The sequence below is a fragment of the Anabas testudineus genome, chromosome 4 (genome assembly GCF_900324465.2).
Source record: "Anabas testudineus chromosome 4, fAnaTes1.2, whole genome shotgun sequence".
Taxonomy (NCBI): Eukaryota; Metazoa; Chordata; class Actinopteri; order Anabantiformes; family Anabantidae; genus Anabas; species Anabas testudineus.
In genome coordinates this window covers 3,872,948-3,991,352 of record NC_046613.1, presented here as the reverse complement: position 1 = coordinate 3,991,352, position 118,405 = coordinate 3,872,948, and the positions used below count along the sequence as shown (strand labels likewise).

At 41.8% G+C, this 118,405-nt stretch overlaps 13 protein-coding genes across 17 annotated transcripts; 8 read left to right on the top strand and 5 right to left on the bottom strand.

The window, feature by feature from the left end:
• The first annotated feature begins 5,954 nt into the window (after nucleotides 1-5,954).
• Nucleotides 5,955-10,790, top strand: LOC113152736 (60S ribosomal protein L5). Its single transcript, XM_026346154.1, has 8 exons — nucleotides 5,955-6,050; nucleotides 6,534-6,603; nucleotides 6,692-6,807; nucleotides 6,921-7,055; nucleotides 7,215-7,417; nucleotides 9,829-10,006; nucleotides 10,253-10,341; nucleotides 10,628-10,790. Exons 1-8 carry the CDS (start codon nucleotides 6,048-6,050, stop codon nucleotides 10,725-10,727), a joined length of 894 nt encoding a protein of 297 aa, XP_026201939.1. The 5' UTR covers nucleotides 5,955-6,047; the 3' UTR covers nucleotides 10,728-10,790.
• Nucleotides 10,791-10,941: 151 nt separating this feature from the next.
• dipk1a (divergent protein kinase domain 1A) lies at nucleotides 10,942-18,818 on the bottom strand. The gene is made up of 5 exons (XM_026346153.1): nucleotides 18,695-18,818; nucleotides 13,409-13,543; nucleotides 13,134-13,241; nucleotides 12,862-13,038; nucleotides 10,942-12,786 (listed from the first exon to the last, which is right to left on the bottom strand). Exons 1-5 carry the CDS (start codon nucleotides 18,746-18,748, stop codon nucleotides 11,974-11,976), a joined length of 1,287 nt encoding a protein of 428 aa, XP_026201938.1. The 5' UTR covers nucleotides 18,749-18,818; the 3' UTR covers nucleotides 10,942-11,973.
• A 4,242-nt stretch (nucleotides 18,819-23,060) lies between these two features.
• Nucleotides 23,061-24,342, top strand: si:ch73-389b16.1. The gene is made up of 2 exons (XM_033325958.1): nucleotides 23,061-23,301; nucleotides 23,413-24,342. The coding sequence occupies exons 1-2, from the start codon at nucleotides 23,121-23,123 to the stop codon at nucleotides 23,628-23,630; spliced, it is 399 nt and encodes a 132-aa protein (XP_033181849.1). The 5' UTR covers nucleotides 23,061-23,120; the 3' UTR covers nucleotides 23,631-24,342.
• A 7,145-nt stretch (nucleotides 24,343-31,487) lies between these two features.
• scinla (scinderin like a) lies at nucleotides 31,488-38,078 on the top strand. Its single transcript, XM_026345608.1, has 17 exons — nucleotides 31,488-31,641; nucleotides 32,787-32,979; nucleotides 33,094-33,248; nucleotides 33,808-33,969; nucleotides 34,064-34,213; nucleotides 34,537-34,626; nucleotides 34,717-34,849; nucleotides 34,961-35,049; nucleotides 35,170-35,385; nucleotides 35,474-35,607; nucleotides 36,268-36,358; nucleotides 36,434-36,604; nucleotides 36,694-36,868; nucleotides 36,952-37,067; nucleotides 37,153-37,230; nucleotides 37,320-37,380; nucleotides 37,460-38,078. Exons 2-17 carry the CDS (start codon nucleotides 32,799-32,801, stop codon nucleotides 37,627-37,629), a joined length of 2,172 nt encoding a protein of 723 aa, XP_026201393.1. The 5' UTR covers nucleotides 31,488-31,641; nucleotides 32,787-32,798; the 3' UTR covers nucleotides 37,630-38,078.
• A 113-nt stretch (nucleotides 38,079-38,191) lies between these two features.
• On the top strand, nucleotides 38,192-40,724 carry zgc:109982 (uncharacterized protein LOC553564 homolog). Its single transcript, XM_026345609.1, has 6 exons — nucleotides 38,192-38,476; nucleotides 39,149-39,310; nucleotides 39,487-39,666; nucleotides 39,749-39,842; nucleotides 40,122-40,305; nucleotides 40,401-40,724. The coding sequence occupies exons 1-6, from the start codon at nucleotides 38,380-38,382 to the stop codon at nucleotides 40,635-40,637; spliced, it is 954 nt and encodes a 317-aa protein (XP_026201394.1). The 5' UTR covers nucleotides 38,192-38,379; the 3' UTR covers nucleotides 40,638-40,724.
• Nucleotides 40,725-41,961: 1,237 nt separating this feature from the next.
• dr1 (down-regulator of transcription 1) lies at nucleotides 41,962-45,277 on the top strand. The gene is made up of 3 exons (XM_026345856.1): nucleotides 41,962-42,820; nucleotides 42,930-43,093; nucleotides 44,067-45,277. The coding sequence occupies exons 1-3, from the start codon at nucleotides 42,601-42,603 to the stop codon at nucleotides 44,211-44,213; spliced, it is 531 nt and encodes a 176-aa protein (XP_026201641.1). The 5' UTR covers nucleotides 41,962-42,600; the 3' UTR covers nucleotides 44,214-45,277.
• A 136-nt stretch (nucleotides 45,278-45,413) lies between these two features.
• On the top strand, nucleotides 45,414-49,215 carry LOC113152546 (protein wntless homolog). Of its 2 annotated transcripts, none has more exons than XM_026345854.1 (12): nucleotides 45,414-45,603; nucleotides 45,727-45,990; nucleotides 46,084-46,208; nucleotides 46,314-46,469; nucleotides 46,548-46,684; nucleotides 47,535-47,703; nucleotides 47,789-47,886; nucleotides 47,964-48,027; nucleotides 48,133-48,276; nucleotides 48,383-48,466; nucleotides 48,574-48,736; nucleotides 48,835-49,215. In XM_026345854.1, the coding sequence occupies exons 1-12, from the start codon at nucleotides 45,498-45,500 to the stop codon at nucleotides 48,927-48,929; spliced, it is 1,605 nt and encodes a 534-aa protein (XP_026201639.1). In that variant the 5' UTR covers nucleotides 45,414-45,497; the 3' UTR covers nucleotides 48,930-49,215. The 2 variants fall into 2 exon arrangements, with proteins under 2 accessions (XP_026201639.1, XP_026201638.1); XM_026345853.1 differs by having other exon boundaries at nucleotides 46,299-46,469.
• Nucleotides 49,216-49,313: 98 nt separating this feature from the next.
• Nucleotides 49,314-50,796, bottom strand: LOC113152547 (vicilin-like seed storage protein At2g18540). Its single transcript, XM_026345855.1, has 2 exons — nucleotides 49,913-50,796; nucleotides 49,314-49,820 (listed from the first exon to the last, which is right to left on the bottom strand). The coding sequence occupies exons 1-2, from the start codon at nucleotides 50,475-50,477 to the stop codon at nucleotides 49,612-49,614; spliced, it is 774 nt and encodes a 257-aa protein (XP_026201640.1). The 5' UTR covers nucleotides 50,478-50,796; the 3' UTR covers nucleotides 49,314-49,611.
• A 945-nt stretch (nucleotides 50,797-51,741) lies between these two features.
• On the top strand, nucleotides 51,742-76,004 carry si:dkey-44g17.6 (guanine nucleotide-binding protein G(I)/G(S)/G(O) subunit gamma-12). 2 transcript variants are annotated; one of them, XM_026345947.2, is made up of 3 exons: nucleotides 51,742-51,968; nucleotides 74,079-74,199; nucleotides 74,351-76,004. In XM_026345947.2, the coding sequence occupies exons 2-3, from the start codon at nucleotides 74,107-74,109 to the stop codon at nucleotides 74,474-74,476; spliced, it is 219 nt and encodes a 72-aa protein (XP_026201732.1). In that variant the 5' UTR covers nucleotides 51,742-51,968; nucleotides 74,079-74,106; the 3' UTR covers nucleotides 74,477-76,004. The 2 variants fall into 2 exon arrangements, with proteins under 2 accessions (XP_026201732.1, XP_026201731.1); XM_026345946.2 differs by lacking the exon at nucleotides 51,742-51,968 and adding an exon at nucleotides 72,561-72,922.
• A 3,125-nt stretch (nucleotides 76,005-79,129) lies between these two features.
• Nucleotides 79,130-81,210, bottom strand: gadd45ab (growth arrest and DNA-damage-inducible, alpha, b). Its single transcript, XM_026346098.1, has 4 exons — nucleotides 81,068-81,210; nucleotides 80,526-80,627; nucleotides 80,159-80,369; nucleotides 79,130-79,935 (listed from the first exon to the last, which is right to left on the bottom strand). Exons 1-4 carry the CDS (start codon nucleotides 81,115-81,117, stop codon nucleotides 79,822-79,824), a joined length of 477 nt encoding a protein of 158 aa, XP_026201883.1. The 5' UTR covers nucleotides 81,118-81,210; the 3' UTR covers nucleotides 79,130-79,821.
• Nucleotides 81,211-82,026: 816 nt separating this feature from the next.
• sec16b (SEC16 homolog B, endoplasmic reticulum export factor) lies at nucleotides 82,027-91,922 on the top strand. Of its 3 annotated transcripts, none has more exons than XM_026346096.1 (26): nucleotides 82,027-82,128; nucleotides 82,542-82,616; nucleotides 82,704-83,007; nucleotides 83,170-83,264; nucleotides 83,362-83,455; nucleotides 84,377-84,591; nucleotides 84,670-84,815; nucleotides 84,901-84,962; nucleotides 85,040-85,178; nucleotides 85,266-85,499; nucleotides 85,798-85,895; nucleotides 87,077-87,158; nucleotides 87,272-87,389; nucleotides 87,490-87,601; nucleotides 87,716-87,821; nucleotides 87,964-88,101; nucleotides 88,217-88,330; nucleotides 88,791-88,878; nucleotides 88,990-89,149; nucleotides 89,273-89,433; nucleotides 89,530-89,558; nucleotides 89,774-89,881; nucleotides 89,970-90,062; nucleotides 90,156-90,270; nucleotides 90,608-90,657; nucleotides 90,741-91,922. In XM_026346096.1, the coding sequence occupies exons 3-25, from the start codon at nucleotides 82,739-82,741 to the stop codon at nucleotides 90,622-90,624; spliced, it is 2,793 nt and encodes a 930-aa protein (XP_026201881.1). In that variant the 5' UTR covers nucleotides 82,027-82,128; nucleotides 82,542-82,616; nucleotides 82,704-82,738; the 3' UTR covers nucleotides 90,625-90,657; nucleotides 90,741-91,922. The 3 variants fall into 3 exon arrangements, with proteins under 3 accessions (XP_026201881.1, XP_026201882.1, XP_026201880.1); XM_026346097.1 differs by having other exon boundaries at nucleotides 90,730-91,922; XM_026346095.1 differs by having other exon boundaries at nucleotides 90,608-91,922.
• A 1,941-nt stretch (nucleotides 91,923-93,863) lies between these two features.
• Nucleotides 93,864-95,320, bottom strand: znf648 (zinc finger protein 648). Its single transcript, XM_033325949.1, has 2 exons — nucleotides 94,092-95,320; nucleotides 93,864-93,942 (listed from the first exon to the last, which is right to left on the bottom strand). The coding sequence occupies exons 1-2, from the start codon at nucleotides 95,318-95,320 to the stop codon at nucleotides 93,864-93,866; spliced, it is 1,308 nt and encodes a 435-aa protein (XP_033181840.1).
• Nucleotides 95,321-105,354: 10,034 nt separating this feature from the next.
• Nucleotides 105,355-108,050, bottom strand: glulb (glutamate-ammonia ligase (glutamine synthase) b). The gene is made up of 7 exons (XM_026346459.1): nucleotides 107,689-108,050; nucleotides 107,217-107,392; nucleotides 106,964-107,125; nucleotides 106,733-106,879; nucleotides 106,512-106,639; nucleotides 106,206-106,405; nucleotides 105,355-106,096 (listed from the first exon to the last, which is right to left on the bottom strand). Exons 2-7 carry the CDS (start codon nucleotides 107,380-107,382, stop codon nucleotides 105,778-105,780), a joined length of 1,122 nt encoding a protein of 373 aa, XP_026202244.1. The 5' UTR covers nucleotides 107,383-107,392; nucleotides 107,689-108,050; the 3' UTR covers nucleotides 105,355-105,777.
• Nucleotides 108,051-118,405: the final 10,355 nt, after the last annotated feature.

The window sequence follows — 118,405 nt, the reverse complement described above, 5'->3', positions numbered from 1 at the left end:
TCAAAAGTAGTATTTTAAAATCAATGCGAAATTTCACGGGGAGCCAATGAAGTGTAGATAAGATAGGCGTGATGTGATCGTATCTTCTGGTTCGAGTGAGGACTCTCGCTGCTGCATTCTGAACTAACTGAAGCTTGTTTATGCACCTGGCTGAACAGCCAGACAGTAAGGCATTACAGTAGTCCAACCTAGAGGTGATGAAAGCATGGACTAATTTTTCTGCATCATTTAGTGACAAAATATTCCTTATCTTGGCAATATTTCTGAGGTGAAAGAAAGCTGTCCTGGTGACATTATCTACATGAGCTTCAAATGAAAGACTGGAATCTAGAATCACACCAAGGTCTTTGACTGTTGCACTAGATGTAACGGAAAGGCCATCTAGAGTTACGGTGTGGTCTAACATCTTGCTTCTAGCTGCAGATGATCCTATAACTAGTACTTCTGTCTTATCAGGATTTAGCAGAAGGAAGTTAATTAGCATCCAGTCTCGTATATCCTTTACACATTGCTCAACTTTATTAAGCAGTTTGATCTCATCTGGTTTTGATGAAACATATAACTGTGTGTCGTCAGCATAACAATGAAAGTTAATACCATGTTTACGGATAATGTTGCCCAGAGGAAGCATGTAGAGGGAAAAAAGCAGGGGGCCTAAAACTGAACCCTGTGGAACACCAAACTCCACTGGAGAGCATGTGGAGTAATCGCCATTTAGATCTACATACTGATAACGATCAGTCAAATAGGACCTAAGCCAGGAGAGGGCCGTTCCCTTAATTCCAACAACATTTTCTAGTCTGTGAAGGAGAATGCTATGGTCAATAGTGTCGAAAGCTGCACTGAGATCGAGTAGCACAAGCATAGAGACACTACCCTGATCAGAGGCCAATAGGAGGTCATTTACTACTTTAACAAGGGCCGTCTCTGTGCTGTGATGAGGCCTAAATCCTGACTGATAGAGTTCATGTATGTTATTTCTATGAAGATACGAGGATAGCTGCCCAGCTACTATCTTTTCGAGAATCTTTGAGATAAAGGGGAGGTTTGATATCAGCCTGTAATTTGACAGCTGACAAGGGTCGAGATCAGGTTTCTTGATTAGCGGTTTAATAACTGCTAATTTAAAACACTTTGGGACATACCCACAGCTGAGTGAGGAATTTATGATTGTCAGCAGGGGTTCTATTATTTCTGGCACTATCTGTTTTAGAAAGTGTGTCGGTATAGGGTCTAATGTACAGGTTGAAGATTTTGCAGAAGAGATGAGTGAAATTAGTTCATTCTCTTCAAGAGGAGTAAAGTAATCTAGGTACTGATCTGCTGAGGTTAGCTCGTCACCTGCGTCAACTAAATTGTCTGGTTTTAAAGCTTGAATTTTCTGCCTTATATTTACAATTTTGTTATTGAAAAAGTTCATGAAGTCCTCACTACTGCACAACGTTGTTGTGGAGATATCTGCAGTGGTTTTCTTTCTAGTTAATTTGGCTACTGTATTAAATAAAAATCTAGGGTTGTTTTTGTTGTTTTCTATGAGAGTGGAGAGATACGTTGATCTAGCTGCACTAAGAGCTTTTTTATAGTTCAGGATGCTCTCCTTCCACGCTATCTGGAATACTAACAATTTGGTTTGGCGCCATTTACGTTCTAACTTTCGAGTAGTCTGTTTTAAGACGCGCGTGTCATCGTTATACCAAGGAGCAAGTTTCTTATCTCTGATGACTTTTCTTTTAACTGGAGCTACATTATCTAAGGTATAACGTAATGACGACTCGAGATATTCAGTCGCCTGGTCATGTTCTGTGGTGTCAGACGGTGATCCAATCAAAGTTGATAACTCTGGAAGATTACTAATAAAGCTCTGTGCGGTAGTTGATGTAAATGTACGTTTAATGCGATAGCGCGGCGCTGAGTATACATTGTTAATATGACACACTGTAGTTGAAACAAGATAGTGGTCTGAGATAACTTCAGACAGTGGGAGCGTAAGTAAATTTCTTATACTTAAACCGAATGATATTATTAAATCTAAGGTGTGACCCGCTTTATGAGTGGGTCCTACTACACACTGATCTACTCCTAGCGAGTCCAATATGGACATAAATGCTGTTCTCAGAGGGTCTTCTGGATTCTCAAAGTGAATATTAAAATCTCCAGCAATTAACGCTTTGTCTACAGAAACAACTAGGTTAGAAAGGAAATCTGCAAATTCACAAAGAAATTCAGAGTAGGGCCCTGGGGGTCTGTAAATGATAATTAGCGGGATCGGCTGAGCAGACTTTATATTTGTATCTATACTTGTTATGTTACTATAAAGACATTCAAAAGCTTTAAATTTGTGTACATGCTTTTGTACGATAGTCAGTTTATCATTATAAATAACTGCGACACCTCCTCCTCTACCAGTCAGACGAGGCTGGTGAATGTAGCTGTATCCAGGAGGAGTTGCTTCATTTAAAGCTACATACTCGTCCTGTTTAATCCAGGTTTCTGTTAAACAGAGTATATCAAACTCCTGATCTGTGATAGTTTCATTAACAGTAAGAGCTTTAGATGTAAGAGATCTAATATTTAACAGTCCTAACTTCAGATCAGAGGTGCTGGCTGCACAATCAGTGTGCTCTGAATTTGAGGTCACTATGTTAATTAAATTATTAAAACAGACTTTCTGGGTTTTTCTAGCTTTTTGTTTAGCTCGAGGAACAGACACAGTCTCAATATGTTGAACCCTGAGTGACGACTCTGTGCAGCTAGCAGACACTTGGTTTAGCCTGTTTGTCTGCTCCCTGGCCTGGACTCTGGGTAGTCAGCGACTAGCTAGGCCTGATCTTAGACTATGAGCTATACTGCAAGAAATGAGAGCAGCACCTTCCCGAGTGGGATGGACACCGTCCCGCCCTAACAGGCCAGGTTTGCCCTCAAAGGTACTCCAATTATCTATGAAGCCCACGTTGTTTTCGGAGCACCACCTGGACATCCAGCGGTTCAGTGACCATAACCTGCTGTAGGTTATGTCACCTCGTCTCATTGGGAGGGGGCCAGAGAAGATTACCACTTCGGACATCGCCTTCGCTAATTTAAACACCTCTTTAAAGTTATTCTTGGTAACCTCAGACTGACGAAGGCGTATATCGTTAGCTCCAGCATGTATCACTATCTTTGAAAAGCTATGCTGTCCTAAGGCCCTAAGATTGCCTTCAATGTCCGGTGCCCTGGCTCCCGGGATACACCTGACCACAGCCGCTGGAGCCCCTAAAGGTCTGGCTAATTTCACGTGTCTCATGATCGAGTCTCCTATAACCAGAGTTCTTCCAGGTTTCTCAGCGGGTGAATCACTGAGGGGGGCAAACCTGTTAGACACGTGAAGCGCGGGGGTGGTGTGCTCCGGTGGGCTAGCTTTAGCCTTAGCCTTAGCTTTGGCTGCGCGAGTATGCCGCCGAGTCGTCACCCACTCGCCCCGCTGTGAGGGCTCTAATGCCGGAGTCGGGGACTGGCTCTCTCCGCCCGCGGCACCCAGACTGTCTTCTAAAGAAATAACACTACTCACACTCTCTCTAACCCTCTCTAAAGTCTGGATGCGCTCCTCTAACGCTGATATCTTCTCCGTCAGAGTGCTAACTAGCACACACCTGTCACAGGTAAAATTGTCGCTAACGACGGAGAAAGACGGTCTAAACATCCTGCACTCCACACACTGAACAAGCTGCATATTAGTCATCTTAAACGTACCTGAGTTGTAGAACTGTAGAAGAAATGTTGTGTAGAGTTTAAAAATCCCGCTGTTGCTCTCAGACGAAAAAACACACGGGCGTCCTCCGAGAAGCGGAAACGGAAGTCAAGATGGGATGAGCAGTCGTATATCAAATCACAACAGAGTCATCTGAAGGCAATTCACATAAGAGTAAGACACACTTTCTTGTTTAATTTAAAGTGGTCATATTATTATTAATTTTGGGTTAACAAAGTATTTTACTCTGAATAAAATCTGACAATGTAAGATCCTACCATGTTGTTTATCCCCCAAAGGGGAAATCCCCATGTCAAACTGACATTAAAGTTAAAAACAGAACAGAAAAGAGAACTAGTTCATCTAGATAAAAAACTCCACACCTCCACCTCCTCAGCTGTATCCATGTTATGTACACCTCCTGACAAGGTCACCAAAAGCAGGTGATTAGACATAGACAACAACAACTCAACAAAACTAAGAAAAACGACACACAGAGAGGGGAGCAGCTGGAACGGTTATTCTCATTTTCCAGAGCTTCACTGATACATCACTTTCATTTTCAAGTTATAAAAGTGCAAATCCATGTTATAATGTGTCCTTATGCAACAGCTTCTCTGGCCTTCAGAGTGTTTGTGCGGAGATCTGTGTTTCTCTGGAGCGGCTGGTGTCAGCACTGCTTTGGCGGCTGTGGCTAGTGCTGGTGTGATTGCTCCTGCAGAGGTTGATATAGTTGCAGAAACCCATTCAGGCTTTGCCATGGCAGCTAACCTGAGAGGGTGGGATGGACGTTATACAGTGGCCAGAAAAAGTATGTGTAACTTTTGGAATTTCATTTTCAATTTTCTGCATTCTTTTGTCATGGAAAGGGTTACAAAGTGATTTCAAACACTTTAGAAATTCACCAAATGGAGACACTGTGGGACTATGGCTGCACTACCAAGAAGTGGGCGGCCAGTAAAAATGACCCCAAGAGCACAGCAAACACTCATTAATGAGGTAAAGAAATAACCCAGAGTGAAAGCGAAAGATTTGAAGGCATCATTGGAACTGGTTAACGTCTGTGTTCATGAGTCTACAGTACATAAAACATTGAACAGGCAGGGTGTCTATGGCAGGACACCATGAAGGAAGCTGCGGCTTACTAAAAAGAACATTGCTGCACACCTGAAGTTTGCCAAAGAGCACATTGACACTCCACAGCAGTTTTGGCTAAATGTTTCATGGACTGATAAAACTAAGATTGAACTATTTGGAAAGAACACACAGCACTACATTTGGGGTAAAAAGGTCACTGCAAATCATCATGAAAACATCGTTCCAATGTGAAGTAGGGTGGAGGAAACATCATGCTTTGGGCCTGCTTGGTTACATCAGGGCTTGGTCAGCTTGCAGTGATTGAGGGGAAGATGAATTCCCAAGTGTATCAAAACATCATTATCATACTCTTGACGAGGGCGACTGACTATTCTTTTTGTGAACAACTCAGTTGGCACTGAGCACAGTTCAGTACAATTATTATTAATTATTAATTATTCTTTAAATATGTTTGTAATAGGGTATTGCATTTAACAGTGCAAATACATTTATGTTTACCAGTCAGACACTTTTCAGACTAGTCAAAGAACAGCAGTACTGTATAAAAAGCAGCACTTGAGGCAAAGGTGGGACTAGAAACTGGGGGCCATGCTGAGGTGCATCACAAAAGACTGAGGTCACATTTGGAAAAAGCAAAAATGTGATAAAAATGTATGATAAACTTTAAACTTTATACTGTTAATAATGAAAGTGTATCTTCAGTGTAAAGCCAAATTTTTGTAATCAGGTTTTGGGTGTGCCATTGTATTATTGTATGAAAGATGAAGCAAACAAACAAAACAAATAAATAAAAAAGCTGAACTAAATATGGGCTACTGAATGGTCAACAACCTTTATGATGACAGGGCCACATGCGAGTGTAAGAGTGGCTGAACTCTCTTAACTCCCCCATTGTTACATATGAGAAAAAGGATATACTGACTATCAAAAACACATATGTTATTAGTAATAAACGGAGAGAAAAACATGGGTAAAATATATAAGCAAAATAAAAGAGTTTCACCCAGTTATAATGGAGTTCCATTGCTATAATTAACGGCAGCCCCAGCCCGATAGGGGGCAGTGTGGCAAATCCTCTACAGCATGGCGTCTCTGAGGCGCATCCTGTGAGGCGCTACTTACGGAGCATGCGCACCGCAATCTTCCTTTTTCCAGTGCAGCGGAGTCAAGCCCCAGTCTTTGGCTCCGAGCTCCTTCATAAGGAGACAAAAAGACTGCAAAAATGGTTTGTAATTCCTCCCAATATGCGTCTCCATGTATACCTAAGACATACATTTTATGTTACGTGGTGTCAGATATTTAAATACGGGCTGCAGATGTTCAGATGAGGATTGATTCAGCCTTGCTAACGTTTGACCGGTGCTGCTCAAACGTGGCCTAGTGGCTGCTCTCACAAACTCACCGCTTCCTGGTATGGGTGGACAGCTTGACTTAAATGTTTATAAGTATGTGACCAGTAAAGCCCCAAGTTCACATCCCCTTAATATCAATTTTCTACAGCTTACTATTAGCCCGCTGGCTTATTGTCAGCCCTGCGTAGCACTTGCGCTAACTCCTGCCGTTCATTTCCAAAGGCTCTGCTGCTAATGTTAGCTCGATCCAAGCTAGCTGATGACAGTGACAGCCGCACTGCCTGTTTTAAAGTAACCCAGTAAACTAACGTGAGTCGTGTTCCACTGATTTTGAATTGATGCATGTTGTTTTGCAGGGTTTTGTCAAAGTGGTGAAGAACAAGGCCTACTTCAAGAGGTACCAGGTCAAATTCAGGAGGAGGAGAGGTAAGATGCCATGTGACAGTATTCCTCTTAATGTTAAGGTTGTTTACTATCATTTTTCCTAAATAACCAAAGTGTGTGTTCCATCCAGAGGGCAAGACTGACTTCTTTGCTCGTAAGCGCCTGGTCATTCAAGATAAAAACAAGTACAACACACCCAAGTACCGGATGATTGTCCGTTTTTCTAACAGGGACATCATCTGCCAGGTGAGCATACACTGTTATCACTTTGTTGTTAACCAAAGGAACAGGTTCATGATTTATTTTCTTTTTTATGTTGATGTGCTGTAAATTAACTTTTGCGTGCAATTGTGTTGCAGATCGCTTATGCCAAGATTGAGGGTGATATGATTGTGTGTGCTGCCTACTCACACGAACTGCCTAAGTACGGGATCTCCGTGGGCTTGACGAACTACGCAGCAGCCTACTGCACTGGTCTGCTGCTGGCCCGCAGAGTACGTATATGTAGGGTTACTACTCATCTCCCCCAAATTGTGTAATATATCTGTCCTGAGTGTGAAAAGGTTCAGAAGTGCTGTTAATTCCACTGCTGTTAATATGTAAAAAAACTTCATACATGTTAACTTTTTTATTATTATGTTTTTTGCCTTCAGCTCCTGAACAAGTTTGGCTTGGATAAGGTGTATGAAGGCCAGGTGGAGGTGACAGGCGATGAGTTCAACGTGGAGAGCATTGATGGTCAGCCAGGCGCATTCACTTGCTACCTGGATGCTGGGCTTGCAAGAACCACCACAGGCAACAAGGTGTTTGGTGCTCTGAAGGGAGCTGTGGATGGAGGCCTGTCCATCCCACACAGGTAACTTGTTCGACTTGAAGCACACAAACATATCTGGATTTGAAGTGGGTCTCCTGGGGGACGGTGGTCTATGTGAGGAAAAATGTATTTTCATTCCAAATTGCGCCTTATAGGAAACTTGACAGAATGAAACTTTAAGTGTGGCAGATAAATACAGAAACAGCATTTCAGTCTTAAATGATCCATCAGTGTGGCCTGGTGCTTTTGTCTGCGACCCTTAGACCTCAGGGCTTTTTTTATTGATGGCATTTTGACATGCCACAACACAATGTTAATGATGGCTGGACTCAATTTAGGTCAGTTTTTGGAGGCACCTGTGCACATTATTTATTTTTTGTTTTGTTAGTAAAAAAATGTTTCTTCCCCCCCGTTCTCCAGTTGGCTCTGAGGTAGCACATCCTTTCCAAGACTCAGGTTGCCAAAAACTTAAATGCTGCTGTTCAATGCTGTTGGTCACTTATCAAGTGTAACCTATTTCAAGGCACATGCATAGCTTTCAACTTTTTAGAAATGACACACAAATGTACCAAACTTTTATGAACCATAATGCATTATAAGGCATAGCATCAGCATAGATCAAAAGGTAAATACATTTAGAATCTGATTAGAAATAAGAATGTTGTAGAGCAGAAACAAGATTATCTGAAGACTACATATTTTTGAATCAAATACACTTAGTTGACAGTTTTGGGTACAAGTAGCTGAGACTAATTGGTCTGATTAACTAAGGTTACATTAAAAATTTTGTGCAGTCCACATTAAGAATTGTGTGAAGTTTAGAATCTAGACAGTCCACTTGGTTTTAAGATGGGTAGCAATAATAATGACATATTTTATTGATCCCCTTGGGAAAATTGTTGTTTGGACTGCTGCGGTCGGCTGACTGGGGTTTGAGTGTCTTGTCCTAACCCTAACCCCTGGACATGCACTCAAGCAAATTAGGATAATTGGCTGTTGTACAGTTGTTTACATCTGGCCAGTTGCTTTAGCCTGTTCGTAAAAAAGTGGTTAGCCAACAAGCTTGTTGTGGTTAACACAACAGTAAATTTTGAGACTGCAGGCTGAGCTGACCATTATATTCTGTTTTCTAGCAAATATTTTGATATTGCGCATACAGTAACAAATGAGGTGTCATGAGTTACAGATGTAAAGGAGTCTCAGTTCACCTGGACTTTGTCTGTATGCCATAACTATATTTTCAGATATCCCTTATCGCTCTCTTTAAGGACTTACACATGCATTAGGTTGTGTAACTCGCACGAATATGGAGGTGAAATGTTTCCAGGTTAGGCTGCAGATGTGTCTGCAGACATAGGCCAATGCTGATTTTGAAATATTGAATTGTCCCAAATCAGTTAATCCAAAGTGTCTGGCCTCATTGGGCCCCCTCCCTGACCTTCCTCACAGAGGATTGACTTGAGTAGTGGGTCCCAAACCTGGCTCTTAAGGCCCACTGTCCTGCAGGATCTCAAGCAATCCTGGCCCTACTCGCTGCTCATAGAGCTAGATCAGGTGTGTTCAGTCCATCAGAACGGAAAGATCTGATCTCAAATGAAGTTGGAGTAGGGAAAGTCAAAGTGAATGCCGCTTCTGATGGACTGAACGTATCCAGGTAATGAGCAATGTGTAGGAGGACCCTTGGATTAAGCGATGAGTCAGAAAAGTCTTCTACTTGTGGCAATTGGGTGACAATCAGAAAAGCATGCAGAGCTGACATGTTTGTCACATGGCCTGTTTGTGCTGCTGTATGTGATTGTTCATTGAATTTGCAGATGTGATTTGTACATACAGTACTGACATGACCATCAAAGACCAACCTGAGTCCGTGTGGTTTAGAACAAGTGAAAACACAATTTCAGTTGTATTTATTCATTCACACTTGTTTGTGAATTAAATGCTGGTTTTCTTGTTGGGAAACATACATTAAGAATATGCTGTTCTGAACAAGGCATGGGTTTGAATTCAAGTACATGTACAGTGACTTTTGACAACTATGTGTTTGTCCTCTCACGTGGGGGGTAATTGTTGCAATTTCTGTGAATCCAGATTTTAAATGCAGGCTTTACAGCTTGCTTGCATTCATGAGAAGGTGAGGTGAAAACGATACAGCTGTGACATGCTGCTTTACCTACTGATTGTGAAATATCCCTAGAAACATTCACAGCTGGCAGTTGACAAGAGCAAATAAGCACAAAGATCATGTCAAAGTGTTTATGGGGTCAGTGAATGTGACGTAAATGCTTCTATGCCAGTGCATAAGACTAATTGTACATGATTAACATGGTGCTTTGTTCATTATGCTTTGAATTAATACTGGCTTGACACAGTGTCTGGAGGTTTTGCTGGCTAATTAATGTGACGCTGAACATGCTGAGGGATTTACCTCTTGGTACATTCTTCTCCCTCCTCAGCACGAAGCGCTTCCCTGGGTATGATGCAGAGAGCAAGGAGTTCAACGCTGAGGTCCATCGCAAGCACATCCTGGGCATCAACGTGTCAGAGTACATGAGCTACTTGATGGAGGAGGACGAGGATGCTTACAAGAAGCAGTTCTCCCGCTTCATCAAGAATGGAGTCACCCCTGATTCGGCAAGTCAAGTCTTTATTGAGTTACACTTCTGTTCTGCATTACATGAGGCAATGGTAGATGGCATTGAGTTTGCTTATTGCTGCTAATATACTTGTAGTTGTTACAAGCAAAAAGCTGAGAGAACAGGCAATAGGAATAATGCTTTAAACAGTTTTTCAGGATGGCTATAAGTGAGGAATTAATTGTACCCAGAAGATGTGAACTGCAGTTTTGGACATGAAATTGACCTGCTGTCGTCCTTTCAGATTGAGGAAATGTACAAAAAAGCCCATGCTACCATTCGTGAGAACCCAGTCCATGAAAAGAAACCTCCCAAAGAAGTCAAGAAGAAGAGGTGAGATATTAAAATGCTAACATTTCTTTTGTTTTGCTTTATTGTAAGGTTTTATAGAAATAAGTTACAAGACAATAATCACCCAGTAAGTGGGCTGCAATAGTTCAGAGAGAAGGTGATATCTTTCATGTAAATGGCCATGGTGCTCATACAGTTTAGAATTTAGTTAGACCAGTGTAGACACACCTGGAAGCTAATTACAAAATTTGAACAAGTTCTTCACTGCAGCTTAAATGTTGATTTGGTATAAAATGCCAAATGCTTACTGCATGTTTCTGTGACCCAGGTGGAACCGTGCCAAACTCTCTCTGGCCCAGAGAAAGGACCGCGTCGCCCAGAAGAAGGCCAGCTTCCTCCGTGCTCAGGAACAGGAGGCTGCAGATTGAGGACTCAGTCTGCTCGGTTGCTAAGGCAGAAATTTGTTCTAATAAATCTATTGGAAAAGAGTCCGATTTCTTGTCATGTCTCACTTAATGCATTGTATTCCTGCCATGGTCAGTGACTGATACACTCGGCAGTGACACTGTGGCTTGTAGGGTGGTCTGCTGGTCATAAAATTAAGTGATTCATTAAAAAAACGTGAGGCAGAGCCTCTGAGGAAGTTTACCAGTCTGAAAGACTCCAGAGGCAAACAGTGTTGATGTAGAAGTGCCAAGAATTTGAGGATTTCAGCATCTACAGTTCATATTAAACAACTTAGAGAATCTGGAGTAAAGTCAGCAGGCAGGTTACAAGGTTGAAAACTGTCAATGAGTGGTGGTGATCTTCAGGTCCTCAGATTAACCTACAGACATGGATGAAAGAGAAGGGGGGGGGACCCACCTCACTGAAATAACTTTAAAACTGAAGTCATAATACATAAATGTATAAAAATGAACTCGTGGAAATCAGACCTTGCTCTTGAGTTGTAGTTAAACAGAAGTTAAAAAAAAAAAAAAAAACGGGAATAATGAAACTGGCCTGAGCAAAAATACATTTGCACAACCTTTTGAGGATATCGTTGCAAGTGATTTCTGGAACTCTTCTTCTGCACCTGTCGACTAGGAGGAGGAAAAAGAATCCAGAAATGCTGTCGCCTTTTGTGGACTCGAGGTTATTAACTTAGACTGGGATGAAGTGGAAAAGTGTCCTGATGAGTCTAACTTAGAAATGAGTTTTGTACAGTATGCTGACATCTCTTTCAGGGAAGGTGTCGCTTATCTCAGTTAAAGCGAGGCCACATTCATGACGTTTCACTACAACACGCTGGCATCAAAGTCAAAAAAGCAATCTCAGTTTCAACATTTGGTATCATTCTGTTTTCAATCAAATATGGCTTTTAAATGATTTGCAAATCATTGCATTCTGCTTTTAATTTACATTTTTACATTTAATCTAAACAGTTTTGTTTTAACAAGCAGGTGTGTATCAACCTTAGATTAACTAATATTTATACCTACCTGTTCCAAAAACATTTCTTCTCCTTAAATGACCAATGTACAGAATAATACCTTAAAGTGACATTCCTTGACTGCAGCTTCAGAATAAAATATGCTCTATATCGTATGTAAAGTTAAATACAAGGACAATTATATATGTCTGGTTCCACAGTGACACTGAGTCCAGTTTGACAGTGATTATTGTTTGTGCTTATTAGGAGTCTTTAGTATGAGAGATTTTCTTCCATAGCAAAGTCTTTAGATTGTTCAGAATCAGCGAGTGCTCGATTTCCATGTGTTCTGCAGAACCTTTCAGTGCAATGCAGGCATACAGCTGCTTCTCAAGCTCCTCGCTCACGTCAGATGGTGCTCCCCTCAGAATGTAATGCTTCAGTGCTTCACAGGCTTTGGCTAAGTTTGGCCTGGTCACCTCAGGTGTGCAGCGGTGTTTGGTGAGGTCACAGGAAGTGAGGCAGTCAGCCCCGTAGAGACAATCCTCGTCCACGTTGCAACGCTGTTGTCTGATGTTCTCCTGGAAAATGGCTTCAGGAACTATGTTCCGGGCGTCTATCACCTTCAGGTCGTGGCGGTCATTGTAGCCAAAGGTGCCGGGGCTCACGTCGCACATGAGGAAGCTGCCAAAAGTGCCGTGGAAAATGTCCTCGACCAGTTCTAGAAGGCCGATTGAGATCTTGGCCTTGTGCGGCCAGGAGGGGGTGAACCACTGGTCCATGCTGCGTCGCAGACCGGCAGGAATCCACACTTCGATGATCCAGGGAAGACTGATCCCGTACAGAGGATAATGTGGCACCTTCTCCATCACATACAGGTCTCCACAGAAGCCCAGTAGCTTGGGAGTGTGCTCTCTGTCTTGCAGGACTAGTGCTAACAGGAACTCATTGAGCTGCAGCAGGGCCCACGTGGAGCGAGCCTCGGGCAATGAGATGTGACCATCCTTGTTGGCATCCGCTATAGATAATACTTGAGTTGCCAGGTTTGCAAGGTTGGCCTGATCCCCCACTTTAGCCTGCAAATAAAGGAAAATATTTCAGGACCAAAGCTTGTAATGAACCTTTCTAGTGTACAAAGAGTGCTTACTGACCTTGAGGTGATTGAGGATCATCTCTCTGAACTTTTCAACTGAGGTCCCCTTGGTGGGCTTGTTGAAGGACGCAGCCTCTTTTCTGGGCTCCATCTCATTTCCTAAATCATAATGAGGAGTCTCCTCCATCTGGCACTTAATGACCCCTTCCAGGTCTCCCCAGCTCCCTGAGTAAACCTAAAATAAACCAGACGGGCCTGAGGTTAATAACAAGATCACTGGTGTGTGTGTGTGTCACAGGTGGGACTGATTTAAAATAAAAACTGTGTGACCTGGCTGTTGGGCTTCGCAGTGAAGCACTTCCCCAGGTAAAGTGTGTCTTTCTCACACAGGCTGCTGCAGGCCGAGCCATCGATGACTCCTTTTCTGTACTTGTCACACTGAAACATACGAAGGGGAACACAGTACAAAATGAACTAGTATATATATATATATATATACACACACAGTATATGTACTAGAATATTATTACTGTATTTTGTTTTTAGGATTTTGTAGGACATGATTTTGATAAATTGACACCTTTGGCACACAGGTAAATACTCACTATTGAATTTTTGCAGTCATGCCCACGACACAGCTCTGTGTAGGACGAGTACTCTACGTACACTATCCAGCTCCCGACGAACACTGCCAGCCAGGAAAAGAACAGGTACTTCATATGCTGGTAGGAGAATCTGGCCTGTTGGAAACACAGTTGAAATGTTTGAATCGCACACAAATATCAGAGGAGGACGTTAAAAGTGATGTTACTGAATGACGTTTTCAGTTCTGTGTATGATTTCAGCGTGGAGAACTGAACTCGCATTCCCACTCATTCAGTAATAAATGTTCTGTGTTGGGTGTGGAGGTTCCAGGCAGAGCTTTTTTCAGGAGACACACTTTAACAGATTAATGAGAGGACGGGAGTCATGTTTGTTGCCTCAGGTCAGTTCACCAGCCCCTTCTTTTCCATGCAGAGCACACAGCGTGCCTTTGCTGCAAACATGTTACCTTTTCCAGCAAAGCAGTGACCATTGCATTTGCCTGAATAATAATCAGAAACAATGAGAAGTGAGAATAAATTCACCCAGGCAGTCCAACACGATTCTAACAGAATCACTCCACTAATGGTCTTTAATTCACGGGGCACTCCACGGATTTTGAGAGCTGCCACAATTAGTTGATTGTGAGAATTGACAGCAAGTATTTGTTAATGTAATGGAAACAGTATTCATTAAAGACTATGGATTAAAGAATCCATCTAGCAGACGTGAGATGACATTAGCTTTCACCTTTCCGTATTCACGTTTAGCTCTCTTTGGGATCTGCGCTAAGTCCTGAGGGGAAAAATCTATTTCTTAAGCGGCGACTTAAAAGCCCCAGGAGCTCAAACGAGCCTTTTTACTGTCAGAGCCAGAGGAGCTGTTGCATAAAGAGCCATTATAACACGTATTTGTATTTGAAATTCGAAAATCACATAATCCTGTGTCAACGGAGCCACGGATTAATATATAAACCCTGCATTAAGCATAACATGGTCACTTTACGATAAAGAATAAAGAGTGTCTTCTATTGATTCTGTGGAGAAGTGGAAGCCGCTTCTTTGATAAATAACATTATCAATGAAACGAGGTGCTCGCTCAGTATATAGTTACACAAACTACAAAATGTTTAGAATGTACATAACACTCTGCTCATTTCTATTTCATTTAGCCTGTATGGGAGGGGACAGGCCTGTGAGTGGAAGACAAATTAGTTCCAAACTGAATTGGTTCACAGAGTACATCATTAATGCAATTGCTTCTAAATAGGTGCTCTGTAATTAACAGTAAATGCTGTTTGTGGTCTGGCACGCCGGCAGTGGAACATTTAGAGCGACTCTAGACTCATTACCTTTGATTTTCTTTCTAATTCTCCATCTGATAAATGCAGTCATCTTAGATCCATCATGCTTTTCATCCCGTTGAAGAACATTAGTGAAAGAATAACACACTTTGTCGCAGCCCTACTTTCTCATCTACTACTATTAATGATTCTTGCACTCAGAGCTTGACAATAATGGACTAACTACTGTATGCTTCCACCCTGTTTGTCCCTTTTAGTACCCATTTCTTAGTATATTAATTACCCTGCCCCTTCATTTTCCTTGCTGTAACATTGTGTGGGTGGCCCCACAGGGGAATGGAGCAGGGCACCCACCTTAGCACAAAATAGCTTGATGGTCACTCTGCCCTTTTCTCTTATACTGAACACAATAAAAGGCAAATATTTATATTATTATTTAATATTTCTCACTTGTATTTATCTCTAAATAGATTTTCTATTCATATTCTACTTACTACTACTTTACTTTTTGGCTTCCTGGTCATTTCATGTTGATTTTTGGATTTGTTTTGGTCATATTGTGTCTGGTTTTGGTCACTTTGTGTCTCTTTTGCATAGCTTAAAATCACTGTTCATGGTTTTTGGGTTGCTTTGCATCTTTTTGTGAATGTTTTGCATCCCTTTCTGGTTATTTTGTGTCTTTTAACTGAACTGCTTTGTGGCTTTGCAAGATAGGCTGCTCAGTCATCCATCCATGCATAAAACCAAAACAACGCGAGGCAGATGATTATTCTCCACGTCTGTTATCACAAGCAACATGTTTGGCATTACACATAGCAAGTTGAGCTATTTATAATACAATAAAGATTTTTTTTATGTCAGCCTGATCCTGGCAGCGTGAAGAAGCCTTTGAAAGTTACAGTTACACATACAGTTTGCTCATCATCGACTATCATTTGACTAGCTTTATCTCTGCTGCTTTAGCCATTGATTGTTTTCTTTACTAATCTGACCACTCGGATACACATCAAATTCAACACAGTAGTGAACACAAGAGTACGCGCTGTGTGCACCTTCCATTGATTTTTCCATAGGTAAAACGCAGCAACAGCAAAAGCATTATGGAAATAACACTCTATGGGGAAATGAATGTATGGTTGGCCTTCCTCTAATCAATACTTTGTGGTTTTCATTTCAACTCTGGCCGATGCATCTCTATCTCTGGGAATATGTATTGACCCTCTGTGAGGGAAGAGAGTAACACAAACATGGCTAATGAGGTGATATTGATTGTGGCTGCTGTGACAGCTATTAATTAGAGACTGACTGGGAACTGTGGCCATATGCTGAGGTGGGTGGAAGGAAACAGTCTGTCATGATCTGGTTGAACTCCTTCTCCTACAGCCACCCACACCTCTGTTATCCACACATATTAAATGTGAAAGGTCTATGAAACAGCACAAAGAGACTTGAGTACATATTGTATGGTTACACAGTGCCACTTGATGTTGAGCTACTGAGGCAGAGAGGAGATTAAAGCTGATCAGGAGCTGCACATCACCGTTCTCACACTTGGTTTCTGCAGTCGGCACACCATTTATCCATTATGTATGATTATAAAGCTATCCCTCGGAGGTTATCGGTTAATGGGCTGCTGTGCAGAAGCGAGAAAGACAGGAAAACAGGGAAAAAATGGGATGGAGAGGGATGAATAACTGGGAATATGCATGCTGAGTTTGACATTGCTGACAAACAGTATATAAAAACAGCCCTGCATTCTGCAAGAGGCAGATAAAATGTAGATGGAAAGGACCGCCTGAGAGAGAGAGAGAGAGAGAGAGAGAGAGAGAGAGAGAGGGAGAGAGAGAGAGAGAGAGAGAGAGAGAGAGAGAGAGAGAGAGAGAGAGAGAGAGAGAGGGAGAGAGAGAGAGAGAGAGGGAGAGCGAGCTGCACTTCAGTAGCAGTCCAACATTTTTCTCCACTTGTCACCGACTCTCTGAAGGAAAAAGGATGCCACACTGTCTGCACAGACACTACAAAGATCTGACTCATCACAGTCCAGACAGTATGCAACCCCCCCCCACCACCACCACCACCTCCTTCCCACTCATAAAAGGCGCGCATTTCCATGCTGACTCATTACTGCGACATTAACACATGTGAACGTTACTGTACCAGCAGCTGTTCCGTCTGGTGGTGCTGGAAACCTAACCCTGTAACATCGGGAGCACGTGTCCCCACACACAATGAAGAAGACTCAATAAATGCAGGCACGTTATTCCTGCAGGGACTGCAGCTTCCTGTCAGGGGAACCCCCTCCCATACCTGAACCTACAAGTCTGAGCTGTGACGCGCTAGAAGAGCTAAGATGTAGGTTATTGTTATTACGACGTATTTACAGTAAGGATCCTTGAAAATCACCAAAGTCAAACAGGATGTCGCCCAAATTGAAAATTTGTAGTGTATAACTTCACACACAGGCACACCTACAGTGTATTCTTGTATTGTCCCCGTCTCTCCCTGTGGTTTGTGCAAATATATATATCATTTAAATACAGTTTATCTATGAATAAACCTACACCAATAAGACCTTAAACAGAAAAAGAAAATAGCTGGGTATGTGTTGAAACATTATATCACTGTCAACTGTGAACATTTCAGAACCAGCAAAGCTCTTAATGTTATGAAAACCAGTTTGGCTATTCAGCGTCATCTTGACTAATGGACACTGACGTTTTCAGCTGGCACCAGATGCTTTTACCCACTTTGCCTCTAAACTGTGCATTGGAAGCATCTCTGCATTATTATATGAAAGCATGAGAGACTAAATGAGCTGTTTGATCATTTGTTAAACGCACGTGTAGGAAAACAGTTCTCTGGACAGGTTCAGATTTGTCTGCAGTATTGATTGTAACAAAGAAAGATAAAAAAAAAACAAAAAAACAACAGACTCAGCAAATGATCACACGCAGCAATTCCAGCTTAGTGTCACCAATTTCTGTATTTCAGTGGAAATAGCTTCTCTCCAAGGATCACTGAATGACACTTCTTAAGTTGTCACTGGCAGGCTGAGGTGGCCTAGAAAACCAAGCGATGCTGGTGGCTGTCCCTGGAGACCGCCTGTCTCTGCCTCTCCTCACTGCACTTCACAGTTTTTGTCTCTGACTTGCAGTGACACGGGTAGGAAGCACGCGGCGCCAGTTGTGACGAGACAGCGTTGTGGACCCAAATTAGTGACGCAAATGGCTGTAAAAACTGCAACCAATGAGAACACGGAGATCTGACAGTCTGGTGATGTAGGCAGGTAATATTTTTAGGCTGCACACTTCAGTCCAACGGGGAATGTAGTGAAGCTGACTTTCTTCCATTTCAGTTTGAAGTGAGACCTCCACATGTCCCTGAGGGGCTTCCCTGGCTGAGTTTAATTTTACTTATGAAGAGTGCCACTGTGGACTTCACCTAATTTCACTCCCATCCAACTGTTACATAATGTTCTTCAACAGCTTCCCAGATGAGGATGATCAGGGCTGCATCCTATCAAATGTGGCTCTGTGATTTATCCTGCAAGTGAATGATGGTGAAACAGCCCAGAACTTCCCAGCATTTCCCTACAGAGTGATGCCAGAGACAACACCACCGCGTCATGCATAGAAAGAGACCAAACTTTTGCACCATCAGAAACAGCCTCGCAGGAACATATGACTGTGACTGTGACCAGCTGGATGCATCATGGAAGTGGTTGCTACAGCAACGGGGACCAGGAGGATGGTTGATTCCTGCCGAGCCGCCGAGCATCAAGTGACTTTAAGATTCAGTGTGAGAAACCAACACAGTGATACCTGCGAATTACCACTGATCTGCATGCAGAACAGTCAAATGATTAAATAGTATAAGCTACAGCAACAACCAGCCGCATCGTCGCTCATCATCCAGTATCTTTTTAGATTTAAAAGCAGGCCACAGCCGAAGCACATTCAAAATCTGACTTAACACCAGAGTGAAGAGGGATTTCCCAGATGATGCTTACCTGGCTGAACAGAGGCTTTTTGAAGAACCCCCATGGAAACAGAGCTCTTGCCATGGCAGATGCAGAACATCTCACACAACAGCTGCCGAAGAAATAGATTCGGCGTATACTTCACACGGTGACAGGCAACGCCTACTGGAATAAGCCTGGACTGGATCCAAATAGGCTAGAAAACATGAGCAGTGGTGTGAGGAGCACCGTGGATCTGCGCCTCGATGCAGCGAGGCAGCAGAACGAGCCGCTGCGCCGAGTGCAGCGAAGTTAGGTTCAGTTTGGCCATGACCGCTTCTGACCAATTACAGAGGGAGGATGGCTGTCACCTTGGTACCTCCAGTGTGTGTGTGTGTGTGTGTGTGTGTGTCCTTTTTAATGCTGTACCTTTAATTTAAAAACAAAACTAAACAAAAAAAAAACGATCACTTGCAATTACAAAGCCCTAATGTTTTTTTTTCCTTTATAAAAAACTGGTAGATAAAGAAAAACAGGAACATAAAAATAATAAAATAGCTTTCTGCTTCTTTTTGAAGTCCTCCAGATGACAGGTTTCAGTTTAGATAATGGTCATCTGATTGCTCTTACGCTACAAAATAACACACACACACACACACACACACACACACACACACACACACACACACACACACACCAGCTTAGAACGAAGGAAATGTAAAGATGGCTGAAACATGTCAATAACAGTGCAGTAAACAGTGAGGAAATAATTGATGACATAAGTAATGATAATGATGATGTTGTCAGTCTCCCCTCTGAAAGGGGAGGGGGGAGGAACATCATCCTTACCATTACTTATGTCATCAGCTGTACAGTTTAATAGCCACTGGTAGAAAGGATCTCCTGGAGCTCTGTGAAGCACTTGACATTGATCAGTCTCTGGCTGAACGTGCTCCTCTGTCCAGCCAGCACGCTTTGGACGGGTTGGAGGGGTTGTTCAGGACTGAGAGGAGCTGGACAGCATCCTCCTCTCAGCTGCAACATGTAGAGAGTCCAGCTCCACCCCCCAGAACAGAGCCAGCCCTCCTGAATAGTTTGACCGGAAATAAACAAATGACCCACAGCATGAAAGACAGACTACCAGTCAGACAGTCTCATAGGAGGATTAGAGACTTCTCTTAAGGCGTTCTTCAGGGACAAGTCTCACAGCTCAGAGCGAAGCTTATGTCAGCAGTGGAGGAGGGTGGAGGATAAAAGGCTGTCAGCTTCAGGACCAAAGTGGATTTATACACTTCTAAATCACCTCAGCCAGGTTTTGATTTATGCATACAACAGCAGGAGAGCAGTGGGAGCTTTATGTGTTGAGATGAGAACAACATGACATATTAAAGACATAAATATCAGAAGCTGTTTGTCTTCAGCTACCAATCCTAAAGTTTGTGAGATTTTTAAATTTCCTACCCTATTCTATTTGATTAGGGCTTTGCATTTGATGCTGTGGGATCTGAGGCGTCATAAACATGAAAATATACTGTAAGGGGAATGCTTAGCCCAGGGTAATGGGCACTCTGTTATACAACACATTAGAATGAGCAGCACATGTATCATCATCCATCAAAGCAGACAAACTTTCTGTGGGTGTATTTTATGAAAAAGTGCTGCCAAGTGCAGAAACGCAACAGAACGTTTTGTCTTTAAGCATGAAGAAATAATGTAGTGCAACAGAGCCGTGATAGCAGTAATAATGTCCCTGCAGTGAGAACAGTAGAAGCAGCATTTAGAATGGTGGAGAGAGGAGATTAGAGTTTGGAGGAGAGTTTACAGGAGCCTAGAGGACAGAAACTGGATGCAGATAAGGTATTTCCTGTTATGTAATGCTGATTACCTTGAGGCACTTTGTGTGGGCAGATAAAAAAAAAAAAAAAAAAAATTCAGTTTCTACATAGGGCCGAACAAACAACAGCCTCGCTGATGCAGAGCTGAAGGCAGCAGCACTGCTGGAGCAGCCAGAGAATACAGGATGACTACAGAGAGACAGATGGGATGTCTACAGTCTGATAGATTTTCCTCAGGTGCATGATTAAGACAAGATAATTATTCACAATGTTACATAATGAAGGTCCTCTCTACTAACAATCTTTGAGATGAATTATCTCTGGAAAAACATCTGCGTAGATTCCAAATCTGTATGCCTCAATTCAATTTGCTGTTCATTAACAACAATAATCCTTGCTCAGTCTCACAGCCCACACCTGCTCATTACCATGTTGTTCCATTAAAGATGATGATAATATCTATTCAAGCCAATATGTAGCCTAGGTAACAAATGACAGCAAGTCATATAGCCCACTAGAAAAAATGTTCTAGTATTAAGATGTAGTAACTAGTATTAAGATGTTTAGCTGACAGTCACAAGGTGGGTGCTGGTTGTAGTCCATGCTGACTATGACTCAAGACAATGTTTCATTCAACCTGCCCAGTTAAGAGAGAGAGAGAGAGAGAGAAATAGAGTTGTTAGTCTTCCCCCTCATGGCGAGAGATCTGTTAAACAGTTTCCCAGCCAACACTCTGAGGTCAGATTATTCAGACTGTGTGAGAGCGGTTTCACTGTGTCAGATTCAGTCTGACTGGAGAGAAGGCTCCCTCAGCATGCCCTTCCTCACAGAGGAAGCTACGTTTCTAAACCCAGTGCAAATCCTCACAGATGGTTTAAGTCATTCAGTCTTTAGAATCCTTTCCAAACCCTGAATAAAGCACATATGGAAACACAAGTGTATTTGCGTGGCAGCATCTGTGGAAACATGCCGTTGTCACTTAATATTGCATAACAGATGGTGTACATTGCTTTCAGTGTGTTCTATGTAAATGTGATGACAAATGTTTGATGGCTCTTTAGAACGAGACACTGAAATATTCCAAACCTTATTATTCTTCACTGAGGACAAACAAAACGTACAGAGCTGCTAAGAGCAGATTTAACTGCAATAACCTAACTACATCTGCTCAGATTAGCAGAACATGTATCATCAATGTTAGTTCTACTCCTGATGAGAGTTTATCTTGTATAACTCTAAACTACAACAGCAATGCTGTGAAAACAATCATTTGATTAACATGAGCTGAGATGTTGGTGCTAGTCTCCGCCTGGTGGCCAGAGAGAGGTAGTGCAGGACCAGCTGAAGTCCTGATGTCAGACAACACAGCAGGACACAAAGCAGCAGCCAGTTGTGAGGACAGCGAGCTACTGGATCAGGATCATCTGTGTTATGTGCCTTTTTTTTAAATCATGTGCACATGGAACGCAGTCACTTCACTGTAGACAAGAATCAAATGTACTGTATTCGCTCACAGACTTATTATGGGTCACTCCTCAACTGGATAATGAGAAAGAAACTGGTGCTATTTCTGGAAATATCATTCAATAAACCTTCTCCTGTTCAATAAGCAAGTTGATTACTATAACTAAACATTTTTATGGATGCTAATATTTGGGTTTACATATTCAAAAATTAAGGTTATGCTTATTTTTCTGCATGTGGCCAGGATGTGGGGATGGAGAATGTGCAAATGAGGCTGAAAAGAAATCACAAAAGGCCCAGGAGGTAAGTGACCTTCATGCAGGGAAAGTATGTGGGAAAGCAAAAAATAGCAGGAAGTTCAAAGCTTAAAGCGTGGCCTTTAAAAGCAATCGCTCGTTAAACTAGAACAAGCTTGTAGTGGTTAATCCCAGTTCTTACCTGGAGCATCGGTTTCACGCAGTGTGCCCAAATAATGACAGAGGCCAACAGACAGCGAAGACAAGCCTCAGCGGCAGTGGTAGAAACGGAGTCGTGAGCCACCTGAGAAACTGGGATGACAAGAAACGTGTGAGGAGGAGGCTGTCACAATCTAACACATCATGTGGGACGTGATCACTGGGAGAGCATATAGTGTGCCTGTGCCTGCTTGACTCGAATCTTAATTCGTTCGGTTTTGTAATATAACCTTTATCACAGATCTTGTTTGGCAGACAGTAATTAGGTGTTCTATGCTCAAGTAGCACACTCCATAATATATAATGTTTTCATATTGTTCAGTGCGTGTTTTCCATTCGTTTAAAGTTGCTCCCTCAGCTGTGAGTTAAGTTTCTACAGTTTCATTAGGTTTAAACTCTTTTTAAAGAACTTTATCACCAGTGACTAAGTGTATTTATTATTATACGTTTTGCTCAAGGGCTTTTTGAAGCCAGTCTTATGACTTTCCTATTACACTGTTGTGTACTGAGAACTGACTGTTTTCAGATGGCTTCCAGACATGTGCTGGGGTTCTGGCCTATAAAAAGACAAATATTAACAACAGTACAGTTCACTGCAGACAAACCAGCATTTAATGTGCTACAGCGTCAGGGTCTGCTTCTGTCCTATGTTCACTGGGGTTTTTGGCTGTCCTGGTGTTGAGTTAGCTGCAGATCGTGCTGTTAAGGTTTTGAACACTTGATATGAATAAGTATCACGGCGAGCTGACTCAGAGGGAGCAGGAGCTGCTGAAGGTCCGTCGGGACAGCGACACCAAGGCTGCAGAACTAGTCAAGATGGAGAAGATGCTGGAGCAGACCAAGAGCTTGTTAGACAAGAAGACGGAGTCTACTTCAGGGAGGATGGGCTACCAAGAAAACATGGGTCTGTATCACAAACAAAATCTAACTTTACCTCCTAAGTGATCTTGTTTTTTTTAAAGTTGTTTCTGAGAGATGTGGCTGTTGACCCTGGTTTCTGGTTACTGGTTTGCAGTGGAAGACCTGGAGGAAAAGGTGCGCTCGAGCAGACGCTACAGGAGGAACTCGCTCCATCACACACAGATGCTGGAGAGCCAGATGAAAACGGTGAAGGGCGAGCTGGTGGGCACGCTGGACCATCTCCAGCAGCTGAGGAACGTCTTGCGCCGTTCGCAGCAGAAAGCAGAAGAGCGCACAGCAGCGATGGAGAGGCTGGCAGCAGGGCTCAGGTGAACTGCTCTGATTCCAAACGCGGCTCTGACCTTTCCTACACACCAGCTGAATGTTGACCTGCTGTCCTACATCCTGCCAACGAGGATCTTTGAAGACCACACCTATACGCTGGACAAATGGTAAAAGACGGAGATGTGGAGCGGCTGTGTTGGGCCTGCCGTGTTTGCTGAATGAAAGATCTAACGTCTTACAAATGATTAAATGTAACTCTATTTTTGTGTCTTTTAGTCACCATTAATTAGTCTCATGCTCACGGCTTCATGCTTTGAATTTGTCACTTTTTGCTTCTTCTGGAAATAAGATGTTAAAGTATTTCTGCCTATATAACTAGGAGAGACACGCAGCAATTTAAAACCAAAGTTCTGTGCAAAAGTCTCAGGCTACCAGTGAATCTCTCTATTGAATGCTTGTTTTTACTGAAAATCTGTCTGTATTATCAACTTTATTTGGCTTTTCTTCACCTGCGGCCCCATAGGTCAAATAAATGTAATTGATTTATGAAACTAAGTTTACTGAACACAGCCCTGCTAATAAATGACATGTAAATTGTGTTTTATAGTGTAAATCTGTAGGCGTATTATCTAACTACTCACTGTTTATTCTTATTCTTCATATTGCTATAATTGCTTCGTAGATGGGTTGAGTGCTGAGTATGTTCCCTCTGGGATCAATAGTCTGTTGATGCTTCTTGCGGTGAGTCATCTGAAAACTGTATTTGTGTCTTCCCCGTGGCTTTTACCACAGTGTGTTTCGGACGCTGTCACATGCATTGTGTGTGGGAAGGGGTGGTTTTACTGTAATTATAACACTATTACAGATGTATTATTAATATTAACTAATGTGCTATAAGCATAGGTATCTGTATATTTAACTGTGGAAGAATGGACAAGAAGTGGAGGAAGATAATGAGGAAGCTCAACAAGTACACCAACACTTATTATCACATAGTGTTCCTGATGGGTGGCTGTTGTTTGTTTCACCTTCAAACAATAAGTGAATTATTTTGCTTGTTTTCTTTTCCTCAAATAGTGCAGACAGCAACAGCAAATGACCCTGCAGGGGGCACCGAAGTCTTCCAAGTGAGCAGACGGGAAAAGAAAGAAGCAAAGTGCCTATAGTTCTTTGAGGCAATGGATAAATAAATAAATAAAAATAAACAGAATTTGTTTAGATGCTCATTTCCTGATTTTTAATCACCTCACAACCTCTAGGCTACTTGTGCTGGGGTTCTGGCCTACAGCACATGGAGTTTTCTGTATTTCTGTATAATTATGACAATAAATGTGTTCCAGTTTAAACACCAGTCCACATTTGTCAAGCTCTGTTCTGGCTAAAGTAACAAAGAAATAAGTGCCAAGAAGCATTTTAACATATGCAACACCACAATTTATAGTGTCTACATTTGACTTTTAATTTTCTTTATATAGATGGTATATTTCCTGTCAAAATAAGGGGGGGGGTTGCTCTCAGATGTCTTGTGTTTTGTGCTGTGTTCTCCACTTTCACATTCAGCTTGGTGTAGCTGGTATTTATATTGTTAAAGACCAACAAGTTCAGCACTACTTAATTAATGGCTGCCACACAACTTCACTTACAATACATTTCCTCTAAAATGAGGAGGCAGAGAAAACAGGTTAGTCTGCCTGCCAATGATAGTCTTTGCTCAAGTTAATTTGGGTCTTTTTTTGCAGGGTTGCCTCTAGCGATTGAGGAACCACCTACACGTCAGCCGCAAGCAGTAGGAACTCAGCAACATCCTCCTCCAGAGACTTTCGGTTAGCATTATATTCTATTATGTGTCTGCATGTGTTGCATAATAATCTTATCACCATGAGATTGTGCAAACGGTGGTGAAACAGAAGCGCAGACAGAAACTCTGGCAGCTCTTGGATATGTTTTATTATACTGTAGTTTTGCTGCAGTCGCTGAAACCAAAAAGCATGTTCATTGCATCATGACAACGAATGTGGTGATGAGAGCCTCACTGGACTGTTGAAATACTCACAGAGCATCACTTGCAGAGTTGTTCACACAAACAGGTTTGTTGGTTAAAGGTCCTAACACAAAAAAATCATTTCTGCCTCTGTGCCCTGAATAATGTACAAAACCATCACAGCTTCTTCAGTACTTCTGCTGGATTTGGAGATGCTGGTGTTGAAATTTGACTTGTTATTTTCCGTTGTTGTGAGCACCACAAACCTCTGTAGTATTGGGTGGAGACAGGAAAACTTAATCCTGGACAAATAAAAACCACAGCTATCTGTGGTGCATTGCGCGATGCCTCTGTGGGAAATACGCTTGTTTTGTCTGTAATTAAGCCAACCAATCATTTAAAGGAGATCTCTGTTGAATTTCCTGTAAACTGGGACACAGAAAGAAATATATTAGAATTTGAAGATGAACTGTGAATGCACACTGGCTACACTTGGAAGTGCTACACTATACAGTAGTCATGCCCTACATGCATGGTACCGATAGTAGCTGGGATATTCCTCTCCCAAAAAGCAAATATAATCATCTAGCTGGTTTTCTGGAGCTCTCCCACTCATCAATAAGGTGGAAAAAGGAAAGTATTCTGTCCCAAGCCAAGTGGTGATAGAGGCAAACTGGACAATTGTTGCCCTAATGATTTACTTCTAATAGAAATACTCTTCATTTACTAATAGGGAAGTAAGAGTGTGAAAGCTGAGTTTGCAACAAGCCTTCATTTAATGTTTCCCTAACTATAACCACAATCTTTCCTAACCTGTTATCAGTTTTAGATGCCTAATTTTAATTTTAACCTTATCTTATCCTTTGCTAGATGTTTTGGTAATCTAACCACACTGCAATCCTAGTTTGTTTCTCTTAATTGTGACATACTTGACGTATGCCGTTTTGATGGCCATGTATATTTATTTCTCAGCTTTTACATTTACATTTTAGTCATTTAGCAGACGCTTTTATCCAAAGCGACTTACAAGTCATTACAAGGTACAAGGGTAGGCAGGGTAAGTGTGAGGAGGTCTTGCCTAAGGACCCCTACTGGTGGTAGGCTACAGCTGGGATTTGAACCCCAGGCTCCCACATGGGAGGCAGTGATGTTACCACTAACCAGCCGCATTTTACATTAGAATAATTAAACACAAACCATTTCTGATCAAGTTTCTTTGGACTATAAAAAGATCAACTTGGCATCCAGATGAAGCTGCCAGATCCTGAGCCAGGTCCTTACTGGACTCCTTCTGGTCTCTCAAAGAACAAACTCTGAAAAATGTCTCATCAGATTTTAACTTATACTGGTCCACCTACTACTCGCCTGCCTGTACTTATCTGGCCTATTTGTGCCTTCAACTCTCTGGTAACACAGTTTCTACCCCATGCTGCCATATCTCCATGATCATCTCCAGCTTCCCCTCACTCCCAGAAAAGTATTTTCATAAAGCTTATCTGAGATTACCGCTTCCTTGGGACCAGCCCTTTTACCACTTACAATGTCTTGAAAAGAAATGTCTAAGATTGAAAAAACTATCAACCTTCAGTGAAACTGGCTTTGATCAATCAGAACAGAATTAATGGAGGGCTAAAGCACTTTGACATTAATAATAAGAAATGGACCTGGGTGGTATGCTGCCATTGACTGGGTCATTTTTCTTCTTTAGCACTAAAGAGATTGAGGCCTGTTAAAGTTAAGGAGGTAGTGCCTGAGAATTTCAAGAATCCAAAAAGGAATTCAAAATTGGGGACAGTTGTGAAGAGAAAGCTTTAAAAATTCACATCGAAACCCATCAGGGCCTAGTGATTTTTCACTTTGCATGGATTTTATGACAACAGATAATTTGGGGAATCAGATGTGTATAGCCCAGATTAGTAAGATTAAAAGTCAGCATTGATTTCCTGCTGGTCAGTTGTCACAATCTCTTTGGCATGGATCCTAGTAACAAAGTTCTGTGCTGACAACTGTCTTAATTGCAAAACAAGAGTTCTCATAGTCTTATCATCATCGTCCAGTCAGCATTTGTGGTTCAGACATTGACATTGTCGTGCCAGCCCACATATATCTAGGTCTGCACCTGGACAATAACTGGTCTGGTCACTTTACACGTCCTCTCCTCCTAAGACAGGTCATTAGACATCTACAGGAAGATACTACGTTTTACCAAACCACAGCAGCAAGTGTGCGGTTTCTGGGGAGGCAGCATAAAACAGAAGGAGGCAAGGCAGCTGGACAAACTGGTACTAAAAGCTTGTTCAGTGCCTGGAATGAGGTTGGACTCACTAGAGGCTGTGGTGGAGAAACACACACAGAAAAAAATAGAGACCATTCTACAATACACTGACCATCCTCTACCCAACATCCTGATGGATCAGAGAAGTAGCTGCAGTGGACGACTCACCTCACTGTATTGCAGGACTAAAATTAACAGGAGATCCTTCATTCCCACAACCATCAGGGTCTACAACACCCTAGAAACAGGGTGGCCCAACACCCTACTTTCACTGTCTTTCTATCTACAAGACAACCTGAATTTTCCTTTGGTATTAAAGATATGAAAGCAAAGTAAGGATGCAAAGAAAGTCGTATTCTAAGTCTTTGGTAAAAGATTTGATTGTACAATGGAAAGAAATACTTTGGAAAGCTTATAGGGGTTATTTGCTCCTCGTGTTATTTGCTCCAGCCCAACCCATTACAGACAGCTGCAGGTGCAAACTCACGGTTTGCAATACCATAAGGGAAAACAGGACTAACCAGAGAAACAACTCTGGGTTTATATTACTTAAAGAACATTGTGATTAGCGCTTGCTCCCAATAGTTGCTAATAAACAATGAATGTATTCAGAAGAGCAAAACAATTGGCGCTAAAAGATACAAGTGGAGCTAAGAAGTGCACGTAAGCCTGCTATAATTAACTGCACTGACAGGAATGTGTCATACAATGACAAGTCGTCCAACAAACAATGGTAAGACACGTTTGCTTTAGTTTTTCTTGAGACGTTCAGACAGGCACAGACCTGCTTATATGACATCGTATTTTACACTGCATGTCATGATGAAAACCAAGCCACGAAGAGCAACAAACTTTGTTTAGACCTCAATAACATTTTCTGGCAAGACTCAGCTCGGGACAAGGATATCAAACCATTTCTAAAGCTCTGAATAAAAACTGAGTAATTGGAAAGAACGTGGCAGAGGTCCTGTGCAGGGGTTGGAGAACCTTGCAGGACAAACAGCTCAGTAACACTCCATCCAGAGTGTGGTGCTTATTATCTTACTAATACCATCCTTGTAGTAATGTCCTTTTTTTTATTATCAATTATAGGGTTTTTCTTTTCTTTTTTTGTTTTTGTTTTTGACTGTACTGGTCAATACAAATCCACTCACTCAAGACCAACATCATCCTGGGCAAATCCATGAAACTAGCCTATAACATAGGATGCGATATGTATATTATTATTCAAATGGTTTACAGATCTTGTGGCAGGGGACACAAAAGACCACCTGAAGCATTCTGCCTTGCCTTACATTGAATCAGGTGGTGGGAAATGAGCTTCCCATCTGCCCCAGATCATCATAGAAGGATGATGAACTGTGGAGAGATGGATTGTCTTGATCTTGTCTAGCATCCACCTTTCTACCATGGCCTCCAGACCATCCAGGTCCAGTCCTGCTACAGAATTAGCCTTCTATTGCAAACGTCAAAGGAAGATAAGTCTGCTATGTCCTTTTTATGTGTAGAGCATCTGTGTTGTTTGACCAGCCCAGTTTGTTGTTGATATGGACTCCAAGACATTTGTATAAATCCATCCTCTTCAAGGATGATGAGTGGGATTCGGATCTTCCAGTTCTTTCTAAAGTCTAGATCAGATCTTTGGTTTAATCAATGTTTGAGCAATTAAGCAGTAATGTTTTGGAGAAAGCAGGTTCCTGAGTCTTAGGTTTAAAGGATAAATAAAAATTGTGCAAGTACAGTCCCTTGAGGTGCCCTCGTGCTACTCATCATCATATCAGATAGCCAGTCGTCTACAGGGAGTAAACAAACTGTGGCTGCACAGTCTGTGATCCACTCCACAGTGCTGGTATAAGCTTTGCAGCAAGCAGGTGTTGAAAGCACTCTAGAAGTAAAAGAACATGACTCTTGCTGTTCTGCCCTGCCACTCCATGTGGGAGTAAGCACATTATGCATTAGAAAAATGATGGGGAAATATGAACTATGCCCAGAACAGCCCCCACACCTACAGCTGGACTCATGTCATTGAACTCAACCTATGTCCATATTCTAGTCAGATGTTTGTGCCTTTTCCTGGATGAATCCTACATAGGTTCAAAGTGTTGTTATAAGGAGCTATACGAGGTATTCCACATACAGTAGGTAAAGAGTTTTGTCTGGCAATATTTCAAATATGTTGAAAAAGTGGACCTGTCTTTGGTTGTTTCATTTCTGTTTCAGATTAGCTGGAACCTGTAGTTCAGTGAAGGCACTTTCAATTCAATTTTAGTTTAAACTGAATTTCCCTAAATCACAACTCAAGGTATCACAACAAATGCCCCTTGAGCAGCACTGGGCAGGCAGCAGCAGGGAGGACAAACTCTTTCGTGCAGAGTGTGAAATGCAAAGATTCACACTTCCCTCACACTGTATGTGGAAGTTACACTCTGTGGCAGATTCTTTCTCACTAGCTGTTCCTTCATTAATAGTATGCATTAATTTGTTGTTTTCAATCCTCTCAGCTAAATTGTTTTTCCCCAAAAGTCAAACAATTTAGTTTCTAGAAGAATGTGGAAGATTCAGGCTGATAAATCACCAGAGAACATGAGTGGCTACCAGTGAATTTCCTTTGAGAGCTGCAGAAAATGTTTGCAGGAAGCTTTGACAGAGACACATCTGCAAGCGGTTTGATTAAATGACTCACGTATCCCCTCTTCTAACCAGGAAGGACCTTGTTATTGGACCACGATTTTAAAGCTATAACAACAGTTAACATCCCTCACAGTTATTCAGTGTGACGTGCAAAAGGATTTCTTTAGTCCCATTCAGGTTTGAACATGTAGTATGTTATTGGCATCCTTTGTGGTTTGTTAGGCTTGTGTGTGTGTGTGTGTGTGTGTGTGTTTGTGCACACTTGTGCATCTGTTTAGTCTTGTAGAGGAATGGTGTTATGTCACAGGCTGCATGCGTTGTGTGTGTAGACTGTGTGTAGACCAGTGAGGGGGAGGATGTGCTGACTCAGCTCTGCAAGGAGGAGTGATGGACCGAGCCCTAACCTGAGGTGGCTGCAGGAGGATTTGTGCATTCGCTTGCTTCCAAATCAACGAGACTAATATAGTGTTTTTCACAGTGGCGCGCACACGCACACACACACACACACACAGAGAGAGAGAGAGAGCTGACCAGCTGCTCTTGCCATTTAAGACTGCACGAAGCAGATGAGTCAAAAGTCCCTGTTGCAGAGGATCCAATGATGGAAAACCAACAAACTAAACACTGATGCGTCCTGTTTTGGCAGTTTAGCTGCATTAGTGCTGAAGCCCTGATCTATCAACTCCTTCACAATCACGTCTTTGCCTCAGACGCACAATTTGCATAGGATTTGTTTGAAACTTTCACACACAGTGTCGTATGAAGAAGAAAAAACAAAAAAACAAAGATGCAAAGCAGTGGTAGTAAAAGAAAACCCGCTTCTAGCTGATGATGTAGGTGTGGAAAGAAGGGAACACACTAAAGCAGCAGAGTACAAACAGCAACTGATCTTTCTGCTTTTGCTGTTTGGTCTGTCAAGAAGTACATTTTAAACGTAGTATTGTTTCATAATGCTACACATCTTCTCTCTTCCTGAATTCGTCGCTGCCTGCAGGCCACGCTGTTTGCAGACGGGGCTGGCTCTGGGACACGCCTCGCCCGCCACAACGCGGATGTCTGTGGAGCCTATATAGCCGAGCCGAGTGCGCACGGCCGGGGCGGAAACCTGGGAGAGCAGCGGCGCAGCACTGTCAGCTTCTTCACACCGACTATCTGTCTCCTGTCTTCACCAGGTAATGGAAACACTGTTTTTCTGCAAACTGGTTATTGTATTAAAGCTCTGTGTTTCGGATGAAGTCGTACTCCAGTTGCTTGACGATAAGGTTGGAAAATCGCTTTAATTCAAAACAGCATCAAGTCAGTGCTGCAGCTCTGATCACACTTAAAGTGGAGTTGAACTACTTCTCAAATTCAATCAAAGCAAACTAATGCAGGTAAAGCAAGAATGGGAAACTTAAGCACAGTCTACGTTGAAAGGAAAGCAACAATAAACTGCTTTATTCTAGTGTGGGACAGCAGCCACAAATTCATCAGTTAATGTGATGAGTGGAAAAACAAACGACTTCCTGTGGTTCTTCAGTGGAAATAAAAATGTTCGAGAAAGACCTCGGGTTCTGGTTGATATATATTCGCATTTAATTCTGTTTTGTGTTGGGTGCGACCTTTGCAGGGCAATAATTACACACTGGCCGTGTTAGTGACATTGTCTTTGCCTGTGGGGTGTGGTCCATCATTTTCCAAAATACCACACCAGCGTTGAGTCTGGCAGCCAAGCAGAGAGAGGATGGGACACTCCCTGGCACACCACGTGATTGTTCACCCACTTTATATGGGACACACTCATTATGAGATGGTTCCTGTGTTATGGGCTAAAAGACAAATGATGCAGAGTAAACACAGGACGGACCCTGTGCTGTTGAATGCAGCTGTCTTTTGAATGGGAAAAGGTCTACAGCAACATAATGCACTGTTCATATAGTAGCCCTTAGGTGCCTATAAGTGAGCTTTTGAATGCTTTGTGATGAAGAAGTGATGATAACAAGTGGGGGTTGCTATGTTTGCATGACGCTGAGGAGGTTATTCTCAGTTGGGGTGGTTTTTCTTCTAATTACAGTAATGCAAACATGATGGTGCCTGGAGTCAAAACTCGTCTGAAATGTCATAAAATAATGATTAAAACCCAAAGTGATGTCATCAAACTTACTTTGGTCCAGTCAACACTCTAAACAGTGGCGGATCTAGAAGATTTTTGGCAGGGTGGTCAATTGCAGGGGGGGGTGGGGTGCGCCCTATGTGCAACTACTGTTACAAAGTACTAACTATGTCTTTTAGGGTTAGTTGTTGTTCTTACTGTGTAACCTGCTGGTTGTCTTCTCAGGTTCTGAGCACTATGGCATGCCACAAAGAGTTTGAGACTGCAGGGAAGAAACCCGGCTTGCAAGTGTGGAGGATTGAGAAAATGGATTTGAAGCCTGTCCCTGCTCAGCTCCACGGAAACTTCTTCATTGGAGATGCTTACATAGTGCTCTACACCACCCCCGCTCCTTCTTATAATGTTCACTCATGGATTGGTATTAAAATTTAGATGCTATGCTGTCTCCTCAACATAAATTCTCCTTATTTGCCTTTATTTTTTATTAATGAATTATTAATTTATTAATTTACTGTTTTCTCTTACACCACAGGTGATGAAGCTTCCCAAGATGAGAGAGGGGCTGCTGCCATCTTCATGACCCAGCTGGATGACTTCATGCATGGAGCTCCAAGGCAGTTTACGGAGTTTCAAAACCAAGAGTCAGTCACGTTTCTGGGATACTTCAAGTCTGGCATCAAATACAAGGTGAAACATGATACATGCATGGTGTTTTCATGGTGGTAAAAGTCATAAACATATATTCAAATATTTCCTTTTGTGAAAAATCTACGAGTCATTAAAGTCTGTTCACTAGAAAACAAAAGCTGCCAGATAAAATCAATGTAAAGTCCTGAGTTAGCACTAGTTTATGTGTGTATGTTTATGTGAGAAGTGAAACTTCACATACTGCTATTTTGGGAGCTGCTTAAAATTGTGGTTGAGCTTTTTTATGTTTTCCGCTGAAGGAGGGTTTGAACAAACTCAAGCAGCAAGCATGCTCCCCAGTGCCAGAAAACCAAAGAGATGCAGATGTCGTGAGCTCAAGTAGGCCACTGGAAAACAGAGCTGCCAGCGCTTTAGTGGTGTCTTAGTACCACATATTTTGCAGATTTGAAGTTGAAACAATCATCCTCTCTAGTTAGAATCATATATGTCAAATGTTCATCGTGACATTTCTCATTAGGAGCTGTGCTTGTGTAACTATTCTGTCATTACAAGGCTGCTGTACTGGAATAGTTGTGATGTTTTATGTTTGTTTTTACAGAAAGGTGGAGTAGCCTCGGGCTTCCACCATGTGGAGACCAACGAAGCTAATGTCAAGCGTCTGCTGCACGTTAAAGGTCGTCGGTTAATCAAAGCCACAGAGGTGGATCTGTCCTGGGCTAGCTTCAACAAAGGAGACTGCTTCATCATTGACTTGGGAAAGGTGAGCTAGAATAGGGGCTATTTATCCAAAATGATAGAAATGGATCAGGTTTCAAGTGTCTCATTCTCCTCTTCTGCTCTCTGGGAAATGTTAGGACATCTACCACTGGTCTGGCAGTGAAAGCAATCGCTTTGAGCGGGTCAAAACCACCGAGCTGGCCATCGATATCCGCGACAACGAGCGGAAAGGTCGTGCTGAAATACACATGATTGAAGAAGGCCGTGAGCCAGAAGCCGTCACTAATGTGAGTTTTCCTTCTTGACCAATAAGTTTAAAGCTACAGTAACTAGTAACTAGAAACATGCTTCAAAATGTATCATAATGTGGAGACGTGCTGTCATTGAACAGCACTGGCAGTAGCGCAGGTGCCATCATCTCCTGGCTCCTTATAGAGCAGGGACGGGGAAGGCTGGCCAGTGGGGATTGATGTTGAGTCTAGCTTATGTAGCCTATTTCAGTTTTAAACATTTTTATCAGGATGTCTCTGGGTAGTGGTTATGTGACTCATCTGGACTGCTAGGAAGGATGTACAATGTTGCAATGTTGAGTGCGTGTCTTTATTTATAGGTGCTTGGACCCTTGCCCAACCTTTCGCCAGGAAGCGCTGATGATGAAGCCGTTGACATTAAAAACAAGAACCAGGCGTCTCTCTATTTGGTAAACAAACACACATATTTAGCTTTTTAACGGACTCCTGTGAATTAATGTTAGAGCATCTAAACGATTCTAATGATTGCTATTTTCCAGGTTTCTGATGCTGCTGGCTCCATGAAGACGTCTGTGGTGGCGGAGAAAAATCCATTCAAACAAAGCATGCTCTCCCAGAATGACTGCTACATCCTGGACAATGGAGCAGACAACAAGATATTTGTCTGGAAAGGTAGTAGAGTGGATACCCTTTAGTAAAGTAATCATTTCGTTCATATCAGAGATGTGCACCATTTATTTTATGCAAGCTCTCTAATGGCTGTTCCGCTCCTTCACACTGCAGGGCAAAATGCAAGTGCAGAAGAGCGCAGAGCAGCCTTGACTGTAGCAAACAAGTTCATTCAAGAGAAGAACTACCCAAAAAATACTCAGGTAATATTTTCAATACTACCAGGCCATCTAACTCATCTTAACATATATATATATATATATATATATATATATATATATATATATATACATACTTTTTCTGTCTTTTCCGAACATGCACAGGTCCAAGTAATGCCAGCAGGGGCTGAGACCACCCTGTTCAAGCAGTTCTTTTTCAACTGGCTGGACAAGGACGAGACCACAGGACCAACTCAGCCCCACACCATCGGTCGCATCGCCAAGGTGAAGCAGATTCCCTTTGACCCCTCCACTCTCCACAGCAACACTGTCATGGCTGCCCAGCATGGCATGGTGGATGATGGCTCTGGTAAAGTCCAGGTATGTTTTCTAACCTGTATGCTCACGCATACGCAGTCCATTCCATCAAATAGTAGCCAGTAGGTGTGACAGTGGTTGGTGTTTGTAGATCTGGCGTGTGGAAAAAGGTGAAAAAGTACCTGTGGACCCATCCACATATGGACAGTTCTTTGGGGGTGACTGTTACCTGGTGTTGTACTCCTACAAAGTAGGAGGCAAAGAGAAGCATATCATCTACACCTGGTGAGTGCAGAGATTTTCAGCATGGTTGGATTTACCTGTAGGACCAGAAGTACATTCGCTTTTTCCAACGTGTACATGTACATGTAGACAGCAGCAGGATCATTGTGATCATTACCAGCATGCCTCTTTGTCTGCTATGCGTTTGTCTTGACAAGCTCTAGTCTGCCACTAGGGGGCAGAGTAGAGCCAAATCAACAACAGAATTCTTGTGATCTCCTACAAATTAAACAGAAGCCATGGCAACAGAGGGTAAAGGTTAAGGTTAAGGTTGAGATCATGGCAAAGACAATTGCAACAAATACATGCAAGTACAGTTGGTACAGTATGTCATGCGGAAGCATGCGATATGTAATATGCTCACAATAAAACCTTTAACTTTTTGTTGCATCCCATTACCATACATACAATATTTTCCTAGACAGAGATTAAAATACGAGAATGATCATGGCACGTAGGAAATGTGAGAATATATACTGTTTTCCAATAGTAGTTTTGTTATTGTAGTTAATTAAATGACAGCGTGTACAACACAGAGACATGTATTGAACTGCGTAAGCTGCTTGGTAAATCAGGGTTGCTTTCAAGGATGAATGGATATCCCCAGTCATTTTGCCTAAAACTGACATCATGTGCTAACCAATGTATGCTTGCTATCTATAGGCAAGGGCAGAAATGCTCTCAGGATGAGCTGGGCGCTTCAGCTTTTCTCACCGTCAAGCTGGATGATTCCATGGGTGGAGCAGCAACACAGGTAACACAGGTAACTCCTAACACCTTTGTCTTCATCACTCACAAGTAAGTTGAACTATTGCTGTGCGTTTTGCAGGTCCGTGTCACTCAAGGCCAAGAACCCCCTCATCTTGTGAGTTTGTTTAAAGGCAAGCCTTTAATCGTCCACCTGGGCGGAACATCCCGTAAAGGTGGGGAGAGCAAGCCTGGTAAGACACGGCTCTTCCACATCCGCCAGAGCTCCACCAAAGCTATGCGGGCTGTCGAGGTCAGCCTCATTTATCGCATACAATATTCACAAAATGACATTTTATAAAGGATGACTAACTCCTTCCATTTGTCCCCTACCAATTGCAGGTGGAGCCCAGTGCCCCTGCTCTCAACACTAATGATGCGTTTGCGCTGAAGACACCTGATTCCCTGTTCCTATGGAAGGGAAAGGGATCAAGTCCTGAGGAGGTGGCGGCAGCCAAGTATGTTGCCAGCCTGCTCGGAGGCACTGTCACCGAGGTGGAGGAGACCAAGGAGCCAGGTGAGGCCTGAAAGTGTGATCGTTGATTAAACTTTGATCTTTGCAGAAAAGCAACGTACAATATTTATTGTCTTTGTGGTCAGCTGGTTTCTGGACAGCACTGGGTGGGAAGAAGGACTACCAGACTTCCAAGACTCTACAGAAGGTCGTCAAGCCTCCACGTCTGTTTGCATGCTCAAACAAGACCGGCAGACTGATAGTGAGTATTTTAAAGGGACGCAATTTATTTTATCTTGTTTATTCCTGCCTTCCTACCTCTTTTACATTTTTTATCCAATCTTTAGGCAGAAGAGGTGCCCAGTGAGTTCACACAACTGGACCTGGCACCTGATGATGTCATGATCCTGGACACCTCAGATCAGGTATGCTGCCTTCACTTTTAATGAAACTGTTGATTTCTTTTTCATGGCTGCCTTATCCTTAAATTCCATTGGGTAATTTCTCCCACCAGATCTTTGTTTGGGTTGGAAGGGATGCCAATGAAACAGAGAAAACTGGAGCACCCAAGATTGGTGAGACAATTGATTTAATTCAGATGAAATGAAATACAAAAAAAGACTCCATACAAATGTGTCCTTCTTTCCCTTTCAGCTCAAGACTATGTGAAGTCAGACCCCTCTGGCCGTTCTGGTATCCCCATCAGCACCATTAAGCAGGGACAGGAGCCACCATCTTTCACTGGCTGGTTCCAAGCCTGGGATGGTTTAATGTGGGACAAAGATCCTCTGCAGGCCATTCAGGAACGTATCAAAAAGGCGTAATAGAAAAACACAAAGACGTAATCTGCAATAGATTAAATGCTTATCATATATTCCTGGACATCATAGCCTTATCAATACACAATATAGCTTGAGCTTGAAAACATGGGTGGAAGGCAGCTTGGAGATGCATTGACTAATACATACTTTACTGTTAGGAATCTCACCGATGCTTTAAAGGTGTTCTTGTGAAACACCAAGATGCACTGCCAACCAAGTTTTGTGTGGCCTTAAGTATTTTTTAAAAATGTACATGTTTATGGATTTCGTCCGTGTACTGGTATTTTAAAAGTCACAAATTGATTTCTGTAGCTGACAAAGAGAATGTATCATTTTATGTAAGTTTCCCCTTTTTACAGCTTGGCTTGCGAAAAGAAATTTGGATTGAAAAGAAATTCTTAAATTCTTAATAAAAGTATCACCTTTTTTGAAAAAGGCTTTCACTGACTGCATTTATTGTGTGTATGTGCTTTTTTGTTAACATCTTGACCATATTTTGGCATCTCCCCTTTCACTCCTCCAACAATAAACCTGTGTTCATTTGCATAAATCCTCACTAGGCATTAGGACCACATGTAGCTCATGCACGATGGTAATCTTCTGCCCATGTGCACAAGGCTTATGCTGAGTTGCAGACCTGTGGATTAAGGAGTGGGCTTTAAAAGCTTCATCCACCATCCCACATTACATCCCCTCTTTGTTCCCATTCATTTGCTGCCGCTGGAGCTGCAAGACAAACACTAATCAGGCACAATGAACCAGAAGGTGGTACTCATCACTGGCTGCTCCTCTGGGATTGGCCTCGCTTTGGCTGTCCGCTTCGCAAACGATGAGAAGAAGAGGTTCATGGGTAAATAAACCACATTTTAAAAACCTTTGTCTAAATTTGCAGTGGTCTGAAACCGTTTGTGTCACTGGTGTGCACACAGATAGAAGATTAAGATAATCAAAAGAAATCAAATATTTGCATATAGCAAATTATAACTGCTGAAAAGTATGTGAGATGGTCATTTAAGTTTTGAGAGGAAGTGTGGGACTACTACTACTACTAATACTACGGGTCAGGAGAAAGGTCCAGTGACATTTTAGTAGAGCTGGTGAAGTTGGTACTTTATCATTTATATACAGTACCTCATGTAACCTAAACTTTGATAAGAAAGGATTACACTCATTATTTTAATGAGGAATATTCAAAAGTGTGGCGATGAAATAAAATGAAAGTGTGAACATTATGCCTTTCTTCTGTAAACTGATCACATATTACTTACTTTACATTACTACAGCTAAGTCATTTTCTTCATAAATAAGTCAAGAAGACATAAAGAGAACAATGACAGGTGGATTCTAACTCATCACATACTGAAACCTCTACCTATACAAAATGAATTTGTGGTGGTAGGAACAACAATAGACAGATTAGCAGACAATGTCTTATGGCTCTTTGTAGACATCAGGTCACTAACATGTCTGCACCCAACCAGTAATCCAAATCAGAGCTTCAGGTGAATTTTCTTTGTTGTAGTCTACGCCACCATGAGGAACCTGAGTAAGAGTAAGGCGTTGGTCGAGGCAGCAGGTCGAACTCTGGGTAGGACCCTGGAGATCAAACAGTTGGACGTGTGTGACGGGAACTCCATCAAGGCCTGTGTGGACAGCTTGCCTGAGCGCAGGGTGGACATTTTAAGTAAGCCCGACTGAACTGGATCAGCACCATCAGAACAAGATACAGTAGATACTCTCCAACTGCAGCTTTCATTAGTTTTTTATTGGTTTTGGAACATGTGCACATTTTAATGTACATGTAGCTGTACTATGCATTTCTTGGTTACATGTCTTGCCATGCTTGACTTCCTCTCACAGTAAGTAATGCTGGAATGGGCCTGATTGGACCCATCGAGTGTCAATCCATAGAAGAGATGAAGGCTGTCGTGGACACCAACTTCTTCGGGTTCGTGCGGTTGCTGAAGGAAGTCCTGCCTGACATGAAGAGGAGGAGAAAAGGCCATATTGTGATTATTAGCAGTGTCATGGGCATTCAAGGTGGAGACGATTACACATGTTCATCATCAGGCTGGTTTATGTTGACAAATCAGTGTTTTAACAGTGTCCTTGTCTGTTTTAGGAATTTTATTCAACGACATCTATGCAGCATCCAAGTTTGCAGTGGAAGGCTTTTGTGAAAGTTTAGCAGTGCAAGCCATGAGGTTTAAAATCCAGTGAGTTACCTGTCAAACAGTGCACATTCTCACGTCTGTAGGGGAAACTGCAGACTCACATTGCAAAACCAGTCTCACCAAAGAGAGGAAAATATACCGCCCAAAATAAGCTATGTAGAAAAACATACAAACCACAGCATACCCTTGGTTGAGGCAAGTCTTGACAAGTGTGGGTCGAAAATGTGCAGTACATTAGACTTCAGTTACTCAGTGCTTCAGTTTCCGATAGGAAGGGACATGATCATGGTGTACTGTACTTCTTCTGTTTTTTTTTTACAGTATCACCCTGATAGAGCCTGGTCCAGTGATGACTGAGTTTGAGCATAAGGTCTATGAGGAGGGCTTGAAGACTGATCTCAGCAAGGCCGACAAAGACACAGCTGACATGTTCACCAACATCTACTTGAAGAACTACAAACAGATCTTTGAAAGTGTTGGGCAGACTGCTGAGGATATAGCAGAGGTATAATTACTTCCTGACCGCATCTGGGATAAATTAGCAAACATAATCTATTATCTGTTTGCTGAGTGTGTGTGTGTATTTTTTTTTTCTCTTAGCATACTCTGATGATCACCGCTATGGACAACCCCCCTTTTCGTCATCAGACAAACACGCTTTACACCCCCATGACCACACTCAAGTATGCTGACCCCAACGGCGACCTCCCATTTGACACCATTTATAAAATGGTGTTTGAACATGACAAGGTCTTCAACGCCAGCCTGAACTTCCTCAAACTTCTGCGCTGGAGAAGTCGAAAAAGCTTTAGCTTGGAAAAGGACAAGAGTAACTGAGTCTGTATCTCCACTTTGTAGCATTTGTCAGCTATGTTCTGTGTTCTGTGTACGGCTTCCATTTATTTTATTTTTAGGTGTGAGGCATATTTGTGATGAAATGCAGAGACAAATCAAGAAATAAAAGCCATAGATGTTAACAGTGCATGCCCCTTTTTTGTGTTTCTTTAAGTTGCTGTTGCCGGTTTTAAGCTGCACGCTGGCCCATTCAACTGACCACTATAACTGTCTTAACATGTTAAGCCTCCAAGCCCATTATCATATAGCGTGTAAGTAGGAGGCGAACCATGAAGGGCATCATGAGCAGTGCATCAGTTGATGCAATCATATAGTTCAGATGGTTTACTTCATCGTGGACTGAGGTGTTTTGGAAAGACATGATAACTGTTTAAACCATTCTTTGTTTATTACTTTGTCAATCAGTTGTGTTAGTGACATATTGTGTCTGTGACAATGGATTCTGTGGGCTATTTACACACAGCTAATCTGGGATTCAGCTATTTAGCTTAAGCCTCATCCCACATGAACTTTTACTAAGGAAGCCTTTAATATGATAAAATGAGCATAAGATATATAGGCAGAAGAAAATAAAAGTAAATATTTAGAAATACAATCTTCCATTGTTTTTCTATAATGATGTTCATGATCATTTAAATTTGAGAGTGTCATGTTTAATAAAACATTTTTTATTTTTTCTAAACATTATTTCAAAAATAAATATTCGAGTTCTTCTGACTGGAGAATCCTCAAAAGAACTAAATAGTAAAGAACAAAAATAAAAGTGATAGTAATACCAAATGTTCTAATAGAAGAATATATTGAAAGCCATTAACGAAAAAGAGAAAACATTCCAGATTTCTGTGTGGGGTCACATTAAGTGACAGACACACCAAACAATCATAAAGATATATAGCATTCTCGAATCTCATTAATTTCAAGGAATCAAAGAAAATAGATATTTCTTAAAAATATTGTGAGATGTTAGGGTAACTTTTAGATATTTAAATGTGTGTATTGTGTATGTAAATATTTGGCCAGCAGTATCAAATAATTAAATAAAGATACCAACTTTTATGTTACTATAAGACATGACTGGTAAGTCCAAATTATTAGACTTAATCTAATTATTTAAATTCTACCAGAATAAACAGCAAACATTCTATTTATATAAATATAATTAAAGGTTTAAGTTGCCAAAACTATATTTGATATCAATAATATGGGAGACACGGTTGTAATGCATTAAATGACCAGCAGATGGCTGTAAAAACTAACAAGGTGACTTTAAACGCCTCTTGGTGACGCACCGTTTCCGGCTCTTTGTTTGACGTTGTATCCGGACAAATTTAAGCTAATGTTGCCTAGAAAACTGAATTATAATGAATTGTATGTAGCTTTAAACTAGTTTGACAGGTTTGGTTTCTTTGGTCGATGCAGGGAAGTGTAACCTGCAGTGTTGTGGCGACTCTGTTCTCCTCGTCGTCTCTGCTCAGCCAACTATTTAGCTATGAAATGCAGGGGCAGTTCATTGTTAGCCTAGCTTTAGCCATGCTCTCAGTCTCCGCTTTCACTTGTCTTCTGGGTTGCGGCTTGCTTGCGACAGGGACCACCGCTACTAGCTAGCTAGCTAATCCGTTTCCTCCAGTATTACCGTGTTTGTGTTACCTTGTTAGTGATTTAACGTTTCATTTTCTGACACATTCCGTGTAACAGCAGCGGTCTGCAGAAAGGACATTTCGTTTGTTTTAACGCGTACGAGCCACGTTAGCTTAGTTAGCAGGCTAACCACCCAGCTAACTTTGAGGAAACGTCTCAGTGCTTGATGACAGTTAAGTTGGTTGACGTTGTTGGGAACCGGGTAGTGACTCAGGAAGACACAGGTCTTCATCCTCCAACGCTTTTTACCACTCAGCCAAGAACCGCTGATTGATTTGCTTTGGTTTGTGATCATTTGCCTGTCGCGATGGCTTCTTCCTCGGGAAATGACGACGACCTCACCATCCCCAGAGCTGCTATTAACAAGATGATTAAAGAAACGCTCCCCAACGTACGAGTGGCAAACGATGCCAGGGAGCTTGTGGTTAACTGCTGCACGGAGTTCATACACCTTATATCCTCAGAAGCCAATGAAATATGCAACAAGTCCGACAAGAAGACCATTTCCCCTGAGCATGTCATCAACGGTGAGTCCTGCTTGTATTGGGGAAGAGGAGGGGGGCGTTCATCTCTTCTTACAAGTTGAAACCACAGAGAGTAATCATTTCGCTTTCATCTCTTGCTCTCACACCGCAGCTCTCGAGAGCCTTGGTTTCGCATCGTACATCACGGAGGTGAAAGACGTCTTGCAGGAGTGTAAAACCGTAGCTCTCAAGAGGAGGAAGGCCAGCTCTCGACTGGAGAACCTGGGCATACCGGAGGAAGAGCTCCTCAGGCAACAGCAGGAGTTGTTTGCCAAGGTATGACCTGAAAAGATCAAGGAGTAACATATCTATAGCTCTTCATGTATACATGTCGTGGATGGACACCCCCATGTGCATGGATGCTGAGCTGAGGGTTAGAAAACAGCACACACTCAGTTTCAGAGACCACAAAAATAGTTAGTTAATAGTTAAGTAAGCAAGGTCAGAGTTTGTGTCTGTGCTTTTTCTTTCACTATTGAACATGGTTATTACCTACTACACAGTATGAATACAGTGAATATTTCAGGCTGTTTGTGTACACAAAGGGAAGAAGAGATTTTAACATTGTATAGGTATGATTATAAAATGAAGGGTACATCCAGACATCTACAAAAATGACTGGAAGTGCATCATGTAGAGGTGGTGAAATGGTAGTGTGAAATAGTTTGAATCAGTCTTATGTTGTATAATAGTTATAAATCTAACTTTATATAAGATTATGCTTATTATTTTTATTATTATTTCACACTAACTATTAAACGGGCCCTTTAGCATATGCCGCTCCTGTGCTTCACAGCAGAAAATAGTGCTAGGAATAAACATCTGTCCTAGTGTCAAAGCTTACCATGTTGAAATTTTATGACTGCGCGTGTAGCCATGTGAAGGTCTGGTTTTCTTCGTCAGTCTCCGATCTCTTCGGAGATGCAACTACATGTCTGGTATACGTGGAGACAACATAACCGTGTTTAGTCTTGCTTGTTTTGTATTTGTTCCTGCAAGAAATGCTTGAGATCAGAGAAAATAAGCAGGGCTACATGACACATCCATCCAGTCAACTTGCAGAAGTACTATGCTGATCATACATTTTTTTTATGTTTAATGCAATTGTGGCATAATGGATTAATGTGTCAAATTACAAAATACAGATATTTAAACTGTAACCAGACATAATCATCATGATCTTTTCTAATTGCCTTCATTCAGCTTTCCTTGTCTCATGTCTCCTTCTGGTCTGGCTGTGTTTCTGCAGGCACGACAGCAACAGGCTGAGCTCGCCCAGCAGGAGTGGCTGCAGATGCAGCAAGCTGCCCAACAGGCACAGATGGCAGCAGCATCTGCCAGCGCTGCTCAGCAGGCTGGCTCCTCTCAGGATGAAGACGAAGAGGACGATATGTGATCCCGGGACACAGTTATAACTTGTTCAAATCCTTCCCTGGAACAGTGATGGCACACTAATCTCCCAGTACTGTCATCAGGCGAGACATGAGATATGTTTCATTGCTGGTATCGTCAGTGAAACACGGGAAATGCACATTTGGAATGGACAGTGGAGATAGTGGTGAAAGAGGATTTCAAGATAGCCACACGTTCAGAAAATAATTTGGATTGAGATGCAGAAACGCAGTACATGACATTTTTGATTAAGCTCATCTTCCCCTTTTTTCAAATCGCTTTTGTTTAATTATGTCTTGACATTTTGTTGTGAATAATTTGTAGATTTCTGGATATGTTGTGGACACACTCAAGGCAGACGTTTCCTGGCATATGTCGGTGAATTTTGGTGATAATACAGCAAGTGTTTGCTCCTAGAAGTATTGCGCCACATAGCTTAGTTATGTCATCCGTTGTGCTAACTCATGCTCACTGGTTTAGGAGAACTGCCATTGAGTGATTTCAGAGCATCTGATTCCTCCTTTCTTGTGATTTGACAGTCATTTTTACATGAAAGGGTTCTCTTTAAACTCTTCTTGGTATATTTGTTCAACAGTGGATCGTCGAGAAGCTGTGAATATAGGATTTCTTTTGTTACGTAGAGAAATAGATGGTCACTTTGTTTCATTTTAGCTCATTCAGATACTTTCAGTTGCTTTTTCTTTGTACCATGAACCACCCACAGTATTTGTAATTAGCTACACTATTGAGAAACAGAATATTTTTTTGTCTCATAGAACCAAAGATAAAGGAGAAGCTTAACAGCCCGAGACAGTGTAGGTGCTTCTGTCATCCTCATCGCTGACTTCAGGTTTGTGTAAAAATGTTAAGGACGATTAATCTATAACGTTGTAAGATGCTTTGATATCCAGGCTGAACCTGTTATTTCCCTTCTCCTTGGGTGCAGTATCGAACATTTGCATTGTGACTGTGCTCAGTCCTCAGTGTAAAGACAAGTAATTTAGTTGTGTTACACGTTCACTCACCTAGTTGTATTCTTTAAGCAATAAAGAAGTCATGTTTTATAGACGACTGTTTTAAGTTAGTTTTTTGTACACTGAATGTCTGATTATAATCTGATTTGCTGTCACATCCCCCCCTCCCCTCTTGCACATGCTCTGTTTGACAGTGATATTTAATGTACCCCTTAGGAGAGTGCTCAGGTAGACGAGCAGCAGTGGAGCACTTAGCCTACCGGGACCACAGGGTTCTCATCTCGATAGTCACTTTACTAAATTATCTTTAAAAGATGGCAGGAGCAATCATAGAGAACATGAGCACTAAGAAATTGGTTTTCTTGGGATTTTCTGTTCTTGTTTTTCAAGTTATTTCCATCATGGTTGGAGCATTAATTGGTAAGTAGATTTTATTGAAATTAGTAATTGCATTGCTAGAAAGTTAACTTGCATATAGTGTTTTAGGTGGACCAAAAATCTGCACAGACAACATATCTCTTAGTTTATTTTCTTTTTCCATAGCTCCCAGTCCGACCAGTGCCATTCGGTACTTGGCCACCAAATGCATAAATCGCCACAGAGCACGTGGTTGGCTTGTGCCGTGGGGATCAAAACGGTGCCAGCAGGTCCACAGTTTTGATGAGCCTTTGGCAAAAACACTGGATGCCAATGACATAGTCTTTTCTGTGCATGTACCTCTTCCTGGAATGGAGATGAGCCCCTGGTTTCAGTATTTGCTGGCTGTTCTGCAGCTTGACATTACATTCAAAATGATCAATCAGATCGGTAAGAGGTTTGTTCTGTCAGGAAAATTCAACAATATACTGTACATCCCAGCTTCAAGTGATCTCAAACTGATTCACGTCCGGTTCTGTGCAGAAGATGACGTTATCCTCACTATTGATGCTGGTCTGGCATACAGGGACAATTTGATGTCAGAGTGGACCACAAAATTTCACTCAGTGGAGCAACGGCCACTCAAGTGCACACTGGCGGTCCCTAAGGTAAACCTGCATGACCGCATTTGACATGCAAATACATTGTAATCAAATTAATTATATTCAAACATCTCTCCGTGTAGTGATCTGTAACAGTCCGTGGTTTTGCAGACATATGAAAATGAAGGTCGTTTTTATCACTGTGAGCCCATACCACTCATGGAACTTTCAAGTGTGGCCCACAAATACTTTCTCATCAACCTGCGGTTGCCAGTGAATGACACAGTGAACACTGGCATTGGAGAAATAAAGGACATCCACATTGTGGTGAGTTTTATTCTTGTGATGTAACTTCAACTTCATCAAATTGTTGCATTCAAACATTTAATATTCCGTCTCTCTAAGGGCATTCATCAGAATGGAGGCTTCACAAAAGTCTGGATCAGCATGAAGACTGTGTTCACTCCCTGGATATTTGTAGCAACAGCTTGGTACTGGTACAGGATCCGCCTCACAGGGAGACCTCCAGTCCTCTTGGAAAAGTAGGAACCAATAGGAAGTGGCTAAATGTCTTTATTACTTCAATAACATTTATATATAAATGTGAATGCTTAACCTTAGACTTTAATATGAAATAAATTAAAAAAGTAACAGTATGATAAATCACAGGAAAAACGACTAAAAAGAATAATACACACAATACAAAATGATTCTTTCATTTCATATTACGTCTTTTTAATATCACTTATATTTTATAAAGCTTTATTTTTGGTAGTTGCTAAGTAGAGAGCTGGCACTTTTGGTTAGTTAGCCACACTCCTGGATTGTTGTGGGAATGTGAGGGTGGCAGGAAATGGTGACATAAAATGTGATGTTATGTAAAAATTAAATGAAAGGGGGAAATTACATTATGATGTGAACAAACATAGATGATAAAAAAATACATTTGACTTAAAACTTAGTTAAATTGATTTTATAGTTTAGAGAGTTTATCATTTAATGAATATAATTTGTATGTAATAGTTAAAACTCCATGGGCTTCCATACTAGAACTGTCCATGCTTTATATTTTCTTGCACATATGTCATTTTAAAAATACAGAATTCAGTTATACAACACAGCCTCATTGCTTTCAAGTACATGCCTTTTTACATTTTAAGTATCTCAATGAGAACTTAGATAACTTGGATAACTTAGAGAACTTACATATAAACCTTGTGTGGTATGAAATGCTCCGGGGAGGCAAGTGGAGAGCAGGAGACATGAAACATTCCTAAGTGCATGACTGGCCTAGTACAGCCAAGTCATAATTGAGCCTGCAGCACTGAGTTACTTACTCTTACTCTTTTAAAAGGAAATGTAGGTCATTATGTGTGTATTTGCCTTGTCCAGGTTAATCTTTGCCCTGGGTATCTCTATGACATTCCTGAATGTACCAGTAGAGTGGTTCTCTCTGGGCTTAGAGTGGACGTGGATGCTGCTGTTTGAAGATGTTCGACAGGGTGTCTTCTACTCCGCACTCTTCTGTTTCTGGATCATCTTCTGTGGTGAACACCTCATGGTTAGCATCTGTTTCTTATTCTCAACTTTTCCTTTCACCATGCTTTCATGCAAATGGTGCTCTCTTCTTTCAACAAATCCTTAAGGACCAACGTCTGAGGAATCGGCTCTCAGCGTACTGGTGGCAGGTTGGGCTGGTTGTGTTTGGCTCATCTATTCTCCTCATATTTGACCTGATTGAAAGGTACTGACTTTACATGAGGTCTTAGTTTGACAGTTGTATCTTTCTTTAAAAACTAATATGCTTCATTTCTAATAAAGGGGGGTTCATTTGAACAATCCTTTGCACAGTGTGTGGGCATCAGACATTGGAACAAAGGTTTCAGTATCCTTTTGATACTTGCGATGTATCATTGAATTTATTTATGGTATAAAAACAAACATGGCTCTGTCAGTATAATCCACACTTTTTCCTTGATCATCCTCACAGATAACCTTCATTATTCTGGCAGGGATTTCCATGTGTCTGTATTTCCTCTCTCTGTGTCACATGGTGCGTTGTGTGTTCAGGAACATTGGTGGGAAAATACAGCGACTTCCTGCAATGCCAGAGGCTAGGAGACTACGCTATAGGGTATATGTTTAATTTGTTGATAAATGTAAATACATCACTATCTGAATCACACACACACCCACCCACCCACACGCACAAAAAAAAAAACATTTGTGTTGCTATGCAGGGTATAATCTTCAGGTTCAGATTTTTGATGCTGGTAACTCTTGCATGTGCAGCCATGACTGTCATCTTCTTCATCATAAACCAAGTAGGTATCACACCTCTATGGAGCTCTTTACTGCTGTGTTTATGATAATTACATCATAATATGCTATTTTCACAACTCCAAGGTGCTAAAACACGGTTTTTCACCAGGTCAGTGAAAGTCCGTGGCACTGGGGAGAGTACAATCTCCAAGTCTACAGTGCCTTTCTCACAGGGACCTACGGCATGTGGAACCTGTATGTTTTCACCATTATCTTCCTCTACGCCCCCTCCCACAAGCACAATAGAAAGTCAGGAGAATGTAAACATACAGGTATGTAACATTTCAACTGTGTAGAATGAAATTGGTTTATGAGCACAAAGGAAAAGTGATGTTTACTTGACAAACTATTTAACATTCACTTTTAACAGACGCCAAGGAGAAGCCGGAAAGTCAAGAGACTCAGCTGACTTGTGGAGGGCAAGGGGCCAACGGAGATGTACAGGATCACCGGGAAAGTGGCTGAGGAATAACTCCCAAGAATATCTTAAACAATGTTAGTACTGTAACTTATTGTCAGTCATGATCATGAGATGTAAACAGTGGGGAAAGCTGCAGAGGCGTGGAGCATTCTAGTCTTGTTTGGCCTCGTGAGGTTAAATATGTGTTATTATTATGTATTGCATTATTATAATACACGTTTGTTCCCTTAAAACCTCAGTCCATTATGTGTCCTGTGACAACCTCATCATATTTACGTGACGGTAATGTTCATATGTCAATAAATGACATTGACTTGTTTGACTTACACATTTCAGAGGGGTGTTATACTATCTGCTGTACCTGGGTTTGAAAAGTCTCCAACTCTTTCTGTCACTTCCTGACAAACTGCACTCGTTTAAATTGTTCACCAATACCGTACTAAATGTTATGATAATACTTTCATTACTTCTTAAACTACAGTGCTTTCCTAAAATACCTGAATGGCAAATGTATTAGTGCTTCTACAAGAAAATGGTTAAAGTCATTGACACACATTTGAGTACGAGTTGAGATTTGTGGACAGAGCCACTTTAGACTTTCTTTCTCTATTCAGGAAGATTTCTTGACTTGGAATCCTAGTGACTGTTGTGGTGTTCACCACATCCATCCACTAAATAACAAGATCAAATGCAACAGAGTTTTATTTAAGCAGTTTGTCAAATCTTTCAAAAGAAGGTTTTTTTGAGGATGCTGTTTCTAGACATGGACAGACAGCTGAACTGCTCGTACAAATGGCCGGAGCTCCTGTTCTTTAAGACCTCTGCATAGCGCTCTTTGAGCTTACAAGCCTCCTCCTCCTCCATCTGATCCTGGTCCTTATCAGATGAGAGTCTAGTCTTCAGCCTCTGCAGCCAATGCAGGGGCTTAGAGGATACTAGTGTTGAATGAAAAGAACAACAACAATATAGGTGAGCATAGAAAACGTTTAAAACAAGAGAATGCAGCGACGGTAAATCAGATGCTTACCTTGAGACTTGAGGCTTCTCTCAGCAGACAGGTGCTGGATGGGCTCCTCTGGCACACTGTGACAGCCTGTTTGTTGCTTCCCAACCCAGTTGTTCATCAGAGCTCCTCTTTTTACATGCACCTGGCTCTTGTGCTCAGAGATCAGGGTCTTTACCCTGGCTTCATTGTTAGAGCTCTGCCGACAACAGTAGCGTTCAGCCTCCTTGCGCCTTCTCTGCTGCTTCTTTTTCAATTCATCCGGAGTGGATGTGGAGCTTGTGATGGGCTTCTCCACCATCATCACTTGTTCCCACTGAAGCCTCTCTTTCTGCATTGTCTGTCCTGTTTCTTTCTCAAACACCTTCTCCTCTCTCTGCTGGGCCTTGCTCTCCTGCTCAGTTCTTTCTTTCCTCTGTGTGTAAAGCCCTTCCTCAGCCTCTCTCCTCCTGCGGGCCAGCTCCATTTCCTTCAAATCTCTGAATGTTTCTTTTCTAAGTTCCTTCCTTCTCTCCTCTGAGGTCAATTTAAAGAGCAACTTAATCTCCATTTCAGCCTGGAGTTGGCTTTGCTGTCTTGACATGGTCATTGACTTGGTTGTCTTCTAGTTAGTTTCCTTGAGCCTGTGTTTGTGGAGGTTTTGTGGTGAAGTAATGCCACTAGACTGAAGAACCAAGGTGATGGAACTATGAGAGAAATCCATCAATTGTTCCATAATTCCTAAAGTTCAGCTTCTAGAATGATCAGTGTGTCAGTGTAGGCTTACTTCAGTTCCCAAGTGGGACTTTTGAAGTGCTGATTTAGTTGAGGAGCTTATAATCAAGAGGTTGAGATGTTCTGTGGTTCAGGTCCTAAAACACTGGAGCCTATGTTTTTAAAGTTCAACCACTACACTTTTATTAAAAAACTGTAGCTACCAAACTGTCAATTTTATTTTCAAGCATTCCTATTATATTATATATGATTGAATTATATGACTCAGCCTGCCACACATAATTACAGTCACTAACAGTCAGCATTTAAGGGTTAAACTGCCTAATTTACATCAAGGCTTGGTAATAATGAACAATTTCTCTATGGTGCAAATATGTTATCCACACATGATCGAATGACTATTTGCGAAACAACATGCTACTGGACAAAAGAGGCACCAAGAACACCATCAAAGGTGCAAAGGGGATCAAGAGGGCCAATCTGTGGTGAAGTGTGTTACTTGGACACAAGCTGGGGACTGATCACCCGCTGGCTGGGTCGTCCCAGGTGAAGGTGGCTGTTCCTTGAAGGCTGCGAACCAACCATCACTGATGATGTGTTCAAGCTGCGCTGCGTGGTGAGCAAAAAACTATGGGTATCGCTTCTCCAAACGGATCATTCACATGAGCCACAGAGTGAATAAAGACGTTTGACATGAGATTGTTTTAGAATAGTACAGTTTTCCACAGCTATTTGAATATGTCATTATTTACAGCAATCAGAGGTGCCAAGTCACGTACAAGTGACTCACATTTACTCAGGTACTATACTCAAATGTTATTTTGACACACCTGAGTATTTCCATTTTCTAACACTACATTTTCCTCCACTACGTTTCTATGACAGCGTTAGTTACTTTGCAGGTGGTGATTACTATACATGTATGATCAACTACATCATACATGTACTACTACTACTTGTGGTTTTGTACTTGAAGTAAATTTCAAGTTACTTAGTACTAGACCTGGAAATTGTACATGTAGTCAAGTATTCATTTCAAGTTTCAGGGTCTACAAAATGAGTTGTGGCTCAGTGCTCCCGGCAGGGGGCGCTGTCGCGGGCAGCGCGCTGAGCGTCCCAGCCCAGCAGCGCTCAGTCAGCAGCTCCAGTGCAGCACATCACTGCGTCCGTGTCCGTGTCCGTGCCTCCTGCCTCCTGCCGCCGGGGCTGCACAGCGTCGGCTCTACGTGTGTATGATCTGCCGTCGTGAAACTTTTCGTTGGGTACACAGCCACAGAGTGTTTGAAGTTGAATCGGAGGAGCTCTGATTAAAGGAGGATCTCATGACTGGACTTTGAAAAAGAGAGAGAGAGAGAGAGAGAGCAAGGTGAGTGTTCATAGGAGATTATACATGAATAATCTTTTCGTAAGTGTGTGTGTGTGTGTGTGTGTGGACTTTGGATGCTGTGGTTAAATACCAGCTGGTAAAATGTGAGCTCCAGTTGATTAACATAACCACAGGTGAATGTGTGTGTGTGTGTGTGTGTGTGTGTTTACTGTAATATTTCCAGGATGGTAAATGGTGGACAGGTTGAAAAGAGCAGGAAACCACCTGCTTCTCAGTAATATCATGCAAACCCGTCTGTGAGAAGCTGCAGGATGTTAAATTGTCTGGGAAAGTCAGTGAAGATGAGAGATTTACAAACAGGTTACAGAATAACAATGATGACAGATCATCTTCCATAAAAAGCAGCATGGATTTACAGCTTCCTCTGAACTACATGTCTCCACAATTAATAAGGAGAGAATCCAAACCTGAGTTCATCTTTGGACACAAAGTTAGGAAAGAAAAAACACCCTATAACATCCCAAACTCCCACGATGTTATATGTTTCATAGTCGCTCTGAGTATTAATATGGGAAAGAGGTGTTTCACCACAACCCCTCCTCAGGTTATAGGACCACAGCAAATGAAACACGTAAAGAAGTATCAGTGGTTAAAAGAGGAATACAGGCAGTGGCCGCTTTTGGCAAACAGTGGGAGTTTTCAACCCGTTCTTATTCTTTTGCCTGATCCAAAGTACTAAAGTCATCCAGTGACTTCAACGTAACGTGCCACACACTGGGTCATTTTAAGAGAAGATAAGGTATGATAAGATAAATTCAGGAAGCCTGTTAACTAATATTTTAGCTAAATCTGTATAATAGATGTGATTTTGAACCTTGACAGCTAATCTTTGCTTGCTGTGTCAATTAAAGGTTGGCCTTGATCTTTACATATGATCTAAAACAGGTCAGTGGTGAACACTCAACAAAGATGTGGGTTCAGAACTGTCAGCTGGAGTTTCTGTGTTCTCCTATGTGCTCGGTGACTACAGGCTATAGGCCTATTCAGTCAGATCTGATCTTTTTGATGATGTTGATGATTCACATTCATGTAAGTGACATGTATCCAGCTCCCGCTGTGAATGCTGCTGCTGTCCTAACTTTACACGCATGTGCAAATTTAACTGAAAGGTGAGCCTGGTGCTTACAGTAACAACAGCAGTCAAGTTGTGCGTGACAGTCAAGCTGTGCAGTTTCTTCCGAAACCAGGAGAACCTGGTTGTAGACATAGAGTTTGTAGTTGTTATTAGCAGGAAATTGTTAATCGTCATGCAAATGAACCTTGAGGTGGTTTGGTTTGAACGGAAGCTTCCCCATAATGAAAGTGTCTCAGATCTGTTTAGAAAAAAATCCATTTGGTTTGTTTGTTCACACTTTCCTTGAACAATTCTGATCTGTGTGACCAAAAACACTGAGTATGAGCCACTTCAGCATGTAATGTGAATTTAGCCTCAATTGGCAATTAGGTGTGAAAAGGAGCGTCTGTGGTTGTCTGCCTCTGTGCCTCAACACTGTTATAGGCTCGTCACCTGTCCAGGGTGTACAGTTACAATACAAATTAGCCAACCCCCACTGCAAATTAAGAGTACAGGCAAAACCTCCAGCAACTCAAAATGCAGCTTTTATTGACTACTGCAGACTTCCCTTCATGAAAAGTGATGCATGGCCAGACACCAGTTTTTGGCAGTGATGCTGAGGAACCATAGCCCATTCCTCATAGAGCGTGGCCTCCAGTTCACTAAGTCAGGTGACTTAATGACTAGAATCTTCCAGGACTTCTTCTGCAACTGTGCCCTGGTGGACTTTGAGGTATGCTTGGGATCATTGTGTTGTTGGAAGGTCCAGTGACATTCACAGAAGACATGATGTTTTCTCTTCTTGATACTCCTTCAATCCATCTTGCCTTCCACATGCTGCAGGTTTCCAGTGCCAGAGGAAGCAAAGAGCATTACCTAGAGCATTACCAAGCCACCACCATGGCTCACTGTAGGCAGGGTCATTCTTTATCCTCCAGACATATGCTGATCCATAGGCCTGAAAAGTTCCACAGAACAGACTCCTAAAACCTTTGTTTCTTATTGATATGACTTTAGGCATAACTTCAGCAGTTAGTATGCGTCTTACATTGCAAACCGCCCCTCCGTGTCTGTTGCCACCACCTGTGAGACTGTCTCTGTAAATATCCAGTGCCGTCACTTTATTTTCGTGTCTTTTTCCTGTTTGTGAAAGGCAGTAATCTCTTATTTTACCTCTTTGACATTTTTTTGATTTACATTTACATTTATCAGATGCTTTAATCCAAATGTACCTGAACATCGTCCACCGCATGCAATTTTGCCTCTACACTATCCAGCCGCTAATAACAAATTTTTGGCACACAAGCTGAAGTCACACTGTTGATTAGTTGAACAGGATTCTTACTTTGGGTACAAGAGAGACATTTGTTTTGAAAATGAAACACGCATTTGGACTCACTGGCCGTAATGTGTTTTTTCTACTGAGTCACATGTATGGAGGACGCTCTGCCTGAACAGGCAAGAAATGAGAGAGGGATCAAGTGTGCTTTCAGCGTTAGAACAGAGTATTTCAGTATATCATTTTTTAGGTTTCTGGGAGATTTATCTTTTCATTATAGTGGCTCCTGGCAGTTCAGTGTGACTCCACCTGAGTGGGTTTTTGGTGCTGACGTGGGTTTGACCATGTTGCCTGGTTACACCACAGTCACAGGTGCAGACCTCAGTGTGGTTTTAATCTCGTGAGCGCCTCGGCCCCCTTCCTCCCTCTACCCCCTTGACTCAAATTCCACGCTCGGCCTCCGGGGAGCTCGTCCGTGCGTCACCGCTCTGGTCACAAAGACCTTTGGAGAATGCTGCTAGTCAACACAGGCGAGTTGCTGCTGTTGCCGGCCTCTGGCCCTGTTAGTCCACAGCAATATGTGAAAAATGTTCTGCTGCTTTGACGCACGTCAGGGCCCTCTCAGCCTCCTCACCAGAGTGTGTCACAGTGATGAAGGTATTATACACTCGCTGAGTATGAGTGGATATGTCACACATAAGAGTGCTGCTTAGTACGCAAGGCATTAACTGCTTATCAGCAACTGATGGAGGCTTTCACAGTGGGCTCTAATGGCCTTCCATTTTTAAACTGATAATAGCACCTTGCATGCACCCTATGGTTTAAGTTATGACCCTCATGTGTGTCTTGCAGGCAGTGACCAAGACTGTCGCTCCTAGCTGTTAATGATTTAACACTAGGTGGATGCTTCTTGTGCTTTCATTTATACAGGGAGTATAATAGTTATAATAGTTAAGATAACTCTACTGTACTAAACTAGTGGAGAATCAGTGTAGTTAAATTCATTCATTTGTAGAAGTCAATATGCAACAAATGAGTCAGCTGCTGTTTTCATAGTTATATATATAATAAGTGTAATTATGACATGTAATGATATGCTGGAGTGTGGGAACTTGAATTAATAATGAAACAATCCTCTGCTGTTGTTAAACATCCTCAAGGCTTGAGGGAAGAAGCTTTTCTAGAATCTGACCACTGAGAAGGATTATCATGACAAGAATGTACACACTGTAGAATAAAGACTGTCTACGTTACCTATCACGTGTAAACAGTTTAGTTTAGTACATGCAGTACGTTGATGATACAGACAGTATTAGCCTATAAAGGAGTCTATGACGCTGAGGGCACTGGATATAAAAACTGTGATCAGTTTGACTGGCATGGGATGCTGATGTCAAATAGCTGAGTGTTGCCTTGGCAACCTGGCAGCAGCATAGATGAAATTAGGGCTCCATGGCGCTCTTCAACCTTGTTACCCAGTTAGCAGACTGCTACACACACATTCACACGCTGACTGCCAGTTGGTGTTTCAGCCCTGCTATCGGTCCATTTGGGTGCTTTTCTGATTCACAACAGACCATACAGTGGCGGAAGGTGCAGGGTGCACGTGGCATTTTGCACTTTAAAATTCTACATTGGGAGAGCACTGATGGATAGCAGCTGACCTTAGGATCAATAAGTAATGTAATGTAGGGTGCATTTTGGTTGCTCATAAATTCTAAATGAATAAGCTTTTTGTTTTATAGATGCCCAGGGACTTTTAAAGTGTTTGGCTTCTGATCAGATAGTGTGAGCAGAAAGTGCTGCCTCACTGTTGCTCTTCCTATACCTGTGGAAGCATGTCATTGCAGATCTCAGGGTCATAGTCCTTGCAGGGTGACATAAAAAGGCTGTGTGACAGCTCCCAGGTCACTGGCTAGTGTCACGCTGTATATGATCTCACTGACATTGTGAGACTTATCATATTGGTGCGGTGGGATATTTATAGACAAATGCCTTGTGCTGTCCTACATGATATGCAGCTCTAACACAATTACAGCACCCGACTCCAGGTCTCTGTGGTGCATCTGCACAGCATCAGGGGAATGAGTGTCCTGATAAAGTCTCTGTCATTAAATTTTATTATCATCTTTATGCCTCTCGCTGCAGAAAATGGTTCCTGTGGGTCACCTGTGCACTGGTGTGTAATGCTTTGATTAGGCTATTTTATGTGTATTTCTTTAAGGTGCTATTATATAGAAATCGTCCATTTAAAGTGCTCTTAGATATGCGTGTACCCCAGAATATATCTTCACAGGTTATTCTTGCGTTTTTGTCTTTTGCTTTCCAAGATATTATAGAGAATACATAACTTAAAATGAAGTTAGCATAACAACAAGTAACAGACATTTTGTCCTTGAATGTGTCTGTTACCTGAGAGTAGAGGAGAGCTGTTATTGTCTCAATGACACTGTGAGTCTTCAGATAATCATGTGTTGTTTTATGTAGAGTTCAACACAATTGTAATCAGTTATTGGTGTAAATCTTTAGAATTATGTCAGATGCTTTATTATATGGTGTCTAGTTTCTGTTAGGCTACATTATTGTTTATACTGGCACACAACACGCTGCTCTGATACTGGACGGTACAGTAAATTATAAACTAGACAAGGAAGTAAGAGGTTGCTTAGCAACTGGAACCCAGCAGCTAATAAAATATCTTTGGTTTCAGCATTATACAATAACAGACCAGAACAGAGTGTTGGTACAACACACAAACTGTGGTAATATGTTGTAATTCCGTGTAATATGACATGAACTGCTTTGCTTTAGGTTGGAATCATTCAGACAAGCAGAATCCAAGCTGTTGTTTACTCTACACATGCACCCAGAGCTCCTTTCTGCCTGTCTTTCTTTGTCTTTGAGCAAAAGCGGCTCATTCATTCAGAAAACCACTGAGCAGCATGGCTTTGACAGTAACTGTTTTGCTTTCTATGTGTGTGTCTGTTTTATCACATTTCAGTTGGAAAACTGTCTCAGTCGTGTAAACAAACCTTTTGCAATAGGCTACTATAAAACATTAATAACCAGTGCTATGTACTTTTAGTTAGAAGGTGGCAGCTGTTAAAAAATTTGATGTGGTTGAAAAAGCTTTTCTTTTAAATCACCAGTCACCAAAAAAGTGCTGCTTAAAGCTGCACTAGATGATATTTTTATAATAACAATATTAACGAATGATTCTGGAAATGAAAAGTTTTGTTCATAGTGACAAGCCGATGGAGTAATATTACCAGACTCCGCTCCCTTCAGCTCTATGACGCTGTTTAGCGCCTTTCAGTTCACTGTTTTGGTTTCACAGCCCGCATTTGTATAGTTGTTGTTATTATTATTATTTTTATTTCCTTTTTTCTGTCAGGGTAAATGGTGCTCAGGGGTGAAACAACTGTATGTTGCTGCTATTGTAACCAGAATGTTATAAAAGTTGTACTTTTTACTAACCCTAACCATCTAAACCATCTAAAACTGACACAGTGTTGTCTTTGTGCCAAAACCCACCAAAATACTTTGTTTACATAGCTGTAATGTTTTTGACAGTCTAGGACAAAAATGGGGGTTACACCAGCTGCTACTTTGGTGCCAATGTAAATTAGCCTGGTGCCAAAAGTGGTGCAACTTCTACAGACACCTGCATCCCCAGTGTAAGGGCGCTCTTACAACAAATGCTTTGTATGAGGGGGTAGGAACAAACAACATTCTGAATGAGCATTAAGATTAGAGGGCTGTTCAGAGTGAAGGTACATTTGCAGAGTGGCCAGAGACACCACTCAATATTAAAGTGTTGCCCTTTGTCAGCTGGATGTGAAATAGACAACTGACTGCTGGTAAGCAAAACCACATGACCTGACCCTGAGGTCAAGTAAGTTTTTTTTTCAACTCTGTGAGACAGTGTCCTGCACTTACTGTCAAAAAGGGTATGGTGGATTTAAATGAGGCAGAAATGGGAGTGTTGAAATCAACAGTAGAAGTAGATCAATAGTGTTTTGAGCTGTCTGCTCTCTAGTTCACACCACCAAAACCCCAGCTCCCCTTGTTGTGACAGAGAGTCCTCAGACCAAAGGCCTGGCCATCAGACTGGTTTCACTAAAATGTGGGAATGAATGCAAATAAAGAAGAGGAGGAGTCTCCCCACCCACAAGCATTTCAGCCTGCTGGTGCTCGTTTTTCCTCACTGTTTAGGAAGCTGTTAGTCCCTTCAACATAACTATTTTGTTTTTCTTTCCACATTTATGCTGCTCACAACACCCCATACATGCTCCTTGAGACCTTTTTCCACACAGGTCAGTGTTACCATCTGTCAATTGGTTCCCATTCCAGTCAGCTGTTGCCCCAGCCTTTAGTGTAATTGAGAGAGAGATCAGGTTACAAACATTGCCTCACCAGTCTATCCATTTTTAATCAGACCCAGTCTCCCCATGTCCTGTCTGACTTTAAGTCCCGGTGAGGTGCTGCCCTCTGGTGTTAGAGGCTGAGTTTACACTGTTGCTGTAGATGGCAGCAAGCAGGCACCCTCAGGTTTGGAGTTTTAAAAGCTGGAGTTATTTGTTAGCATTGTGGTAAAGAAAATTAATTAATAGCACTCTGTGTGTTTGAAATTAAATTAAAATTAAGTAGTTATTTAGAAAAAACATAGGTATTCATTCACGCATTTACTTATAGACGCTAATAAATACATATGCTAAAAGTTGCATAAATGCGTTGACCAAATATCTGAACTAACAGCTCCTCTGAAAGTAAGGATATTATCTATTGATCTAAAATTACTACAGTTGTTTACAGTCAGTAATCAATGTTTAGGTGGCAGTTAGCTCAGTTGGTAGAGCAGTCGTCCCCAGGGTTACTGGTTCCTCCTGGCTGCATGTCGAGGTGTCCTTGGACAAGACACTGTAACCCCACAGTAGCACCGTCATATGCTGCAGCTGTGTAAACAACAATTTCCCCAAGGGGATTAATAAAGTCATCATCATTATTATTATTATTATTATAAATGTGCAGCTACAAAATCTACAACTACAACATGTAGATAAGATAAGAAGTGATGTTAGTGTGTTTTCCAGATCCCATCTTTCTGATGCTGAAGTGATGATTAGCATTTAGTTCCAGTCAAAAGTCAGTTTATATCAGCCTTCTTCACCTGGTGCACAGTAGTGACAATGTGTGCTGCACTTTGATATTGAAATTGATACTAGAGTATACAGAGTATAAAGTACTAGATTACTGTAAGTCCGAAGCCGTGATACAACCATCCACAATATTGTGACTGGTCACTATTTTGGAGCAGCTTGGTGGTGCAGTGGTTAACACTGTCACCTCACAGCAAGAGGAGCCTGAGAGATTCTCTCCAGGTAGCCCAGCTTCCTCCCACCTCCAAAGACAAGAGGTCAGGTCAGGGTTATAGGTTAACTGATGACTCCAAATGTGCTAATGGGGTGTGAATGGTTGTCAGCTTTGACCTCCCCCCTCCACCCTTACCCCCCCCCCCCCCCCCCAACAGGTGTAGGACAAATCCCAGTAGTGATGTGAACCCTTTTCTTGCAGATACAGAATGACGTGATATTACATCAGATGAGTTTACATTTACATTTTGAATTTTTAGTTGTGATTTAAATGAGCCCTGCACAAGTGTAGGAAGTCATGTGAACATTTGATGCAAATATTTTTTTTAAATGAAACATTGTTGTTCGAGGTCCAGCTCTGACTAGTGGTTATTTACTTTGTCCTTTTGACTGCTGACGCAGATCAATGCCATTATATATTTTGTCCACAAGGTGTCAGGATCTGGCAGTCTTAAAGCTGTACCCTAGCTTCAGGATCATACTTCACTAGCATGTGCTGCTCATTAGAGTGTAGCAAATGGTTGATCACTAACCTTTGATATATCACTTAAAAACTTTTCTTCGGCCTTATTTGGTAATGCAGTTGAGACAGTGTGATTTCACTAAGCTGCAGCAGCAGTCTTCGAAGACGACATATTTTTGCTGGGATTCACGTGTGGCGGCATAGTGCCTTCAATAAGTGCACGTGTATTCATTCATGAATTAAATAATGTAAATTGCATTACATGCAATGTAATTTGCAGAGCAATCTCGAAGCAAAATGGCACAAAGAGAAAATAAAACCTTCATAGTGAGTTACAGGTCAGAAGACTAGCTTTCAGGTTGAATGCCAGAACAACACTTTGTGACCCATAACGCAGGTGTTAGTCAAAGGGTCTTTTTGTCGGTGTGCAGGTGTGTTTCTAAGTGGCTGCAGGGCCTGGGCTGACAAAGAAGCCTCAAGAAGCCTCAACACTGACACTACTCTGATGCTCCGATACTGATCCTGATCCTGATCCTGATCCTGTGTGGTGAATAATAAATCATCCCAATACCTGGCTGCGTTTGTAACACCTGACTGTGATGATCATTTCGTAATTAGCCAGCTGAGCCTGGTAACACAAGGATGTAAGTGTTAAGTTGGATGAAAATGCAGACTTGGTGTAACTCGAGCCTTTTCTGGTGCCAGGGTGTGTGTTTATACATGTAGGAGGAGATTTACACATCTACTGCATCAAGGTCACACACGAGGGAGATCCTAGGCCTCCTCAGGCATGTACTCCATCCTGTTTCACAAGCATCTGCACATATATGGGCATCTTCCTTCCTTCTGCTCGGTTGCACTACATCCACTTCCTGAGCAGCCACCCCCTTTCCCCTCAGCCCAAATTTCCCCTCCTAATTCCCCCTCAATCACACACACATTCACACTCCCACTCATGTTGGTTAGTTATGGGCAGAGGCGGGAGTGGCTGCTCTCTGTGCAGGAAGTAATGTGGTTAATAGTCATTTGATCATCTGGTTTGATGACTTGCAGCATGACCAGCGAGCCAGCATTGTTTGAGTTCTTTGCTTTTTTATGTTTTATTTGTTTGTTGTTGTTGTTGTTGTTGTGTGGGTGCAGGATCCATCTGTAACCATATGTTAAAACTGTCACACTTCAGCAACATGTTTAATGTGTAAGAAGCAGGACAGAGGAACAAGCTGTTTTGTTCTCATGTGCAGTCTCATTTCTTCTTTTCTCTGGAACCTGCATTGCTCGTGTAAAATATGGTAAATATTTTAGATTCCAGACAAATATCCAGCGTATGTTCCCTAGGTGATTTATGGACTGTACATGCAGCTCTCATTCTGGGAATTCAAACCATAATCGGTGTTCACTGGGTGGCCTCCAGTGCCCTAAGTGTGCATGCAGATGCCACTTGAGATTCACTGTCCTATCTCCACAGCTCTAATGTGGACACATGTTGGCTTTGAAGTTGGACAAACAGCCTCGTCAAGTTTTTGCCAAAGGGCACAGAAAGTGTTGTTCTCCTCCTTCAGCCACTGATGTATTTACAGTGTAAACCGCATGCATTAGATTAACAGATTAATGTTGTGTTATGTGGTTTATTAGCACACGGGCATTTCCCGTGTGATGCTTTGTGAGAAGAAAACAGAATGTCCCCGCGTTCAAAAAGCATTAGCGTGAATCATTTATTACTGCTGGTTCACATGTGTAATTGCCATACTACAAACACCCCCCACCCATCTCTTTGCCTCCCTTTGACAGATTAGGAGCCCACTGGAGAACTAGGTCACCACCGATCTGGTTTCTGCAGATGGGATTTTCACTATACCTGCGTACCAGGTGCTGAATTTGACTCTATTTGTGGAGGGTTACATGAATGTATTGTTTTTTTGGTAACACTAGCATCACCGGTGTCAAACCAACACTTTGGTCCAGACTGTAATATCTCAAAAATGTTTTAAAATGTTTTTTTTTTTTTACAGAATTTTATAACACATGACAGATTTAACATAAAAGCCAATCACATTATAATAATCATATCCTTCCCACCCTCATCCTATTGTTGTAAGGTTCAATTTAGATTTTTATAAATCTTGTTGAAGTTGCCTATTCATTGACTTAAAATTGTATGAGTAGAGCTTACAAACATGTGACAGAGTCAAGTCTAGAACCTTTATTTTGGTGACGTTTAAAATTGTATTTTGTTTTAATGGGTTGGGTTACTTATAGCATTACTTATGTTTCTGGTCAGACAGTGTGCAGTATTCTGTTATCTCATCCATAACTTCCTCTAGTGATTGAGGAATGTAAAGATAAGAAATGAAGTCATCAGCATATGCAGATAATTATTGTTTCTCCTGTGCAAAAGTCAGCTTTTGTATTTTGAAATTTAATTTCTGCAAACATTAAAAGTCCTGAGAGGATGAACCTTACTAATATTCTTACTTTTGTTTTTTTTTAGTGAAATGTAGCTCACCCCACTCTTCATCTTTTGTGGCTCCACAGAGAGCTGCATAAGTCTGATAAGGCTGGGGCTGAATGCTATAAGTTAGAAAATGTGCAGCTAGAAAGAAGAAAGCTTACCAGAGGATGACTTGACAATAGCAGCTATGCAACATAACCAAACCCCCAACCAAACTGTCTGTGCCTATTTGCATTGCGGGTAATGTAGTAGCCAGATGCATGGAATAAAAATATAATATGATGATCTCTGAGTTAGACAGTGCAGTGTGCAGTGCAAGCAGTGGAGTACTCTGTTAATAACCATTACAATAATTGATTTAATTGAATAATTGTTATTAAAGCGTGCTAGCGTGCAGCCTCTGTGCTGTTAACATGCTTGTAGACTTGTGTCTGCTGTATGCTGTTGCTTAATAGGTTTGAGAAAGTGCTTCTGCGTGGCAACAAAATGTCGTCTGCTAAAAACCCTTTAATCGGGACTGCCAGGCCCCGACAGTCCACACAGCCACTTTGTCCACTCTGAGACGCTCCTGTGCCACATGTCTACCACACAAGAATTCCAGCCACTCTGATCTTCTCTGCGGGTGCCGTCCAGGGAATGCCGGCTTCCAGTTAACAAACATAAGTGTCTGGTAGTTAGGAGAGGAAGATCCAAGCAGCAGTTGGGTTGTCACTCTGCCCAGAAAATCTGCCCAGCCACTGGTTACATGCCTGGAATTCTATTCTACAAGCTGCTCTTTCCTGCTTTGATTTTTTTTTTCCACCACCAGACAGTGGCAAAGGAAATATTTTCCAGTCCAGAAATAAGTTGCTTTTAATTGCATTGCCTTGCAAGTATACACTTGGTGGTCTGTGCTGCTGTAAAAATGCTCCTTTGATTGATGTTCATTAGGGGTGAAACAGGGTGGTATGCTGCTCGGCACTGCAGCCGCGTTCCATTGGCATTACACTGTTCTGAAAACAAACCGCTGCAGCCGGCCCGCACATACTTTTCCTGTGAGATCCTGGCCGGCGCTTTGAATGAATACAGCATTATGATGCTCCAAAATACAGGACTGAAATTAGCTCACTCATCATTTGTAGACTCTGCACCAGGTGGGGATTGAAAATCATATAATGCAGGCCAGTGTTATTTGAGGTCATGCAGAGCTTTGGCCTGTAAGATCCTTTGCAGTTTTTGGATGATGAACAGGTTGGCGCTTCACTTTTGAGGAACAGACTCTTTTACGTCATAATGACCTCAAGACGCTGTACATGTTCTCACTTATGTGAATGATTTACTGTAAGGTTATAATGTGTAGTCTGTTTCATCATCAAACAACACTCTGGCAGCGTCCTCAGGAGAGAAAGATGTACAGTTTTATCTCCAGATAATGACAAAGCTGTTGACATTGGCTTTTCATGTGTGCATGCATGTAGGCCTGTAAATGAGAATATGTGGATTCAGTGTATAACCTGCCGGACATATTCTTTGCAGATATTTTTCCTTTTTCAAATCCTTTCTTTATCCCTTCACTTGCTGCCGGGCGACGCTTTGATACATGTGCACAAACTTTAAACAGGAATTGAGTTATTAGAAGCGTTTCCTTATCACCAGATGAAAGGTCTTCATCCCCCTTTAATTCTCTGCTTCCTAAAAACTCTGGTCTGGGTCATCGTCCCCTTGCTTACGTTAATAAATGTAGCTTTAGTCCTTTATTAGAACACTACTAGAGGAATTCCATGGAAATATGGTTGCAGACTTGCAGATGAACTTGCATTTCCAGTAAATTGCAGGGAAGCTAAAGTCACAGCGATAAACTTCCAGCTGATGGGAAATACTTTTACTTTCCAAACATCCTACACCCAATAAACGGGTGCCTTCACTAGGAGTGCACATGAACAGTTCATGCACTTTGCCTTCCATTGTGCAGAGCAGGGTGAGGTGGATGTTTGGGATTCTTTCTTTTTAACACCACCTGTTTCATTGCTCTCCATATCTTAGCTCACCATTTATGCAGACTCTAAAGTAATAACGTGTAGGGCCAAAGGGCAGATTACTAATGCAGCAGGACTGCAGGCTCACAATCAGGTGACTTCCAGACAGTGATATGTCATTAGACAAAAGCTGCAACCACTTGTGGAGTCTCCCTAAAAGGACACTGTGAATATGGTGTCCACCCCAGTGGCGCTTACGTCCACAGCCTCCTACACGGCTGCTCATTATGTGCAGTGTAGTGCTCACTCAGCTCTGGGGTGCTCCAAAGTTCACAGGAAGGAGAAAAAGGAGGGGGGTGGGACAATCATTCCTGTCACTGAGGTCAGAAGGCTGTGTTGTTTTTCCCAGCCCTCCCCTTATTCTCTCTCTCCCTCTGTCTTTTGTTCGTCATGATAAGCAGTCAGGTGGCAGCAGAGAAGAAGCCTCCCTATCACCTACCACCACCTTCCGAAGTGTAGTGTGACCGCGCTGGTCACGTGCTGATTAGATCACCGTCGTTGACTGCACACACCACAGCAAACTGCTTGCTTTATTAGAGCCTGTTGTGCATCTTATATAAATACATTTAGATGTAAAACAACGTTAAATTCATAGTTTTCACGTGACATCAGATCCTTACAGGACCGCCCACCCGGAGGGTGCAGCTCTTCGTCACTTCCTCTCCTCTTTTCTTCCTTTTGTTCCAGATCCAGACCTCATCAGTACATTCAGTGCCTCTCTATTTGTTTATACCTGTTAGCAAAGCGTAGAGTACAGTACAGCACCTTCTTCTAATCATGCCAAAAACAATAGCCCCTCCTTTTCCAACGCCAACCCAGGCTGTCAGGGGCTCTTTAGGCTGGAGGAGTGTGTTTCACCTGACACTGGTAAAAGGTCTGATTAGTTAGATTTATGTATTAAGATGTTGTGTTAACCTGACCAAAATATTACTCCCTTGTCACTACTGCCTGAGAACGCTGACTACGGCGACCCTGAAACCAATGATCCGTGAATCCACATCAGGAAGAAAGCGTGCATTTCACCTTTGCATTAACAGACCTTTACCTCCCAAGTGACTCCGTTAGTATGTTGTCAAATGTTGTTCGTTGCATGGAGCAGATTAAAACGTAACAGCTCTGTGCTGCAGCTTTATGTTGTGTTCAGAATTGACCAGTGTTGAGGGAGTGACCCCCTGAAATGACTCCACAGAAAACACATGAAAAACTAAACTCTCAGTGCAGTTATTATACATATTTTCAGCGTTTAGGTCAAGGCTTTAATGTATTACACAAATCCTTTAGGGGTCTTGTCTTGTGGCTAAGACGAACTGAGAATCAAACCCCAAATCCTGGGTTTCACGGATATATGGCTGTAGCCCAGTTGGCGCCCCGTCAGATTTCAGTCTTTAGCAATAGAAACAACACTTTAGGTGAGTTTGGGGAAAATAATAATTAATCAGATGAAAACATAAAATGTCCAAAATCCAGATATTTAGTGATGGAAAAAGTTCAAGTATCATTATCACAGTGTAGAAAGAATCTGTTGCATTCAAAAGAACTTACACACTTCTTTTTGGTTGTTGATCTTGTGTGAGTGTGTATGTGAAACGATGACCGTGTGTGTGAGATAGAGGAAGTGGACAAAAGGTGAGCGAGCTTTGAGTTTACAACCTTGGAGGACTGGCATGAAAACGTCAGCTGTGTGTGTGTAACAGTAAGACTGGAGAGGAAGAGCTGAGGCTGTTTATCCTTAGCAACGGACCGTGTCAGAAGATCGTGGCAGCCTCTTGGATTGACATGTCATCCGGTTCACTGTGCCCTTCACACGGCACTGGTTTTGAATGTTGATGAGACGCAAGCATGTGTTGCAGTTGGGAGGTGGAATGAGTGGAATTTTCTGCAGACTGCTTTACATTCCCACATAGTCAGGAGCAAAAAGAGTTTATTTTGCCTGTCTAGCAGAATGCACCAGTTTCAGTTATTTTCATGAATGGCAGCCTGGTGTATTAAGCCGAAGTGTAAATGCTGGATTATTGTAACAATGAGAGCTGTGACTTGGTTGCTTGGTGCCATGTGGGAGCGGCGAGCTAAAGGTGGTGTGAGAATGAGCTGTGGGTTAGTGAATTCCTATCCGGTGAGCGGAGCATTGGTTTCTGTCTAGACAAAGCTCAGTTGTCGGCCATACAGACCTATGCAGATCCAGGACTGCCCCAGGCTCCAGGAAGTATTGGTGGGAGAGAGTGGGTTTGTTTTTTTTTTTTCCTCCTCATCCTGCTCACTTTTCTGTCTTTGGGGGATTTTCAGCGAATGCAGTCAACTGCTGAGGGCTTTTTTTTCCCTTGCTGTTGTTAGTGGTGGGAGTTTTTCTCCCATGATAGGGTGGAGACAGTTTTGTGCATTTGTGCAGAGATATCAACGGCATAAAAAAAAAAAAATCCCACTCCTTTCATGTCTCCCACTCGGAAGGAAATAGCAGCCTGGCCCACCTTGCACACAGAGCGTTCACAGATTCATGGATTCACTGGTGTAGGATGCTGTATCGCATCCATCAAAACCGCAAAAACAATTCTCGAGCTCTCTTCCCATGGAGCCACGCAATGTGACTGTATTTCTTTAATTGAACAAGACAAGACAGAGACAGTTGGTGTTGTAGTAGCAGTAGCTTTAATGGCTCAAACAGTGGTGGATCACAGAGCTAAGGATTCATTAACTGTTACACTCAGCCGTGTCCTGAGGGCTCTTTCTTAGAGCCATTGGCGCCAAGACAGTTAGTTGTCTTCAGAGGCTTTGTAGTGATGATAGCAGAGTTAATAGGTATTTCCAGTATCTAACTGAAGATAATGCAATAAGGAAATAAACAAAACCAAGATAAAAAAGTGTCCCAAATCTTCTTCAAAGTTCTGCACACTTCTGCACACACTGGATTTTGAAGATTTCCAGGATTTCCGTGTGAGGGTTCAGCCTATTTTTGCAACTTGCTTATATACAATATTACAAATGTGCAGTATCTTATATCAAATAGCCACTTGATTGCTTTAGTAGAAAGTATCTTCACTATAGTATTATTATTATTATGAATACACTAATATTATTAGAATTATACTATATTATAATTAGTATTGTGAAATAGTTGTACAAGATTACAATACTTACACAGTTATGCACTGCACTACATGCTTATGAATGGCTAAGGGGCTGCAGCTTGGCCTTTTACTTTCATTCTATTTCACTTTAGCATTATGGGCTAAAGGAGTGGTGTCAAAGTTTTTACACTTTAGTGACATAAACAATGAATCCTTCTCCTACACGGTAGAAAATAAAGAGCCCACAACCACGCTATCAGCCTAGGGCTTGTCACATGTGCAAAGACGCACATGCACAGAACACACGGCAGTTTCTCTGTGACGTCTATGCTACTCATTATAAAACTGTCGACTCACACGGGTAAATGGCTGCAGTGTTGGTATAAAGTAATACTGAGAGGTGCAGCAATTGCTCATAGGTTTATAATTGGTTGCAAGGTGTTTGGAAAATAGCAGCTGTGATGTAGACAATGTAATGACAAAATTTGAATATGATAGTGACGGATAAGGATTACACACTACTAAAGTTTATACAGTACATATGAAAACACTGATATGGACAGTTATGATGGCAAGTTATCAAGACATTTCACTCAACACCCATGGTGGCGCAAGGGGAAAGGTCAGGTGTTTCATTCATCCTCTGGGGACAATGAATATTTATATATAATTAGTGTAAAATGTCATTGCTATCAATCCAGTGTTTGCTGAGGTACTTGAGTCTGACTGATCGACAGACTCTCCATCCATGCAGAAACACGGCACTTGTAAAATAACAAAGATTATTTAAAAATGTAACAAGAGCTGCTTCTAAAGCTAATTGTAGTACACAGAATTATTCGCAGTTAATGCTCCACATGCTACAGGTCTGCATCACAACCTCCACCCACATTCATCTGCATGACAGTGTGTCTGCATTAATAGAAGCAGCTGGTAGCACACTGCGGAGCATCTGGCCGTCCGGATTTAACTCCAGATATGGTGCAGCAGTGTTTTTTCATGTCAGTCATTTGCTTCTCTGTGAATGACTGACAAATCAAAGCAAAATCTCCTGAAACCAAATTGACAGTTTTTTGGAAAACAATCAAAGCACAGCAGGGAGAACGCACTGAGTGTGTGTATGATGATATGGAGCAGAAGAGAGCAGCAGCTGGTTCAGAGATTTTTGAGCTGCTTCTGACTTCTATTGACTTCCCATTGCATGAAAGAAACATTGCTAAGGATCAAAGAGAGCACTAATCCATGGATGTTATTCACTGTAGGGTGTGGATGAAGAGCTGTAGCTGAACTTTTTTTCTCAGGGAGTGAGAAGCACACTAGTCAAAGCTTTGCACCTCTCAATGATTGTGCCTATCTGCAGGCTGTGTGGCCGGACGTGCATAGACACAGACACTCCAAGAAACCTGTTTTTCTGCACATGGGGCCCAGGTGGGAAGAGACAACAGGTTGACAGAAACTAGACTCTGGGTCTGACCTCGCAATCTGTAAAGGTGTTGCATGCTGCTGCAGACCTCTTGGGACTGTGGAACCCAAGGAGAAACTCGCAGCCTGTGACTCAGTGGTTTGTAACCCCTATCTCCTGTTTTAGTCTGCAGTGAAAACACCTACATGTTTCTTTTTATGTCGGCTGACTTCACATAGAAAGTCTTCAAAGCTTTTGGGACAGCACCCATGACGCCTTTAAAAATTTCTCACCATTAAGGCTCATAATTGATGATGCTCCTACACAGATTGGAATGCTTTAGCATTAGTCATGCAGTTTGTCTCACCAGAACTCAGAAGAGACATGCCTGTTTCTCTCTGGGAGCCCTTTGTCTCCTTCGTCTGCACGCCTGACTGGACAGTCTGGCACCCAGATAGCATCAGGCTGTCTGAGATTAGCTCTTATGAGGGTGTAGTTAAACTTGTAAAGGCTCTGGAGTCCTGTACCGGTGCCTTTATTCTACATAATGCCCACATAGCAGTTGCGAGTGTGGCACAAAACTGATAGCCTGTCTGCATTGTCACCGTGACACTCAAATGTGCCTAAGCCTCAGAGCTTATTGTAGAGGCACAGATCCTGCCCTAGGGGGGGGCTGGGAAGCATGCCGGTGTTGTTGCCAGGCAGTTTAGACAGACAGACAGATAATGGAGCTGCTCAGTGTCCCAGAGCCGAGCAGTTTTGACAGTGGACAGCTGATAACCAATCATTTAGGTGGCAGCACCCAGCCTGCTTTCTGTTTATTGGACCCCAAATAGCAACTGTGTAATCTACCAACACAATGCACCTTACTTAGTTTGCATTGTCTTTTATTATATTATATAAATATAATATATGCAGGTAGTTATTGATGTTTTTGGTTCAGTTCAGAATTTATACAACCTATTTGAGTAAAGTCGGGATTTAGGTTTGTAGTCTTTTGACTGACTAACTTCATTGTATTTTACAAATACAAGCATATTTTAAAGTTTGATGCCTCCAACAGTTGGAACAGAGTAGAACATGTGTGAAGTTTGTCTTGCTGTTGGCTTGATGGCAGCGTAAGTATCTCTAAAATCACAATATCCATTTCAGCATCAATAGTACCTTCACACACACGCAAATGATCCATGCAGTGTGTACTGATGCACCCCCATACCACTACAAATGCTGTTTTTTGCACTTTTCCTACTGCATACATTATATTGGATCACGTCATTGCATGCATTGCTCATATTTACAATACATTTGCCATGTTTTCATATTGCCTTCATACCCACATCACCAAAAGACACATAGAGACACCACAGTGATGCATGTAAAAACTTGATAAACAATACCAGAAACGCACATTTAGGCTTTTAGGCTGTTTTAGTGCAATTTGAGACCAGTGTGATTAGGTTATTCACGTATTTGTTGAGGCAGCAGATCTAAGCAGTGTGTAGAGTTACACACAAAATTTGCTGTCATAAACTCTGCAGGACCTCTCTGTTGGAGCCCACCTGTGGAAAGCCCTGCAGCCACATCAAAGAAAAGTCTCCTCTCTGAAACTTCAAATATATATTTTTTATTAATACTTTCAGTGTGCCACATGTTTACATTTACCACAGGTCAGTACACATGCAGGATGTAGACAGACGCGCCACAGCTAAAGGCATTGCACAAATTCTTTTGGCTAGAAGGATTTTAGAGGTTCAGTTCACATACAAAGAATTACACACGGGACAGTGACAAGTTTCCCAACTTGTTTGTGTATGTTTTACTGGAAGAAGGGTCACTTTTCACTCGTGCATTTGTTCAACTGAGGTCTTAACCCAAAAATATAAAGATATGGCAGTAACTGCAAATATAGTTTTATGTATGTTCAGATTTAGCATATAGCAGATACTCTGCATGGAGCTTAAGTGTTAGTCACAGTGCAGAAAGTTAGTCTCACTTATTGTACTATTGAGTTTCACTATTTCGCTATTATAAGCTGAGATGATCAACTCTAGGGTGTTTCTGTTAAATGCAGTACAGTATGTCTTGTAAAATCACATTATTATCATTATTATTACTATTATCTTATTTTTAGTCAGGATTCAACAAATATAACAAGGTATGTGTTCATCATTGAGCTTCAAGCTAACTGGAGAGAAACCTTTTTCACTGTAGACAGGAAAGGGAATGTGAATATTATATTACTGAACTATTACTTCAATTTGTAATATTTGACTAGGCAGCAAAGAGATATGTTATAGCAGATGCTGACAGTCCAGCAGAAATGTAAAACTGATAAGATGCATTCAAACTGTGTATAGAATGTTACAGTCCCTCACTGGGCCACCAAACTGCAGAGAGAGAGAGAGAGAGAGAGAGAGAGAGAGGATTATTTGAAATTCAGCACGTTTTAGGAGCGGGACCTCATGGAATCAGACGGCTCGTTGAGAAGAGCTGCACAGCAGAGGCTGTGTGTGCCCACACCGGGGCGGGGAGCCAATCCTGATGCCGGGCTGTGTTCTAAACTCGTTCACCTCTGCTGGACTGAGTGCTGATGATCACATGCCACATGTGGCACGTCTGCCTTGAAGGGAAGCCGCTCCACAAGATGCTCCCTTTTTTCCATGGCTGCTGATGGACGGTGCACGAACACCTTTTTTTATTTTACTTAACTGTCACACTCACACAGTAAAAGTTGTAACATGGAGATTTGCACATGTATAGTTATAACTTGGCTATGGCTCATTAGGTTATAACAGAACAAAGCCCTTTACTCTAGTCAGCTGCTATACATACAGGCCAGATGTGCTGTTTCATTGCGACTGTTATCATCCTGTTACAGCAACACAGAAGCATTGCACAAAACTGTGCTGACGTTGCATTGAGACTGGCAACTTTTTCCTTAGGTTACATGCAATGCAGCTATAGTACAGTGTGATAAGATGCAAACAATGCAAAAGAAATATCCTGTGGATTACCCCTTAAAAATAGTCATTACCATTACCTTGCTTCTTTGCAACTTTAAGTGGGTATCAACAATACCCTGGTGATGGGAGGTAACCCGTCTGAATTATTGCCTCTTTTAAGTGCCTGAAAAGAGGCACGTAACAAAAGCGCAGTAAAGCAGAAAACACTTAGCCTTGTTAACATCTTTTACAATTTATTAGTCCCCCAATGGCTCCTTTCAAGCTGAGTCCTATAGTAGCCGCTCTGCATCACGTAGCATAACTGCAGACGTTTTTTTTTTTTGGGGGGGGGGCAGCAGCCCTTTTCCTGTGTCCTCTCGTTTCTGGCAACTGAGGGCTTAAAAATTACAGCTTTGTTGATAAGAGAGAAGAGAGTCACGGCCTGAACTTCCTTGCACAAGTCAAGAATGGACAAATTATCAAAGCTGCACGCGCTTGTCCGACAGTGAAACAAGCAATATACAGGATTGCATTAGTCTTAGTGTCATCATGCACTCTTTAGGAAGTTACTTTCTATGTTTCCTTGGATACTTGCCTGTCTGTGTAGCTTCTATTTTTAAAAGCCTCCACCACATATTTAATCATTTATGCTTTAGAGGGTAACTGGCTATTGAGCTTCCTGTGGAGGAAGTGGGAGAGAGTGGGAGGGGGGATTAGAGGGATGTATGGTCTTGTCTTCCGTCTGTAGTCGGTTCTGTAGTTGTCCATGTTTCATCTCCCTTCCGTGTCAGCGTATCCCCCTCCTCCGCAATATCCTGCACCAGAGCAAAGAGCAAACACGGACCACACCACATGTCAAAGATTATTTTGGTCAGTCCCAGAGAGCCACTTTCTGGTATGTTTTCTTAATTGTTTTCTAGGAACAAAAGCTGGAAATTATCAGTGCTCACCAAATGTTGGGTACACAGAGAAACTGTAATTTATTGTACTGTTCTACTATAAATTTGAATACATGGTGTTCTGTGCTTGCATTAGAAGTTGTTCCTCTTTCCTGATTCTACTGAGACATTAGGTTTTTGTAAAAAAAACCTCAGATTTAGCTCAAATACTGCTTCCTCTTTCAGTGTGTGCACTTCACACAGCAGTTGGCAAGCGTGAAAGGTAGTACATCGCAACTGTGTGGAGCCTCTCCTCCAAGTACTTCACTGGGTGACGTAATTAGATGGTAAAAGCAAACCATTGTATCCTGGAAGTGGGAATTGTGAAACAGGAGTCCGTTAGGTTGGGCCACAACATTTACGCACACAGAGTCAGTTCCAGATGAAGTCAACTGTCACTTCTGAGAAGTTGCACACATGTTGATATTAGCCATCTGAGAAGTAACATCTTACTAACTTCTTGTTCTACGTATGCAAAGTTGCTTTTGAATTAAACTAAGTGCTGAAACCAAAGTTCAACTTTAATCTTTTTTTTTACTGTCCAGTCGACCTTGAGCTGTCCGTCAGTGTGTGGATGACTCTGATCCAAACGAACAAACAAATATTAAACACATTTAGAACAGACACTGCTGCCTTCCTAATGATAAATCCTACAGACATATGACCAGGGGGAGTCTGGTCGTGAACCTCCTACCCTGATGTCGATGGGCTACCAGTCTACGAGCTGCTCTACTGCCACCCCATAATACCAAAAAGACTAATAGCTGAAATGAGCTAACGTGGTTGCTTAATGTGCTTATTTTGTATAAATGCAGTAATACACTCAGCAATATTTTTAGCAGACCTGTTTAAACCTGACCTGACCGGGGTGTACCCTACGTCTCGCCCAATGACAGCTGGGACGGGCTCCAGCAGTCCCCGCAACCCTTAAGAGGACAAGCGGTTTGGATGATGGATGGAAGTTCAGTCCCTCAGGAACAGCTTGTTGCCACAAAGCATTTTGTTGCATTTATTACACTGTGACTTTGTTGGCTCCCTATTTGCAAATACCAACATTTATGTCAACATACATAAGCTGCAGCAACTGTTGTTTTTTTTTTTTATTTCTTACAGGTTTGAGCACGGCTGTCCAAAAATTGCAATGTCATCAAAAATGCAGAGCTCCAGTAGCATAGCTCAGGCCAGACGGACGGTACAGCAGCTGAGGATAGAGGCCAGCATCGAGAGGATAAAGGTGTGTTTATATTTTCCTCCCCACTGTCACCTAGTTGTTGCTCAAGAGGGGTTGATGGGTTTTCTATATAATTCTGTATACAGTTATATTTTATTAGGTCTTAAACTACATGTATGTCAGGTCGATTGATTGTGGATTGATTCCTTTGCAGGTGTCCAAGGCTTCATCAGATCTAATGCGCTACTGTGGAGAGCACGCCAAGAATGACCCGCTGCTCATGGGCATCCCCGCTTCAGAAAACCCTTTCAAGGACAAGAAGCCTTGCACTGTTTTGTAGGGGGGGCACTTCAACCCTTGCTGCTTTTCATTTTGATTCTTATGTGAAAAAAAGAGCTGTTAGTAAGTAATACTGTTCACAACTTGCCTTAAGGCCAGTGTACCCCCTTACCTTTCCACATGCCTGCTGCAGTTTGATAAGGAATGAATTCCTCTAAGCCTTTAGTCACATAGTGGTTACACCAAAGAACAGGCAGAAGTCTGAAACTGTGGCCTCAGATTTAACTGTAGCTCCGACAAAAGTGATCAACAGTTTGTGTGACAGTTCAGTGGTGACTTTTGTTCCTCTGTGCTATTATCTGGCCAAATCTAGAACATCACAGACCACAGACCTTGTTCTGTGAGAAGCTGTGTCACTGAGGGAGAGTTCCTGACTCTCTAATTATCACAGCGTGCATAAACAAGCCCCATTAATCTGTCCAAGCAGATCTAGGCTTTGAGCTTTCACCTCTTTCTTTCATCAGGCTTGCATCAGGAAACAGTTCTAGTAGTTTGTGTCCTACTGATAATGGCCATGTGAGATAATAACATCCTGTCATTGGACAAAGTAACCTTTGCAGGAGATCAAATATCCAAGTCCATCGCTGCTGCTGCTCCTGCTTGTTCTATCATTTTGTCAGTCAGAGATAATTGTCTGCAAAAAATTGCCACATTGTTCCAAACTGTGTCTGAGCACAACCAGAACAATCAAATGATGTATATGTACGAGTGAAAGCACCAATAAAGGTACCAGTGTGAGGCATGGTGTAACATCACTATGTGTTCTATGTTCTAAATGAGCCTTTTTACTGAGGTGTTCCTTGTTAGCTTATTCCTTTAAGATGGAAACAAATTCAGTTCAGCCATCATTTCTGAAGACAAATATGAAAGACCAGTTGTGCCATCTAACCACATATACATACACACCTACCTATTAGGCTTTTGCTCTATGATTACAAAATATATTTTAAAAAAACATTTGCAAGCTTTTCCTTAGTGTCTTTGTGAAGAGCCGACGCTTATCACTGATTCAGGTACTTTGCAATCTGTAAACACCAGATGACTGTTATATTCCTGAGGTTGAGACATTCCATGTTTACACATTCTCTAGAACTGTTTAATTACGCTGTGCAGCTGTAATTTTGTCATTTGCGTGTTGGTGCAAAACATAAGCGGCTAATTTTGCTACTTTACCAGCCAGGGCCTTAATAATGGAGTAATCTCGCTTCAACCTACTGAACTGACTACGTTTTAGTCAGCAAGTGCTGTCGTCTTGCTCATACTGTGAATTATAAAGATGCTTTAGGTGAAGGGAAGATATCTTTCTACATCTCTGTGTATCATCTTCAATGTTTCAAAATGTCCAGTAATGGATTGAATGATGAAATATCTGCCATATATATGCAGAAATATTGTTGAACCATGAACCACAGTGTGTGCTTGCTTGTAACTGTTTGATGTACTTCACAGGACTGTGTACCGATTAAGTCAAACCTCAACTCAGAGTTTCTGTTTTGCAACTGAATAAAAAACAGATCGTGCTGATTTGGTTCATTGTGTTTTTGGTTGATTTTTATTTCTCAATATAAGTTTGTAGTTTTAGGAGAATGTCTAGGTAATAATATAGGTGTTCCGCCTTCACCTGTTAGTGGTAAATGCAAATAAACTTGTGGAAAACTGATATAAGAGGGAAGAAAACATGATGACCTAAAGTATTTGATAGCTGAAGTGTCATTTGTATGACTTAAAGCTGCACTAATCAATATTTTTCTTTATCAACAACTGCTCAAATGTCTGTGTGTGCTGTGCAAGGGGCTGCTTGAACATTAGCAGCTGCCTGACAGAGAATTATGCAGCACTGCTCATCTTTAAGGGGTGTTCATTTTTCAGCTCACTGCTTTAGCTTCAGCGCCCTCACATTCATTGTTTTGGCTCTGTCCCATAGTTCTTATGTTCCTTGTTTCCAGCTGCAGCAGGCAGCTGTTCCCGGTGTACAGGCTTGGAGGAATTGCCTGTGCACTGCCTGCCCAGCACCAAACACCAGACACACCAAGCTGGTTACTGGGTGGAGAACACACCAGATAAAGAACCAGATATCACAGGAATTTGTGGAGACTGAAACAGAGCTGAAAGGAGATTGCAAAATTCAACTTTAATCTGTGGCGTATAGGCAGAAACATTATTGCCAATGAATGCCAATGTTGCTCTGAGACAGCTGAATTAGGTAATTCTTTACTAACGTCATGAGCTGTATCAGTGATATAAAGTGATAGCGTCTATGATAGTGTTGTGTTTACTGTTTGCCCTGTTGTCAAATGGCCAACAAAATCAAGTAGTGCTGCTTTAAAATGAAACTGCTAGGTACTTACCATGTTCGAATTACTGCATGGGTACCTGAGGCTGAGACATCCTGAAGGTGTTCACACAGGAAAAACAAGATACTCAGGCTTCTACATGGTCTTTAAAAAGTGTTTTTACCTATTAGGTTGCAGCTTGTTGAATATCGTCTCCCTGCATCTTGCTGGAAAGACAGTGACAGTATAAATCTTATCTTTTGGTCTGGTCATGAAAAAGTGATGTAAATATTATCATTCCCTTATGAGACAGTGAAGCATCCAACGTTCAACAATAGAATGCTGGGATTCATGACATACAGCTACACATACCTGAGAAAGAGTTGAAACTATGCATTAACCAGACCTGTTGTGCACTAGCCTCATACTTCAGAATCACTGTTTGCTACATACAAACCGGTAGATGAGTGTCTCTAGTATCAGGTCAGGGGCACATAAACATTGCTTTGCTCTAATTTCTCAATAGAGGTGTTTCTGTGCCTCTGAGCTGTGGCCAGCCTGTTATGCAATAATCCCTGCTCCTGTGGGCAGCTCTTTCTCTTCTGTCAAAGACTTCTCAGGTATGATGTTACAACCACAATCAGGTCAGGCCATATTTGTTGGCCCACATTGATGTAACTCTCACTTACATTTACATTTAGTCATTAGGCAGACTTACAAGTGAGGTACAAAGCAAAATATCTAAGGCAATAAGAAAAACCTTTAAGTAAAGTGCTCTTTGAAGGATTGTTTCTGTTTCATGAAGTGTAAGTAAAGAGAAATGTTCAGAAGAGTTCTGTTTTTAGAAAATTGAGAGCGAGGCAGCTGACAGAAGGGATTGTAGACCTGGATGAGGGAGTTCAGGTAAGCAGGTGCTGTTGAGTTGACCACTTTGTAGGCAAGGGTCAGGGCTTTGAGATCTGAAGAGTGGCGTAACGTGTGGAAGATGATGAGTGGTGTAACTTGAGTCCGATGATTGATAGGATGGGCTTTTTGGCAGCGCCGTTTCCAGTGATTGTGTTACCTGTCAGTGCAGCAGAGAAGCTCCAGGATAAGCCATTAATCCAGTATCTACAATATCTCACCTACTTTCTCAGTAGCGGCTCCTCCCCGTGTGACAGAAAGCTGCTGTTCAGTAATCAAATTATTTTCAGTTCTGTTCTGTTGCTGCTGTTATTGTTCCACTTTCCAAGAAAAAAGTTTAATCTGAGGCGGTTGTTTTGTTTCGGGTGCTGCATCTAGAAGCACAGTGTGCGCTTGGCACTAAAACACAGTTCAGTTCTGCTGACTGGCAATGTCCCTAAAGAAAGGCAGCATCATCATTACTTCAGCCAAAATCTGTCAGACTGAAGGGAGTGTAGACCTGCATGTTTTGGCCTCTGCACACATTTTCTTATACTAAATAAAAGTCTTTTGACCTCACATTTTCCACAACCCACATTATTTTCCAGTGTTCCTGTCAGTCCTGCATTTTGACCCACTTATTCCTCCCCATCTGTTATCTACTACCTGATAGTACCACCAGAGAGCCTCATTGTCTCATATCCACTGGCTGCACGCTGACGTCTCTGCAGCAGGTCAGCATACACTGCCTGTTAAATCCATGCGCTACTATTGTCAGTGGTCAGGGGGAACGCCTCTATTCATTGGGCTATTTTTAACCATGTAGCCAAAGTACTGTACAGCTCTAGCAATGGTAAACTGAATACCCTTGACTCATGCCGCCATTGTCCCGTGATCCTCTGTGTGCCTCTCTTTGTGCCTCTCCACTCTACACGAGCACCAATAAGTTCTGGGTTTCTCTTTCTGCAGTCTGAAAGGGGTCTTTTTTTCTCTTCTTACCTCTCAGCTATTTTTAATCTGCTCAGCAGTAAGTGTGGCATTCATTGCGTACATGCTGTGAGAAATGAGCTGTCATGATGAGCCTCATCCCACTCAGATTGCACTACAATGGGAATTCTCCACCCCTCAATGTAACAAGATCTTCCAATTGTGCAAAAGGTCAAGTTTTACTAGAGTTCCCATGCAGGGGTAAAGCTGGTTTCGGGAAATCTCATGCCTGCAGCAGATTTCCCCTGGATTACATTGCTATTTTAAATTGTAAATAAGGTGCTAATCATTTTAACAGACTACTAAAGGTAAATCTAAAACATTATTTGACTTTTGATTCAATTCATGCAAAAAATAAATACTTAAACCTGCTCTCTGAAAAAATTGCAACCTGTGGGGCAACATGCCGAGCTTCATATGAGCACACAAGGCACGCACCATGTCACAGGACACGGTGCGATTTCCTACATGCTAAACCTGTAACACCAGGAAATCACTGAGGCAAAACCACATTGAGAACTGCTGGTTGTTTATTTCATACAACCTAAATTCCATTGCAACTATGCACAATAAATACAATCTGTTAAATTAATAATACATAAAACACCAGTTAAAGGACAAGTCTAAACATTGCATCGCCCTTAAAATAATAACAATAAAGTGTGAAAACTTTCCCTTTTATTAATTAACAAAGTGACCAGTCTTAAATACAATTAAATTAATGTGCTGTTAAATAAATGCATGGATTTGGTCAAACATTAATGAAGGATTCTCTCAGCTAAGACCTCCGTCTGGTCCACTCCAGCGAGGTCCAGTTCTTGGAGTCTTGGCAACCGAGGCAATTTGCCTGCTCTGCTCCTCTCCTCTCCTCTCCCGTGCTTCTGCTCCCTACCATGTGTGCTTGACTGCTCACATGATTCAGTTTCCTGTAAAGACTTCTTTCTCGGCAGAGAAAGGCGCAGTCATACGTTGGAAATCCTGGAACCAAGACTGCTGAGTCACTCTTTCCTGGCCTACAAGTTCACCCTGACCTGGTAAATTCGTCTCTCTTCCTTGTGTTCTTTTTTTTTTCTGCCCCTCCCGTCTCTCTCTCGCTCTCTCTTTCTGGGACAGTTTCCAAAGAATTCCAGCACAGACATTGACACAGGCCTTGTGAAGTTACTTTTTCCCCAATGCACACAATACATTAATATTCCAGCAAGTTTCATCGGTCGGGCAGGTTGATTACAGGCACCCACTGATCCAAACAGCGACAGTCTCTGCAGAATCTGTTCACTTTGCTCAGCGCGGGGTCTTTCCACGGTGACGACTGAGGGTTCTGCAGAAGAAGAGACAAAGCATTTACCATCTGCTGATTTATGACTGTGCAAACACAGTGAAATTATTCAGATTGCACAACCCACATTACTAACAAGACAGTAGCCTCGTTACTGAAACTGATGCTGCAACAGTGATGGCAAAACAGCCCTCTTTACTGTCTGAAGGGAAGTAAGCAATGCAAAGCAGCTTTATAGCAAACAGACGTGAGTAATGACACTTACAGTAACGAGAACGCAGTGCAGGTCCATGGGCTCCCCTCCAGGCTTCACTCCACCCAGGATTTCTGCCAGACGCCTCATGTTGCTCACACGCAGGATGTTGATGTCATTCTCGCAGCAGAACGCCTGGATCAAGGTGAAATGAATCTGCAGAGCCACATCCTCCTCCTCGTCGTCTGTGGCCAGCAGACACAACACCACATTGTCTGGGTCCCTGAAACAAAAGAACAGGAGCGGTAAAGAAGAGGAAAGGCAACTGTGGCTACGTCCCGTTTGTCCTAAGCACATTTACTAGTAGTAGTAGTAGTAGTAGTAGTAGTGGTAGTAGTAGTAGTAGTAGTAGTAAGAGGTTTGGTTAGTGTGAACTTACGCATTGAGTGACTTTGCTGCCTCGTAGACTCCAACAGTGATGCAACCCTGAGGCAATGCAGAGCTCAGGACCTCCTCTAACGCTTTAGCCACCGATTCCATCCTGAACACACACACACACACACATTTGACAGTTATTAAAAAAGCAATTAGAAAAAACAACAACTTTAGTTCATACACAGTTTCGTGCAAAATGTGTGCAATAAATACTACTTATAATGGCAAAAACCTTAATGATGTAACGTTGCATGTCTGACGCACAATGCAACGTGTAAGTTGTAGCAGTTCTACTAATGAGCGTTAGCTGAGACAGCTAACTAGCTAGCTAGCTAACCAGCCAGCAGCTAGTTAGTTAACCAGCTGGTTTCTAGCAGCTTGTCCATTACGATCCCCCTACTAGAAAGGTTGTGTTTGACCTAATGCCGATAAGTGACAGTCAAAGTCGTGTCGTGTCCGCTAATTGACGTTAATAAAAGGTTCATACAAAGAAACTGTTTAATTAAGCTGCGTGACAGAGACGTGCACAAACAAACACAGGCTCACCTTTCTGAAGAATTATCTCCACTGGTTTCCTCAAAAGTCATATTGCACATCCGAGCGACTCGGTCTCTCCTCACACGAACGTCCTGGCTGCTGAGCGGCTCTCTCTGCACTGAGATCAGCTGTGTGAGAGCAGCCGCTCAGCTCTCACACGATTTGCATAAAAACCCCCTTTTCCCACCGGTCACATGCTGCTGCCCAGCGAGCGTGTGTGCAGGCAGCGCCCCCCTGCGGCCGCACCCTGTGTGTCCCAGTCGGTGAGTGAGGAATCCCCCCCTCGGTGTCACAGCTGCAGCTCGACTCATCCCGGAGCGACGCAACCAGTCGATGCTGCTGCTGCTGCAATAACAAAGGATGAAACACACAAACAAACAGCCTGAAGAAAAAACAGGTTCTTAAATATGTTTGGGATACATTAATATATATATATATATTCACAGTACTAAAGTTATTTGCTCAAGTAAAAGTATTAAATCATTATCTCGTTATGCAGGATGTTTCATTTTAACAGGATCTATATTCATATCTGCCTTATTGGATTATAATTACTGATACATTATTATGTATTTCACTTTAATGTTGCAGCTGGTAGTGATGGAGCTTATCATAACACTTTACACCAAATATTGAATATTATATATTTTTTAAAATCAGATTATTATAATATCACTTATTTGGCACACTGCTGGTGATTGTACTGTATTATGTTTTATTAAAGTCACTATGTCGTGATGATGTGGTGAACTCATGTACTCTAGCACAGTAGAGATACCTAACAACCATACCCTCATCGTTATAATCTGTTTCAGTCTAATCAGCGGTGCACAGTATGGAGCAGTACAGAGCGGAACAGCGCCGCCTGCTGGTGGAGGATGTCTCACCGCTGTACTGCACCGGGCGCTCTGCTCCACTTTTCCCCGCTGACCGTGAATCAGTTTCCGTTCCCCTCTGATCACTGAAGCTTCTCTCACACTGACCGGGGACCAGTGTGAACACCGCTGGATTACATCCTCTCTACCGGCAACGTGGCAACGCTCAACACTTGAAGTTCAGCTGTGGACGCGGTTAGTTAAGTCTGACTGGTACAACTGCGACCGTCAGTGATTTATTATAACTCTTCTTATGTGTGTGTGTGTGTGTGTGTGTGTGTGTGGTAACTGTCTCGACGATAGACGTGTTTCCTCCTGTGCAGCTGTCAGACTCCTCAGGGTGGTGCTCCACTGCTGTGCCACTGTTTACTTTCAGTTCAGTGGGAATGCACAGGCTGGGAAACACAATGCAAACACAGATGAAGTGATGAAGGGTTGATTGATACACACTGTGCAGGCAGTGGTGTGATTTGTTAAAGTAGCCTCTATCCCTTGCTCAGATTTGAATCTTTTCATTTGCACGCTTTCTGAACAGTGCTCGCTGTGTGCTATAGCTCACTGTGTTTTGTGAACTTTAACCTCCTGTTATCGTGTTGACTTGTTATCAGCTCGTGTGGAGGGCTCCCTGGGACATGATGTGGCAGTCGTGGATGTACTTTGCCTGCATCTGGCCTGTGTGAGCTGTAAGTATCCAAACAAAACTTGAGCAGACCTGTTCTCTACGGATTGTCCGTTCCTAGAAAATGCAAACTCCTCTTTCTCATCATCAGGCTCAGGTGTTAAGATCGAGCGAGTAGAGGTCACCATGGATCACAGGGGTCACCCCAGGCCCGACTCTAGCCGTCACTCCTACAGAACGAAAGACAGAGAGGACTACTATTCTCAGCAGGACAGGGACCACAGCTACATCCCAACATCGGACCCCAGAGAGAGGGACAGACACTGGGCTCACCCTGTGGCCCGCTATGGTGCTCACTTCTCCAGTCCTGCTGCCAGACCGGAGCAGTATCCTTACAGCTCTCACCAGTATCCCTATGGCTACGGTCAGCTAGAATACCAGAGACCCCAGTCCAGGTGTGTTATACACCCAGTCTGTGGACATGTGCTTTGTATGAATGATGTTTGGTGATGGTACTTCAGTGTTTCTGCACATCTGTCTTGCTTCAGAAAGGCAGGATTAACAGGTGAACACACTCATTAAATGCACTGAAGTAACCAGAGGCCCTTTATTTACAGACATGGGTATGACTACCCTCCCCATGGCCAATGGGACTACAGAGACTACGGTTACTACAACCATGACTACTACAGAGGGCAGCATGGACGACAAGGTACGCTGACACAAAAACCACTCAGCTGGACCATAGTGCTATTATTAGTGATGTGCTACCCCTCATAATAAGTCAGTATGATACTCTCTCCACTTAGACGCTGGCCAGTGGGGTCCCTGGAGTTCAGAGCGTCACCATGAAAGAGCATCCAAGCAGGAACATTCAGGGAGCTCGTACACTGAGGAGTACAGGTGAGCCACAAGAGTCCACTGCTGGTTGCTTAATGCTACGTAGTATGTAAACCTGCTACTCCAGATGACATCATTGCTAAGTAGATCATCCTTGCTTACTCTCCTGATTTTCCAATGAGGCTGCAGTGTTTCACTATCCTTTGAATTCTTCCCACTTTCTCCTGATTTATGACAAAATGTCACACGCTTCAACCATTTTGTCATCACAACCTGCTCCTGGTGCTGTGCTTTGTGAGAGCAGAAGTCATGTCTTTTATTTTCCTTCCTCATTATCTTGCTATTTGGCTTGTTTTAAAGTAGCCAGAATTCAAGAAACAATGTCTTTGAAGACTAGTTTGAAGACCGTATTTTTCTAAATGAGGAGCCCCAGGCCCCTGCTTTGGTTTTGAAATCTGTCTCCCTGTTCTGTAGGTTCCAAGCTTGGCGAGTATGAGGTAAATAGATTTGATAAAAACGAGTTATGAGTCAATAAAAACAAGCCGATAAAGTCAGAATCAGCTTTATTGGCCTGAAGAATGAAACACTGTTCGTCAGTGCATCTCAGGTGATCAGTAAGGTGCCGAACTAGCCCTTGTTGTCTAGACTGCATGTATCTATATACACACTGTACGAGCTATATGTATAAATACACAGACCAGAATAACACAATTCAATTCTCATGAGTCTCTAGCAGAAGATGAGCAATGACAGGGGTGCAATGGTAAAATCAGAGACATGTGAGGAATAATTAGAAGCTCCAACAGCAAAAGAACATTAAAATCACTGTGAAACCCAACAGACCAGCATGGAGGTCGTGTTGTTCATGTTGCCAGTTGTTAGTCAGGCAGTTCTGCACTAGCTGGAGCAGGTGGAGCGAGCTCTGAGATACCAGACCCTATGGACCCTATACCAAACCGGACATTATTTCTTTAATTCTTCCAGGTATGACCAAGGGAGAGACAACTCACAGCGATACCTCACTGACTATGAGGATAACCCCTCCAGAGAGAACGAGGAGGTTTCCTCTTATCACCTGGGGACATTAGAAAGTTCCAAACTCTCAGGTTTATCTTCCAGCAGCTATGAACTGAGTCAGTACATTAATGGAGCTGAGCACGGTGACCCTGCCCCCCAACCTGGTCACACACACAATGCAGGTAAGTGTATAAGCAGCATTAAAGCAGTCTCCTCTCACTGATTGATTTCAATAATTTAAAGGTTTCTTATTCTTTCAGAGCATGGGCATCAGATGCCAGCTCCTCTGAAGTACTCCATCCCTCATGCGGTTGTAAGCTTCGGACCTGCAGGACAGCTGATACGGGTCACTCCAGGCCTTTCCACACAGGAGAACACGAGCAAGCTGGAGATCCACAGTCTGGAAGTATGTTCAACACAAACCTGCAGAGACGACATTATTAGAGTTTCATATTGTTATATAAGTGGTTTTCATGTGTGTGTCTGCACAGGTTATTCTGAGTGAGACGCAGGAACAGTTGGAGATGAGAAACTTTCCTGGGCCCCTAACTAGGTACTGATTTTTTGCCAGTTTCTCCATTTAGATAAATGTTTTGAGGCTGCAGAAATCATGATATCATGTTTTTAAAGGGAAGATCTGCACAAAGTAGATGCCATAGAATTCGCCCACCAGAAGACGGGCGCCTGCATGAGAGACGATACGCTGCATGATAAGAACTCTGCTGCCCTCTTGTGGAATCTGCTGATACTGCTCTGCAGACAGAATGCAGTAAGTACCCGCTCTCAAATCACATTATGATATATGAAAACAGTTCTTATGCCATATGTCTTTTTTTAATGTCTAAATGTTTTTCAGCAAATAGTTGGCTCAGATATGGCAGAGCTGTTGATGCAGGGCTCACAGGCAGATGGAAGCTGGGAGTCAGATGCTCCTACGCTCATTGACTTCAGTGAGAGCATGGCTCCTGCTGAAGCACCACCACGTAGAGGAGACGACCTCCTCACAGGAAACTGGAGCAGCTTCAGCTCCGAGAACTCTCAAAAGGCCCTGCAGAGTTACACCCAGCTGCTTCTGGCTGGAAGAAAGAAGGTTTCTACTTATTCTACTACCTATCAGTATACTGTTTATATTCATATCAGTGCTGCAGATGTTTATTATTATATTATTATTACTATGTTGATCATTTGGACATGAATCACCATATCATAACATGATGCTTTATCACACCAGGGGTGGTATTAACTAATGTAACTGACTGGCATGATCTTGTCAGGATAACATTTGAGCTCTCTAGCTGACAGAACAACTACTGCATTTTACTAGTTGACATGGATGTCATAGTGTTGTGTGAACTGAGTACTGGTCCGTTTCCCCGTGTGGATTGCAGGAGGCCTTGGAGTCAGCTATGACCAGCGGCCTATGGGGACATGCATTTTTTCTGGCCAGCAAAATGGACAACAGATCCTACACTACTGTGCTGAACAGGTGACAAAAGGAAAGACATGAAGACATGATGGCTGCAAACCTATATGTACAATATTTCTATCACTTAGTTGTAGTTGTTTGCTTTATATCTGCAGTGTGAGTTCTATGCTGGTTGCTTGGGTTGGCAATGATATTTATCATATTGCTGCAAAGTCAATGGTATTCCCATTAGTCTAAGTGATACTTTAGCTTAATGCTAATTAGTAGTTTGTAGCATGCTGTTATATCAAACTGAGATGGTGAACATGGTAAATATTATACCTGCTTATCAGCTTGTTATTGATGCCATTGTCAGTGTGTTATCATGCTGATGTTATGTTAAACCTGCCTGGAGATTCTTGCCATGATCACAATGTATTACACATATGAAATATTAAATCTCCAATCAACATTTCCCCGTGCTGACGATGTTAAGATATTTCAGTGATAAAGTGTAATCAACTGATCGTACTCCTGTAGTATTTGGCTCCAGTCAGAACTAAACAGCAAAGCTTCATATACTCTCATATTAGTGTAGCACATGGTAAGGAATACGACAGGACACAGGTGCTCCACCCAGCGTGTTCTGTGGCTTGCACAGCCCCACGTCCAGAAATATTGACAGTAAAATTCTGATAGAACACTTTGATATGTTCATAAAATATTTCATGAAAAATCTGTTATGCATAAAGTAAATACAGGCACTCAATGTCATTTATGTTATTATGATTATGAATGTTTCCACTTCCACCTTGCATGTTGGCTTCAGAGTTATTTTTTACCTTGCAGTGCACAGTTTTATGACAGGTCATGACAGAGACCATTGGCACTGGGATGTAAGTGCTCTGTCTTTATTCATGGGAATGTTTGTATTAAGTAGCAGTTTCTCTGAACTATTTACTGCGTAACCTGATCCACTTTTACAGACTATTTTAACAGCAGCACTATATGTCCCACGGCAACATATGTCAGGGTGTCAGTATGGGAATGTCTGGGGAAGGGCAGACAGAACGGCAGGCGGATTTTAATTTGTGATTGCCAAGTGAGGCAGAATATGAGCTGTTGTATCAGTTCTGTACATGGTTGCAGCAGATAAACTCTCTGTTATGTGACGGTTTCTGTTTTAGTACAGTAGTTCTGCTGCTAGCTTCTCATAAAGCCTTGGTTAAGATGTGCAATAACACAGACCACTCTGTTGGCAGGTTTACAGGCCAGCTAACAGCCAGCGATCCCCTCCAGACTCTCTTCCAGCTGCTGTCTGGGAGAATTCCTGCCGTAGCCACAGTAAAACATCTAATAACCCAATCGTCGCAGTTTCATTTACTTGTTTCTAAATTACACGTCAGTGTGTATCTTGTTAACCAGCAAGGGTTTTGATAGTGGTGTTCTGTGCCCAGTGCTGTGGAAATGAAAAATGGGGAGACTGGAGGCCCCATCTGGCTGTCATGCTCTCCAACGAGACAGGAGATCCTGCTGTCCAACAGAAGGCCATCATCACCATGGGAGACACGCTCGGTATAGACACGCTGCACGCTGTTTGACTGACTGATGGTTGTAATGCTGTTTCCTCACAGACGTACCAGCTGATTGTTTTGTTCTTCTGTTTACCGTGCAGCCTCCAGAGGCCTCGTACATGCTGCCCATGTGTGCTACCTGACAGCCAGTGTTCCCTTTGGGGTGTTCACAAACAAGGCAGAGAGACTGGTGCTCGTAGGCAGCAGCCACAGGTGAGCTGGGCGCGCTCCTTTATTAGCCTAATCGGTGTCAGATCATAATATTGATGAATGCGGAAATGATCCCAGCTATGTTTGATGTACTGTGTCGTCGTCTCTTGTCTTCAGGCAGCCTTTTCAGTACTTTGCCATAAACTCCGCCATCCAGTGCACTGAGCTGTATGAGTACTGTCAGACACTCGGTGGGAAACACTTCTCAATACCATCTTTTCAGGTAACTCCTCCCAACCCACACACACACACACACACACACACACATACACACTATTGACTTGACGTCTTACTGCCTTCTACTAACAATTTAACATTTCTCATTGCACTTTTCCGTATCCTGATTATTGCTGTGCTGCTGTCAGGTTTATAAGTTCATTTATGCCAGTCGCCTGCTGGACTGTGGGCTTCCATCTCAGGCCTTCCATTACTGTGAGGTGGTAGGACAGGCAATCCTCAGACAGAGGGAGCCCTTTGTTGTTCTCACTGGAGAGGTTATTAAGGTAAACACACTTATTCTTATATTGCATTGCACATTTTATTATTTCTCTTATCAGTGCGTTTTACATGTCTATGACTTATGGTCTACTGGGATATATTGTATGTTTTCTGCTGCAGCTGGCAGACAGACTGAGACACTCTGAGGGTGAGTTCAGCGAAGGGGGTGTTAGCGGAGCCGAGCGGGAACCTGACTGGCTGAAACAGCTGCGTGACCGGCACCACGCGTTACAGGTGATCAGCTACCTCATTTGTTTCATCACACACAATTTTTGTATGTCCAGGATGAAAGTGTTCGGCTACAGTAACAAAAAAATGTCTAATGTGGAGGAGGACATGAGACATAAATGTGGTTTTATCAGATATCATTGAACCAGAAAGAAGAATTGGCAGGTGATTTTAATATGCCTGGAAAAGTTGCTTTCTTTACTCTCACCAGTGCATAAATTAAGCAAACGAATGACATTACCATCAACCTCAGCTGTAGTTTGTGGTGAGTGTTAATCAACTAATGTTAAAGTGCTCACATGCTAAAGTACTCATACTAATATATGGTTGACATGATACTTGTTGTACCTGCTGAACATTTCCAGACTCTTAGCATGCTCATGTTGGCATTCAGCTGAAAGCACTTCACCAAGCGGTCTGTTAGTTTCATTCCCCAACATTACTGTGTACACATGGTTTTCCTCAGATGGGGACTTGTGACCTTACTGAGACATACCAGCCAGGATCTGAGGGTCGTGCAGCTGTGGCCAATGAGGATAGCAAAGTGAGCACAGGTATAATTTTCACCGTAATACTTTGAATGACGTAAGCATGGCGTGTTACCCACTAGAGAGCAGTGTCCTCATTCATACTCTTACTCTTTTTCTTCACTTTTTTCACTACAGGATCTGACTTGGATGACCTGAGATGTGACATCCAGAGTCCAGTACCTGAACTCCTTTATTACAGAGACGCTGATGACCATGAAAACCTTGTGAATCAAAGTGAAGGAAGTGCTGAGCAAATGACAGTTTTATCACCGAACGCCAGTGGAACTCAGGACTGGTACAAAAAGTGCAGCAGCATGCCAGATAACAAAAAAAAAAACAAAAACATTTTGTGCACATGTGATATCCAGTTCTAACAGACACTGTCATGTCACTGTCCTCTCCCCGTTGCTCTGTCTAGGCCGTATGCCAGTCCTCCGATGCCAGTAACAGTGGTTTATAGTCCCCCAGCAGCCACAGTAGCCACGAGCCAAGACTTCAGTTATCATAGCACAGATAGTGCTGAAGTCAGAACTGCCTTGCCACATTGTCCTCCAAGTAATCTGCCGTCAGCAGCAGAGGGTGAGAATGTAATATTAGAGAGCATTCATTCCTTTCTCTAATCAGATATTTACTCTGGACTGTGTGTGTGATATTTTTATGTCACTGTTCCTGCAGGGGCTGGCTCGTCATCTGAAGCTGCGATGGTGAGGAAAAGTAGCAGTTTTCTATATTAATGAGCACAAAGATCTAAACAACCGATTATTTGGTCCTTACAGTCTTACAAAGGATTTAGTCATCAATGAAATTTTAGTTTTTACAGATGAAGAATTTCAATCTAAATAGTGGGTTTAAAGCCCTTTTTAGATGTACAGAGTGTATCCAGATACGTTAATATGGGTGTTGGTTGTTTGTATTGGAGATGGAGGGTCAGATGCTGGAGGTCGACATCAGTCATCAAGGACAAAATCATCAAAGTGTACCCCAGGGTTTAGAGACCCCTGAGCAGACAACTGAGCCTCCTAAACAAGTAAGTGGATCCTTTGCCATATTCACACCTATTAAACCACACTGAAGACATTTGACTTGAGCCTCACTTTGTTCTGTGTTGTGTGCAGAGCGCTAAGACGGGATGGTTTAGTGGCTGGTTTAAATCCAAACCAAAGGATGTTCAACAGGAGAGCTCAGAGCCGGGAGGCTCAGCTCAGACAGTAAGATTTAAGTACATGTATACTGTGCTTTTACTGTAGTTGTAATCAGGTTTTCAGATTTGCGGTGACAGATATTTTTGGCCATTTTCTCAGGAGGCACCACCCACTATCGGCTTCTGTCCTCCTCCCCCACCTGCCATGGTCTCTCCTGGCATGTTTCCATCCCAGCCCTCCTCTGCTGGGATCAATCCCTTCTCAAGGAAAGCAGGTGAGTTCCTCATCTGACAGAATATGTGACTATATTTTACTTGTCAGTTTCAGCCACACAAGTCATAGTACGTGCGGTATGTGGGGGTCATTGACCCTTTTCCAAGGTCACAGACTCTTATAGAGGAGCTTCGTCACTACTGTTAATGTGTGTGTTAACCACTGTGTCCAGTTTCATGTTTGAATGACTGCACTACCATCATCATATGCTAGCTTGCATTTCTTTTTAGCATCGTAATTGAAACATTCCAGTGGTTTGGCTGCCACCAGTGACATTTTATCTACTAAACTACGCAAATGTGATAGGATTTCTATAAATACCCATGTCTCCCACACAGGCCAGCAGCTGGGGTAGAAACCTTAGCAAGACCGTTTGCTTGCACTGAAGGTAAATTAGATTAACTAATACAAATCTATCTGCACTGAGGATAAATATGAATTACACTGAAATCTCATTCAGTGTATTTGCAGGATCCCTTACATTTAAATGTAACTGTGCCAACAAGTCCAAAGAAGAGCTTCACCTGAACTTGGAGGAGCACCAGTAGGATCCATACTGCTCACCACCACCCACGTTTCTTTTTTAAGGATGCCCTTTCAAACCCCCACAGCTTGCCCACCATCGTGTTGCATATTGGATACAGAAATACTCAGGACGGGCTGGCGTAGTAAATCACATTGCAGTGACTAAAACAGCTGAGTGGGGTTCCTACAAGCTGACAGCAGTGAAATTACCAACTAATGCAGGACGTATTTGAGGGGAAGGGGTATTTTAATTGACCCCCAGTAACCATTTGATCTGGACCAATCACAGTGCCAGCAACTCTCAGAGGTGCTTTAGTGCAGCAGAAACAATATGAGGTAACTGCTCCTCCCAGCTCGTATCACTCTAAGTGATCAAGCTCAAGTGATTCTTCATGCTTTCTATTATCAGCTTCATCCATGTTATGTTCAAGCATACATCCATCATCAGTTTATTTAAACAGTAATAGGATACCACTTGAAATGTAATCAAATGCTGTGGTCGTTTATTAACTTCTCAGAAGCCTTTAATCATTAGGGCTCGGTGAGTGTGTAGCCTGGATTCCAAGGCTGGGAAATTACATTACAATGCATGTGGGCAGTGTTTGATTCTCTTTAACAATCAGTAAAGTGGAGTAGTGCTAGTTTTATGAGATGTACAGTATATGGAGAAATTAATAAGGAATAGTCTCTTCTCAATCTGATAATAGACAGATAATAGAGAAGAAGAAGAGAGAGAATTGGGAAAGACCTCTGCCGGGCACACAGCCAACATGTCCTACACATCTACACCCTTAGACAACACATGCTTATACAGTCAGCTGTTAATGTGTTGATGGGATCTGTATGTATATCTGACAACATGTATTAACAGGGCTAATATATACAGTAAATATGCACAGACGAAGCTAGTGTAGGCTCCTTGAACTGTATATACAACACATTAATATATATTCATTGAATACAATTTAAAACAATTGTTTTATCACTTTGTACCATGGTGATTTTTTGATGTATTTTCTTACTTGTGCTTTATGTATTACTGTATATGGAAAGAGTTTTTGTACCTCTGCACTAGCACATGAAACGTATTAATTACCAGTATATCAGTGCAATTCTGCCCAAGTTAATTCACAGTATTAAAAATGTTTATTATAAGTTGTATTCATAGTGTTCCAGTGGTTGTTTTAATGTCATAGCTAATCTAATAATACCAAAATCAAAGCCACATATTGAGTAGATCTTGCCAAGAAAGAGCTGGGATTCCGACCAGGCCTCTCACTTAATGTAGAGCAAGTGACAACACAGCAAGTGCCGTCTCCATTTACGATTAGTCTGCAGGAGCCAAGTGTGAGTGGGACACACTGGCAGGGAATCCAGCACACCCACACACACACACACACACACACACACACACACACCTACACAGCCTGCCCATTACATGTCAGAGCATGGGTAGCTTGCTTCAGGTGGCATCCAAGAAATCTCCAAAAAGTGAAATGGGATCTTCTGTTCATTAGGAGCTACTACACAGCAGCTGCTTGTCAAGTCATTTTCCTACTTTTTCTCACAAAAATGAATTTGATGCATGCTGGTTGTTTCCGATAATTTTCCAGCAAACACGTCGATGAAGAGAGAAACTCACCTCGTGACGTTCTGATTACCATTTTAGTAGAAAGCTTTTATTGACAGTTAACAGCAAACTTTAAACCCTATCAGTTTACAGTGTTGGGTTGGGCTCATAAACTGGAGCTTGAGCTTCTGGTCAGTCCTCTTTCATTAATAATTAAAAAAACGCCCTGGTTAGACTCTGTTGATTTAAATTAATGTATTTATTCTCAGCCAGACCACAACAGACTAAATACAAGAAACATCTTCCTTAACTCCTTTATATTAATTGAACTATATTGATCACAAGGTCAGCACAGTTTAACATGCGCATATGTTCCACAACTGGACAGTCCAGTGTCAAAGGTAACAATTAGTTATTTTAAAACACAGTTTAACAGTGTTTTATCAGTCAAACAAACACAGCTGACACTAAACGAACAGTGAGTTTTACCACAGGTTTAGACATATAGTAAAATGATTTTAACCTGTGTGTCTTAGTAGTAACATTTCATATATCAAACATAACCACCAGCATCAAAACAACTGTATTGTCAAACAGAATAATCAACAGGAAGTACAGTGAGTACAAAATAATGATGTACTGCCTTCACATAGTAGTCCACTAACTTAAAAAGTTCAAAACTGTTAAATTGGTCTATTCATGTGGTCATCAGGGTGCATCTCGAGTAATTTTTGCAGCTGTTGCATCAGGAAAAAGAAAAAGATAACACCCATAACTGAATAATAAGACTGGTTGGTATGATAGGTACTGATGGATGGACAACATCAAGACAAAATAATGTACCAGCTGGCCATCATCTAAACTGGCTATGACAGCTTTTATCTTCTGGGTTTTTTGGCTAATGTTACAGCTGGGTATTTGAATCTGTGTATCTGTGAAACACTGTGAGGAAGTGATTGGCATTTTGAAAATGTTCCTACTCAAGTCAGTACATCCCACATGGCTCACCACATTCAGAATGGACTGTACTAGTCCTACATGTAGTACTACATTTTTGGTAGCCATTTATCACGATAGACATAACATAGCTTAGATACAAATATACAAATATATATCTGAGTACTATTTTTTACTAGAAACACGATGTGCTGGAGCCGATCTCAGCTGTGAGAGGCAGAGAACAGTGGTCTGTGCCATGCTGGTGCGTGCCTCCTCGCGCAAGCATAAATAAATTGATTGTTGTGGACAGTGCACATTAACACCCTGAAGATATGACCTTCTGCAGGAAGTATGGCCAAGACTTAACACTCACACTTATGGACAATTTTAAGATTTAAGAGTCACTAATAACCTTAAGTGCATAAACTCAAAGACACCCAGCTGCCAGGTGATTCAAACCCGGGGCCTGCTAGCTGTGAGGTGACACCATATGTCCGAAACCGAATATCTGAAATGGATAAATATGCCTCCACATGCAGTTGTGCATTTATTTTTAAGTACTACCACTTGGTGGATGTATACAGTTCCTGTTTCATACATTCTTGTCCCGGTGGCTCAGCATATGTTGTGCAAGCTTTGCTGCACACGGAAAAGATTTGTCACATTCCACACATACAAAGATCCGTCCTGCACACGTTTGCTCCTGATGAATTTTCAATGTAGCTAGGTGGCTAAAATTCCTGCTGCAGCCTGTGCAGCAGTGGGGTTTCTCTTTATTGTGTATGTACTGGTGACGGACAAGACGGGACGCCATGGCGAATGCCACGCCGCACTCTGTGCACTTATGTGGCCGCACTCCGCTGTGAATGGCCTCGTGCTCAGCCAGGTTGGAGGACTTTGTGAAACACTTGGAGCACACCGAGCAGACGTACGGGCGCACTCCTGTGTGGATCTTCTGGTGCTCTGCCATACGACTGGCCAGAGCAAATGCCTTCCCACAGTCGGGGCAGGAGAAGGGCCTTTCTCCCAGGTGCTTACGCTCGTGACGCTTCAGGGAGAGGGGTTTATTAAAGGTCTTGCCACAGTGCGTGCAAGGGAAGGGCTTGTCATTGGTGTGCATGTTCCTCTCGTGCTTCCTCAGGTCAGAGGAGCGAATGAAATCCTTGCCACAAGTGTCACACACGTAGGGCTTTTCACCAGTGTGTGTGCGGATATGCTTGCGGTAATCTGAGGACCAGATATAGGTTTTGGCACAGAAGGGGCAGTGATACGGTCTTTCACCTGTGTGGAGACGCTTGTGCTGCTGCAGCGTGCCCTGATGGGAGTAAGCCTTGCCACATATATCACATACATGTGGCTTGAGGCCGCTGTGTGTTTGTAAGTGACTCTGCAGGTTGCAGAGCTTCTTAAAAGCCCAGTGGCAGTGCGTGCACTTGAAAGGACGGTGCTCGGTGTCAACTTCGCTACGTTTCTTCATCGCTACCAACAGTCGAGGGATCTTGTTGTCATTACGCTTTTTCTTAACTGAAGCACTATTTGCACTCTTCTTTCTGGCCTTATTGCCACCGCCTTCTGGAGATTGCATCTCAACATTTAGCTCTTTGAGCTTAGATGCCTGCTGTTTAGAAGAGGCATCACTTTTTACTTGGCGGCTCTTGAGGTGTTTAGAGCAGTTCCTTTCCCTCTTTTTCCCCGCATCCATGAGCACGTTGTTGTTTTCATGATATTTAGCATCCTCGCAGTCTCCCGTCCCTTCTCCCGGTGAAAGCTGAGCAAACTGGTGCACTAGAGACCAGTTTGGTGTTTGAGGGTTTACATAAAGTATTCCTGCATCACTGCTCTCTGAAAATGAGTCCAAACCACCACATGAAGAGTCCGTCTCCACGTACTGAGTGTTACTGTCCAACTGTCCTTCCCGGAAAGAATGAGCGAGACAATGATTCTCTTGATGTTTCCTTTCAACGCATTTTTCACCAACAATGCAGTTTGACGTTTGCGGGTGCGTTTCTTCAGCCATGGTCACCACATTTTGCAATGAAATCCCCTGCATGTGTTTGAAGCTGCTCAGAGGTTCCCTGACACAATTCCTCTATAAATTGATCTAAAAAGTAAAATACACACACCGTCTTAATATATGTTCTTGAAGATCTCACCAATATAATCACAACAGCCATGAGACATATCAGAATCTTTTCATTCTGTGTTATTTTTGGACCTTTTTGCTGCAGCCCCGCTGTCAAATAAACCACACACAACCTTGCACCTTTCAGTCATATGACACTTCAAGTCCCAAACATCCGCATGCCCCCTATAATTACAAAACAGTGTAATCATTGATTTTTAAACTTCTTTAAATCTTGAACATTTTACAGAACAAGCGTTACTTACCCTGCTTGAAGCCCCCTCACTACTTTCCTTCGAGCAGGTGGAGAGCAGGAGATGCCACAGAGACTCTGTGGGAGAAGTGCAGTGGTGTTAACAGGCGGAGTTTGGCAGCAGGCGCCTCAGGGTCAGCATCTATCCTGCTAGTCAGCAGCAGCTCTATCTCCACAGCCTGGCTCAGCTTACCTCCCAGTGACTTAGCCACTGTTGATGTTGTGCACGAAGTCGTAGCGTCACTCTCAACACTTCAAATCTCCTTTAAGATGTGAACAGACAGAAATTAAACCCTTTAAACACTACTCAGATAACTCACTGATGGGGGCCCAGTTTTTAAATATGCATGCTAGATTGAAGCTTACCTACAGTAAGTGAATGACAGATCTTACTGTTATTATACTGATGAATTAAGGCTTCATAAAATAGCTGTAATGCCACATTAGTGTAGTAGGCCTAAGTTTACGGCGCATTGATAGTTTAATTAAGCAGTAGGTCAGTAGGAGGCGTTAGTGAACAATGACTACAAGTACAGTTTGAATAGTAGATTTAGTAGTGCTCAAGGAAAAGTGCGAGTAGCCTACATGCCTAAGAAATACTCCGCTACAGTGCACTAGTACTACTTCATAGTCTTTACTTACTTATAAAGTACATGCTCCAACATGTACAACGCCAGTTCACCATACTTCACTGAAATAACAATGGATTTAACCAACTATTGAATTTGATGCTGCTTACAATATAAATGCACAAATCACTCTCAGGCAAATCATTTTATAATAATAATATAGTCTAGTAATAAAAAACAAAGACATACACTCACCTTATGGGGTACCACCTGTTTAATCTAATGTAATCCATTAATTCTACTTTTACAAGGTTATCATTTCTCAGTTTTTGCTGAAACTGTCAGAAAGGTGATAATTCTTCTATATGTTGATTATCGAGGTCATAGTGGGTGGTGGTGTCGTACTGTGCTATTTTAAGAGGTGTTTAATGGTCTGGGCCACACTATAGAAAGTGAATGAGTGAGCCAAAACATTAGAATATAAGTGAAGTTAAAATATTTACTTTTAAACTGTAGAGGGGTAAAAGTGAAAGCAAAACAGAAATAGTCCAGTAAAATGCACGTATCTCTAAACTGTCAAGTTCATTTTCTTTGTTGTTGCTTACCACCTCTGCAGCGTGATTTATTGCATAACCCATTCACCCCGGTTCTGAGTTCATGAGCAGTTTCCCACACCGGCCTCAAGTTGTCGCTGTTTACTGGTTATCTTTATTAAAAGCATGAACCTGGAAAATCTGGCTCCATTCACCAGAACCTCAGAGGAAATCCTATCTTTAAATGCATCTCATTGTGGACATGTTACATAACAATAACAGCATGTTCTCGGTTTACTCTGTAAGATGAAAATCAGGTGTAGCAGCTCGTTTTTTGGGTTTTTTTTTTTGTCTTTTCGTAGAAACATAGGGTCTTCTTGGGTGTACTCTACTTTCGAAGAGGCTAGTTTCATGTTTCCAGTAACAGTATGCTCAAAATATGAAACGGATAATGGCTTGTGACTTGGTGTGACTGTATGATTTTGAGAACACTGTGTGCTGCTCATGTTTTATTAGGATAAATAAGTTGCAGTTCAGCTATCTGTCAGTAGATGACCTCGTCTGTCTGTCCTGGGGTTGATCTGGGAACCATTCAACATCATGCTGATTGAGTTTAGTGAGGATGCAGTTACTAGAAATGCACTGGTGCAGAGTTCAGTCTTAAGTAATACTACCGTCACACAGGAACAGGCCGTGTCTTCATCTGTTTAGAGGAATCTTGGTTTTCCTATAATGTGTCTCCTCCTGAATTTCTCATGAAGCATTTGAAAAATCTGTTTCCCTCTGACATGGTGATTACTGGCCTGTGGGGAAAACAGGAGGTGTTCTTCTCTCCTTGCAAAGCATTGCAGAAACAGACCTGGTGCGAGCCGGCTGTGTGTGTTAAGTAACTGGAAGGTGGACCTGATGGTAATTAAACAGACAATGCTGTTCCGAACTCGGTGCATGTTCCCAGGAGAGCAGGCTGAAATAAGACACTCAGCAAATCACCTTTACAAAGCTGCGGTTCAAATGTAGATGTTTGTCTGCACATATCAAGTCTCAGGTCTCTATGGAGTTTCCCCCTCCTTCTTTCCCACACATCAGCACCACATATAGTACATAACAGTTACTGAACTTGTTCCTCAGTGATAAAGGAAATAAAGCAATGCAAGCAAGTATAAAGCAAAACAGAGATAATTAAGAAAACCGCCAAGAAGTACAGCAGTGGATTGGTGAAAGGACCTTTTTAAATCAGTAAAAAGCAAAACAATGGTTTTTGTTATACTATAATAATTATATACTTTAAGTCTGTATACTTAAGCATTTATAGGAGAGATGAAGTTTGACCCTTGCTGTAAGCTTTTAAAAGTGAATCACTTTGTCCATCAATTATTTTATGCAATAAAAATGAAATATAAAACTGATTGTTGATTGACTGTCAGAGTGAGTTTAAATGTTCCCGTCTTGTGAACTTGAAGCTGTCACAACAAAACTGAGGTGGACGTTACGTAAGTGCCTTTTGGCCGTGACGTTATAAATGAACCCGGATGCCAAAGCTGTACTAACAACGAGCATAAGGAGCATCACCCAGGAAGTCCCAGTTGGGATTCAATAGTTTGTAGTTTGTTAGTTTACTGGCTGTTTGTGTTTCTTCCAGACCCCCAATCAGGAAAAGTGTTTTCCCCTTACGATCGCTTTGGAAAAAGTGCACAATTGCTCACAGTGAATCTGAGAAGTCTCCGACGACATCAAGCTGACATAAATATTTTCTTTTGTAAAAGTTAAATGCTTTGCTTGAACGTTAGACAATGGATAAATGTGTAACCCGCTGGTACTCTGCACAGAAAAGTGCAGAGTCATTGTGGGGGTAGGTCTTCATTTCATGGTGGTGTGCAGTGCCTTAATTGAGAACATACCCAATCTTGGAATTTTCCACAGAGCTCTGGAAGTACTTGGATTTGCTTCGCTATGCATCCAGTTACATAAGTTTTACCCTACAGGACACGGATCCTGTGTCTGTTAGTGCAGACTTGATGTAGTAGTACATTGCCAACTGTTTTTGTTAGCAGTGTCTCACATCCTTGCAGAAACACTGTTCCTCCCGCGTGCAGTGGCATGTAGAGCTGACAACGCTAATGTGGCGTCTAAATGAAGCACTGCAGAAAAACGTACTTACTTAGAGCAGTGTGTGATAGACAAGTGACTTTAATCCTCTGATATTAAAGGAAAAGTGAGCATCTTTGGCTGTCATAGTAAGATAAATGTGGTGATCAGCTTATATTGGAAGTATTGAACCAGGACTTCTTCTTCTCTTTAAAAAACAACCATGCTGCTCTCTCATGTGCACATATTATTACAACTTTGGAAGTGAGTTAAAGAAATGATGGTGAGGAGTTTTTACAGATTCTAACATGCACAAAGGTTCAAACTAAGAGGTACAAACTAACTCTAAGGTTTATTCTGTTTAACTTTGCCAGTGAAGCTTTGTCTTCAGTCAAGATAGTTGGGCTCATTCATTTTAAAGTTTTTTTTTATTCGTTGCTGCTCATTCATGAGTGTGTGAATCTAGACTGGGGCATAATAAAGGCATGACTGAGCTTGCTCAAGTCTAAGTTGCTTTTGTTTGTCATTTAAATTTTCCACTGGCAAATGAATTTGACAAGTGATGGTGGAGTTTTTGTTGGAAAACATACAATTATCATTAAAGGCTTATGTATTAATATACCATATATATACTTTCATACAATAGTATATTATTATAGATCCATTTGCCCACACTGAACCTTACTTTAAATACTCTGCAGTGCATCCAGGTATACACAGTGCTTATTTTATATTATATTACATATGTTATGTCACAGCCTTATTCCAAAACAGTTTAAATGTATTATTTTCCTCAAAATTCTACAAAGAAAAGTGAAAACAATTTTTGTTAATTTTTACAAAAAACAAAAAAACACAACATTGCTGTGGAATTTTTTTTCCACCTTCATATTGATATATGTACATATGACCGCTACCTTTTTTTGTGTACCCTACCTCATTTGACCTGCACCCCATGCTGCTACTGTTGAAACTGTTATTTATTTATGTTATATTTAAGCATGCTGCACCAACAGTGAGATGCTTTCAATTTCATTGTACATGTATATAATGCATATTGTATATGAGAACAGTGACAATAAAAGGCATTCATTCATTCATTCATAATGTTATGTTATCTGATGTCTAATATGATAAATTATGAAATATTTGTATTATTTCTGCTATTTCTTCGTTTTGACCAGTTTTATTTGGTTATATATATATTTGGTTATCAGATTTTACCGTGAATACATCAAAACATTCAGAGATTTGCAAAACCAAAGAAGCATTAAATCCTTTCTTCAGCTGACCTCATGCTTTGTGATAAACGAACATCCTTCTTTTGTCCCAGGCTAGCATGTGGTGCAGCAAAGGTCAATGTGTAGAGCACGAAACATTTGTTGACATGGTTAAGACTTGATTGGCACACCCACATAAATCATATCATGACAATTTGGAGTTAAAAACCTAGCAAATACTTAAACTGTGTTTTTTTCATTGAAAAAATGTAAAGGCTTCATTTGAAGTTTCACAGAGTTGCAGATAAAGGTTTTTTTTATGTTACTCCAGGCCCAGGCATGGCTCTGCCTGGCTTTTCTTACTTGTGTGACCTTTGTAAGTTTTGTTATCTATGTGGCTGGATGATGGGGGTGGTGTTGCCTTCATGGTTCCTAAAGGTCTTGAAATGGTGGATTGTAAACTGCAGGATGGGATTTGAAAGCAGGGGAGGAGTCCATCAAGTCCAAGTAAACTAATCAGTTTGGAAAACTATTGTCTGTGCTTTACCTTAGCCTTCATGTTAACATTGATTGATTGATTGATGCTGTTGAATTATATTCAGAAAAACTTTAAACAAAAAAGATAACATAGATAGTTAAAGATGAGCCGATTAGTTTGCCCTGCAGGACAAAGTTTGTTATGTGAAGTAGTGATAAAACAAGGCAGTGTCAAAAGCAAAATCAAGTTTTTCAAGACCATGTTGCAATTCCTCTTTATGTTTCCATACGACAAAACGTACTGGGTTGCAATCATGTGTAATTTATGTACACACACATAAAAGCAGGGAGAATGTTTTGTCCCGTGTGTCTACAGACAGCTTGACATCTGGGAATTAGGCAAAATGGCACAGAAGGAAAAGAGTGAGTGAGGACATGTCTAGCCTAGTCCTGTCAGCTGTACACTGAGCAGAAAAACAGGTGACGCTTTGACCCATGTCTGCAAGCTTCCTTGTTTGTGGTGACTCTCAGTGCATGGCAGTTTATGCTGTTTAAACATAAAGAAATCACGTTTCCTCAAACTGATACGTATCTAAGATCCATTCCATGGCGTGTGGTGATAAATCTATTCAGATGTGGAGACCTCACTTAAAGCAACTGGGCCCTTTTCTTTAACTTTAACAGCTTCCAATTAGACTTTTCTAATTCTTGATCTTCTTTAATTAAAATATGCTCAAACATATCCTAATGTGCAGAGGTGTGGAAAGGCGTTGAGACAGTACATGACATTCCCTTCTGAGTGTTTTGAGGAAGGCCCACCCTTCTAACAATCAGAGAAAGTCAATTATTACACTATATTGTAATTAATTATGAATTAATTATATTGACTAATATCTGAAGGGCTGAGACAAATGTTGCAGAGCACATCAGAGCATGGGAAAGGAAGCAGAAGCAGGACAGGCCAGAGCTGAGTCAGTCAATTTCTAGTCATCATTCTGTCTGTCTTGAGTCCCAAACATTGCTTATGTTATTCTACAGATGATGATCTGCTCTTTCTATTTACTCCACAGTGAGCAATTTCACAGTAAGATGATAACCCAGTGAAACAGACAAACAAAATCACACAAAAATCTAAAAGATGGAAGAAATACGTCAGTACTAGTCAGCAGTGAAATGCAATGCACAGTGATGGTATCGTAAATTCTGACATAAATATTGCTTATGGTCCAGGCTTCAAGATCCAGGCTCACCTTGGTCAGTTTGTTTTTCTTTGTGTTAACCTGACAGGCTATCTGTTGTCAGTCTTATCTAATTATCTGCAAAAAAGCAAACGATACATTTCCATATGTACGCTAGCTTTGCTTTAAAATATGGTAGAAGTGGGAAACAGATAGTCCTATACATGTATTATGTAGAAACTCTGCCTACCAGAACCTTGTTGACACCCTAGAAATTCTTTTAATGTGACATGAATGCAGCACGATTAACATGTTCTGTCTTGTTTGCTTAATCCGTTCAAAAACGCAGCCATAAAACAAGCTGTGGTACTACAGGGGTTTACAGTAACTGCTCAACTCGTTCTTGGCATGGTATACCTCCTGGAGTCTTGTGAAGCTGACAGCCAACTGGACTAGCTGTTTCGCATTCTTTCCAGTGTTTATACTAAGCTAAACTAACTGCCTCCAGTCTGTAGCCTTATATTTACAATCCAAGCACAAAGTGGCATCAATCTTCTCATCCAACTCTCACCATGAACGCAAACAAGTTGCTTAAAATGTCATTTTTTTTCATCCTCCAGCACTCTAGCATAACAGATTTTATTGTGGCACCGCCTGTAAGTTGGGGTTGAGATCTGAGGCTCCCTGCTGATGTTCTGTATGTTTGCATGGTGCTTATTCGCTGGCCTGTCACTTGTTCTTGTGCTTTCTCATGTTTCTTATCATCGGTCAGCTGTGGTGCACGTGCAGCAGGATGGCCAAAGTTAATAAGACACGCACACGAGCACACAAAGAATCTCCTTGTATGTGTGTGTGTGTGTGTGTGTTTTTTTTTTTGTCCTAAATGTGGATGTAACCTAAACTGATCCTTGCTGTGTCCCATTATCCAGCTGGAGAACTGTATTCTGAATTGTGAGCTGTGGAGGTCAGATGTAGATCATAAAAGTCAGGATGGTTCTCATCATTAAACTTCCATGTGTTTGTTTGAAACGCTGGTGACGTATGTCACAATTGATGGTGGGCTGATCTCCATGCATGCTCCCTAACCCTAACCCTGTCCGGGGTTCTCTAACCTCTCTGTCAAACTGTGCTGCTCTGCTTTCACAGCTGCTCAAGTTTCTAACCATCGGGGTGGACACGCTGCAGTGGTGCATGTTCCCAAGCCCACTGCTGCAGGGAAAGGGTGTTAAAGAAATGTGTTTGGCCGCCAGTGATCGCGGATCGTGACGAAGCAGATGAGGCTTCACTGATGTGATTACACTGAACGCAGCCGAGGGTGGTGCTTCATGTGCCGTTTGAACTCAGTAGCTCTGATTAGGCCTCTGATTGGATTGCTGTTCAGACGCCTTTTGTTTTGAGTGAGTAGGAGAATAACGCTGTTGATTTTGTGTTGATGAAAAGGTCATTATGTGCTGACACAGTGTGTTGATATTGAGATCATCTCAGTATATATAGTGTGTTGATATGTAAGTGATAGTATATGTTATGGATATTATTTTCGACAAGACAAACCTTTTGACAAAGCAAATGAGTGCACACATACAAATGTAACTCATCTGGGTTCTAACAGAAAGTGCAATTATCATTTTTAAAGAATACGTACTGTGTGTACTACTACATTTACTACTCAAAGACTGCTTTTAACTCAGGCTGAATAAATTGTATTGAAACCCAACTGTAGGCACCAATTTAGTCTCTCCAGCTGTCCTTAAACTACAAACATCTACGTCCTCACTGAATAAAACAATTAGGTGACTAATATGATGCTATCAGTACCCTAGGTGTTTAAAGGATGAATCTCAGAATAGTAATTTTTTACACCAGGTTTAACAAATCGGAGCATTATTTCTTTTTCATGGTGTAATTTTGTACAGATGAGCAAGAAAAGTATGGCATCAAACCAATGCTGGGGCTGGGACTACAGTGTTTTTCCCTAAGGCACTACATTCTTTTGGATTTTAGGATAACCTTTCTTTTCCCAGCCTCCACCATGTAGCTTTTTACCCCACTCTCATTTCAATCTACGCTACAGTTCTGTAGAGACAGATATATGGGTTTCTATATATCTATAAGATGAGACCACAATGATACCTGATACCCTTCTAATTTTGAAATCATCAACAACAATGTTCCTTGAATATTTTTTACTTTTAAAATGTTTTAATTTGCCTCAGCAAAGGTGTCAAAATCTAAATTAGCTCATATTTATGAAACATAATTAAGTCAGTAAAAACACTTTTGACATTTTTTTCTCATACTTTTGTCAGATAAATAGTGTTTCAAGCAAAGTAATAAATCAGAAATGTCTCTATTTTATGATTGTATTTTAATTATATTGATAATTGTATATTTTGAATCTCATAATACTATATTTCACTAATAATTTCAGTTACATACAGTGCTACTAAACTGTATGTTGTATGTCATTAGGTGTCATGATTATTCTGTGTTTTGTATTGTTAATCTGAATCTGAAAAGTCACTAGTAACCATGTTTATCAAAGATATTTAGTGGAGTAATTTGTCTTTCAAATGTGGTGAATTCAAAGTATCAAAAATATATAGAATTACTCAAGTAGAGATACTTGAAGCTGTACTACAGTACTTTTACCCCAAGATTGCAGCTTTATGGAAAATGAAACCATACATCATGGTCTCTGGGAGGACTTACCAAACTCAAGCAAGTCTTTGCAAACTGATTTTCATGCTCAAATGAAATTAAGAGATTAGTCGCTGCCCAGAAAGCAGAATCAAAAATCTTATGCAACACAACATGCTGTAAGAGTGCGGTAATTTACACAAGGTGCAGCAGATGAGAGGTTGGTGATCCATAGTACTTGTATGGGGTGTTTTACACAATGGAACAAGGAAAGAAAGCTGAGCCAAACAAACATAAGATAATTACACCAGAAACTGTCTTCTGCACTAAGATCCTCAGCGAACACAGGTTTCTAAACTGACAAAAAAACATGTCAGGCTTGAATGTGAGGCGTGATTCTCTATAGTGAAAATGGTTACTGCAGTCAACCTGCTTTCAAATCAAACTCGTAGCGGTTACAAAACGAGAGGCGCCATATGACAAATCAAATGAAAGTAGAGACGGTCATGACGCTGGATGACAAAGTAAAACAACATGCTGAAGAAAACTGTATTTACTTTAGCAGCATGCATGTGCCTTACATCAGCCTTGTTTTTAAGTTAAAGTTGTGTAACTGGGACAAATCTCCCCTCCCTTCACCTTACTCCTATTTCAAGGACTAGCCTTTAGGCTACAGAGGCTTGGGTTATATCAATATATCAGAAAAACAATTACCCCTCGGAAGGTTTGACCACATGGTAATTTTCTAAAGACAGAGCTGTTGTTTTTTTAGTTTTAGCTGTTTGAATAAGTAGAAGAATGTGGATTTTCAGTTTTATTTAATGGTGTTAATGTACCACCATTTGTTAAACACAACAGTGCCTCTAAGACAGGTCACATTTCACAGATGAACTCCAACTTAGGATGTTACAAACCGGTTCCTGTTGTAGCATAACTACAGGGAATAGCGGCATGTTTGAGTAAGATGCAGACGACAGTCAGGTGTAAAAATGTTATCTGTTTAATATAGAGTTACTTCAAGTGACAGGTACGAGTGAAAAATAGACAAAACAGACATGCATTATTAAAAAAAGTTGTAAAGTGGCTTATACAATGATTCTAACAGTCCACAACCATTATGACAGAGGCTAAAACTACTAAAAACATTCAAATGCCTTTAGGGTCCTTAAGGTCAGCAAAACCTGCTGCTGCACTCAGTTTTCATTAGTACAAGTTAAACAAGTTACACTGATGTACTTCAACACCAATTATTACTATGACAAAATACATTGTAGATAAAAAGGCAGTGTGTGTATAGAATGAAACATCTCAATAATTATTTCATCTGTCAAATAAAAAAACTCAAACAGGTAATGATCAATCCATAGGCTAAATACAGTACTGGCAATGACTTAGACTGCTTATTTGCTGTAGTCATTGGGCTCCTCTCCCTCTTCTTTGAGTAAACATGTGCGCACCAGAGCCTCTGTGACAATGTAGGGGTCACAGTTGGCAGATGGACGGCGGTCCTCGAAGTAGCCCTTCTTTTCCTGTCCCACCATGCGAGGGATGCGGATGCTGGCACCGCGGTTGGCCACGCCTGCCGAGAACTCATCGATGTTTGAGGTTTCGTGATGCCCGGTGAGGCGCCTGGCGTTGTCCAGCCCACCTTTGGGATCGTAGGCCCGGATGTGATAACTGTGCCTCTTTGCCAGCATTTCAATTGCATCTTCAATGACTCTGTGAAGAGGAGGTTTGCTTTAGTAGCACACTCAAATCCCACTTGAATGAACATTAAGCACTGTAGGGCATCATTTGAAACATGCATTGTATGAAAACTCATCCTTACTTCAGTCCGCCCTCTTCTCTCATATCCTTTGTGCTGAAGTTGGTGTGGCAGCCAGCACCGTTCCAGTTCCCTGAGATAGGTTTGGGGTCAAAGGACACCACCACACCGAAATCCTCACAGACTCTGTGGAGGATGAAGCGAGCCACCCACAGATGGTCCCCCATGTTGATACCTTCACATGGCCCGATCTGGAACTCCCACTAAAACACAAGACACAGCATTATTACTATTATTACTCATTATTAACTGTACAACTGCACTCTTACAAAGCTAAAAAAGCATTGCGCCATGATAACTGCGCAGTACCTGAGCTGGCATGACTTCAGCGTTGGTGCCACAGATCTGAACCCCGGCATACAGGCAGGCTCTGTAGTGAGACTCCACTATGTCTCGTCCATAAGCCTTGTCTGCTCCCACTGCACAGTAATAAGGTCCTAGCCAGGGGACAAAGAAGCTAATGTTAACACTCAGCCGACCTTGGTGATTTCTAACATGTTATTTTTCATTAAGAGGAAGTTGCCACTTACCTTGTGGACCTGGGAAGCCGTTGGAGGGCCAGCCGAAGGGATGTCCATCTATGCCCAGGAGAGTGTACTCCTGCTCCATACCGAACCACGGGTGGTTATTCTGCACCATGCTCATGATCTGTTTACAAGTGTGGCGCAGGTTGGTTTCTGTTGGAACAGTATCAGAAGTTAGCTGACACCTAAAACAGGTGCAGTGGTACGACCCAGGAGGGTTAATGCTTTTCTGCGTACCGGCTGGAGTTCGGTTGTACTTGAGCACTTCACACAGCACCAGCTTATTGGGGTCTTTCCTGAAAGGGTCCCTGAACATGGCTACGGGGATCAGGAACATGTCGCTGTTGGATCCCTCGGACTGATAGGTGCTGGAACCGTCAAAGTTCCACTCAGGAAGATCTGACAGAGCATAAAAAAAGGAACTGAACAGAGGAACTATAACATTCAATAGATGTAACCTGTGGGTGTGGATCCTTTCAGAACCACATACCTTCAACTGCCTTTGGTTCCGAATCCAAAGTTCTGGTCTTGCAGCGCAGTCCCTCTCCAGACCCATCTATCCAGATGTACAAGGCTTGGACTTTGCCTCCCTGAGGAAGATCCATGTACTGCTGCTTCACAGCTTTGTTCAGTTTTGAACTTGCTGAGGTAGCCATGTTCTTGACCCTACAGGGAGGAGGGGGACACATAATAAGCCTGTCACAATGGAACAACTCCGTGTGAATGGAAGATGGTATAATGTCCACAAGAAAACACACAACCCACAGACACTGACATAACTACACCAGGACTCATTATGCAACAGCAGCAGCATCCGTTTGACAACAACTCATGCAAAGCAACAAGATGGACCCAGTGACGTTAAATAACATCTGTGTTAGAGGAAAACAAACAGCACAGCGCTGACACGCCGGCTGTGAACAAACGGAAAGTTTCAGCAGCGCACGCATCGGACCACTCACCTGATGTTAGGTGTAGAAGAATATCAAAAGATCAACACAGTATAAATGAGTGTGGTCGGTGTCAAGCTTCCTATTGTTGCTCATTCCTGATGCACTCGCTGCTTCCACGATACATTTATAGCGTTGCTGAGCATCTCGGCCGCCGCTGATTGGCCCAAACTGAACGTGATCAGCCCGTGATGAGGAGATGAGGGAGTCACTCACTGACTGTGCGCACTAACAAAGAGAGTGGAGAAACCCCCGCGGGGGAGGCTTTTAACTTCCCCCTAACGTTTGACCAGCGTGCGTGAGGCAGGAAAACAGCGTGTGGCACGGAAAGAGAGGAAAAAAACAACCGTTTCGACTGAACCCATAGACTCGATCACGACTTCTTAACTTACTACTCGTTTACAACCTCAGCACAGTGTCGGGGGAGCGAAGTAAACAAGCTGTGCGCCCCCTACCGACACAAAACCGCATTACAGCAGAACACGGTGTTCTCACTGCATTTATTTATATATATATTTATGTGTGTGTGTGTGTGTGTGTGTGTGGATAAGTACTCAAGTACTTGCCTAAAAAACACAATGTATTTTAAACTCTATTGAATTGATGCTGCTGATAATAACAACGGACACAATTTCCAAATGTAAAATGATGGTGAATCAAGTTCAAAAGTAATTCCTATGAAAAAAGAGACAAACAGGAAATGTGCGAAAACGGCACAGCTGCTAAGGATGGATCTAATTTAACCAGGTGGTTAGTCCATAATAATACCTCAGCTCATCCTTACGAGGTGACTGTATTTTAATGAGGATCTAAATCTGCAAAAGTAACTAAAGTGGGCAAATAGATGTAAAATAGATGTATTTTTACTTTCAATAAAAGTAAAAGTAGTAAAGTACTACTGATTGTTGCAGTGGTGACTTTTCTGTTAAGCATTATCATAACTTAGATCACAAAGAACTGCACCATCTCCATCGTTGAGATTGGTCAACTACATGTAATTAAACTAGTGGCTTCATTTTGCAGTAGCTCTCTGGTGGTCCAACTGCATTCATATATTTACACTGTGATACCTGCAGGTTTTTGTAGTTAACAGCTGAAACTGCAAACAATGATCGTACTGTTTTGTTTAGGACAGGTTTAGGCCTCAGGTGTTTTCCAGGAAGGTGTAAAGTCAGGTCAGCTGTCAAATATTCTGATATGCAGTCTGTTTTGTAAGAATGGCTCCTCTGTACATCGCTACACTTAATTTAAAGGGAACGCCAAAAGTGTGACATGAACCATTCTGGGATTACAGGCATTTTCATACACACTCACATTTTAAGGAGCTCAACATACAGTTGCCAGGAGTTGCCCATTCCCTCACTATTCCATAACTATAATCAAGCAGATAAAAGGTAGAGGTGGTTCTGAGCTTGTCCTATGTTCACTCTCAACATAAGGTCCAAAGAGGTCCCTATGCAAGTGACGTTGGCCGACATTAGACTGAAACAACAACTACATAAACCCATCAGAGACAAATATTCCCAATTACAATTATATTAAATATTATTGGGAGTGGCCAATGCCACATTTCTTAAAAAGAAAGAATTAACGGGCAGCTCAGCAGCAGCAAAAGTAAAAAGTGGAGAACAACATCTAGTCGAGATCACTCTTCAGGAGATAGGTGTGTCATTTATTATAGTTTACAGTCAAGAGACGGCTCTAAATATAAATACAGCGGCCTGTAGTGAAGCGACTGTAAATATAGTCACTTCACAACAGGATGCAAAGCAAAGGTAACCTTCAAGAACAGAAAGACCAGATAAGACTTCACTGGAAAACTGTCAAAGTCTGAAGTTCAAGCATCAGACAAATCATTTCATACATCATTTGTACACACTGTACATTCATGTTTGGGAAGAGTCCCATCCCAAAGAGTCACTAAGCATTCATCTCTTTTCAGCCATTGTTGAGGTACCTGCCTGGTTGGTGCAGCTTTACAGCTCTTGGACTGTCTGACTGATGTTGTTCACAAAAACTGACATTCCTGCACTTTTCCATACCACTTAGGTATTTTCATTGTTTTGGTTTATTTATCTATGCGACTTGTCCTGTTATCTGTTTTATGGTTTGTTATTATTTTATATTAAATATACCTTGTCGATTTGATCATTTCATTTCAATGAACCTAACTAGACTTCTTATAGAGTAGTGTTGCTCTACTGTAGTTGAGCTCTTCCACAGTGATGTGGTTATTAGCTTCTCCAACACAAATGATCTCTTCTGGCTCATTATGTATTTACTAATGAAGAAAAATCGAGTGGAAAATTTATACCTAAACTGTCCCTAAATCATCACATGTTGAGCAATAAGAAAACAGCAAACACAACATTTGTCCTCAGGGAGAACAGTAAACCTGTTTAGTCTGTTTGTAGAATGAATAGTGGCATACCTGAACACAGACAGATGTTTGTCCTAAAGCTAAATTCAGCTTCACACACTGCAGGCCTTTTTTTTACAAGACATGTTTTTAATTTTGGTTTGTGTCAGACCATCTTTCTTAGTACACGTGCTGTCATGATTATTACACTGTAATCTGTTTTGAAACGTAAAAGAAAAAAAAAAAATCAAGAATCAATTCAGTGCAAAATGTCCCAATTAAGAACTGATTCATTTATGTTCAGAAGTCTGTTTTCATTTGGAGGCTCACAGATCTCATCAAAATAGGCGTAAGCGTATCACAAAACATCCCAAATTCTCTTTAACAAATGTATGTTTGTTTATGTTGTTTTATGCAGATTTATGTTTTTTAGAACTAGTTCAGGTCTAGTATGTGGTGTTGTCATGTACTGAAATTCCTTATGGATCAGATACTGAGATAAACTTACACAGTTACATGCATGTAAATTACAGGTAGAGAACTAAGTAACTAGAACTAAGCAGGACAGAGAAACAAGATATGTAAAGTCTACCTGCTTAATGATCAGTCATTTCATCCACTATATACATACTCAAGTATTGTATTACAGTGTTGAGATACTTGTATGTAACCTGAGTATTTACATGTGGATATTACGCTGTAGTTTTCCATTTGGCTTCTCACACATTTTGTCTAGTTTGCTGTGCTTATGACATATTTACCAGACAGATGGAATTGTACAAGAGCTATTCCGGAAAAGATTAGAGAAAGAAACTCGGCCTACAGGTTTTTTCCCTCGTTGGCTCCTTTAAAACAAGTCCGTCCACTTGAAGCTGGAACAGAAAGATACACGGGTAATAAATACATCATCCTTGTCTCCTGCAAAGATTCATTTACTGCTTGAACACACTACTACAGGGCATGTCATGTTCAGGTGTGGACACAGGTGCTCAGAGTGCTGAAATCAGGGTTTGTGTGATCTGTCTGAGACGGATCTAGCTGATACAGATGCCTTCTGAGGAGGTGATGTAGACATAAAAGCAACCTAATTGTGACATTGAGCCATTGTGTCTAAAATAATGTTTTTTGAATTCTCCAGGAAGTTTTTTGTTCTTTTTTCAGGATTCACATTCATTCTCATTCTCTCAACTGTCATTTGCTTCCATGCCTCCATTTGCATTTACAAACTCCTTTACAGTAAACATGCACTAAACCAACCACAAACATGTTTGCGAGTGATGAAAGCAACATCTTTATAAAATCAAGACGTACAGCGAAGCTCGACAAATCTATAGCCTCAATTTAATGGCACCCTAAAGCTCTGCCTTGGCACAAAAGAGAGACTTTTAGGATTTTGTATATGCTCGAAAGTTTTGTCAAACCTCAAATTATATCAAAAACCAAAACATTTTCTTTCCTCTGGCTTTATGCTGGCAGTCAGAGTGGAGAAGGAAAAAGTGCCAACACAGCGTGTATGCATTGTGGTTGTGGAGAATTCCTGCACATGGATGCAATGCAGGGAAAATGGTTCATGTGTTCTTTTTCATTCGTCATGCCATCCTCATTATTTATTTTAGGGAGTTTAACGAGATCCTGAAGGAGACCTCCTTCACCACCCTGCTTATGGCAACAGCATGTAAGTACATTTTGCGAGGCTGCACCATCATCATAAACTAAACTAAACTAAACTAAACTAAACTAAACTAAACTAAACTAAACTAAACTAAACTAAACTAAACTAAACTAAACTAAACTAAACTAAGAGCAGAAAGTCCAAGTAACAGGTGGTTCAAACAGACTGGACACATGCAGGACTACTACAAAGGATGTGAAACAGTAGATGATCTCGCAAGAAGCTGCCAGTGCAGGAAAGCTAATGAAGGAAATGGGATCAGGTATGCAGCAGGGAAGGGAAGGAGTGGTGCTCGAGAATGAGAGACAGGTTAGCTGGTGATTATGGGAGTAGATGACGGGGGAGGAATCTCCTGAATGGAGAGTGGCAGGAGACGAAGACAAAACAAAAAGGGCAGGGACACTGTCGATTCCTTCCTGTCAGCTCACCATATTCACAGGAGGGATAGCCATGGTGACAGCTCTTTGTGTGTGTGTGTGTGTGTGTGTGCGTGTGTGTGTCCTTTGCTTTTGTTGATCAGAGGCCTCACTGCAACTACACGATTGGCTGGATCCCCAGGGTGCTCCATGGTCTCTCTCTAAAGAGTCTGTATCTGTAAATCTCATCTATCACAAGCTGTAGGCTCATTCAGTCACAACATATTCTGTGCAGTCACAAGAGAACAATGAGTTCTGTGGTCAGGTTCTGAAATCTAGGGGCTAAAAGGCAAAAGATCATAACATCTTTATCTGCTGCTGAGCCTGTTGCCTCTTTATTGTATTGTCCATCCACAGCATTACATCTGACTGTTACAGTAGTAAAATAGGACTTCTACACATTTGGGACACTGATGAGACAGTTGCACGACAACTCATTCTCATAATGTCCGGTCTGTAGAAACCACTACTGAATGTGTAGTGAGCTCGGGGCTGCATGAGAATTGGTCGTTCTATCATAAGAAACACTGTATAACCACATCTTGAGAGTACTTTGGAAAACTGCTGTCACTTAATACAGTTCACATCTGCATACAGAAATGTAACCTGAAAGTCAATTTTGCACAGAGGAAGCCGCACATCGATTCGTTGCAGAAATGCTGGGCAAACGTTTCCAGGGCAAAAGCTAATGCCAGCTGGTCTGACAGACAGTGGAAACATGTTGTGTGGTCTGATGACTCCACGCTTGTTTTCATGAAAAACAGATTCTCTGTGTCAAAGACAAAGAAAAACTGCCATCAGTGAAAGGTGCAAAAAGCAGCATGTGTGGTGGTATTAGCAGAACATCAGTCTTCCATTTAAAATGTGTGATGAGTCATCAAGAGCACAATCAGATGATGATGATGATTACATTTCATCCACATACAGTAACCTGGTCATCAGATAAACACTTTTGAGACAAATGACCGATACTAATCCCCCTCCTCCAATGATGTGCATATGATTGGAGGTGCTACTACAGGGTTTTGGATCGAGGACACTGTGTGTGACGAGTCATCAAGAGAACAATCAGATAACAGCAGCCATAGATTGTTAGAAAATCAAGACTTGGAACCAGCGAAACTGCAAAATTTAGTATGCTCAGTTCCTAAATGATTAAAAAAGGTAATTAAAAGGAAATGCTGCTGTAAATCACTTTTCACACAATTTTCTTGTGAAATAAATAAAGGTTTGAATGAATTAAAACACTGATTATAGTTTGTATTGCAGATTAATTCCTGGAAAGGGGTGGGGGGGGGGGGGGGGGGGGGGGGGTGGGGGGGGGGAATCACAGTAGAATGATTATAGCCAGCCTATGCAAACAGAGCACAGAGAGGGATGTGAAGAATTTGTTTCTCAAGACTGAATGGTGCTAGATTTTTCATTTGAAGGTTTCGCAGCCCCAGGGTTTGAAAGACGAACAGTCCCTCTAATGTTTTTTGTAAACAACATTTTGTAGTCAGTGTTTGTCATCAGTGCCACCCTCATATTTATGAATATTTATGCATTCACTTTTGTCTTACAGTATATCACTGTGTTATCCCTTGATACCATTTTTTCTGGAGGTAAAAATACTTCATCTCTGTGTTGAGAAGCTTGGGGGTCCCTGGTACTATAATAATATAACCATCATAAAATTTGTCACAAGCCACCTCTCCGCTAATGATTTTGGTTTGTTGCCTCAGGGCAACAATGTGCTACAAGTCATAAAGCACCAAGGTTTTCTGCAGCGTGTATGATAAGTAAAATAAGAACAAAAAAGCAGTGTTTGCATCCATCCGTTAGATGAACTCACTTATCCATTTATGTATGTGATGGGGGCTGGAGCGCAGCCTGGCTGACACTGAGCATGAGGCGGCGTCTCATTAATATTACCTGCATATACATTTTTGATACGGCCCTATCAAAAATGGTCTAATGGCACTGTGTCCCTAGGGCAACAAAACCACCTAAAACCATGTTTTAGTAGGTTAAGAAAAGCAAAATATGTCTTTAGACAATCAAATGTTGCTTCACATATCCATACACATGCATACATTTTTATTTATTAGTTATGTGTGCACATATTTAAAAAGTGATATATAGCATATCGTGAGGTCAAACTTGCATTAGAACTCTGTTCACTCAATACAGACGTGTTGCAAGCAGTGGGAGAGGTACTCAAACCATTTACTTGAGTAAAAGTAGCAATACTATATTGTAGAAATACTCTATTGCAAGTAAAAGTCCCACATTCATTATGTTCAGTAAAAGTATCCGCTTTAAAAATGACTTAAAGCTCATTGGCATACATTCTACAAACCTATGACCTCTTCTGATGCATCCTCTCTCATAGATGATCAGGTGTGTTGAGAGCTGCTAATTGTGAAGGCCGCAGCATATGAGTCACTATATGAAACCAACTCAGTGAATCTTTGCACTGATCTGCTCCACTGGTTATTTATCTAACTTGATTATATTTCATCCACATACATACAGTAACCTGATCATCAGATAAACACTTTTGAGACAAATAACCGATACTACTGCCCTTCCTCCAATTGTATGCATATGATTGGAGGTGCTACTACAGGGTTTTGGATGTAGGACACAGAGCCACAGCAGCATTACATGCAGAATCACCATACATTAGAAAAAAATCTCTTATTACTGATACGTCACTGAATCAGGTTTTTCCCACATAATTGTTTGGGTTTAAATGGGTTTACATGTAATATTTACTTCAACCACAGGGTGGCAGAATCATTCCACCTACTGCAAACAGTACCTCTACTGTCACAACACTGCTGGAGAAGAAAATCTCAGATTCATTATATTCAGTTATTTTACATATAACATATACAAAGAACTGCAATAAATTTTAACCTTACCAAATTCAAAGTTAACCTATAAGTACCCAGAGCTTTTTTATTTAAATTGTTGTTGTTTTAGACTTCACTTCACCAGAGCTTTTTTTCTTCTAATTGTGTCACTGGCTGAAAATCTAAATAGGTAATGGAGTATATTTACTTCAAAAACACTCAACAAATACGGAGAAACAAATGCCGTCCTTGGAGTATAACTCCTGCACATTTATGATGTGAAAGAAAATTCACCCTCTATTTGTTGTGTTTTACAGGAATCCGTGTTTGAAGACAGATATACTGGATGGGTCATTTGCTCTCACTATCTCTCTTTTGGCTTTGAATGCTAAATATTTAAGGGGGCGGCAGAGTGGAGGGTGTTTAAAAACCATTAAGTGGGACACATAAAAGAAAACCAGGCACAGTGATGGTCATTTCACCCCTCAGACAGAAATGGTAATTGGCTAATTTCTGTTCTAACATGTGCCATAAAAGCCTCACCAACCCTTTTAATTAGGCCTCCATGAAAAGACTTGCTTTGCACAATAAAAAACGGTGTCAATTAGTATGCAGAACAATGTTTAACATATCAGAAAATTAATCTACACAGCACTTTGAATTAAAAGTTTCTTTCTGGAATAACTAGGGCAGGCCAGCTAAGAATGCTATTGTATGTGGTCTAAATTACTCCTTTGTTACCGCTGTTGAAAAGCAATTAAAACAGGGATTCGAGTGTGGTCGTATTCTCCACAAACCTGTCACCATTACGTACTGGAAATGAAAAAGCTCTGTGTCTGCTATCTGTTCAAACTGACGCTCGGGCTCATTTCTGCTGTGCCTTGAACTGAATTGGATTCTAAAAGGATAAAAAATGCGAAGCTACAACAGATGGCCAGGGACGGTTATTGCTAAAGGATGTCCTGTTTACTGCTATTATTAAGGCAGAGATTAGCTTATCTGATACCTCGCTTTTATTAATGATTAAGGACTGTGCAGCTTGAATTTAAAAGCCGCCTCAGGCCATGTTTTTATGCAGCTGGACTGTATTCCTTCTCCTCTTCCACTCCACTTCCTTCATGACTGCTTTATATCATCCTGTTTTCGTTGTTTACTTTCACCTATATATCTAAATCATCACATTATCAATTTGTGACCCAATTAATGAGGTGCACAGGACTAAAAACAACGCAATTCTCCACCAGGTTTCAGGTCTGATACGTGTCACCCAGCTTCTCTATCTAAATGCCAGCAGCTCAGATCCTGGTGAGAACCACCCCAGAGGCGGTCGACAGCGGCTCATTTTCCTAAAACACACTCTTTTAATTAAACAAACCAGCATAATAAAGGAGAGAAAAAGAAAAGGCGATACTCTCACTATTCCCATGTGAGGGAGAAGTTCATTAATATTTAGAGACCCTGTGGGCTTCTAGACATTTTCTGCTGCTCTGCTTGGCCTTTGCCAGTAATAAAGCGAGGCACAGGCGGCATGCTGGTCCTGTAGCGTTTAAATGTCTGGGCAGCTCTGGTTAGAGGTAGAATTACTGTACATGTAAGACACTCTGGATCCTCATGACTGCATTCAACATACAGATAAAATGGTTCTATGGTGGCCCCAAGGTACATTATCAAAATAGTTTTCGCCCTTGTATAAAATTAAATGCAGGCAGTGATAAAAAAATTAAAAGAACAAAAGAAAAAGCTTGCATTAAAAAATTCAACCATGCCAAGGAAAAAATATCCCTCAAAATAAAAAAAAGATAAATGTTGCGATGCGACATGCTTTACAAAATAAAGTCAGCAGGAAATATGAGCCCTAAATTTAAAATTGTGCAAGCTTAAGTGGCGACAAGTAACGTCATCACTAAAGGACAGGAAAGATGAGAGCAAGTGATCCCTACAAACTATAGGGAGCCCTGTGCTTCCTTCCTCAGGTTCTTATGTAATGGAAAGATGTGATATTGAGTGGTATTGCGCTTTCTAAACCATGGCCACAGTCACATGGCCTTGTCTAGTCCTTTGGCGTGTCACCCTGATAAAGATAGCCTACCCCATGAATCCTAACCCTAAACCAACTGTCTCTGTGCCTAAACTCAGACAAACTGTGATGTTTCCAAAACTGTAACTGAGCATTTATGACATGAAGATGCCATCATTCCCACAGCATCACACAGTAAAACTCCCAGGGCATTAAATAGCTATATAATAGGAGCTATTTTGGGAAGTTCAGTTTGACTTAAGAAAGTTGGCAGAGTTTAGTAATATAAAACACATTTTTTTGTGTTCACCTGGAGTATTGTAAGCATCTAATAGTGCGAGATTCAGGGGAAGGCTTCTCAAAATAATACTGCCATTTCAGTTTCTTGAGAATAAATTTGATACCCGTTTTATTCCTCCTTTGGGGCTCGATGCAACTTTTGAAAAGATCTGCAGTAAACCTGACTTTGATATCAAAGGAAGCGGCTGGGTGTATTGGGCCAGCGTTCCCTACCGTAGGCTTGTTGTTGCCTTTGTAGTCATCTTGTTGCTTGTCTCTTAATTGACAGAGAAAGTAGACCAGAATGTTATGGATTGTGGGTGTTATCTCCAGTCTAGCATCCCCTCAGTGCTCCGCACAACTCATTTCTCACTTTGGTTGCAGGGCCTTGGAGCATGTCTCTTTCTTACAGCCCTCAGAAGTCAGGTGGCCCTCAGCCATTCCAGCTGTCTGTCGGGTGTCATTGTGAATCAGCATCACACAGGGGTGTTAAAGACAATCACACAGTTTTACATGCTACATTTGCCTTTAATCGAGGGGAAATCGTGAGCAGAGCCAAGCCCCAAATAGAAATCTCCAGCAACACTTCCATGCATGCGTAATTAGCACAGTAAATCTCCTAATTAGCTTGTTGCATTGTCGGTGGTTATAGCGGCATCCGGAAAGGGGGGGGGTGGGTGGAGCGTTTGGGGTGTGGTGGTGATGGTGGTGGTGGTGGTGGTGGGGATCCAGCAGATGGCTGCGTGCTGTCTTGCAGGCACACAGTCATGGAGCGGAGAGGCAGAGGCTGTGTCAGACATTCCTCCGTCAGGCCACTGCCGGGAGCTCGCTGCTGTGCTCCCCCAAACCCCCACCCCTCAACCCCGCTCTCCTCCACCCCAGTAGCCAGAGAAGTTAAGAATACAGGAAGTCTTGTCACTTTGCATGTAAAGGCATCCTGTGTTCCGACAGGGTGATACACACTGGAAACAAACATCGCCGCTCGGCTGTACAACCCTGATGTTTGTTTTTTCCCCCTAGTTATTAGTCCCTTTTGAGCAGATACTGTCACAGATCTGCACAGTGACAGTTGAGTTTAGGTCTCAAGTTGACATAATCCAATGTGGGCCGGGCTGTTTGGTTTCTTTAGTGAATAGAGTCTGAATA

What these genes read in the sequence shown, in the direction of transcription:
- LOC113152736 (XM_026346154.1), top strand. An exon ending in CAAATTCAGGAGGAGGAGAG is followed by an intron (nt 6,604 to 6,691) that starts GTAAGATGCCAT and finishes TGTTCCATCCAG; the next exon opens with AGGGCAAGACTGACTTCTTT. An exon ending in GGCCTGTCCATCCCACACAG is followed by an intron (nt 7,418 to 9,828) that starts GTAACTTGTTCG and finishes CTCCCTCCTCAG; the next exon opens with CACGAAGCGCTTCCCTGGGT.
- dipk1a (XM_026346153.1), bottom strand. Translation starts at nt 18,748, where the DNA reads ATGGCAAGAGCTCTGTTTCCATGGGGGTTCTTCAAAAAGCCTCTGTTC. An exon ending in AAAAGCCTCTGTTCAGCCAG is followed by an intron (nt 13,544 to 18,694) that starts GTAAGCATCATC and finishes TGTTTCCAACAG; the next exon opens with GCCAGATTCTCCTACCAGCA. An exon ending in ATGACTGCAAAAATTCAATA is followed by an intron (nt 13,242 to 13,408) that starts GTGAGTATTTAC and finishes CGTATGTTTCAG; the next exon opens with TGTGACAAGTACAGAAAAGG.
- si:ch73-389b16.1 (XM_033325958.1), top strand. Translation starts at nt 23,121, where the DNA reads ATGAATAAGTATCACGGCGAGCTGACTCAGAGGGAGCAGGAGCTGCTG. An exon ending in GGGCTACCAAGAAAACATGG is followed by an intron (nt 23,302 to 23,412) that starts GTCTGTATCACA and finishes ACTGGTTTGCAG; the next exon opens with TGGAAGACCTGGAGGAAAAG.
- scinla (XM_026345608.1), top strand. Translation starts at nt 32,799, where the DNA reads ATGGCATGCCACAAAGAGTTTGAGACTGCAGGGAAGAAACCCGGCTTG. An exon ending in AGCCAGAAGCCGTCACTAAT is followed by an intron (nt 34,214 to 34,536) that starts GTGAGTTTTCCT and finishes CTTTATTTATAG; the next exon opens with GTGCTTGGACCCTTGCCCAA. An exon ending in TGGGTGGAGCAGCAACACAG is followed by an intron (nt 36,359 to 36,433) that starts GTAACACAGGTA and finishes TGCGTTTTGCAG; the next exon opens with GTCCGTGTCACTCAAGGCCA.
- zgc:109982 (XM_026345609.1), top strand. Translation starts at nt 38,380, where the DNA reads ATGAACCAGAAGGTGGTACTCATCACTGGCTGCTCCTCTGGGATTGGC. An exon ending in TGAGAAGAAGAGGTTCATGG is followed by an intron (nt 38,477 to 39,148) that starts GTAAATAAACCA and finishes TCTTTGTTGTAG; the next exon opens with TCTACGCCACCATGAGGAAC. An exon ending in CTGCTGAGGATATAGCAGAG is followed by an intron (nt 40,306 to 40,400) that starts GTATAATTACTT and finishes TTTTTCTCTTAG; the next exon opens with CATACTCTGATGATCACCGC.
- dr1 (XM_026345856.1), top strand. Translation starts at nt 42,601, where the DNA reads ATGGCTTCTTCCTCGGGAAATGACGACGACCTCACCATCCCCAGAGCT. An exon ending in CCCTGAGCATGTCATCAACG is followed by an intron (nt 42,821 to 42,929) that starts GTGAGTCCTGCT and finishes CTCACACCGCAG; the next exon opens with CTCTCGAGAGCCTTGGTTTC. An exon ending in AGCAGGAGTTGTTTGCCAAG is followed by an intron (nt 43,094 to 44,066) that starts GTATGACCTGAA and finishes GTGTTTCTGCAG; the next exon opens with GCACGACAGCAACAGGCTGA.
- LOC113152546 (XM_026345853.1), top strand. Translation starts at nt 45,498, where the DNA reads ATGGCAGGAGCAATCATAGAGAACATGAGCACTAAGAAATTGGTTTTC. An exon ending in CCTCCAGTCCTCTTGGAAAA is followed by an intron (nt 46,685 to 47,534) that starts GTAGGAACCAAT and finishes TGCCTTGTCCAG; the next exon opens with GTTAATCTTTGCCCTGGGTA. An exon ending in TCTGTGGTGAACACCTCATG is followed by an intron (nt 47,704 to 47,788) that starts GTTAGCATCTGT and finishes CAAATCCTTAAG; the next exon opens with GACCAACGTCTGAGGAATCG.
- LOC113152547 (XM_026345855.1), bottom strand. Translation starts at nt 50,477, where the DNA reads ATGACCATGTCAAGACAGCAAAGCCAACTCCAGGCTGAAATGGAGATT. An exon ending in GAGAAGCCTCAAGTCTCAAG is followed by an intron (nt 49,821 to 49,912) that starts GTAAGCATCTGA and finishes ATTCAACACTAG; the next exon opens with TATCCTCTAAGCCCCTGCAT.
- si:dkey-44g17.6 (XM_026345946.2), top strand. Translation starts at nt 72,753, where the DNA reads ATGGTCTTGTCTTCCGTCTGTAGTCGGTTCTGTAGTTGTCCATGTTTC. An exon ending in TCCCAGAGAGCCACTTTCTG is followed by an intron (nt 72,923 to 74,078) that starts GTATGTTTTCTT and finishes TATTTCTTACAG; the next exon opens with GTTTGAGCACGGCTGTCCAA. An exon ending in CCAGCATCGAGAGGATAAAG is followed by an intron (nt 74,200 to 74,350) that starts GTGTGTTTATAT and finishes ATTCCTTTGCAG; the next exon opens with GTGTCCAAGGCTTCATCAGA.
- gadd45ab (XM_026346098.1), bottom strand. Translation starts at nt 81,117, where the DNA reads ATGTGCAATATGACTTTTGAGGAAACCAGTGGAGATAATTCTTCAGAA. An exon ending in GCAGCAAAGTCACTCAATGC is followed by an intron (nt 80,370 to 80,525) that starts GTAAGTTCACAC and finishes CTTTTGTTTCAG; the next exon opens with GGACCCAGACAATGTGGTGT. An exon ending in TGCACTGCGTTCTCGTTACT is followed by an intron (nt 79,936 to 80,158) that starts GTAAGTGTCATT and finishes CTTCTTCTGCAG; the next exon opens with AACCCTCAGTCGTCACCGTG.
- sec16b (XM_026346096.1), top strand. Translation starts at nt 82,739, where the DNA reads ATGGATCACAGGGGTCACCCCAGGCCCGACTCTAGCCGTCACTCCTAC. An exon ending in GAATTCCTGCCGTAGCCACA is followed by an intron (nt 87,159 to 87,271) that starts GTAAAACATCTA and finishes TTCTGTGCCCAG; the next exon opens with TGCTGTGGAAATGAAAAATG. An exon ending in TCTCAATACCATCTTTTCAG is followed by an intron (nt 87,822 to 87,963) that starts GTAACTCCTCCC and finishes TGCTGCTGTCAG; the next exon opens with GTTTATAAGTTCATTTATGC.
- znf648 (XM_033325949.1), bottom strand. Translation starts at nt 95,320, where the DNA reads ATGGCTGAAGAAACGCACCCGCAAACGTCAAACTGCATTGTTGGTGAA. An exon ending in TCCCGTCTTGTCCGTCACCA is followed by an intron (nt 93,943 to 94,091) that starts GTACATACACAA and finishes TTCCGTGTGCAG; the next exon opens with CAAAGCTTGCACAACATATG.
- glulb (XM_026346459.1), bottom strand. Translation starts at nt 107,382, where the DNA reads ATGGCTACCTCAGCAAGTTCAAAACTGAACAAAGCTGTGAAGCAGCAG. An exon ending in CTGAAGTCATGCCAGCTCAG is followed by an intron (nt 106,406 to 106,511) that starts GTACTGCGCAGT and finishes CTTGTGTTTTAG; the next exon opens with TGGGAGTTCCAGATCGGGCC. An exon ending in AGAGAAGAGGGCGGACTGAA is followed by an intron (nt 106,097 to 106,205) that starts GTAAGGATGAGT and finishes TCCTCTTCACAG; the next exon opens with AGTCATTGAAGATGCAATTG.